The following is a 139,501-nucleotide window of genomic DNA, read 5'->3' as shown; positions in this document are numbered from 1 at the left end:
GGGGACCCCTCCCCGCCCGCCTGCCCCGGGGCTCCTCGCCCCAGCCACCCCCGCCGTCTGCCCCGGCGCGCCGGCTCGGCTGGGCTGTCGATGGAGCCGGCCGGGCGAGCTGAGCTGAGGAATGCGCTGGGAAGAAATCTGCTCCGACACGTTCCCCGGAGCTGCCGGGTCGAGAGTGAAGCAATCACAGGCGCCCGAGCGCCCGGCCGCCGGCTCGGGCTCGGGTCTAGGGCTCTCCTCCTCCTCCTCCCCATTCCCGCGCCAGCCTCACGCCGAGCTCCCGGCCCTTAAACTCCCTTCCGGCCAGGAAAGGGGGTGGGTGGACCTTCTTGAAATCTAGAGCAAAACCCACAACGCAGTGAATAATGGGGGAGGGGCTAAGAATTCTCACTTTGCCTGAAATTTCAGGATCATTTAAGCACTAGTGGTGCTTTAAATGGGGATCTAATTTGCCAGAGTATGTAGAACTGTAGATTCCCCCCCCCCGCAGTGTATTTTTTAAAATCAGCCACAAATGCTCAGATTGTTAAGAGAGCAGAAGAGCTAAAATCTTGGAGTAGAAAAAAGGGCTTGCATCCCTCTCCTAGGATGTAAAATTTTTCTCTACCTTTCTGGTATACTGAGTTCATATACAATGAATGTTTCCACTGCCATGTCCACCAAATGTGGTAAAAAAAAAAAAAAGATGTAGTTATGGGTGCCCTGGGAAGAGAAAGAGGGCCAGGGGTGAAGAATGAGGGAGGGAGACCTGGGAAAATCAAGAGTCCTGGCCGCTAGCTGGGAGCCTCAGGTCCTGTGTGGATGTGTAGGGCAGGGGAGAATTTACTGGGCTCCTGTTTCCTTTTCGACGGAGGCTATCTCTGAATAGGAGAGGCTCCTGCAACTCCCACCACTCCCCAGGGGAGGAATACCACTCCCTGGCTTCTCAAAACCACACCAGGAGCTTTGGACTCTGCTCTGCTTGAGAAATAAGGATTCTTTGAGGTCTAGAGAATCCAACATTTGAGTCTGCTCTTTTGTAAGTAGACCTCCGTGGAAGAAGGTCTTGTCTTCTGATGCCTACAGAGGTTCTGGGGGGCCCACAGCAGCCATAGATGTCTTCCTATACTGCCTAAAGGGACCCCCAGCTTACACATGCTGACGCCAGGGATGTGTTCCTTGGAACACACAGACCCAAAGACCTAACCATGGGCCTCAAATTCCTCTGCACCCGGGATTGGGAACAGAGATGAAGAATCTTTGAATGATATTACAGAATGTGGCAAATAATATTTTATAAATATTATGTGACTACTTACTATAACACAACTCATACCAAGGTGGGATTAACACAAGGCACCCCATTCCTGCCTGCCAGAATTGAGGATGCTATGATTTTAGTACATGATATCATGATATCACCTACTGTTCATTGGCTTTAGGGATTTTATGTGATTATTAACTACCTAATTTGAAATACAAAATAATGTATTTCTAGCAGCCCATGTGTAGGTAGATTACAATATCTTATAGAGAGGTTGCCTTTTAATTCTCTATCTCACTGAAACAGAAAGCTCTTTAGGAAATGAGGATTCTTGCAGGGATAGTGGAGCTGATGGACCTTGCCAAGGGGCCCATGGGCAGGGGAACAGGTGCCCACCAGGCCTGCTGTGGGTGAGAGCGATGGGCAGTGGGTTTAAAGTGAAGAGGTGAAAGAGAAAGAGCTGCTCTGATATGTCTGGGTATGCGTGTGGATAGTGGTAGGGGTAAATAATTGGAGAGGAGCTCAAAAATCATCATTAAGCAAAACAAACATCTCAAAGATTCTCAGGAAAAAAATCAGCACTTCTTGATCATAGTCTTCTAGAGAAAAATATATTTGAAATAAAAAACAGCCCAATTGAGACTTAATACACTTGCCAATTGCAGCATGGAAATGGATCTAAAACCCACTGTGCCTCAGCAGCTCTGTGCTCACGCACTCCCCGTGTAGAAATGAATCAGGTTGGTATATCTCAGTGCATGCAGAGGTCCAGGCAAGAAGCAGATGAAAAAGAAATTATCTTCAGACACCCTCCATCGTTCTACCCACACAGATCTTTTAGAAGAAGTGAGATCTCCAGATAACTCTGTCTATGCAATTGTGGTTTGTTCGGCAACATCTAGGCATAAACACCGCTGTCTCTCTTCAGCGCCTCTGGCTCTGGGAAACCTCATCTATGGCAGTCTGGGCTGGTGTAGGAGATGGAGGCAATTGTTCAGGAAGATCCAGATAATTAGAGAGATGTGTCATGGCTCCTTCCTTCTCCCAATTATAAAGACCCTTGCTTGGTCCTTAACAGTGAGTGTAAGACACTTTTTTTTTTTTTTTAAATTGAGAGAGGTGGAAATTCCAGGGGAGAATTACAGAGGTGGGGTTAAGGGAGAGAGAGCACGACTATACCAGAAGTTCCTCCTGACAAGCCTTTGCTTTTAAGTTAAGAAAAGCAGCTAGCTGGATTTCTGGCTCAATAAGATAGTCTTTAGAGCCCAAAGCCTGCCTTTGGCAGCTGGTAGTCAAGAGTGGATGGGCCTTGGGAATCGGTACACAGGAGACTCTGAGCCAAAAAAGAAAGCTAAACAGTGATCTGATTTTTATTCCCTCCTCAAAGGTGTTGACTAGGTTCCCAGGTGTGGTTGGTGTGTGCCTCTGCTCACTTTAGGTAGTATAGACACAGCTCAAGTACTAATCTACCAGGTGTTTCCACATCTGTAGACCCCACTTTCTTTCGAATAAGACAGCAGACAATGATAGGGGTCTTCATAGAGAAGGTAAGACTGGAGCTATTTTCTGGAGGTCAAAACAACCTGCAATTTGGTCTGATCTGTGAAATTTTTGACCAAACCATTTATTGATATTCTACGGCGAAAAGAACCAGTTGAGACTGATTATATCTTTTTAAACTGATTTTTTAGGTCTTTATTGACTAAACTTACTGGAAACTTAGAATTTAGAGAGTCAAAATGGGATAGGTAATTGTGAGAGTTTACAGAAAGGGGATAAAGAATCAAGGACAACTGGGCATGGTGGCACACGTCTGTGATCCGAGAACTTGGGAGGCTGAGACATGAGGATCTTAGACTCTAAGACAGCCTCATCAACTTAGTGGGGCTCTCAACAACTTAGAGACCCTGTTGCCAAATAAAAAATAAAACAGGGCTGAGGGTGTAGTTTGAAGGTAGATTTCCCTGGATTTAATCCACAACATCACACACACACACACACACACACACACACACACACACACACACAATCAGGGACAATTAATTCAGAAAGTAAAACTCACCTTTACCCCATTTTTCTTTCCAGAAAAAAAAAAGAGTTGTTGTTGTTGTGTGTGTGTGTGTGTGTGTGTGTGTGTGTTACTGGGTATGAAACCCAGGGTATTCTACCTCTGATCTACACACTCAGCCCTATTTTATTTTTATTTTGAAACAGGGTCTTGCTAGGTTGATCGGAATCTTGCTACTTCCTAAGGCTGTTCTTCAGCATCACAATCCTCTTTGCCTCAGCCTCCCAAGTACTAGGATTTTAGGCATGTGTGCTGCCTTGCCGGGTTTAAAAAAAAAAAAAAGTGTCTTAAAACTGGGTTATAGCTAGGCATGGTGGTGCATACTTGTAATCCCAGCATTTGGGAGGCCGAGACAGGAGGATTGTAGTTCGAAGACAGGCTCAGCTACTTAGTGAGGTCCTTTGCAACTCAGTAAAACCCTGTTTCAAAATAAAGAATAAAAAATAGGGCTGTGGATGTAGCTCGGAGGTAGAATGCCCCTGGGTTTCATCCCCAGTACCACACACTCACACAAAAAACACCCTGAGTTATACGAGGTGGCTTATTTCCATTTTAAAACATACTGTGTTGTTATGTTAAGAGTCAGAAGAGCCTGGATTTAAACTTTGGTTCTGACATTTATTTTCCCCATTCTGAGCTTGTGATTCCTTTTCTTGATAAATGGGTTTCATAAAATAAATTTAAAGAATTGCTCTGAGGATTTAAAAACAAAAGCAAAACAAAAACTCATAGAACCACTACTTACTTTGTTCTTTTTTGCTGTTTTTTTGTTTTTGTTTTTGTTTTTTACTTTTTCCTTGTCCCTGAATCATCAGTTTCCTGGATCATGGTTATATCTTAAGCCTAAAACAAATTTGAGAATTTGAGAGATTTAAAAATGTGTCCAAAAATCCTTTTAACTTAAAGGATCTTATCTCTTAAGTTTTGTTTTTCAGATTTTAAAAATATTGGCTTCCTTATACAGAAGCAGAGAAAAATGAACAAAATGAACAATTTTCCTGAGAAATTGTTACCACAAAGACAGGCTATCGGGACCCTCCCTTGTGTTCTGCCTAAGCACTTTATTTCCTGGTGCATTTGATTGTGACTCTCCTCATCACACGTAGATAAGGGTCCCTAGCAGAGAGCAGACCCAGTGACAATGGATGCAGGAAAGTGTTTTTGTAAAGGTGGGTGGGCAGAAGTATTTCAGAAGGAACTCTGTATCTTCTCTCTATATGGTAGATCTGTAGATCCAAAGGATACTGTGAATAAGGAGGAAACCTCAAATATTACCCCCCTTTCATTGGCTTCTGCCTGATAAAGTCTAATAATTACACAGAAAAAAAATTAAGAACTGAGTTATCCAGATAATCTTCCTCATTCTGTCCACACTTCTCAAAAGTGTTCTATGACTTCATTCCAGGGATCCGGGGTGGAAGACAGAGGTACAAGTCATATATATTGTTTTTAGTTCCTGTGAAATTCTCAGAGCCTGAAGAAACTGAACTGGTAATGGTTGCGATAAAAAGGTTAAGCTTTAGGGCCAGGGCTGGTGCAGGGGATGTTTACAAGTTTACTTTGGCCTTAAAGGAATGGAGCAGTGGAGATACTGGGACAGGATTTGCTGTAGGACCTAAGTATGGATCCCCTACTTTCAGAGACCAGATATCCTATGATTCACAGCACACCCTCCCTCTTTGGGTGGTGTTGGGTGGTTTTCAACATGGAACCCTAATTCCTAGAGTAATTGGTCACCAAGCAGGCAAACTTCACCTGGACACCTTTCTTCTTTATGATGGTGCCTCAGATCTCAAGGGCAAGAGGACCCACCTGGTGGTCTGTGCTCTTTGAAGCTGACCCCTGCCTGCTATACCCACCTCCAAACATACAACAGAACTCCTTTCTCTGAGGATGGAGCAGAATAGACACCAGATGAGCTAACTGTAGGGGGGGGGGCGTTGGAAAGTCCAGAATCCTGTAGGCAGAGCAGGTCAGAGGGGGATTTCGAGTGTCCCCTCTGGAAGTTCAAGGTTCCTAATAAGGAGTGCTTCCAGAGCCATATTAGAGCCTGTGGCAAAAGGGGAAATCACTAATACTCATCTTGTATTTTAAAAATAATCAATATTTTGTCATCATGGATTTTGGCATCCATTTTGGTTTTTTTTTTAAAAAAAACAAACATTGCATTAAGATAGTACCTCAATTACTGAGTTTTGAGTGCCTTTTCCCCCAAAATTTGTACTTGAGGCTAGTACCCCAGTGGCCTTACCCTATTCCTGGCCTTGCTAATAACAAGAGGTGCAGCGGATGAGGGGGCTTCATCAGACAGAATACTTTGCCAGCCCCCTTTGAGCCCGTGCACAAGCCCTGGCCTCCGCCAGCCCAGCCGCGCGGCCCCAGCCACCTCAGCCGCCTGCTCACTTCCTCCCGCCGCCTTCTCTCCCCCCAGACGTGGTCCCTCTACAGCCCGAGGTGAGCAGCTACCGGCGAGGGCGCAAGAAACGTGTGCCCTACACTAAGGTGCAGCTGAAGGAGCTGGAGAAGGAGTATGCGGCCAGCAAATTCATCACCAAAGAGAAGCGCCGGCGCATCTCCGCCACCACGAACCTCTCCGAGCGCCAGGTCACCATCTGGTTCCAGAATCGGCGGGTGAAAGAGAAGAAGGTGGTCAGCAAATCGAAAGCACCTCATCTCCACTCCACCTGACCGCCCACCCGGTCGCCCACCCCGTCTATTTATGTCGCCGCTTTGTACCATAACCAACTCACGAAGGACGCTGCGCCGGTGCAGAGTATTTAATGTTAACCGTTTCGAAAGGGGAACCGCACGCCGCCGGGGAGCAGATCTCCCAGGCCGCTTGGCCTTGCCCTGCTTACCCCATCACACCCCAACCCCCTCCCCACCCAGATGGCACCCACCGAGCTCCAGCAGCTTTAGAAGTGGGGGGAGGGTGAGAGGAAGGTTGTCTGGCCTCTACTCCTCTGCCTTGCTCCCCTGAGAGGCAGTGGAGACCCCAATCATTCCAACCAAAACAGGTTTGGGGATCCTGAATGGCCCGGTTTTCCCCTCATTCTTCATCCAGGATGGTGGGTGACCCTCCTTAGGGGTGTAGTTTGGGTGCAGGATCAGCCCATCCTCTCCTTCCAGTCCCTCCTTTTCCCTCCTTCCCACCACTCCTTAGGCAAGATTTCCCACTTATGATTTTCTGTGCATATTTTAAAACTCATGTTAATATCCATGATGATTATTAGGGACATGGCAGCGAGACTGGGTTACAGACCATGCTTGGAGCTCAAAGGTTTCTTTTCTTTCCTATTTGAACAAACCCAGGAGATGGTGCAGCAGCTCCCCAGACCCAGCCCAACCCCAGCACCAGTTTTCCTCCAGAGCTGCCTTTGCACCCATGGCCTCCCCTGCTCCGCTGTTCCAATCGTGTGGGACAAAAACCCCAACCACACTGCTAAGGGTGGCTTATCTCTCCTCCCTTTCTCACTCCTGATGAGATTGGGGTCTTAGGCCACAGACCCAGAAGCAGAGTTTTTTCCTAAGAATAAACTTCTCTTCCAAGGGGGTGGAGAGTGGGTGCCTCAGCAGAGTTCCTCTCCATCTAAACAATAGCTCAGGAGCAAGGCTTCACACTTTCACTTTGTCTGGTTTCCCTAAGAAAGCTGGAGGAGCTACTCCAGGAGGCTAAAATAACCAGCCCCCATTAGCCAGCTAAATGTAGATGCTGCCTGATATTTACCCTTCAAAGGCCAACATGGTGCTGTGGGGCACCTCGCCTCCTCCCTCCCCACTGGCGCATTACAAAACAGAAACAGTGTTCTTTTGAAATGTCCATCAGAAATAGGCTCTTTTTTTTTTTAAATGTTGTGTATCTGTATATAGTATTGTGATGTCTGGATGACAATGTACTGAATGCAAAATGAAAAATCCCACAACCCTGTTTTTAAAATAAAATATCTTTTTTTTTGTTTTGCCTTGATTTTATTGCTCAGATTTATTCTGAAGTCCCTTCTCTATGCTAGCTTTGCAGGAGAAACACCAATGTCCGGACTTGGCTAGAATAGTCTGGGAGAAAGAGTACAGGCATCTTCGCAGCTAGGTAGACACCCTTCTTCCTGCAGCTTATATTTTGAACCACTTAAGTCTCTGAGCTATTTGGGTTATTTATACTCTCTAGATAAAAGAAAACATCCCCTTCTGACTTTCAACTTAGATAAGCTGAGGGAAAGCTGTAACTGATGATTGAAAAAGCCTGAATGACTTTGAGTAAAAAATAAAAATTAAAAAATAAAAAAGCACATTGCTAGCTGCTTCCATTAATAGGCTCAAGGCTGGGGATATAGCTCAACGGTAACATGCTTAATATGTATGAAGGCCCTGGATTTTGATACCCATCAGAATTTTTTTTTTTAAATAGCTGGGCTCAGATCTGGTTCTGAATGCTGAGAAGGAGCATCTCAGCTGGGAGCTGGGTGGGGAGCGGTGGCGGTAATGGGCTGCTGCTGATCTTGGGTTCCTGGGTCTCTACTTCCATAAGAGGGTCCCAAGTCCCTCCAGCCTGCTCAGGGCTAGAGTTGTGGCTGGGATGGGGTCCCTCGGCCTGCCAGAGGCCTTTGATCTCGGCTTTCCCTGGCTACACTTGTTTCTTCCCCTATCAACCTACACAAGGAGGTCAGAACGTTAGGACCTCTAGGGTCCCCAATATGCCGAGCCAACCCCACTTTTCCTTTCTAGCATTCCTGGAACCCCAGTCTTCTAGGCAATCAGGAGCCCGCGTAGATGCTGCCACTAATTTGTTTTCCTTGTCGCATCTGTGCCTATCTTCCTATCTGGTGGAGTTAATGAGATCGTTAAGTTGTCAGGTTAAGAGACTTTTAAAAAGCAATATAGCCTAAAACAATGTTATCTCAGATTACATCTTTACTGCAGCAATTTTTATTTATATATGATATTTTTTCTCTCTTGAGACACAGAATAATTGGAGGCTTCAGGTTGGAAATCAGAGTTTTCTGTTTTTCTGATGGAGCCAGAGCTTTTAAATTTTCATTTAAATAAATGTTTCTGGGGGTGTAACACACACACACACACACACACACACACACACACACGCACGGTCTGAGAGACAAAGAGCCTGAAGAATTCACCTTCTGTAGAGACTCTATTGCTGATGTGGCTGCCAGAGCTGTTGCCCTCGGCTCAGGCTCAACTCTGGGTTTTCATCAGAGAACCACACACTGGGCAGTGGAGAGTTGAGAGGTAATAGGTGAATTACCAAGCCGGGCGTGGTGGCGCAGGCTTGTAATCCCAGTATTTGAGAGGCTAAGACACAAGGATTGAGGTTCGTGGACAGCCTTAGCTACTTAGTGTGGCCCTTTGCAACTCAGTGAGACCATGTTTTGAAATAAAAATAAAAAATAGGGCTGGGGTGTAGCTCAGAGGTAGAATGTCCCTGGGTTCCATCCCTAGCACCACACAAACACACAAAAGCGAATCTCCCAGGAATCAGATTCACTCTTAATTCCACTTTTCCTTTCTTTCTCCATGTACCACCTCTCCAAAAACCCTTGAACTTCCCTAAGATCGACAGACTAATTGTGTATGTTTGGGCAGAGAAAGGAGCGTAGTGGCTCTTTGATATGAGGGCTGAGAGCCCTCTGGAATGTTAGGGTCAGACCACGACAAACACGGGAAATTGGGGACTCGGTGGGTAGAAGTCTAGAGTTAGTTAGCTGGGTGTGGTGGCGCACATTTGTAATCCCAGCATTTGGGAATCATAGTTTGCAGACAGCCTCAGCTACTTAGTGAGGTCCTCCACAATTTAGTGAGACCCTATTTCAAAATAAAGAATAAAAAATAGGGCAGAGGGTGTAGCTTGGAGGTCGAATGCCTCTGGGTTCCATTCCCAGACCTGAAAAAAAAAAAAAAAAAGCCAGGCGTCGTGGCGCATGCTTGTGATCCCCATGCTTGGGAGGCAGAGACAGGAGGATCGCGCAGGTTCAAAGCCAGCCTTGCTGGCTTAAGAGACCCTGTTTCCAAATAAAATATAAAATAGATCTGGGACTATAACCCGGAGGTAGAAGGGTTCCATCCCCAGTACCACCAAAAAAGAAAAAGAAAAAAGAAAAGAAAAAGAAGTGTTGACTTCTCCAAGGAACTGATGGATCTCTCCATTTCTGCACACAAACCCACACTTAATCCAATGTCCAACTCTTAGCAGGCCACAGTGGCACATGCCTGTGGTCCCAGTTACACGACAGACTGAGGTAGGGAGCTTGTTTGAGCCCGGGAATTCTGGTCCAGCCTGGGAAACATAGAGATTCCTTCTTAAAAAAAAAAAAAAAAAAAAAAAGTCTTCCCATACTAAGTCTTACTTAGTTCATACTGTCTTTCCACCTGAAGCAAAGAAGGGGATAGAAAAAGCCAGGGGCAAAGGACCATGTGTGGCTTACTGAGGATGCACCAGCGCACTGGTAAGTCAAGCTAGGCTGTGCTACCGCTGAAAGCCTGTGAGCCCCTGGGTGCCAGCGTGATTAGGGGATAACTACTTGATTAAGTATACCCAGGCTGATTTTGGAGATGTCTCTTCCATATGAGTAAGCAAACACCGTGTGAGTATGCACTCTAGGAAGGCAAAGCTGGAAAATGTGTCATTCTTTCCCTGATTGTGTTGATCCGAGAACAACATATTCCTCCCCCACAAGCGTTAGTGTTATCCATTGGTGATCCTGAGGCATTCCTGTGATGATGTGGGGGTGTGTGCACAGCCTCTGAACAATGAGAATGTCCCGCTTGTGTGCATGTGAGGGTACAAAGGAGAATGTAGTCATCTGGGAAGGGACACTCACTTCAAGGTGTAGAATATGTCTTCTTGTTTATTTACACCCTATAAAAAGTCTTTCCCTCTTGCATGTAAAGGCAAATCTGAGGGTACAAGGATTAAGAGAGATCTTAAGGGCTGTAAACACAAAGGTCCCCCCCCAAAGTAAAAACCAGACGGGAGCCTGATGCTCCTGTTATCTTTTTTCTAACCTGCTGGCATCCCCCACTTTCCCTATGTCCCCGGGGCCAAGCCCGAGGTGCCTAGGTGGCCTGGGGCCTCACAGGACTCTCCCCAAGGGAGTCACTGTCCCTGGCTGCACAGAGGGCTCAGCGAGAGTTTGGTGGGGCAACTCTTTCCACCCACATTAGTTTCAGACCGGGGCCCAGAAGCATAGGGTTTTCAGCCAGAAGTCCCAGAGCCAGGAACCCACCTGAGGGAACAAGGCCAGCAGATCCCACCATGACTGTCTGCTCCTGAGACCATCTTCTGAGGTTGATCCACAGCCTGGCAGGTCAGCAGTGGGGGAGGAGAGGGGCGGCAGGCCAGTGTGAGTGCCAGGCATCATCTCTCTAAACGGCCCTCGGACTAGAGACTGGGTCCGGGCAGCAGCCCCTTCTGGCTCCATCCTGTTCCAAAGAGAACTCCCTGTCCAGGATCCACTTTGTGGGCCTTAGCTGGTGTGGAAGCCCACCCTGAAGAAAACTCCAAGTGCTGGTTCAGGCAGATGTGTATCTAGACCTGAGTTGGTGCAGGACTGAGGGGCCCTGAGGAGCGAGGGGCTTCTGGGAAGAGGAGGAGGTGGAGGAGAAGGGGGCCAGAGTCCTTCGGTAACCAACCAGGCGCTTCCTCTTTTAGCCTTGACCGTGACTAGGTCTTTCTGACCTTGACATCACAGCCAGCACCGGGAAGGGGTGGGGGAGGATGGAAAAGGCCTTGATCTTCCGGTGGCCAGAAAAGGGGAGGGCTGCTCGCCCCCTCGACGAGCAGTCCCCCTTCGCGCCTGAGCCCGCCGCTTCTGTTTACACACAGAGGAGGTGTCGTCTCCAGTCTAGACAGGGGCGCTAATAACGCCCATAAAAGGCGGCCTCTCCAGAGATGCTCTGGCAACTCGGCTCCCGCGCGCCTGCCGCTGGCTGCTCCCTCCGCCTCTCCTACCCCGCCCCTCGGATACCTCGGCTGGGCCTGCAGGCGGCCTTGGGGAGGGGGGATCCAGAAGGTCTCCATAGGCTGGGAACTCCTACCCCTCACCCTTCTAAGCCTCTCCGGTCACCAAAGGTAAGTGGACCCCAGCCCTCCCAGCCCAAGGTTGGCATCCATTGCCCCACCCCCACCAGCTTCCTGGGTCGGCGGCTTTAACCCCAATCCGCCCGCACCCCGTCCGGAACTGGGGCCCTGGATTTGGAAAGCAGCTGGGTAGCTGTGCCCAGCAGACCCCAAACAGATTTCAGGCCCTTCCCGGGGGCTGGGTCTGGCCAGCGGACACGTCGGAGCCAGCGGGGCCTGGCCGAGGGGCACTGGGGGACTCCTCGCCAGCCCTCCACGCAGCAGCGCAGCGTTGAGGTCGGTGAGTGAAAACTAGCCTTGGGGCTCTCTGCAGCATTACACACGGCTGTGGGTGTGGCATTTGATGAGCCTTTTTTTTTTTTTAACTCTGTCCCCACACCTTTTCTGACACTCAGTAATTCACTGATTCACTGGGCGGAGGAGATCCTCTGCTGGCAGAGGGGGAAAATGTCAGAGCCGCTGTTCTGTTTAACTGTTAGCGCGCCGCGGAAGCAGAGGATGTGGGGGAAGATGGCTCATTTAAGAATGCTCAGGTGTGTGTAGGAGGGTGGAGAGATGGTCTCCCAGATGTTCTGCCTGGGGTCTCTCGCCCCCTCCCCACTTTGAGTGGCAACTGGGCTGGGGTCTTGTGGTGAAAGGGGGCTCGGAGGAGCCCAGGATCGGAAGAGCTGGAGCTTGAAAGCCTGCCTGGGCACCTTCACCCAACCTTCCTCCAAGCCCTCTCCTCCAGCCTGTAGGTCCCTAGAAAGCAGCACCCGGAAACTGAGTTCCCAGGGTGATCCTGAGGTCCTGCGCACAGGCAGGGAGCGCTAGGAGGCAGGTGGGCCTCTGAGAAGCCCGCGACAATAGAGGAGACTGAACCCGAGCCGCAGCCCTGTCCGAACCCGACGGAGGACGACCCCAAGGCTGGGCTGTGCCAAAGGGACCAGATAGGTCCCCGAGTCGGGCGGGGCCCAAGCCAACCCCAGCCGCCGCTTGGCGCCCGCTCCTCTAGCCCGGCCGCTCGGCTCACACCCCCTCCGGGGCCCAGGCCCTGCCTCATTTGCATACGCGGCAGAACCGCTTTCTGCAAACTAGACAGTGACCTTGAACTGAGCGGTGCAGGCCTCTCGACCCACCAGGCTGAGGGCGGCGTGGCGCGGAATAACACGCTGGACCTCGGGTAGCTGGGAGCCGGAGCGCAGCGGCTCCGAGCCGCACAGACCACGAGCGTCTGCTGAGATCGTGTCATTAACCCGGTCTCGGGGCCGGGCCGCAGTAGAGGAGTGAGGATGCGGGAGGGATGCTGGCACAGAGAAGCTGTGGGCGAGCTGAGGGCCTCCAGCTAGTGGATGCGAGGAAGGACGAGGGCTGCTTTGGGTCTTCGAGAGCACTGGACTGTACCTTACGTTCAGCTTTAATTAGCCCCGAGTTAATGAGCGGGGCTTGGTTGAGCCTGGGCGGCTGCGACGGAACTCGGTAGCCTAGGGACCAGAAAGCAAACCATCCCTTCCAGCCGTGTGATTTGATGGATGTGCGGGAGAGTGTGGCCGCACCGATTGCTCCTTTGTTGACCTACAGTTTTGCGCGTGGGCAGCGGCGAGCAGGCGGGCTAACCCCCAACTAAACGCAGCTGCGTAGTGCGGTGGGCATGAGTCCCTCCTAATCTCTTCGCCCAGCGGCGGCCGCCCCCAGCAAGCAGCTCTTGCCGAGACTCGGTTTAGTTTTGAAGCCTCGTACCCTAGCCTCCCGCCGGCCCCGGGGATCCAGGTTGGGAGCGCTGTTTTTGTCTGACCCAGATTAAGGAAGGGGCGTCTGAGCTGCGGGCCTTGGTTACTTAGAGGCACACAGAGCCACCAAGGTGCACGGGGAGATTGGACCGGCGGATTCTACGAGGTCCTGAGAACCCCTAGGTTCACAGAGGGCCTTAGGGAGGAGGGCCCAGGGGATCTGAGTTTCTATGATGGTTCTGGGCTACCCTACCTGAGAGAAATGGGAATGGGCTCCTCGGAAGAAAGAGGTTTTGTGCAAGCATCAGTGCCCAGAGTCTGAAATCTAGAGAAAATGGTCTGTTTTGTTGGGGCCAAATGGAGTGGGAGAAATGCATGTCTGGAAGGAGAAAGCCCTCACCCATCCTCATTTCCCCGGCATTGCGCCTGCCGCCCTGTGGTCGCTGCTCCCAGCACTCGGCGGTCTGGCCCAGGAGGGCAGCGGGGTAGTGCTCCGCCGGAGATTTGCAGGCTGAGGAGAGAAAGAAAGAGGCTGAACCCTTCCTCCTGGGATCCCCTTTTCTAGGAGATCAGGGCCATCTGGGAAGGGGAAAGAGAATGGGGAGAAGCCTTCACCCCACAAAGGCTAGCGATTATTCAGCGGAGCCAATAATACAGCGTCCCTCACACCAACAATAGCGGCTGAGCTCCGAGGCGTGGGGAGCCTGGGCGGAGACGTCGCTGCCAGCGCAGTGTTCTGATTAAAATCAGCAAGATTAAAGTCACACCCTGTTTGTCCCTATGACCAACCTAAGCCCCAAATAAAAAAATTAAAGACCAGAATTTCAGTGGCGCTCAAGAATGCCTCTTGAAAGGGGGAAATAGGTAAGATGCTGGAGATACTGGGGTAAAGAATTTGCAGCGGAGGGACGCTCCTCTCGGCAGCCCTGCAGTCCTTTAATCAATTAAGCACAAAAAAAAAAAAAGGCCAATCCAGGCGGAGCCTCTGCCCATTCCTGGGCGCCCTGGCTCTCCCAGCCCCGACTGGAGCCCGACTGCGCAAGGCTGGCATCTCCCCGCCCGCTTCGCTTGGGCAAGTGGGCCAGGCCGAGGTTCGGCTCCTGGGGGCGGGGGCGGGGGCCGCGCCATCCGCCTGGCGGACCCGGCGGGGAAGCGGGGCCGGCGACGGGAGGGCGTGGAGCTGCGGCTGCGCTGGATAGGGCGGCGCCCGCGGGGCCACTTTTCTGTCGGAGTGAGCCGCTATAGTTTGGGATATGAAATCGTAGGGGGAGCGGTGGAATTCGAAGAATCTGCGTTTCTCTCTGCCGAGTCCTTTTGAGGAGAAAGGGAACGGAGGGAGAAAAAGAGAGCGATGACATTTTCTTTACTTTGGTCTACTTTTATAGTCTGGGCTAATTCTGAGATACATGATTCTCGCATGTATACATGTAATTCTCACCTACATGAATTTCTTCCTCTTGGATTCTCTGGGATTCTGTCTCTCTGATTTTCTGAAAATTCCCAGTGGTGCGCACATTTGTGCCCTCGCTGGACTATATCTAACCTGTGCTGTGCAAACCAGCTCCTTGGGTAGGAATTGGAAATAATCACACAGAAACCCGAATGTTCGCTCCCCTAGAGCTCAGATAAAATAATCGGACGGGAGGGGATATTTTGCTTTCCTTTAAATACGCTTGACTGTGTTCTATGCACCTCCTTGGGACCCAGTTGCGGTTTTGCAGATGTCGATTAGCTCGCCATTGGCCGGCTATCGGTTCTCAGCCTTCTCTGGAAGGACCTTCTGAGGTTTGCACCATAAATATAATTTTAAAGCCCCAACAGTGTAACCCTCCAGGGTTCTTTCCCTGACTCCAAGCCCACCTTAGGGGGCAGCAATGCCGGAGGCTACGCTGCTATCTGATGGCCCCAGCGCCAGCGGGCGGATTGTGGGGTGTCCTATCTCCCTCGCAGTGGGAACCAGGCATCTCTCTGGATGGCTGATCCTTGGTAGAGGCCCACAGCCTCCTGCCACAAAGCCTCCAGGAGACCCTCTGGAAGCTCCTCGGCAGCAGAAGAGTAGAGCCCCAAGGTTTTTCAAGAGCTGGAAGACAGGTCTGTGCCGAGTTGGACGCCTCTTCCTCTAACTGCGAGCTAGGCTCGAGGCTCCTGGGAAAGGGACCGTCCTTACCGATTCTCTCGGAGCCCTTGTTGGGTGAGAGAACCCCAAATAATTTTCCAGTATCCTGAGGAGGAGAGCCGAGGACCCTGAGCGCAGAGGCAGCAGGACTGGGCCCGCGAGAGAGCTGCAGGGAAACCTGTCCTTACCCCGCTTCGCCTCTACTGTAAATAAACCCCGAGCCAGAGGGCTCATCCGTCTCCTTAAACAGCCAGTAAACTTTATATGACACAATATCTAATAGTAATTTATTGGGGAGATATTGTAAATTCCAACGGTTTTAGTTAATAAAGGAGCTAATTAAAGAGGGGCGGGCTGTATTCGGCCAGCTGTTGGCGATAAGATAATATATCTGGGGGGGGGGTGCGGGGTGCAGGGGTGTGTAGGCGCCGGTATTTTTTGGTGTGGCTTTTTCTCCTTGCCCCGTGTTGGACGATCGCTTTGCTTTCTGTGCTAGATTTTATATGATTAAAAAAAATAGAATCCAGCGAATAAACCTGCCCCCACCCTTCGCCCCCCCACCCCCGCCTGGGCTTGGGGCGGGGGGGGGGGGAGTTGGAGCTGGGGGGGGGGCTCGGCTGTCCCACCCCTCCCCCCGGCGGCGGCGCTCACGTGAGCCGGGCGGCCAATGGGTGGCCGGTGCAGGTTTAACTATGTTTAATGTCAGATAGCAATAAAGTAGAAGCTGCCGGCCGGGCCCCGCGGAAATGGGCGAGCATAATCTCCTGAATCCCGGGTTTGTGGGGCCGCTGGTGAACATCCACACGGGGGACACCTTCTACTTCCCCAACTTCCGCGCGTCGGGGGCGCAGCTGCCCGGGCTGCCCTCGCTGTCCTACCCGCGCCGCGACAACGTGTGCTCGCTGCCCTGGCCGTCGGCGGAGCCGTGCAATGGCTACCCGCAGCCCTACCTCGGCAGCCCGGTGTCGCTCAACCCGCCCTTCGGCCGCACGTGCGAGCTGGCGCGCGTGGAGGACAGCAAGGGCTACTACCGCGAGCCGTGCGCCGAGGGCGGCGGGGGCCTGAAGCGCGAGGAGCGCGGCCGCGAGCCGGGGGCCGGGCCGGGGGCGGCGCTGCTGCCGCTCGAGCCGTCGGGGCCGCCCGCGCTCGGCTTCAAGTACGACTACGCGGCGGGCGGCGGGGGCGACGGCGGCGCGGGCCCCCCCCACGACCCGCCCTCCTGCCAGTCGCTGGAGTCCGACTCCAGCTCGTCCCTCCTCAACGAGGGCAACAAGGGCGCCGGCGACCCCGGCGGCCTGGTGTCTCCGCTGAACCCCGGAGGCGGGCTCCCCGCCAGCGGTAAGGACCCCCCCCCCCGCCCGCTCGCGTCCCCTGGCGGGCCGGAGCTGGGGCTGCCCGGGGACGGGACGCGCGCGGGGCAGGCTCCTTTTAAAAAGAAGTGTGGGCTGGGGGGGGGGGTCTATAAACATGTAAATATCCCCATAAAAGAACCGGTGAGCTCTCCTCTCTCGCCCGCGGCTGCGGAGGCGGGAGCTCGGGAGTAGCGAGGTCGTGGCTGGGGCTTCCCCAGGCCTGGGCTGCGGAGGTGGGGAAGGGAATCCTGGGCCCGTCCTCCCAGGCGCCTGTCCTTCTGCTTCCCGCGGCCCCTGTGCCTACGTGTTTTATTTTTGAGAACAGCAGTGAGCACAGCTTTCCTCTCCATACTTGCCCACTTCTGTTCTAATGGGGATCCGGTCATGGAGGATGTGGGAGGACTCGCCGGGATATAGGAAAGAAGAAAGCGGGAAAGAGGTTTGGGGAGCAGCGAGGGGTTGGGAGCCCAGGGTCGTGGGTATCCTGCAGGAGGTGGGCTTGATGGAGCAAGGGCCAGAAGTGGACAGGGAGAGTGATGAGCGGAGGGTCTGGGTAGAGCCGCTGCTGGGATACCTGGGGGAAGAAGGAAGGGTCTGGGGTCCCGTTTGGGGTCCAGGTAAAGGGTCTGGGGAGGGCCGAGAGCCCTGGGCTAGTCACCCCTTGATCCTCTGGCCAACCCTGCGGTTCGTCTTCACCCAGGCGCGCCCTGGTACCCGATCCACAGTCGCTCCCGGAAGAAGCGCAAGCCCTATTCGAAGTTGCAGCTGGCGGAGCTGGAGGGCGAGTTTCTGGTCAACGAGTTCATCACACGCCAGCGCCGGAGGGAACTCTCGGACCGCTTGAATCTTAGTGACCAGCAGGTCAAGATCTGGTTTCAAAACCGGAGAATGAAAAAGAAAAGACTTTTGTTGAGGGAGCAAGCTCTCTCCTTCTTTTAGGGGGCAGGACATGGGCGCCAGCCCCAGACTGAGCCTGTCCTGGCAGAGAGCAAGAAGGGGTACCCGCCCGGGACACAGTCCCGCTTACAACGCCAGTCGCCAGTCGTCTCTGGCAGGCCCTCCCAGAACCATCCTCTTGTCTGTTTTGTTTGTGGTTCCCTCCAACAATCCCTATCCTGCAGGCCCTGCCAGGTCCCAAAGAGCGGGGAAGAAATCCAGCTGGGGAAGGCAGAGGCCGAGAGCTGCCATCGGATGTCAGGAGCAGGAAGGCTGGGGCGCTGCAAAGGGGCTGATTTATTTGAGGCAGGAATGAGGCACTGCATCTCCACTAAGGATCTGGAGAAGCAGCCACCCGGCACCCCTTCTCTGCTCCCCTTCTGTGGTCTTAAGTCCCTCTACCTGGAGGGGCAGATGAGGGTGGGATGGAGGAATGAAGATCTCCCGACTCACAGTTGGGGTTAGACGAGGTTGGGAGGAGGCAGCCTGAGTGAACCATCAGCAGAGGGGACTTGGGGTGCTGCTGACCAGGCTGGAGGAAGGGGGTACCAAGGAGGAAGTGCTCTTTGGGAGAAGTGCATGATGAGCAACACGCAAAGTCCACTCAGCTCTGAGTCCTCCGGCCTGGACACCAAGTGAACTGAAGGACCCATGCTTGACAGACCGGGCTGCTGACAAGGTGACCATCGGCACTGGGTCCTCTCAAGGCCTAGTCTCCTGGTCCCCAGCCCTCTCTCAAGCCCCCTCCCTGCTCCCAGCGAGCACTGGCTCACAGGTGTGCTGCTGTGAATGCTTACTGCGACTGTACATGGCTACGGACTGCAAGCAGCAAGTGGGGAACTGAGAGCCAGCACACATGGCCACAGGTTCAGTAGCCACCTGGGGACCCCCGCCTGGCCCTTCTGTAAGCCCAGGAGGCTGTGGAATGGGCTGCGGAGTGTGGCAGGGAGAGCTTCTGGCATCCACCGCCGTGGCCCACAGATTCTCCCTTCCCGCTGGCGTTCATGGTCATGGCCGGAGGCTGGACCGGCATAATTTATGAGCCCGGAGGAGAATTTGCCCTTACAGGGACTACTGGCCGGCTGTGGAGGCCCCCTGCTCAGCCCCTGTTTCCCAGGATGGCGACAATGAAGGAGGGGGGCGCTGCAGTTCCCCACCCAACTCCTTTCTTGCTTTCCCCTACCGGCCCCCCCAACATTGCCCTTTGTCTTTGGACACTGCCTCCGCCTCCTGGCTAACAGTCTGCCCAGTACGAGGAGCACAGGGGAAGGGCACATCCTAGACCCTGTTGGAAGCCGGAGAGAGGCTTCTCCAAGCAGGAAGGCCTTTTTTCCATTGCTGTAGGTCCCAGCCCCATTCTGGTAGATCTGGGAAGAGGAACAATTGAGAGCCCACCAGCCCTCTTGCACTGGTTTTTAGTCCTCTCCCCAAAACTCCACAACCTCCTATCTGTGTCCTACTCCAATGGAAGCAAGAGAGATGAGAAGAGCAGGAGACTGGTTGGAGTTCACTGAAGCCGGAACAGTGTGAAGCCAGCCTACTGTGGAGTGTTTTCTGCCTGGGGAGAGTCTCCCTATCTTCCAAGGGCAATCCAGAGACCATCCAACCTTCCCAACAGCACACAGCTGTACAGGGTTGTGCACAGCAAATACTGCTCACACAGCCAAACCCAGCAAACCACGGGGGCCCACCCCACTCTTCCTACTGCATTTGCAAGTAGGCAGCCTCCTGGCCCTCATTCATCCCTAGAAAGAGGAGCTACAGTCGCAGGCTTCTGTCCCTACTGGCCACCTGCCACCTGCCACTTTCCCACCTGCACTTCACCCTGATTCCTAGAGAGTACCTCCATGCCGGCTACGCACATGTTCTCCTGTAAGCTGGCTCCAGGAATGAGGCGTAGCCTCCCCCAGCCTGCCAACGACAGCACCCCTCCATGCAGCCCTTCCTGTGACCTGTGGGCTCTAGGGTGCTGGATGCTAAGTCCCTCACCCTGGCCTGGCTCCCACAGCCCATCAAAGGAGAAAGTAGAGCCCTCAGAAGGAATGGGGGAGGGGCAAAGATATGCAATATTCTCTTTCCTTTGCTTCAAATTTGACTTCCGTGAGCTTCTCTGTCAATCTGTGTCCTGTTCTCTGTGTCTGTTGCTAGTACCTAGTATGGTCCTCGGGGGTAGCCACCCCTTCCCTCCCTTCCTTCCCAGCTCTCTGTAGTGTACCCTCCTATTCAAACATCTGTCTTCAGCACGTTTCCCCTTTATATAGTCTTTGTACAGAGTTGCTTCATCATATTAATATTAATGTTAATTAAAACATGGATGTATGGCAATGCGATTTTTGAGAATAATTTTTAAAACTGAGTCCCCACATATGGTCCCCTCTGTCCCCAAAGAATGAGAACCCCGGCCCCCTAGTTGTTCCCTGCTTTATTTTCTCCAGTTCAGGTGAACAATAAAAATCATAAATGCATAATAATAAAGGAAGAGCGGTTGCAGGAGCAACAAAAATATACGACCAAACAAGAGCAGTTGATGAGCTGCCCTGTCTAGTCCTAAGCAATTACTGGCAAAGAGAAAATGGGGGGGCGGGCGGTAGACTAGAGGGAGGAGTGGGAACTCTGAGAAGTCATAATGCTGTAAAAATAAGGTGAACAGCCCAGAAGAGGCAGAAACCAGCTTCAGAAAAAGGAGGTCCACACTGCAGGAACTCAGAATGGAAGCTGAGTTGGGGCGGGGGTGGTGGTGGTGTGTGATAGGACCCTGGGGGGTGTGAGGTGGGGGCTGGTGCGTCCTGAAGTTCAGCCCTGTAGTCCTAATCCTGCAGCTCCACTCTGAGACACAGTGTGTGCATTGCTAGATGTCTGGCCAGGGAACTAAAAGCCCATGGAGCTGGTGAAATAGGCTCTACTTCCTGGAGCAAGCAACTCCCTTCAGGCCTTGCAGAGAGAAACCGGGCCCAGGCTGGAGGCCTGGGTGGGAGGCAGTGTGCCCTCTGCACCTCTGCCACTCCTTCTCACCCCATGAGATGCCCTCCCTCTGCCCTGATCCTTGTGCTCCTTGTTCCCTCCAGTTACCCTTTCTAGCTGTCTGGCTCTCATCATGGGAGCCTCCTCCAGATTCCTCCTCCAGCCCCCCAGGCCTGTGCAGGAATCCCAGAGGCCCCCATAGAGCTGGCCTCAGAGCCCTACGTCCTGTCCTTAAATCTTACTGTCTCTCCCCCCCCCTTTCCTTATTTCTGCAATTAGACAAACTAGCAAATTTAGATCACATCCCATTCTCCCTTTATCCTTGTTTTCCAACTGCCTTGCAGAGCCCACTGAGTGCAGGCTGGAAGAAGACCCCAAGCCTTGGGGTGCTCATACAAAAGCCCCACAGAGCACAGGAGAGGCTGGGGGTGGACAGCTTCTGACAGCCATGAGCTGGGGGAGGGGCCACTGGCTCCCAGAATAAATCATAAAGAATTAAAAATGGGGCCGTCCGAATCCCAGTGAATCCAGGCTAAAGACTATCCACTTCCTAAGAAGTGTCTACACAGGAAAAGCCAACTGTAGAGGAATTTCTCTTTAAAAAAAAAAAAAAGGGGAGGGAGCCTTTGGGGGATCGTGAATAACTATCCCTTAATTTAGTCCCTTGATTTATTCCTGGATGCCTCCAATCTGAGAGAGAAGGCATCTTCTTGGGTGGCGGCTATGCAGGCTCCCAGATTAAATAACTGATAAAGTTGTCGGAGAATGAAAACATGAAGGCCTTCTTCTCTAGACTAAAAGCAATTTCTTGGGTCTCCGTGTAAGAGGAGATTATGGTTAGAACTATGACCCAAACAAAAGGGCTGAGCAACGTCTGGTGAGGACTGTGTTGAAAATACTTGTCTAGTTTACATACTCCCCCCAAACAAAAACTACAACATCTTCCACTGACTTTAAGACATTGCACCCTGTTTCTCTAACTTGGTCTTGGGGAGCACGAAAATGGGAGAAACAACTGAATAATGTAGGTAGAAAATGATTCTAAGTGTGTATTATCAGTTCTGTGTTTGGACCTGATTATCTGCGAGGTTGCTCCGCTTCCCTCTGCTCTGCCCGGCAAAGCTGGGTGTATTTAAGGCCACTACCGAGCAATCGGGCAGGAGATGGCCGGGCAGTCCGGGCTCTGTGGGCGCTAATGCAAGCGGAAGCCCAGCGCCATCAATGGCTCCGACCCAGAGCGGAGCGGGAACCGCTGGCCCAGATCCGCAAACAAAGCAAACCCTGGGGACGTCGGGTTCCGGCCAGCTTGGAGCCCTCCGCCCAGTCTCCCCTTTATGTCCTGGAAAGCCGGAACGATTTTTAGACTCCAGGCGGTAGGTAAATGCATCCCGAAGCCGCCAAGCCTCTCTGTGCGGTGTGCATTTGGAGGTGCGGAAGGTTCTGGTGTAATTCAGCCCGCAGTGAAAGGCCAGTCGGGATCGCGCCGTCGCTCACAGGCCCAGGCTTGGGTCTGTGTCTGCCTCCATGGAGACCGATTTTCCGCGGGGAGGCCGTTGCCCGCGCCACCGCCTAAGCTCCCCGACCTCTCCCGCTGCTCCCCGCGGCCCCCCGCGTCTGGCCGACAGTCGCTGCTCTAGGGGAGGCCCTGAACAAAGGCGGCCGGCTGCTCTGGGATGCCTCGGCCGCCCGGGCCCTCTCCAGCTCATGCCTGGAGCCCTCAATATCCGGCCCGGTGGAGAGGGCTTTGAGATCCGGATCCAGTTCTGAATTTGACCTGATACTCCGGTTCTCTTCGGGGTCCCGGGAAAGGGAAACCCAGCGGCCCAAAATCCGGGCTGATCCTAGTAGCTTAGCGCCCAACTACATCGCCTCCCGAGGGCTGCCAGGCCCCGCAAAGGACGGGATGACCCCTGCTGGCCAGGGCAGTGGAGACCGCATCTCCAGGACCCAGCCTAGCCCAGTCCCTGCCCCTGAGCACCCTAGGCCTGGGGGGCACCTCAAGAGTTTGTGGGGGTCCTCAAAGGACAGTCGGAGTCTCCACCAGGGCTGGAGGAGAGCCAGGCCTTTCTCCTAAAAGCCTTTCCCGGGCGGCACGCAGGGTCTCCGCGGCAGCGGCTCCAGCCGGGTTTCCTCCTGCTGGCCGCTCTGCCCTGGAGGCTCCTAAGGCCCGTGCTGCCTACCCGCCGAGCATGGCACAGGAGCCAAGAACTTGGGCCTCGATGAAACCAAACACAGACGGACCTAGCTGGTGGGAACCAGCTCCGTACAGGCTCAGGAGTTCTGGCCTTCAAGCCGAGGCTGTACTGGAGACCTGGAGGCAAGCCTTCACGTTGTCAGTTTCTGTGTCCCAGGGAAGAACTTCCTTCAAGGGCAGGATGGAGCTCCTCCACCCCCAGCAGCCGGTGCTTGGAAAGCTCTTTGCGAAAGACCATCATGTAGACACAGTAAAATGTACACCCTGCCGTCTTGAGGTCATAACCAATATATGGAAAGATAGACATTTAAAATACCCATATTTTACATGTACATTCTGGGCATGCAAAATATGCTTCTCTATAAAATATAAACGTAGAGGCACTTTTATCTACTGAATGGAAGAGTAGAATACAAGGAAAAGATCACACACATATATATTCACATATACAATTTATTTTCATATACAAACACTACACATGTGTATACTCTACATGGGAAATGTGTAGTCCCGGGTCTACTTATATATTCCACAGCACATATAGAATCAGTGCATGGAAAAGGCATCAAGATGTTAATACATCTACACAAAAACTGAACATACATACATCACACACATATAAAAATACATTCTGTAAGGTGGTGTGTGTACTAAAATCAACAATGCATTGTTTCAATTCATATTATATTTACAATATACATTTCTCAGGTGGCCGTAGGAATAAGAGCAGGAGGACACTCACCCCGGCATGGGTAATGGCAGTCTCTATCTGTTGAAATTTTTTTCTGTTCTGATTCTATTATTCCTGTCTTCTAAACCCCCTTCTATGTCTACAGCCATTATTTTAAATGTCTTTCATCTCTATTTCCTTGTATCTCTTGTGTGAAACGTGGGTCTATATTTCAAACGTGCTAAGTTGTTTTCAGCAGGGTCCAGTGCATAATCACAACTGTGTAGAATAAGCATCATATAATCAGGTTACCCGTGTGTCTCGGGATGGGGTCTTCTATGTCTAATGTAAGTCTATCATAGAGATATTCTGTTCCGCTAGGTAGGAGCGGGGCAGTCACAGTGGTGAAGTACATAACAGGCAGGTTGATGTCCTGTGTGCTCTGGGCACTCAAGATCTCCTGAAGGCTAAGATTAAGGTTTTCTTAGATTTGCTTAATTTTTAAATTTTATTTTAAAATCTTGTGTTTAGGGAGCAGCATGAAACAAAAGCTGGACCTGGACTGTGTGTGTGTGTGTGTGTGTGTGTGTGTGTGTGTGTGTGTGTGTGTGTCTGGGGATGGAACCTCTGAGACCTCTGAGCTACACCCCCTGGCCTATTTTTTATTCTTTATTTTGAAACAGGGTCTCACTAAGCTTTAGAGGGCTTCACTGAGTAGCTGAGGCTGTCGGTGAACCCCCATCCTCCGGTCTCAGCCTCCGGAATGCTGGGATTACAAGCCTGCACCACCACGCCCGGCTTTGAACCCGGACTTCTAAGTCAGTCTCACATCTGGAAGCAGCCCCACTCCCTGCACCCAGCCCCGTCCCAGCCCCTCAGCTCCATTTCCATCTTTACCAGGCAGTGGGGTGGGCCTACACAAGCAGCGGGGGGGAAAGGCTCTCCCCTAACCCAAGCTCCCCAACCCCAACAAAACCCACTCCCAGGGCTTTTGGAGAGGCATTCTGACATTGATCTGATGCTGTTTGGGCCTCCTAACAATTAGTCTCACTCTCAGCAAATCCAGGACTCTGACACATACCTATGGAAAAATCCTCTGAGAGACAGTGCACTCACAACCAGCAGAGGTACTGTTTATGAGTCCACGGGTTCCGTGTAGACGCGGCTATATTTTACAGTCCAGAGGAATCAATTAATTAGCGCCTCCCAGTCCCCCCGCCGGCCGCTGCTCGGCTGAGCGCTCGCGGTGGAGATAGATGTGCGTGGCCAGCTCGCTGGTCTTGTTAACAAGCCTCGTCATAAAGATGGAGATGATAAGGAGAGCAAAGAAACTCCAGCGGCCGCGAGGGGGGGCTCGGAGGGCCCGGCCCCGCAGCGAGTGGCCAGCGCCGCCCGGAGCGAGCGGCCGCCCGGCTCACCCAGCTCGCAGGCTGTCCTGCGTAGCAGCGCTCAGGCTGTGAGCTACGACTCCGACCATTCTTCCCTCTCCTTCCCTGAATATCCCTTTTCCTTCACCAAGCCCAAATCAGATTTTAAAAATAAAAACACATAAACCTCTGTCGGTGGCGGCGGTGAGCGCCGGTCTCGCCCTGGCCACCTTGGTGCAGTGCCCCCGCCTTGCTCCTCGCCCTTCTTTTCTCTGCGTGGTTCTCCGCCTGGTGCCCTCTTCCTTCTTCCAGATGGCTTATGCGATCTCTCTCTCTCTCTCTCTCTGGCTTCCTAGTTGCATTTTCTACCAGGTCGGTACTGGCTCAGGCTCCAACAAGCTTGTAAAAAAAAAAAAAATACAAATACCCCCTGGTTATCTTGCACCAGAGTGAACACCCCCAGATAAGCCAGATCCAATGGGGGTGAAAAACACCTTGGGTGTAATTGCTGGTTTGGGCTGTAGCACTTAATTCTGTTTATTCTTGCCAATGTGCATACTTAACAGAGAGATATTGATATTAAAGGGCAAGGGGGAATTAATTTTACTTTTATAGTCATCTATTAAGAGCAGAAGATGATCTGAGTCTCCTTTAAAGGGACCCAAAAAGGGGGGAGGGAGAGAGGAAGGGAGGGGGAAGGGAGAAAAATGACTGAAGGGGAACAAAGATCTTTGCCTGAAGAAACAATGTAACACTAGACAGAACTATAAAGTCTGGGAATGTAAGAGCGCAGGTCTCTCTCAGCTTCCCCCATTTGGAATCCTGTCCCCTGCACTTCCTGCTGAAACCCCGACCCTGACTACACAGCGGCATTCAAGAAGAATTCATGCAATTATCCGAATAATTGTAGGGGGAGAGAGAAAGCATTTCCCTTTTATTGTCTGACCCGATCTGGTGTCTGTGCCGAGGAGGAGGGCAGGAGTGTATGGGATATTGAAGAAAAGGAGGTGGTGGTAGGGTCTCTCAAAATCGTCCCAAATCCTACTAAATGACTACTCTTAAATCTAAGGAAGGCCTAGGCATAGATTTTGAAACATACTCAAGAAAGTAAGATCCAGTTCGAAGGCCTCTGAGCCAGTTTCATTTTCGATATTTGCTTGGCTTTACTTTGTCTGCGTAGACCCGACTCCTCTAGTTCTGTAATCGTCACAAGTGAGTGGATAATAGATAATTATAGGGGTGTTGTTAATATTATTTTATAGCCACACAAGATATGATTAGAGTTAATGTTGGAGGCTCAGTTGGAGCCTGGGAGGCATCAAGAGGCAGGGAGAAGCCTGGGAGTCTTTTCCTTTTCTATTTAAATGTATCTGTATCACCAAAAATCCCTAGTACTCTAAATTTCTCTCTCTCTCTCTCTCTCTCTCTCTCTCTCTCTCTCTCTCTCTCTGTGTGTGTGTGTGTGTGTGTGTGTGTCTGTGTCTGTGTCTGTGTGTGTGTGTGTTGCTGGGGATTGAATTCAAGGGCTTTCTACCTCTGAACTACATCCCCAGCCCTATTTTTATTCTTCATTTTAAAATAAGATCTCACTAAATTGTGAAAGGGCTCACAAACTAAACCTGTGATCCTCCTGTCTCAGCCTCCCAAGTACTGGAATTACAAGTGTGCACCCACCACGCCCGGCTCTCAATTTCTTATCCAATGCTTGAGGGAAGTCTCTGGGATTTTAGGGGCTATAAAGCCCAGAGAAGAGCAAACAGCAACTTGATCCTTGAACTCTGCCCCTCTAGTGTAGGAAACCGAGGGCCTGCTCTCCCTCTGCCCCACAGTCAGAGACTGAGCCCTCCGTTCAAGGCCAGTAGGATTCTGGAGGCTTGGCAGGTGGGGCCAGGGAGAGGAGACAGGGGCTTATCAAAATCAAGTTCACTGTCGACCCCAAGTGGGCTCTGGGCCCAGAGGAAAGCCTTTTTGATCCTGAATTGTCCTTTCTGGGAGCCTCCTCCCCAAGGATACAAGGGTGAGAGCAGCTGGGGCTGTGGAGGTTCAAGGTGGGGTGAAGGGAGGATTAAAATATTGGGGGGGGGGTCTGGGAAGGTGGCCTAGCGGTAGAGCACTTGCCCAGCATGCATGATGCCCATTATTACATAAACAAACCAGCAAGCAAAGTAAAGTGTTTCTTGTTCCTGGGAATTAGGAGATCAGAAGCTGCGGAAGAGAAGGGACGAGACTGTTACGGAGGCAGAGCCAGAGAAGGAGGCAGGAGAGGGGCGAGAGAAGCTATAAACAGACTAGTGCTAGGAGGGCGGCAGGAAGAGGCCGAGGAGAAAACAAAGAGGATGGAAATAAAAGGGACAGGTAGAAAAAAGGAAGACACAGAAATTGAAAGAGAAAGCAGAGGGAGGGAGGGAGGAAGGGAGGGAGGCCAGGCCGAGCGAGGGTCGGCGCTCTCCGGCCCAGCAGTCTGGGTGGGCGGGGGCACCGTGGCAAAGTGAAGGTCAAGTTAGCATCGTACCTTATAAGGAAGGCGTCGGTCCTCCATTTCAGCCTTTCTTTCTAGAAGGACGTGGCAGTGGCATTTCTGGTCTTGTAAACACTGGACCTTAAAAAAATAAAGACCCCCTCCTTCCTTTATTGGGGGTGAGTTCCAACGCAGACAGGGAAGTCAACTAATGAAGACTCCGGGAAACTTTTCTCTCTCAGACTCCGCTCCCCGCCAGCTGGGACTCCCCCCTACGCGGTCGGTCGGTTGGTCTCTCTCTCTCTCTCTCTCTCTCTCTCTCTCTCTCTCTCTCTCTCTCTCTCTCCCTCCCTCTCCCTCCCCTCCGGCATCTTTTGCCTCTGTCTGTATTTCTGGGCGCAATTTCTCCACTCCCCCATCCCCTCGTGCAGACTTCTATATCGGTAAGAATCGGAGAGAAAACTAAACATCATAAAGAAAAATTATTTACAGCTTAAATGTCTGAATATTACCGTTTCCTTCAGGAAACAAAGCTCTCTTAGGTAAGGAGGAGTGTGAGGTATCAGGGATGGGACGGCTGGTGCGGCAGGAGACCCGGACTGACTTGTTTCTCAGATCCAGAGGTGAAAAGAAGGGGAGAAAAGCAGGACCGTGGGCGAGAGGCGTTTTAACCCAGCAACTCGCGAAGGCGGCGGTGGCCGACTCGTCCGCGCAGAGACCGGGTGCTCCGGGGCGATCGCCGCGCGCCCGGCCGCTCGCTCGCTCCAGGCCTTGGGTGCAAGTATATTAGGTGTCTGTTGGTTTCAGGGAGCTGGGAGGCTGGAATGGAGGAAGGCTCCGAGTCGCTGAGAGCGAGCGAGCGAGGCGGAGCCACCGTCGGCAAGCTAGGCGGAAAGGGAGAGGAGCGCGGGCGGCCCGGCTCGGCGACTAGAGGAAGGAGACCACGGAATCCTCGAGCATTTCCCCTGAGCTTGCCTGAGACTGAGGGAGAGGGGGAGGAACACTGGTGTGCGGGGACTTGCGGAGGACTCACCTCCCTTTTCCTGGACTTCAAGCTTGCTGTCTCCTCTGCACTGGCGGAGCCATTTTAAGGCCTACCTAATCATTTCTTTTTAATTGGAATTCTAATGCCGAAGAAAGGGAAGGATGCTCAGAAAGCAATGACAATGACGGGGGATTCTGGTTAACTCTGATGCTCCCAAACCCTAATTGCCATCTCCATCCTGCTCAGCTGGAACACCGGCCTCTAGAATAGGCCTCCTCCTACTTTACCTATCTGACTGGGAGCACCTCAGCCATCTGAGAAGGGACTGAGGCCTGGGACCGGAGGCCGGGACCAGTGGATGTGGTGGCTGAGCTCCCAGGTCTCTCTCGGCCTGGTGCCCTCCTATCCTATGTTCTGACAGTGAAAAACAAAGAGACCTGATTTAATTATTTCTGGTGGTGTTAAAGGATCCTGGCCTTCAGTGCAGCCTCTGACCCTGGGCTCTAAGGTGATAAGTGCTTCACCCATAGACATCTCATCTGGGCAAAATGCCACTAACACCATAAAATGCCTGAGCTCAGGCGGCTAGAGGGTAGCCAAGGTGGGGACATTTGTTATCAGGCAGTCCCAGGGAGGAAATGGCAGGCCCTTTTTGGCAGGGCCCAGAGTTCTGGAGAGTATTTTAAATGGTAGAAATGGCCTGGGGAGGCCCTTTCTGATGTCTCCTTAGCTTGTGAAGGGGAATCCCAGGAAATGAGAGAATTTACCAGCTGGGATTCTTCTCCCTGGTGTGGGAAAGATACAGCTAGATCTCATCCTGCAAAAATGTGCTCCATGTCTGCAACCAAAAATTGGCAGGCACTTTGAGATTTGGGGACTTGCATAGAGTGAGGCAAGGTCGGACACCCTGGGGAAGGCAGAAGCTAAGGCAGGACCCAGAATCAGTAGGGGGAACTCGAAGGTATCCCCCCAAACCATTTCCTCAGAGAAGCCAAACAAACACAATGGGCTCCAATATTTTTTAAAAAACAAAACACCAGATGATCTACTTGGAAGGGACATAAACAAGCCAAGCGGATGCAGGTTAATAAAACCCGCAAAAGCCCAGACAGGAACACTTAAAATGCCCCCAGAACAAAGCACACCGTGACAAATCCTCACCCAACACACAAGTACACGCACCGCACCAGAATGTTCCCAGGCACAGAGAGAAACCTTCCCTACCTCAGGCCTCTGTTCCTGAATGCTCAGGTATGCCTGCCCAGCTCCAAAAACACACTTAATTTGTGCACCCTCCTAAACTGACCCAGAGAAGCCCCTGGGGGTCAGGGCAGGCACTGGCTGCACCGCACACCCCGTAGAGCCAGCCTGTCCCCTGAGCCTCACTAATGCGAGGTCCAGATCCATACCCGGAGATAAAAGTCTAGACAATAGACGGCTGTTTATGACAACGAGGCTCTCCAAGTTTGGAGCTCGGTGATAAATCTCTGGCGAATCTTCCTGTAACCCAACTTCTGGCTGTAGCAAAGAGAGATCCACGGAGACCACAGAGGAAAGCAGCAAAATGGGGTCGAATTTTAAATCGGAAGCAGAAGGCTCTTCCTTACTGGGGTGAGGAGGCTCAGGCAGGCGCCCTCTCCCCATGCAGAAGTCCACCTTGTGGAAGCTTTTGGATCAAGCTTCCTAGCACTGGCCAGTCAGGGCTTGGGGAGATCAGGCGAAAGGAGCAGGAAGACTGGCAGGGCCCGGAGCTTGGGAGAACCCACAGACCATTCTTGTCAGGGGCAAAGGGTCTTTTTTTGTTGGTGACTAAAATCATCTTGCTCGGTGTCACCTGATTTTATATTCTCTCTCTCTCTCTCTCTCTCTCTCTCTCTCTCTCTCTCTCTCCTCTCTCTCTCTCTCTCTCCTCTCTCTCTCTTTCCTTTTTGGATTGATGGGCTGTTCCCTTTTGCATTTTCGACCCAGGCGTCTGATTACAAGTAAAGAGCCACTGAAGTTGATCTCATAAAAATGCCGTGAGCTCACTTTGATCAGTGCAGACTGGGTCCAAGCCTAAGTAGGCGCTAACGCCGGGGAATGGCGGCTCTGGCCAACCCGGCCTCGGCTCCCAGTGTGAGGCGGGAGATCAGGGTGGCCCAAGAGGGCAATTCTGCCCAGAAAAGGTATTTTCTGTAGGGCTGCAACTAGCTTTGGAAACTAAGGCCCAATGGCAGCAGCTCCATTTCCAGACTGCTTTTAAGACATTTCCTTCATTTTAGAGCATTTGGTGAAGGGGCCAGTGAAACTGGCTCATAAAATGGGGCTTTTATGGAGAGAAATGGGGTCGAGTTGCTAGCCTCCGGGGGACAATCCCTCCGCAGAGAAAGCTGGGTGGGGCCTCTCAGGGCGGAGGAGCTGCCTTTCTCCCTCCCCTATCTCTTCCTTAGGCCCTGGGTGCACCGCTTAGGTGGTGTGTGCTGGCGCCTCTGGCCTGTGGTGCTGACCAGGGCTGACAAGAGGTAGAAGCCGCAAAGCAGCAGTCTGGGCAGTCGCACCCTAACACCGTGGCTGGGGGTGGAGTAGGGTATTGGTGTCCTGTGAGCAAGAGAAACCGATAGCCTGAAAATCCTGAAGCACTCCAAGGGGATTATCCGACGCAGCAACATTGCTCTAAGGGAGAGATAAATGTGCAAAAAAGGTGCAAGCTGATTTTTAATGCGGGCTCCTCAGCCGACAGCCTGGGAACTGAGGGTGCCCAAGCATGAGTCTCCCTCTGCTTATCTTTTTATTGACTTCACACAGAACTGGATTTACAAGGCAAGCCCACCACAGGAGATTTTGCCGACGACTCCCCCTTTTCCTCCCAGGGCTTTCTTCCTAGCTCGTCGTGATCTGTGGGGTAGGCCCCTTCCCCTACCAAGATCTGCTCTCTAGAACCTACAGCAGCAGCAGAAAGAGGCCCTCCCAGCGCTGTGTGCGGGAAGTTGCTCTGGGAGCCACCCCAGTGGGAATCTGCTAGATACTGCCACCTTCTGAAGCCACCCCTGGTGTCCCAGTGCCAGAGTGTAGGGTGTGGGAGTCTCCTTTGGCCCCAGCCAGACTATGGAGGCAGCCGCCCCAACAGCAGCCAGGCAGGCAGCGGGAATGAGGGCCACCGAGAGCCAGTAAGCAGAGCACAATGGCCCTGCCGCTGAGGATTTTAGGTGAAAGCGGGGACCCCAGGATGCAGGGGCCACCAGTGACCACCAGGTGAGGCAAAAAATAACTGCCCAAGTGAGGCCTGAGAGGGAAGGGACAGGAGCTACAGATGGGTCCCACATCAGAAACTAAGCAAGCTGCCTGCCCAGAAGCCACAAACTGAGAAGGTGCTGCCAGGGGCAAGTTCAGTCCATGCCTGCGGGTGGCCCCAACCCAAGACTAGGCAGGGAGCCCACTACCCCACACAGTGGGCATCTTTGCCAATCACCATCTAGCTGACCTCAGAGGCCACGGCCTTCTCTCCTTGACCTGAGCAGCAACTTTCAGCTGCTGGAATTTTTTTTTTTTTAAGTTGTTGAAACATTAGAAATCAGACAGACACTAGAAAAAAAATTTTTTTTTAACTTGGTGCTTTCCTTTTAGAGAAAAGAGCATTACTTCTCAGAAGTCTCTGGTGGGAGACCCCAGGGTTTCCCAAACATCAGCTCCTAGTTCTTTCTTGCCTTTCTTTTTTGTTTCAAGGAAATAAGGCCGCCAGCAGCTCCTTGCAGCCGCCTGGCTCACTTTTATGGTGGCCCGGGAATAAACTTTGGTGGTCAAATTCAAGTGCTCAGGCCCACAGCTGTCTCCGCACAGGAAGCAGCCCACCCCCCTTGTCCCTGGCTGTGCAGAAGGCGGCCTTGGAGGACATGGAGGATTGGGCCCCACGGACGGGGCAGGCTGGGGAAAGCAGAAGCTGAGCCTGCTCCCATTCACACCTCTGCAAGGGAGAGGGAGAGGGTACCTCTTGCCTCCCTCCGGCTGGTTACTGTCACTGTTTGGGGAGCATTTGCCTGTAGTAAACTCAAGTTTAATGAGGTCGGCACGAACCCCATAAAAGCCACAGTCCAATGTTCCCCACCATTATAATTAAAAATGCTGCACCAGCTCACCCTATAAAAAGAGCTAGAGGAAGAAGGAAAGGCAACATTTTTCCTTTTGTGGTCCCTTCCCTATAGAGATTCCACACTTAGCAAGGCCCCAGTCTAGTTCCTCTTTGCCCGAAGAGCTAAGATCTGGCCAGGACTAAAGGAGGGCCCAGGAAGCAGAGCCACACACTGAGGGACAAGAACGGACCCCTTGGGTAAAGCAGCTCCACCCAGGTGTTGCTCTAAGAAAGAAAACCCAGCAGGCAGGAGAGTTGAGAAGGAATGAGTTGGACGGGGTCCTAGTTGTAGACAAGTTACCGTTTTGTGTCTTCTCTATCTGTTGTGGGGGCCTCGGTACCCCATCATGCTACATAAGGAAATTTTTAAAAATATAAAGTGGAGACCAATCTTAACCAAGAGCTAGGTGTGCAAGGGAGGCTGGGGCCACTTCTGGCTTTCTCTGACAGTGTTTTAGCCCTTCCCCTCCTTCTCTGACAAACCATGCCCTAGTGCCTCCTCCTTGCAAGGAAGATTGCTTTCTGTTGATGCCAGTTGCTCTGGTCTCTTTCAACCAGTCCAGAACCTTTCAATAAAGTGGTTTCCAGCTGCCCAGATGTGTCCTGTTGTACCCAAAGGGATGAGAGGCAAGGGAGGGCGGAATCGCTGACTCTACTACCCCCTGTGTCAGAGCCACTCAGGAGGCTAAGGGACCCGCAGGAGGGCAGGCAGGGCTGAGAAACTAGAAGAAAGAAAGCAGTAAGGTCCGGCTGCAGCTCCGGGGTGAGGGGCTGGGGGCTTCCCTAGAGAGTGGCCCCTGGCTCTGCCCTATCTGCCTCAGGATCCACAGCTCCCTGCCACTGTCCTGCTGGTCTTTATATGAGAACCATACCTGGCCCCATCACCCACCCACCCCCAAGTCATTGAAACATAGGATCTCCAAACCCTGACTCCACACCACATTCTGTCTGGGCCCCCCAACACCACACTCCTTCTCAGCCTGGGAGCTGAGGCTGAGCCCCCATCCCCATGGGCCCCAAAAGAGAAGATGCATGGCTCTCATTCTTTTTCTTTGGGGTTTGGGATTTTAAAATCCACAGTGAATGTAGCTTTCTGCACATTGATTGACAATAAAGGCAGGCATGAAATATTCACCCAGGGCCACTCTCTCATACTAAATATTTAACACAACATTAGGGAAGGTTTTTCCCAGACTTCGCCAGGCACCGGCTGGGCGGCTGGCGCACTGCTCACCACTCGTTTATGACTAATCGGAGTCCCTAGCCGGCGGCAGCACAGCAAGCCAGACAAAGTTGGGACACGGGTGCAGCTGGGCCGCCTCACCTTAGGGAAACTTCAGATACTACTCTGGGGGGGCCTCTCCAAAGACCCAAGAGCCAGTCTTGACAGCCAGCTCAGGCCAGGAAAATAACAGAACGGACTTCTTCAAACTCTTGCAAACAGGCGCTGACTGCAGGTTGGAGGGGTAAGAGTCCCTGAGACTTGGGGGGAAAGATTCGCTGTTCTGGGAGGAATCTGCAGCGGGGAGAGGAGTCCTCTCTCTTCCCAGTCTCTGCTGATCACAGGCAGGAGGCAAGACCCCCGCACTCAGCGCTCTCCTCCTTCCCCCCAATCCTGGGGGGGGGGAAAGGAGCAGCAGCTAGGAAAAAAATATATATAATTGCCCCCTCCCAGCCGCCGCCCCCGCCCATCCCACCGCCCACCCCACCCCAGCCCTCTCTCTCTCTCCTGCTTCGCTCGCTCCGTGGAATGGAGAGGAGGGGAGTGACGAGGAAAAAACGAATACAAATCTGCAATTGATTTTCATAATGTTTCTGCGGTGTTTGCAAACCAATCGCCTGAACGTCCCCGATCTTACCTAAGAGAGAACCCCTCCTACGTCTGCGAAGTGCTCCGAACTGATATATGACAATATCTACTTTGGATCACGTGCTCGGGGAGAGAGACTAAGACGGATAACGCGTCATCTCGCCTTCCCAAATTTTCCCCCCTCGCTAGACCGGGTCCAAAACCTCCATCCGGAGCCGGCAGGAGAAGAGAACGATGTTTAACTCGGTCAACCTGGGCAACTTCTGCTCGCCGTCGCGCAAGGAGAGGGGCGCTGACTTCGGCGAGCGGGGCAGCTGCGCCTCCAACCTCTATCTGCCCAGTTGCACTTACTACGTGCCCGAGTTCTCCACGGTCTCCTCCTTCCTGCCCCAGGCCCCCTCTCGCCAGATCTCCTATCCCTACTCGGCCCAGGTGCCCCCGGTCCGGGAGGTCTCCTACGGCCTGGAGCCCTCCGGCAAGTGGCACCACCGCAACAGCTACTCGTCCTGCTATGCGGCGGCCGACGAGCTCATGCACCGCGAGTGCCTTCCTCCGTCCACGGTCACCGAGATCCTCATGAAAAACGAAGGCTCCTACGGCGGCCACCACCACCCCAGCGCCCCGCACGCCGCCCCCGCCGGCTTCTACTCCTCGGTCAACAAGAACAGCGTCCTGCCCCAAGCCTTCGACCGCTTCTTCGACAACGCCTACTGCGGCGGCGGCGACGCGCCCGCCGAGCCCCCCTGCCCCGGCAAGGCGGAGGCCAAGGGGGACCCCGACGCGCCCCCGGCCCCGGGGCTGCCGGCGCGGCCGGAGGCGGGGGCCGACGCGGAGGCCGAGGAGGACAGCACGAACCCCAGCTCGTCCGGCTCTGCGCACTCGGCGGCCAAGGAGCCGGCCAAGGGGGCCGCCCCCAGTAGGTAGCCGCGGCGGGCGCGGGCGGGCGGGCGGGCGGGCGCGGGGAGGGCGCGGGGACGCCTCGCGTTTGGGGTCGGTCCGATTTTATGTGGAGTTTTATAAGCGTTCAAAGGATTTTATTATAACCTACAAAGCCCTCTCTCCCGACGACTCGACTTTTTACGATGGAGAAGGGGTGGGGAGGGAGGGGAAAGGGCTCTTTGGAAAAGCCGGGTGAACCCCCTCCCCCGTTATCTTCCTCGGTCTGTGAAATTTTTTAAAAGTGCCACCATTGCGGGCGATATCAACTTTGATCGTGAACTTAGAGGAGCGTTTCAGGAAGGAAGGGGAGCCGGCGGCCGGGGGTGGGAGGAGGGGAGGGGAGGAAGGGGAGGGCGAGGGACAGGCCGGGCGAGGCCGGCGAGGGGGAGAGGGGGAGGAGAGAGCTGGGCGCGGGGCCGGGGCCGCGCCGCTTCTTTTTAAAATCTGTTTTTGAAAACGTGCACACCCGGCGTCCCCGGGCCTCTGAGCGGGAGCCCGGGGAGCCCGGGCCGGCGCCGGGGGCGGGCGCGGGGGCCGGCGGCGAGGCCGGGAGGCGCTGGGCGTCTGGGTGCCGCCCGGCTCTCGCTCGCTTCGGCTTCCCCGCCGTCCCGCCCGGCCGCGCCGCTGCGCCCCCCAGCCCTGGGGAGGGGGGGGGTCGGGGCTGGCGGACCCCCGGGGCAGCCCCCGGGCCAGGCTGCGCAGCAGGCTCCGCCAGGCCGGGCGCGGGGTCGAGGCTCGCCGCCGGCGGGAGGGCGGGGGCCGAGCTGGGGCCGGGGTCGCGGGGTCTCACGTGTCTCTCTCCCCTCTCCTCGCACTCGCCCCCTCCCTCCCCTCCCTCCCTCCAGACGCCCCCCGCACCCGCAAGAAGCGCTGCCCTTATTCGAAATTCCAGATCCGGGAACTGGAGCGGGAGTTTTTCTTCAACGTGTACATCAACAAAGAGAAGCGGCTGCAGCTGTCGCGGATGCTGAACCTGACGGACCGACAAGTGAAAATTTGGTTTCAGAACAGAAGGATGAAAGAAAAAAAACTAAGCAGAGACCGGCTGCAGTACTTTTCAGGAAACCCGCTGCTGTAACTGCAGACCGAGCCCTGGGTGGGGGGGCGGGAGGGAAAGGGGGAGATTATTTTATTTTATTTTTATTTTTTATTTCTATCTCGTCTTCTTTCCGCGGGTGGAAGAGCGGACTGTGGCGGGGGCCGGCCCCGCGGCGTGGGGCCCTTCCTCGCGGCGGGGATGGAGGCCCGGCCGGGGAGAGGGGCCCGGGAGCGCCTGACCCGCGGCGGGTGGACCCCGTGGGCGCCGAGGCCCAAGACTCTTTATTTAAAAGAAAACACACCTCGCGACGCCGTCTTGCTGCTCCGATTGGGTCGGGGGAGGGGCGAGCGTAATGGGCGCCTGAGCTGAACAATCCTTGAACTGTTTGCCTCCCCTTGCCCAAGTGGAAAGGTCCGCTGAGGCACCTGGCCCGCCGGGGGAGACCTCTCTCGGGCTCCCGCCCCTGCCCCACCCTGCCCCACTGAGATGGGGCAGGTAAATGTGATCCTGCCTTGCTGTGAAATTCCTGTACCTGGTGTTAGGTGTGCAAAGTCGTGTCCTACCTCCTCATGCGCCCCGGCCCCACCCGAGCCTAGGTGTTCTCCCCCTAAATGTGTAGAGCCCTCCTGTGAAATGACTGGTGCATTGAGGTGTCCTAACCTTTTTCCAAGCAGTGCCCCACTCCATGGATTTATAGCTAGTCTATGCAGTTTTTGCCTTTTTTTTTTTTTAAAGAAAAAAACAGAAAGATTGGATGGAGGAGGTATTAAGGAGATGGGGTCGGGAGCCTCCCCTTATTGGGGCCTGATTTTTTGTAAATAAATCGCACAAGCATTTCTTTCTACCCGAGAAGATGGGGAGGACTTGCGGAATGAAATTCAAATCACCCATCTCTCCGTGTGCGTGAGTGCGTGCGTGTGTACAGTGCAATCCCCACCCTGCTCCAGTCCCAGAGGGATTGCTGTGATTTTTTTTTTTTTGGTGGCAAATAAAGATATTTCATTCTGTTCAATATTATGATTTTATTTGATCTTTTTATTAACCCCTCTCCTCTTAAAACCCTCCATGGTCCCAAGGCAGTCAAAGAGGAAGAGGAGGAGGAGGAGGAGGAGGAGGAGGAGGAGGAGGAGGAGGAGGAGGAGGAGGCTGGAGATCCCAGGAGCAGCCTGTGGGGACAGGCTGCAGAGGTGAGGCAGGCCCGCGCTGTCGGGATTTGGGCTCCTCTCCCCTGGCAGGGAGGGCCAAGACTGGAGATGGCTTCCTCCCTTTCTCAAGCCCAGGACATTCCACAGCTACCCTTAAGCTCTCTTTTCTCGCTGCAGCTCAAGGGACGCTTTCTTTCCGCTTTCCGTTTAAGTACACGTTTGTTGTGGAGTTAATTGTAACCATCATCAAATTTAAATTTATAGGAATTTTCTTGGCTCCACCATCCTCCTGCCAGATGTCTCCGTCTGTCACAGTTAAATGTGTAGGGTTGAGGGTAGGGCTTTCATGGGCCTTTTTCTCCCCTCTATGAGAAGACTATTAGAATTTTTATATGTAATTTTGAAAAAAGGAGCAAAGAGGAGAAGAAACCGGCCCCTTCCTCATCTTCTCCACAGCTTCTGAGGGTGGGAAGGTGGCCCTGGCCCCTTCCTCTTTGGCACAAATGGCCAGGCTCCTCCAGACACAACTTGACGCCCAGGCTGGGGCCGCCCAGATGTTTCTACATTAGGTGTCCCAAAGTAGAAAGCTTCAGAGATGTGTTTTATAGGGGTTGATATGGGATGGGGTACTGGGGAAAGGAAATGACTTGTGGGGACAGTCACTACACCCATCTATATTTATATTTGCTATATATTCTCCTCCTTCTTCCTTTCTCTCTTTCTTTAAACATTTTTTAAAAATTTATTTTGATATTGGGCATACATACTCGGCAAGCTGTCTATCATTGAGCTATATTCCTTCACCCTTTTTATTATTTATTTTGAGCAGGGTCTTGCTAATTTGCAGAGGTTGACCTCGAACTTGCGATTCTCCCGCCTCAGCCTCCCAAGCCGATGGGATTATAGGCATGCACCACCATGTCTAGCATACATGTTTCTTCTGCATAAGGATAGCTGTAGTCTTTTCAACATTTTCAGTGAAGCCACTGGATCATCTGTTCTATACTTGTTATTTGGGGGCAGAGGTTCTGGACTGATTCGCTCATGTTTTCCCTCTCTTGCTATAATTGTGTAATTTAGAAATGTTTTTGTGGATAAGGTTGTGGTGGATGAAGGGAAGAAGCGCCATGACGATCAAATCTAGGTTCTGCTGCTGTTTGGGTGGCAGGCATCCCTGCAGTTTGGTATCTGAATCTCTAATTTGTAAATGAGGGTCTTTGAGACAAGATTTGCCGATTGTGGTACATATGTGGCCCCCAACTCCCTCATGTGCCCACACACAAGCATTTTATTTAAGTCAGTGCGAGTGTGCCTGAAGAGTATTATTATGATTATCTTTTATCTGTAGTAGAGTATAACCCATATTGCAACACACATCCAGTGTTTGTGTCCTCTGTAGTATATAATGACTGGCAGTGTTTAATGTGGGCAGAAATGCAACTGAGGTCGTGTGTGTGTGTGTGTGTGTGTGTGTGTGTGTGTGTGCCTCCTCTAGATATGATGTTGTACATTAGCCATGTCGGGGACTGTTAGCATGCTGGCCATGTTTCCTGTAAAATGAGATGGAGATAACACCCTAGAACGAGCTAGTTTATAAAGCAAACTATTAACCTTCAAAGGGCTCCTGGTTTGGGAGAAAAATATTTGAAACTGCAATGTGCAGCCTAGAAAAGATCTTCATCTTCAGAAGATATTTCTGAAGGATGAGCGGAGAGTCATCACGAAAGAAAAACAAAGGCTTCTGTGCCTCAGGCCCCAGAATTTGCCATTCCTTGGTGACCTTCTACAAAGAAAAAAGGGGTCTCTGGCCCCCAAACAAACCCACCTTCAGACTCCTGGCATGTCCAGCCCCTGGGCTCAACCTCTTGGGGTAATCCCCTCCAGTCGCAGTGCTGCCCGGGAACAAAAGATCTTCGTCTAGACGCTGCCATAAAGCGCCCCCCATCATGCCTCTAAACCCAGTTTCATTTCGCTCTTAACGACCCAGTCTGGCCTGTGTTAGAAAACGCTTCCGCCCTAAATAGTAAACAAACCCATGGCGGAAGGTCTTGGCTTTCTCAACACACCCCAGACCCCCACACCATCACCCCCTTGCCCCACATTTTCCCTCTTTTCCTCAGTCCTTTCTCGGCTCCCAGCTCCCCAACCCCCCACTCCAAGTAAATAAACCCGAGGCCGAGTTCAAAGTTTCCCGGAGCTAAGGAGGAATGTTGGTTGTAAAAATCCAAGTTTATAGTGCACGTGGGAGTTTACAAGGGTATTAAGTGGTGTGGGCTGAGAGAGCACTCTGGCCCCTCCCCCTCCCACCATGGGCTTTAGGGGTACAGGGAGCAGGGGCGCTTGAAATGATGAGTGGGTTTGGGGGTAGCCCTGGGTTGGGGGCATCTTTGTCACCCAGATCCCTAGGTTGCAGGGATCCCTTGGGAAAAGTCTCCCCATGCCCACTCTGCTCCTCTGAGAGAAAGCCTGTGGGTCCTAGGTGGGCTGGGGAGTGTCCTGTTTAGGTGGAAGCAGAAAAGGTGCAGACCAGAGTTTGAAAGGTGAACATAGTTGGGTTTACCTGCAGCCAGTTCTCAACCAGAGTGGGAGAAATTACTCTGGGCTGATTTCTCGAGTGGGCCGAGTGCAGCGAGGGCTTTTCTCACCAAAGCAAAGAACTTTGAACTTCAAGGGAGTCAAGGGCAACGCCCCTTCCCCCCACACCCCGCCCCTCTCTGGAATCTATAGGGTAATTCCTTTCTGGGCCAGCATCCCCTGAAGGAGGCAGCCCCTGGGGTTTCCTGGTACCCTAAGGCTGAATACTGCTGTTTGCTAAACACTCCCCTGCTCAGAGCCCACCAGATCACAGTGCACGCGACTACACTCTTTATTATTCATATAAACCTTTGCAAAAGGCACGCCCGGAAGTTTTTATAACTTTGTTTGGCATAAAAGTTTTACAAGATTTTCCCTCCTTTATAAAAAAAAAAAAAAAAAGACTTAAAGTATTGGTCTTGCCATAGGATGGAATCTCAGGTCTGTGAGAGGAGGGGAGAAGAGAATGGGGCTCCAGGCTCTTTTGTATGTCTGGGTGGAAGAGTTGTCTGGAGCCGCCATTCTATGCTGAAGGCGTAACAAGGCTTGAAGGTTGGTCGATCCTTCCTGAGGCCCACCTTGGACCTAACTTTGGGGGCAGCCAGCCAACAGAGGCTGCAGGCCTTCAGGAGAATCCTGTCCATTATGTGCTTGAGATATACCTTTGTAGACCCCCAAAGTTTAGACAATGCCAACAAAACAAGAGGCTCTCATTACACTCTCTAGTTTTCCTGCAGGCACTATTTCCTCTTTCTGCCCTACACATACAGACATACACAGCCCTGCAGGTGCCCCCCACAATTTACTGCACAAAGGGAGAAGACCCATAACCTTGATTCAGACCATGATTTGGGAGCGGCACATAGCCCTGGTGCCCTGCTGCTTGTGAAGTAAAAAAAAAAAAAAAAAATGGGTTTAAAGAAAGACAAAATCCAAACTACCAAGAAATTCCTGCCCAGAGGCTGCTGTTGTTGCTGGACCAAAGGAGACTGAAGTGCGGGGCTTCAGTCCAGAAGCTCGGAGGAGAACAAAGGTACCCATGTGCAGACCTGGTCTTCTGCCAAGACTATGATGACTCCTTGGATCTGCCCCCCACCTGTGACTAACAATCCCACTCCTCCATTACCCCTGGCTCCAGCAACTGGGCTCAACTTGGGCCATTTTAATGTTCTGCTTTGGAGGTCAGAACATAGTGGGACTTTTCCTAAAGCAGGCCTGGTGGACAAAGCTCTTTTGGGGTGATGTAAATGAAGATCTTACCCCTGGCACTTGGCACCCCAGGGAGCCGTCGTCGGCATTAGCAGGGACTTGCTCCAGAGCCTGCTTTTCCTTTCCTCTAATGGCGACTATAAGGCCTGGCGGGCAGCTGCTGGCCGCAGTTCCTACACTTCGCCTTGTGAGGAGCCGAGGGAGCCAGCCGCAGCAGCGGAGGCAGAAGGCGGGAGAAGGTCAACTCCAAGCCTGAGCAGCCGCACTGGGGAGGCCCGCACTGGGGAGGCTCGCCACGGAGCCTAGTGTTTCCCCCTCATCGAGAATTCACAACAGAGAAAAATAAGAAAGCCCAGGGAAGAAAGTCAAGGGGAAGAAAAGAAGTGAGAAAGAAAGAAAAGAGCAAAGAAAAAACTGTATAATAAACGAAGAAGAAAAAAGGAAATGGGGAAATAAGAAAGATAAACTGAAAAAAGGATCAGAAAAAGAAGAAACAAGAAAATGCAGAAAAAGAAGAAAAGGAAAAAGAAAAGGAAGCAAAGAGAAGAGGAAGGATAAAAAGAGAAAGGAAGGAAAGGAAAAAGAAAGAAAGAAAGAAAGAAAGAAAGAAAGAAAGAAAGAAAGAAAGAAAAAGGAAAAATGAAACACAAAGAAAAAGAAACCAAGATCTTCGAAAAGGAATTTAGCCCCGTCAGAGAAGGTCGGGTTTTTCTCTGGAGCAATGCAACCCAACCATAGCCCCTGCAACTGGCTAGAAACCTGACCTCCTGGGGTAACTTAAAACAGAACATTAAAGTGGGGATCAGGCCTTCCCCCCAAGACATCCTCCCATCTGGCTCCTCCTCCCAAGGCTTCTCTTGGAGGCATTTGTGGTCTGGTTTCGATTCAGGAGGCAAAGTTAAATAACTATTCGGCTTCAGCAGGGCCAGAAAGCTGTCGGGCTGGCGCGCCTTATCAGACTTCAGGATTCAAGGATCTCGGGGAGCACTTTGGGTAAAAGTGAATATTTGTGGCTGTGTAGATGCAATTAAGTGCAAGTTGGACATGTGTATAGATGCTAAACTCCACAGCATCTGGGTGCAAGTGTGTACAAGGTCCAGATGTGAGCGTGATTTTGCGGGCGGGGCTGCCAGGGTGGCTGTAAGATCGGATCCGAAGTAGAACAGAGGCCCCTTTAACGTCTTTGTCCTCCTACCTCTGTACCTGTTTGGAAACCTTTTTTTTTTTTTTTTCCTGGACCTCTGAGCATGCCACATTTTGCCTGGAATTTCCCTGCTCTCCATTCGACTGGGGCAGAGCCTGATGCAAGTGAAGAAAAGTCTTTCCTCCAAGATTTGGGAAAAGAATGATTTATCTCAGCCTTCAAAACAAGATGGAAAAAAAAAAAACAACAACAACCCTGCAATCACTTGCAGTGATTTTGCTTTCCATTTCGCTCAAAGAGATTTCAGTACACACACTTTATTTATATTCTACTTTATTATTTTGTCCCAAAGGGAGAGACGGTTTTCCTTTTTCGCTTCACCTTGGGAATTTCCCAAATGACTCCCTTAATCTTTTGGGGAAACTGGCAATTTTCATTGGAAAAATCAGAGTGTTTCTGGGGTGATTTGAGCCCGGGTCCCTTTCTGTCCATTGAGTACTGCGTTTTCTTTCTGCTTTTACACGGGGATCTCTGGTGACTCAGCTTTGGCCCGGCGGCCTGGTGGAACTGCTGGATCCTCCTGGAGCACACCAGAAGCTCGGGAACCCTCCGCAGCTCCCTGCTCACAGACCCACAGGCGGAAGGAGGCCCAGCGCCATCCTGGCTGCCCCTCAGAGGTCTGGGTACCGGGCAGGAAGAGCCAAAGGTGCCAGGGTTTGGTGGGGGGATTTGTGGCGATGTAGGCACCGACAGCACAGCCTCAAGGCCAATTATTGTCTTGCAGTCCCAGGATTTTCAGGTCCACAAGTTGAGGTAAGAAGGAAGAACCCCTGGAGTCAGGCTTAGGTGCAGGTCTCTCTGCCCTCACGGAGGTTGAGAATATACCTTAATAAGAATTGGCATGAAGGTGATTTTAGTAACACAGACTTCCCCTGAACCCCAATCCAATTACCAGGAGTGCAGGCTGAGGATTGGGCCCAGTGTGCAGGGCTGGTGGACTCCGGGCGCAGGCGGGGTGGCTGTGGTGGCCGGCGGCGTGCCTTTGAACGCCAGGCTCGGACAATAGGATGGAAACAGCCTTTGCTCGTGGCCTCGGGAAAGACCGAGCCCGAGGGGGCAGGGCCGGAACCCAGACCAGACTGGACTTCCCCAACCTGCACACACTCTCTCTTCACCCTTCACTGGGCCCTCGCCCTCACCCTTATTTCTGAGGCAGAATCCGAAAGCCTGCAGAAACCCAGCAAGTTATTCAAGTCTGCATCTGTCCGAGGGAGCCTGGGCTCCTGTTTAACGATGCTGGGTTTTCGTTTATCTTGAGTAATTAGAGGCAAACATTTGTCCCACCGGGGGTCCCACTTAGGCTGATAAATTTGATTTCTTTTTTCATTAATGGGCCGTGTTTATCATACTTCTAATTATTTCAACTTTAAACACTATTCGTTCTTGTGAGGAGGTGGGAGTTGAGGCTGGAGTCTTTCTCTGGGGGTATTATTTCCACTAATAATGACAAGGATTCTGAAGCAGCTCCATCCCCTCTCCTGGCCAAGGTGCGAGGTGGCCTGGAGCTGAGGGGGTGTCCAGCGGTAGCAAGAAATAGGCCCCAGGCCCAGTGACTGTTCCTTTTCGGCTGGCCCCCCAGCTTATGTCTGAGGACTTGTTTTTGAGGAATATTCTAGAATTTACCTAGACTCCAGTATTTTGAGGAGGATTCTAGAATTTACCTAGACTCCAGTAACACTGCCTTGGTCCCCAGTCACTAACACAGAACAGCCTGGAAAAGCGAAAGTGGCCTGGCGGCACCTGGACATGGGGGAAAGGGCCCACTGGACTCCAAAACTGGGGACAAGGCCAGGGGACTAGAACAACAAACTCCAGGGACAGGCATACCAGGCAGGAAAATAAAGGAGACTTGAAAGAGGGGGAGGGAACCCCCCAAAGCCATATAATTTTCAATTGCTTTGGTCTTTAATTTCATCGTCCCATAAATGAGGAAATATCAGTTCCCATACTAAATTTTTATCCCCGGCTGATAAATATGACGGGAAATTTTCGTTGGGTCCTCGTAAAAGGGAACAGTTTCGATCAAACTGGTGGGGAAAGACTTATGCAGATAATACAAACAGAGTGGCCATAAAGTCTCGGCTGTTTCCCGCGGGATGGGCGGTGGGACAAATGGCTCCTTGGATTGACTGCTGCCTGAGGCTGTCCCAAGTCTGATCTGTGGCCTAAACAGCCTAACCTTGCCCTGGACAACCCTCAAGCTGAGGCCACTGCGACCCCTGCAAATGAAAACACAAAACTATTTCAAATCTCCCCTGGCCGGTCCTAGCACCTCGCACCCTCCTCATTTCTTTCCAGTTTTCCGGGGGTCAAGAACCCCTGTGCATTCTCTCTTGTCCTGCCCCCCCCCTTGGATGAAGGAATTCGGTGGATTTCTTTTCCTTGGATGGGGAAATTGGGAGGACTTCTTTCTGCAGTCCTCTTGTGGCCCGCTGCTGCGGCCTCCCTAGGAGCAGCCCAGCCCCCTCACTCGCCCACACCAGGCTGTTCCACACTGGCTGGAGAGGTTTCCCTGCCAGGCTCCAGCACCTCAGAAAGTCAAAACCCCAGGCTCTGTCCAGGGAAAAATGCGGGGCCACCGGAAAGACAAGTTATTCTCCAGATTCCGTTTCCGAGGAAGGGGTGGGAAGTATAGTTCGCTTTGGGAGAAAGGCGATGGAGAAACGGAAAGAACTACTGAAAACATATATTCCCCCTTATTTCTTCCCTTTATTAAACAACAAGCACATGAACAAAAAATAGACTGGCCTCTCTTCTTTCAAAAAATGCTCCCAGCCCAATCACTCAGATTTGGTTGCTGTCTGTGTCCCGTCCTCTTTCCCATCTCGATTAGCGGCTTCCCCAGCCCGCCCCCTCAGGTTCCGTCTTTCTCGCCAGGTATATTCCTTGTTTTAGTGGGGGCAAGGTCAAGCGGAAAGCGATGGCCATCGGGGCCTGGCTCAGAGCGGCCGAACCGCTCCAAGGCCAAAGTCCTGGGCGGCGGGAGCGCCAGGCCCAGGCCGTCGCTGCAGGGCCGGGGAGTGAATGCCTCTGTCCCGGGCTTCCTCCTCCAGGGATGCCTACAGGCACTGGTAACATCGCTTCCCCAGCAGCCCCGAAGTGACAGTGACCCCCTCCCTGACCAGCCCGGGGCTGGAGAGTCCAGTCGGCTCCCAAAGGGAACTTGAAATTCAGCCAACCTCCAGGCAGGCAGTCCCGAACTCCTAGCCCCCAGGGCCGAGTCCCGGGAACCCGGACGCAGGACCACAGAAACTTTAGTCCTGTTTGAGAGTCTTTAACTTTCTCTCCCTTTCTCTGCCCACCCGAGCACCCTCCCCTCCAGTAAGTACCTCACCCCGTCCCCACCCCGAGAGAAAGAGCGGTGGGAGCTGAGAGAGGGAAAGGGGCGGTGGAAAGAGGGGGAGAAGTACCTGAAATCGTGTCTTGACCTTTTAATTTGAATTTGACTGTTTTGAGCCCCGGGTTGGCTCGCTGTCTCCCTCTTTCCCGCATGTACCCCCTGTCCGCCCTTCTCTCCCTAGGCGTTCCAGGCAGGTTCCCGGGTAAACAAACCCCACTCTCCCCAGAACGCCCCCATCTCCCCCCACCCCCCCCCACCTCCCTGCCGCCCGGGGGGCGCTTCCTTTGTTCGCGGGGAAGGGCTCCCGTGCCCCTACCCCAAGGCAGCTGCTAGGTGGCGCTGTTACTCCACGCTGCGCGCTCCGCCTGCCGACAACTTGACCCCGCTGACGTCACGGCTGTCTGAATCATCAAGGCCATTTTCAAATCCCATTGGTCTAGCCGTCACATGGTGAGGACCGAATGCGCGGATAATTATGGAGCTGATATTTCCCCCCCCCTTCTTTTTCCTCCCGCCTCTCCAACGGCCCCCCCCTTCCCGGATGGGGAAAAAAAAAGATGTCAGCTCCTCCGCTGTAGTATTGCTCCTTAAAAACCCCTCTCTCTGAAAATGACATGCCCTCGCAATGTAACTCCGAACTCGTACGCGGAGCCCTTGGCTGCGCCGGGCGGAGGAGAGCGCTATAGCCGGAGCGCAGGCATGTATATGCAATCTGGGAGTGACTTCAACTGCGGGGTGATGAGAGGCTGCGGGCTCGCGCCCTCGCTCTCCAAGAGGGACGAGGGCGGCAGCCCCAACCTCGCCCTCAACACCTACCCGTCCTACCTCTCGCAGCTGGACTCCTGGGGCGACCCCAAAGCCGCCTACCGCCTGGAGCAACCTGTTGGCAGGCCGCTGTCCTCCTGCTCCTACCCACCTAGTGTCAAGGAGGAGAATGTCTGCTGCATGTACAGCGCAGAGAAGCGGGCGAAAAGTGGCCCCGAGGCAGCCCTCTACTCCCACCCCCTGCCGGAGTCCTGCCTCGGGGAGCACGAGGTGCCCGTGCCCAGCTACTACCGCGCCAGCCCGAGCTACTCGGCGCTGGACAAGGCTCCCCACTGTGCTGGGGCCAACGACTTCGAAGCCCCCTTCGAGCAGCGGGCCAGCCTCAACCCGCGCGCCGAACATCTGGAGTCGCCTCAGCTCGGGGGCAAAGTGAGTTTCCCTGAGACCCCCAAGTCCGACAGCCAGACCCCCAGTCCCAATGAGATCAAGACGGAGCAGAGCTTGGCGGGCCCCAAAAGCAGCCCCTCGGAGAGCGAGAAGGAGCGGGCCAAGACCGCGGACTCCAGCCCAGACACCTCGGATAACGAAGCGAAAGGTAGGCGGCCTGGGCCGTGAGCCCGGCTGGGACGCTTGGGCTTCGTGGCCCAGACGGGGCCGGGGGCCGGGGGAGGGTTGGCCGAGGCCTCTGCAGCGCAGAGTCCCGGGAATGAGACCCCGGCTGGCTTGGGCTCCTGTCTGCCGAGCGCCAGGCTGGTGGCGCGTCATTAGCTGGGGAAGGTAAGCGGCGACGTGGAGGTGCTGGGCCAGCCTGGGCCGCGGGTGCTAAGCAGGGGCTGTGCGCACCTCAGGCAGCCTGCAGGCGCCCTGCACTGCCCGCTGCCCGGGACTGCTGACCACTCCTGGGCGCCTGCTGGCTCTGCTTAGCTTTCCTCAACGCTGGTGTCCTGGGGATGGGGGACTGTTGCCCCCCACTTAGGTCAAAGGCTCTCAAAAAGCTTAAAATGGCGATCTTAGGCCAGGGACTAGGGAAGGCTTGGGTGGTGCGGAATTTCTTTTTACTGCGTTTTCCAGTTGCAGATTGTTTTTTGTAAAACGCGATTTGTTGTTTGTGGGTCTGGTTTGTACGTGCGGTTTGGGCTTCTCGGTTTTTGGCTCGGCTGGGGGCTTTGGGCAGCAGGGCTGAGGCCGGAAGAGGTGGAGGTGAAGGGCTGCCCGCACCTCCTCCCTCCCCTCTAGATGCCTGGCTAGGGGATGGCGTTGGAACAGGGCATTTGGAATATTTTAAGTTTTTTGTCTCTTCTTTAAAATTTTTTTTCTTTTTTCTAGTTAAATTACATTTTCCCCCATTGGTTTCCAAAAGCAGCTTACAAGCGAGTGGTTGGGAAATTTCTGTGTGCGTGGCAAGCGGTTTTCTCCTGAAAGGGAGTGTGGCTTTGGTTGGATTTCATTGTGATTTTGGTTGGAGAGAGAAAACCTAGGCAGAATTCAAGCTTCAAGCTTGAGGTTCGAGATTCATTTCTGCTGTAGGAACTGGGGGCCTTCTAGACCTTTCTTGACACCTGGGGAAAGATTGTATAGGAAACACAGGAGCAGGGGAGGGAGGCTGTGGAGAAGGAGTTTCCTTGAAAAGTTGGAGCAAAAAGCATCGGAAAAGGCCCAACGGGGAGGAAGAAACCTGCTCCCCAGGACACTAGCCGCTGGCAACAGTATGTAAGAGGGGCTCATTGGGTGCAGAAGTCATGAAATATTGGGAGTACAGCAGGCTGGGCGGCCTGGATCTTGTGGTGCTTTGTATATGGATGCAACGCACACGCATGCCTGACGGAGACCTGTATCACTCACACCCTCCTCGCGTGTTCCGCGCACACTCACGCATGCCCCCCCACGCACACACACGCTTTGGGCTTTTGGCGGGCAAGGGCAGAACCTCACCTTGTTGGGTCTGCTCTCCAAGGGTGGCCTTGGCAAGTCAGGCCACAGAGACCCTGGTCAGAAGACGGCCACCTGGGAGTGTTCCTGAGGATGGGAGGAGGAATGAGACCGTGGAGTGCATGCCGCCTTCTTGTGCACTTGTTCAGGGTGAAGGTTTAATTTTACGTACTTTTCACAGATGCTGGGTTTGGTTGGGGTGCAAATTTAGGGTAGAAAAAGCTGTGTCCTAGCCCCACCAAAAGCAAAGTCAAGGTTAACAAGTCCATCTTCTAACTTGAATTGCACCCATTCCTATAGCCTCCTCTCTCTTGCTGGCCACACCACAGCCTAAAACCCTCCACCCCAAGTAATCCCTCAACTTGCACTTTGCCTAGGCTCTTCTCTCCCTCTCCCATTTGTGGTATCTCCACAAACCAGAGGCAAGAAAGCTTTTGGCTAAACTTCCCCACTTATAATTTCTCTTCCCTTTCTCCCCCCCAAAATGATAAACAGGATGCAGAGCATATAAACAATTTGGCAGGAAGCTGCAGGTGCAGAAGCAATAGAATAATCAGACACTGAGATTTTTATTCTGCAGCTTCAAGTTGGCATTTTCTAGTGTTTCCTGGTTCCCCTAGGACCCCTTTCCCACCCCCAATCAAGATAAAAACCTAGAACCTGGCAGCTTCCTTTGGCACAGGCAGGAGAGAGAGCATGAAGCTATCTGCAGAGTTACTTGCTAGGTGCCCCCTCTTGGGTCTTTGGATTAGAGTGTTTTCCTTAAAAAAGATGGCTAAGTTCCATTCTGCTGCTGGAAGAGAAAGGCTGCCCATTTCAGCAAGAATGTGTGCCAGGAAAAGAAGTTGCCAATAAGATAATGGAAAACACACACTACACTATAGTATCTCCTCATATAAGTGGACACACGTGTCCCTTTCCATGCATAGGGGTGTGTATCTCTGCAGGTATACATGCATATCTTCAGGCATACACATCTATCTACACACAGATGGGGCTGCAAAACCTCAGGTTACTCTCTCCCTTGATCTTAGGTCCTCTGGCTAGGGAAGTTAAGGATCTCTCAGCCTGCCCCAGAGCGCTTGCCCCTGACATCTGCTGCTGCAGAGCTCCCCTGCTTCAGCCATGCACACCTGAGGGAAATGGCTAGGAGAGGAAGAGATGGCGAGGACGGGGAGACCTACTGGGGCAGAGTCACTCTATGGCAACCCAGGTGGGAGGAAGAGCTAGAGGCCCGGCGCAGATGGCCTCTGGCTTCAGATTGGGACAGAGTCCCTCCACTGAGTTGAAAAGAACCAAAGCTCTCTGGAAATTGGCTCTGAGCTATGGGGTGGACTCTGCACTCGGGTCTGGGGCCTGGAAAATGCTTTTCTGTCTGGTTGGATTTTTCCAGAGCTGGAGCAGGACAGAGCGGGAGGGGAGGGGTCTGAAGAGGGTGAGGGCACCCACCAGGGTCAGCCAGTGGAGGAAAATCAAGGATACTCAGGATCTGCCAGGTTAAGGTGGGCTTGGGTAGTTTAAATTTAATTAACGCTTTGAAGGCAAGAACTCCTCCCTTTCTCCCCTGTAAGACTAGACCCAAAGAAAATTTAAGAGCCCTGAGCCCAAGAGGACCCCATGGGCTGGGCCTGTGGGGCTAGAGCTCCCCTGTGCTCCCTCAGCCGCCCCACAGCAGGCTGGCCAGGCTGCAGCGCCCGCCCGCCCGCCGCCAGGGTTTGCATCTTCGAGGGATACTTATGTAAATAATGTTATTTTTAACAGAGGAGATAAAGGCAGAAAACACCACAGGAAATTGGCTGACAGCAAAGAGCGGAAGGAAGAAGAGGTGCCCCTATACTAAACATCAGACGCTGGAATTGGAGAAAGAATTTCTGTTCAATATGTATTTGACGCGAGAGCGCCGCCTGGAGATTAGCAAGACCATTAACCTTACAGACAGACAAGTCAAAATCTGGTTTCAAAATCGCAGAATGAAACTCAAGAAAATGAACCGAGAGAATCGGATCCGGGAACTGACCTCCAATTTTAATTTCACCTGAGCGCGCGGCCTCCCCTCCCCCTCCCCCTTCTTCCTTTCCCCGCCCCTCCTCCCTTTGTGCCTGGTGATATTTTTTTTCCTCCCTGAGTATAAATGCAACGCGCCTGCAAAAAAAAGGCAAAGACCTCAGACTCTCCTTTCAAGGGACCTATGGTTCGTGCTCCGAGGATGCTTCCACCCAAAGCATGAGAAATGGGGTGCCGGGTGTGGGGTGAGGTGTGTGCCCTCAGAGATGGGGGTGGGAGTGTGGCTGGTGTGTGTGTCAAGCCCTCACTCACCCACGCACTCACACACAGCATTCTGTTCTCCATGCAAAGTTAAGATCGAATCCACCCGATTGTAGGGGGAAAAAAGAAAGAAAAATAGCCAGGGAGGGTCTGTAATCTCGCAGAGCACAGTCAGAATCGTTCCTTCCTTGCTGCATTTCTTCCTCAGAATAATAGACGTTTTGGAAAGTTCGGCTAGTGTTTGTGTGTTTGTTGTAGCACCCAGTGTCTCCACCAACCCCTCTCTGTGTCTGTACCTCCCTGTCGCTCTGAGAATCTGCTTGAAGTCTTGTATTTGTCCTGCTTTCTGCTTTTCTCCTACCCTTCCCAGCAACCCCATATCTTCCCATCTACTAACACCTCAGAAATTCCATCCAGAGGAACAAAAAAATTAAAAATAGAACATAGGAAAGCAAAGACAGAATGACCCCCCCCCCCGCTAAATTACCCTGCCCCTGTCTGGGAGTTGTGTTATTTAAAGATATTCTGTATGTTGTATCTTTTGCATGTAGCTTCCTTAATGAAGAAAAAAAATCCTAATAAATTTCCGGAATCGTAATCCTCAAATGGGTGGTTTTTTTGTTTTTAGTATTTTTTAGCAACACCCCCTCCCTCAAAGAAGCTGAGTGTGTGGATTGTGTGTGTTTTGTGTTTGACTCATCTCCTAGAGCTTTTCTAGAACGTCTCTTGGCAGGTTTAATGTAAGTGAGAGACCATAACGTTGATTTAAATATTATCCAGGTGACCACAATAAGTCAAGGTCATAAAACAGTAATGTCAGGACGGTCTTGGTGCGCGCGAGAGGTGGATTTTATGATCTGCAAATATAATGTGGTGCTGCAGTAAAAGATGCATTTAAAGGTGACTGGAGGAGGGAGAGAGCCAGAGCGCAAACTGCAATCTTGAGGAACAGACGGATCTGACTGCCTGGGGTGCTGGGCTGGGCGCACCCCTCCACTGCTGGGGGGCACCCCGAGAGCCCCCTACCCATCCAAAGAGAGGAATAAACTTAAGCACCGGAGGGGCACGAGGAGCTCAGCCCCCACACGCGTCGACAGCAGCCAACAGAAGCTCCGGCAGCAGCAGCAGGAGGCAGCGGCGGCAAGGTAAGAGAAGCGGTTTCTTGTTCTTATCTCTGTGGCGGCGCGGAGCGAGAACGAGCGGCGTCCCCAGGTGCTCGGTTGCTGTGGGCAGAGCCGGGAAGAAGGTGTTTCAGTCATCCGCTCTTGCAGAGAGCCCAGGCTTGCCTTGTGGCCGCTGGCAGTGGAGGGCAGGGGCCGTGAGCGCTCTCTCCTCCCCTCCCCGGCCCATTGCCGTGGGGTTCGGTGGTTATAGGGGTAAATGGATGGTTTTGGCTTCTTTATGTTTGTGGGCACTTAGGATCGTGTCTCAAGGTCCATACACCGGTGGGTCTAGGTGTCTTTTGGTCTGGTTGTCTGTTGGGGGGAGGAGGGGGCTGGAGAGAGAACTGGAGCTGGAAGCATAGGTTTTCCTGCTTTTTTTTTTTTGCTGCTGTGGGTGTGAGCCTTGTCCAGACTCCTGGTCCTCCTGTTCCCTGGCTGTGGGGCTTTTCCATCAAGTGGCCTGATTGGAAGTGGCTCCAGGGCACAGGCTCTGTGGTTTGGCCACCCAGGTTCACCAGGAAGCCTACACCAAGCTGAGAGAGTGCAGGAGAGCCAGATGGACGAGACAGGGGACCCAGCTCCAGAGTGGAAGGACAATCCAGCTTCCCCCAGGGCCAGGGCCAGATGCAAGGAAATAGCTCGACTGCGGTGCTGGGGGTGGGGCAGGGATTTGGCGGCTAGCGGTCCCATTTCACCAGATTTTCCCTGATGGATTTGCTTAGACCAGAAACTGAGGAAGGTAGTTTCTCCCTACCCACCCAGGCACTCAAACTCTACTCTCTCTAGTCTTTAGGGAGGTTGTGGGGGCGGAAAGGGGGACGGGGCTGAATTTCTTCCTTCCCCAACCCCCTTCCCTTCTCCTCTGGATAGATGCAAAGCCGAATCTCCCGCCCTGCTTGCTCAGCTGATCTGTGGCTTAGGTAGTTTCATGTTGTTGGGATTGAGTTTTGAACTCGGCAACAAGAAACTGCCTGAGTTACATCAGTCGGTTTTCGTCGAGGGCCCCGACCCACCTCTCCTGCTCCTTTTTTCCCTCCCCAGTGGGACTGCCCCACGGCCCCCTCCCAGATAAGGCAGAGCAAAGCGGGTGCAGACTGAGGAGGGCAAGCTGCCAGAGTGGGGCGAAGGATGAGTCTGGAGAACCCTCCTTTATAGCGTCCCCTCCTCAGCCTGCCCCAATCCCTGTGACTGAAGGAGCGGAGTTTTTCCTGCTGCTATTGTCTCCTGGGCCCAGCTGATGGAGACAGACAAAGAAGGTCCAGCCAATTCCAAGGAAATTTAGGAGTTTGAGTTTGGCCTGGTGGGCCAGCTCAGTTGGACAGCAGGGTGGGGCAGAATCACTAAAAGACAGAGTCGCACAGAAAGAGGAGGAAGTCTCCACAATGGTTAACTTCTCTCACCTGCCTCCTCCAAGGAAAGCATACGCCTCCAGTTGGCTGGGGCTGGAGCTTCTCCTTAGAAAAGTGGGGTGCCTGGGGCTCCAAGAGTTGGGGAACTCTGAGTGACAGCCCAGCCTCTTCCTCTCCTCCTTCTCTAACTCCATCGTCAGGGAAGGACATATTTGGGGTGTTAATAGGTTAGAGGAAAGCTATCAAGTCCAAGTAGAAACACCCTCACACACACACCCTACTGGGAAACATCCGGGCGAAAACCTGGCTGTGGTCTGTCTGGCTGTCTGTTGCCCGTAGGCCTTGGTCCCTGTGTCTGCAGGTCTGTGGCTGTGAGGCGGTTGCCTGTCTTTGCGTTCTGTGGAGATGTCTGGGTGAACAGAGGCTGCCAGCTCCCCACCATTACCATATTGTTGGGAAGGTTATAGGCTGATGCCAGGGGGAGGAGGGAGGAGAATGGGGTAGGGGGATCTGAGCGATCCGAAACTTTGCCAAGCTTCCTCCACTGCTTCCTTCCTCTGGTTTCTTAATTCTGGCCCTGGTTGCTAGGAAGAAGGTTCTCTACACACGTTTCTTTGCCTTCAGAGAAAAATGGGGGAGGAGTCAGGCGTAGCGGGGAGATACACCCCTATTCTCAGAGATCCCGGGGAAAAGAAGCCGAAAAAGAGGCGGTCAGGTTCTTGGCTCTTACTTTGGAATAATTATGGTTATTAAACATAAACTTTCAAACAGGGAATAAAATCATGTCCCTGTAACAAAATATATAAAATGAGTTCTATATTGTTGCAGTTATTTGCTTGGGGGGAATATATGTGACCTTTCATTAGTGTAGCTCTCTGTTTCTCTCTCTCTCTCTCTCTAACTCTTCTAGATTCTCTCAGATCCCCTGTATATATTTAGACACATACTTATTTTTCTCTCTCTCATAAAAAGAGATTTATTTTGATTCCCAAGATAGCTTGGAAGAAAAAATGGGAATAGAGCCTTTAGTCTCCCCAGCTGAATTGTCAGTCTGTCTCCCATCCCTTTGTGAGAGAGAAAAAAAAATTCTTCCCTTACAGGGAAGTTCTCAAATCTCTATGGCTCCCAGGGAAGTGGGGAGATTTCCAGAGAGTCAGACCAGCTGGTGGTAGGCATGCAAGGGGCTCCCCTGGTTTGGAAGCCCCTAGCAGCCCCTGAGTCTTTAGGCTACCCCAAGCACCCAGCCAGTTAAGGTTCAAGGAGTCTCAGGCAGGAGCAGGGTCCTCTGGAGCACATGGTTTGGAGATAGCCTCCCCCGATGGGCCGAAATTCACCAATGGAGGACTTCTGTGATGTGGGTCCCTTTGCCCCCACTTCTGTTGCAAAGCTAGTAGACTTATAGGGGGTGGCCACAGAGCCAGGGGTGGGGGTGTCCTTCTCCCTGGATCTGGAGAAACGGAGCAAGGTCTCAGAGGGCCAAGGTGAGGGCCAGTCTGGTGGTCAGAGTCCACCCCAGGGCCCTGGGGCCGTGGATCATGGCTAAGGCGATGATAATTATTTATTCGCTTCGCTGGAAGGGAGTCTTCAGAAGGAACAGCGTGAAGAGGAGGGAAAAATTATCTCTCTCGTCTGCGGATATTAAGATGGATTTTTATTTCTTAAAGGACCCTCCCCGCCGAGAGCGCATAAGCGTAAACTTAATATATGCTCCTCAGCCCAACTCTAGAAATCGCAATAAAAGTTAAAACCTCCCCTACTGGTTTTTTTTAATTATGATATGAGAAAGAGGAACAGGATTTATAGAGCTGAACTCTCGGCGTGTGAGTGTTTGAGACTTGTGGGAGAAGGCGGAAAAGGCACGAGCTAGCCGAGAAGAGCTCGGTTCCCGAGATGTCTCGCCGGCTGCGGGGGCTCCTCGGGCTCAGCCGGGCCGCGGCGACCGCCTCCCCGAGACCTCGCCCCCACCGGCCTCGCCGGGCTGGCCGGCCTGCGGACGCGGCCCTTCCCGGGAACAGGTGAAGGGGGCGGCGGCTCCCCGGGGCTGGGGGCTGCTCCGGGTGGGCCCCCCGGCGCCGCGCTTTGTGTGGGTCCCCCGCGGAGGACGAGGCCGGCGCTCCCGGCGGGGCGGAGGCCCCAGTGCGGCGGGCGAGCGGCGGGGCTGGAAGGCGCGGAGCCCCAGGAGGTGGACGTGTGTGGACTGTGGCCGCGGGCGGAGCGGAGCGGCTGCAGGGCTGCGGTCCGCGGCGAGGCGGGCGACCGGATGTGGGGTCTGCAGGCGGACCTCGAGGTCTGGGCGGGTTTGCGCGGCGGCGGCGGCGGCGGCGGCGGGGCGAGCGGCGGGCGGTGCGGGGCGCGGCGGCGGGGGCGGCCCGCGTGTGCAGCGCGCCGCACGGAGGCCACCGCCGGCCCGGGCACACAAAACAAACGCAGTCAAGGGTCTTTTGCTTTTTGTCTTTTCCATAGAAGAGGTCCTTCCTTTGCTCTTTCGGAGATACCTGGACTGGGTCCAGAGCAGGTTGCCCGCGGGAGGGCCCCGCGAGCGGCGGCGCGAGGGAGGGCGAGAGGGAGGGAGGGCGAGAAGGAGGGAGGGAGGAAGGAGGGCGGGCGGCGGCGGCGGCGGCGGCCGGGCTTCCCTCCCCCGGCGGGAGGCGGCGGCCGGGCAGGAGCCGAGGAGCAGGTAACGCAGGCGCTTCCCGAGGCGGGACTGGACCGCACCCGAGGGACCGAGTCTTCGGGGTCCCTGCCCGAGGCCCTGGCGGGAGAGAAGGTAGGGAGATCGGCGCCCGCCGGGCCTGGCAGAGCGGCCTCGGGATGTTGAACCTGTGTGTGACTTCGGGCTCACACTCACGTTGTGAGTCTGTCCGCCTCGGGAGGTGCGGTTTGTCTGCCTGCCTGCCTGGTCTGTCTGTCTGCCTGTCTGAGACGTCCCGAACCCCGGGCTCTCCTTCCTGGGCCCGGGGAAATCGTCGTCGGGATGTGCACTTTCATTCATTGGGTTCTCTGCAACTCAGCGGGGCGGGTGCGGCGCCCCCAACTTGGAAGGGAGCTTCCCTCTGGTTTTCTGGATGCGGAGTGCCCTGGCTCCCTCCGCCTGGCCTGAGTTTCCGGCTCCAGGTTTGTGAGTCGCCCTGAGGTTTGAGGCCAGACAGCTTCCAGTCGGGCAGGGAGGGCGGGGGAGAGGCGCGCGGCTCGGGCCCCTTAATTGTACTTCGGGCCGTATTGTCTCTCCCCTCGCCACCTCCGCTTCCTCAGTCTGGGCTCCAAAGTCACTGCAAATTTCCTTGCGACACATACATCACACAAAAGATCAGGTAACACCCGCTCTGGACCCTGGGCTCTGGGCAGAGAGCCGCCCTAGCCCTGGGGCGGCTCCCCTTCCAGCCACTCCCCAGGCTGGAAAGCCGCGGCGTGTTGGGGGAGCCGGAAATAGCCCCGTTTGCAGCGAGCGGCGGGGCGGGGGCGCGGGCAGGAAGGCAGGCCCGGCAGGCCGTGGCGTTGAGAGGGCCACGTTCACAGGCCCTGGGGGCTCCACTCCCGCTGGGCTGGGGGGCCTAATTCCTGGCGTGCAGGGACCCGGGATACCCACCTGGGGTGGGGGCAGGACGCGGGTCTCCTCGCGGCAGTCCAGGAGGACTCAGTTTCTGCCTCCAGTGCAGGCCTTAGCTAGGAGGAGTTGTGTGTGGGTGTGTTTTCCCAACAAAGAGGGATCGGGAGAGAAGGGGGGAAAGTGGAAGGGAACCGGGGAGGGGGCGGGGAGGGGGAGAGGGCAGCAAAGAGGTGAAATGAGCCCATTTCAGGGGAAGAAGGAAAATGAAAGCAAATGGAGCTCGGCCTCCGTCTGGGGTGTGTGTGCAGGAGCTGAGAACCGGCTCCTGCCCTGGGAACTGGTGGCCCATTGGAGGCACAGGGAAAAGCCCGATTTAAATTTAATACGAACTTGACGGTGTGGATTGAACCGGAGGGAATTTAAACCACTTAACGGGAGACACCGGCAGGGGGAGGAGATGACTCTAACCTGTCTGTCTTTCTGTCCTTCCCACGGTGCTATCCTGAAGGCTTCTCAGCTGCCCAGGTTTGAGGTGATGGAGTAGGGGCGCCCCTCCCCCTTAGGGGCTCTCCGGTGCTCAGCAAATCCTTTGGGGGTGGGAGGGGAAGCCAAGACTAGAGTAAGTACAGAGCTGCCAGCTAAAGCTGGGGTTCCCCCTCCCAACAGGAATCCCAGGCTCCTCCGGGTCCCTCTGGTTGCCCCAGGAGTGTTGAGGGAAGTTGGAGGGAGTGGTGTGGGTGAGAGGAAGTCATGGAATATGGTGGAAGGTTCAACAGGAGGGACTGAACCCCCAGGAAGATGAGACTCCCCCCCTTCTTGGCGCCCCCATGTCCTTGTGGCCCCCACACCTATGTGCCTGGATTTAGGGGAAGCCTAAAAGCCCAGTTCAGAGCCCTGACCTGCCATTCTGTCTCCCACTGTGGAGAACAGGGGCTAAAGCCACAATGCAGTGTGGGACCTGCACGACCCAGGCCTAGTGGGCTCAAGACTCCCAGCCTCTCCAAGGCCCCCTCCTCAAGGCTCCTCTCTTCACAAGGCACAGGGAAAATGGGGCATTGGCCAGGAGGGGGCCATGGGCGAGGCCTGCTTCCTGATCCACAGCTGTGCCAGTGACTTAGTGGGCTGGGTCCTGGAGTTCCTGCTTCCAAAAGGAAGAGAAGGCAATAATGTCCCTTGGTTTCTGGGGGATTTGACAGCAGCAGCAGAGATCCCTGGACGGTGATCCTGATGCCTGGCTGCCTCTGCCTCTGCTGGGTAGGCAGGAAGAGTGAGCAGGCAGCTCCAGAGCTGAAAAGAAGGCGGCGTTCAAAGGGGGTAGCAGAGAAGGGGGAGGCTCTTTGCAGCTACAATGTCTATTTGAGGGGCTCTCCCAAAGAGCAGAGATCCATGGACCAGACCCTTAAGGGCTCTTTTCCCTAGGAAAGCTGAGGTTTGGAAGACAGGCCCTGTCGCCTGCCTGGAAGACTCAAAGGAGGAGCAGGCGTGAAATCTCCTTCCCCTTCTGTTTCTTTGCTCCTTGACTAGAGCCTGGCTCAGCCCCTTGCCATCCGGGACGGCTGCCTGGGCAAGCACAGGGTTCTCTATCCAAGAGGCCTTAGTGTACCCACCGGAGCTGGTGCCCCAGGAGGGGCAGGAGAGGAGGCCTCTTCCTCCTTTGTGTCCGGACAGAAGTGGCCGCTGCGCCGGAGCCCGTCCCGCTGCACAATGCCACGGCTGCTCCGCCAGCTCTCGCACTGCCCCGGGCTGCTGTGTTGTCTCGTACCGTACCGCTGTCCTTCCTCTGGCTCGGCTCCTGCAAGCCCTTCTCTCTCTCTCTCTCTCTCTCTCTCTCTCTCTCTCTCTCTCTCTCTCTCTCTCTTGCCTTGTCTTCCTTCTTTTCTTTAATTCTCCCCTGTCTTCTTTTTACCCTAATCCTCTGTTTCCTTCACTCCTTCCTTGGGCCTGGCGCCGGGTTTCTTTCAGTTGGTCTGTCTTAGGCTGTCTGGGGCTTAGTCTCCCTCAGGCTCTGTCCCCTGATGTCCTCTTGGTCGTAGTCTGGCCCCGGGCCCGCTGAAGGCTAAATGTCTCTGCTCGACACTGCCAGCAGCCGCCCAAGAGCCAGGCCGGGTCCCCAGCCACCCAGGGCTGGGGGAGGTGCTGAGTGTGCTGGGGATTTGGAGAAAGCCTCGCAGGAGGGCTGGAACCTCCCTTCTTTTCCTTGAACTAGTGAGGGAGATATTTTGATTGACAGCTAACTCTACTCCATCAAGGCCAAAGAGATTCTGTTTCTTGTTGTAATTTGGATTTCCCAGTCAGGCCAGCTAGAGGGGGAGACAGTAGGAGCTGAGCGAGACCAAGCTAAGCCCCCCAGGGTTGTCTCATCCCCAGCCAGGATTTTCCCTCATCCCCCCCAGTGTGTGGAAATACCAGCCCCGATGGACCGAAAAGGAACAAACCGGGGAGGAGGAGGAGCAGGGTTGGGGAGGGGGCCTACCGAGCTAGAGTCCTTTCATCCAGCTCTAGCTGTACTCTCCCTCCCAACTTATCTCCCCCACCAAACACATACTGCACTCTCTCCAGCCCCTTTCTACCCCCAAAGAGAGAGATGGGCAGAGATGCCAAAGAAAACTGACCTCCACCCCTGGGCTTTGGTCCCCTTCTGGGGACAGGAGAGGAGAAGGGCAGGCAAGGCTGGGTCTGAGAAGGCTCCTTCTCTTCTGCCTTCAGAGCCAGCATCTCAGCCTCAGCTTCTGCCTACTTCCCAGCGCAGACTGGGGCTCTTCCCTCTGACCCTGAAATTGCCCCCTCCTTCAGACTCACTCTGCCCTGCCTAGGTGCACTACTCTCTGGGGACCTCACCTGTCCCTCTTCTCTCCCAGTTGACCTCTCTGCCCCCCTCTCCTGCACCCACACTGAGGATTTGCCACTTGCCTAAGCACCCCCTTTACCAACCCACCATGGGACAGTCTGCTGGAAAGCCTAGGGCTGTGCAAAGGAACCCCAAATTTGAGGAGGGTAGCAGCCAACTTATGGGGGGAGGAATCCAAGTTGTCTGATATCCCCCTACAATCACACGGCCCCCTCCAGAATTCCTGCATCCGACCCCAAAGAAATTGCTTTCTCACATCCCTCCGTTGCTTTTTCCCGTTCCAAAAACAGCCTACAATTTTATTTAATGAAAGACACATTTATGAACAATCAAATGATCCTCATAAAAATTTTATTGAAGGACGTAAAAACAAGCTACTTGCCCACGACCGAGGTCGCTCTTTCGCCTTGCCTGCTCTCACCCTGGCTCTCTGAAGACAGAACCGGGGAGTGACTCCTTTTGGGGGGTAGGGTGTCGCAGAGATGGAATTGGAGGCAAAGAAGGGCGAACAGGCAGACGGGATGGGGACGCCCCACTTGAGTTGTGTAGATCTCTCCTCCACTTCTTCAAGCTGGCAAAGAAACATAAATAGATACAGACAATAAATTTAAAATCAAAGCACTTGTATATCTGTGCCGAAGCGAAGACTTCTGAGACTGATGATAAAGGTGTCTGAGGTCCCGAAGTTCTACCCCGCCCACCCCAGCTTCCCCTAGCCCAGGTTTGGGGGGCTGCGTTGGCCAGTGGCAGAAGGATGCTCCCCTTCCCCTCCTTCATTCCCTCCACCCCAGCGTCTCCAGTCTCCACCCTCCCTCCCTCCCTCGCTGCTGCTGCTGCTGCTCCTGAAGGAAATACATACATACACACTATTTAAAAACGCATTTTTAAAAGCCACGTTCCGAACTGACAATCGCTGATCTCCGCTCGCTCTGAGACTGCGGGAGCTACGGGGCCGACAGAGACGGATTACGTCAAGAAATAGTTCCTCCACCTACCTCGGCCGGGCCTCCCCGCCCCTGCGGGGCTCCCGCGCCCAGCTCAGCCCCGGGGGTCCGGGACCCTGGCTCCAGGGACTGGCATTTCACCCCATTAAGAGATCCTCATGGTAGGAGGGAGCCATCTGCTTATGGGTGGATATGGGCAAGGGGGGTTCCCTGGTGCGATAGGAGCCGTCCTGAGGGGGTGGTCGGCGCCTTGGGTCCAGAGCCGCGGACCCCCAGGAAAATACAGGTCGCGGGGATCAGCAAAGAGAAGGGGGTGGAAGAGGGGGTAAAAAAAAAAAAAAAAAAGCAAGGAAAAAAGCCCCTGCGCATTGATCCGCGCCGTATTTTTGGGTAAATACGATCACGTGGGGGCTGGGGAGCCAATGAGCTTCCGGGGAAAGGCTGGAAAAATAATTACCTGCCTTGATTGTTCTGTGAGCAGATAAAAAGTACATATACAGTTCATACAATAATCTTATGTATGTAAAACCCCGTTACGATGTCGGCGACGGGGCCCATCAGTAACTATTACGTGGACTCGCTCATCTCCCACGACAATGAAGACCTCCTAGCGTCCAGGTTTCCGGCCACCGGGGCTCACCCCGCGGCCGCCAGACCCAGCGGGCTGGTGCCGGACTGTAGCGATTTTCCGTCCTGTAGCTTCGCGCCCAAGCCGGCCGTGTTCAGCACGTCGTGGGCGCCCGTGCCCTCGCAGTCGTCCGTGGTGTACCACCCGTACGGCCCCCAGCCCCACCTCGGCGCCGACACGCGCTACATGCGGACTTGGCTCGAGCCGCTGTCCGGCGCCGTCTCCTTCCCCAGCTTCCCGGCCGGGGGCCGTCACTACGCCCTCAAGCCGGACGCCTACCCCGGCCGCCGCGCCGACTGCGGCCCGGGCGACGGCCGCAGCTACCCGGACTACATGTACGGCTCGCCCGGGGAGCTGCGCGACCGCGCCCCGCAGACCCTGCCCTCGCCCGAGGCGGACGCGCTCGCCGGCAGCAAGCACAAAGAGGAGAAGGCCGACCTGGACCCCAGTAAGTTGGGAGCAATTTTCCTTTACAACCAGCGCGGGAGGGGGGAGCCGGATTACAACCCCTCGGAGCGGCGCGGGGAGCGCGGGAGAGGGGCGAGGGCGAGGGGGCGAGGACTCAATAAAAGCGAATTACCTTGGGGAGCTTTCAGGGCAGGAAGGTCTGCGAAGGGGGCCCAGGGAGCCAGGTTGGAAGCGGGCCGAAGGGGGCTCCTCGCTCAGGGACTGACTTTGATGAGAGACCCTTGGCCCCCTCCTCGCTCTGGCTTTTTGGCTCAACACCACTTTCGAAGAAACGCAGACAGGGCCAGGGGCTGGGGCTGGGGCTGGGGCTGGGGCTGGGGCAGGGACGAGGTTCATTTTATGGTTTGTGATGGGACAGGGGAGAGATGAGGAGGACACTGCGAGCAGAGAGGAAATATCCCCGAGGAGAAAACCACCTTTGCCTCCCAGTCAGCATGGGGGTCCTCACAGCAGTGTGGGTTCATAAAGCACAAGCTCCATTGACCTCCTCCCCCATGGAGCACTGTGTGAGGAGTCTGGGGGAATTTCACAGCCTGGGAACTTGGAGAGATCAGGACTTCCAGAAAGAAGTGGAGAGAGGAGTGGGATCCGGTCTCCTTAAACTTGAGAGCCCTCTTTTGAGGGTCCACAGGAGAAAGGATTGAGGATGGGGGTCAGGGTTGTAGAGTGGGGAAACATCTCCCCAGATTAGGGAATTCTACACACACACACACACACACACACACACACCTCTGGGAGACAGGAGCCTCCTTCTGAGTACTGCAAAGGGGGTCTGGCTGGGTAGGTGGGGGGCAGGTGGGACTGTAGAACCAGAGACTGGAGAAAGAAGGAGAGAGCAGGGGACTAGATGCAGCCCCCTGGGTGTGAGGAAGTGTCTGGGGGAGACCCAGGAGGGGGGGCTGCAGGAAATCTTTTCCTCCAGCCCCATAAGGGGCTAGGGCCTAATTACACCCCTCTGAAGGCTTCCTTCTCTGCTCTCAGCTACTCCCATAAACCTGAAATTGGAGGGTTGGCTCCTGCAGAGCCTGTCCTGGGCTGGCAGGAGAAGGGCACTGGAGGCCAACAGGGAAGCTAAGGTATAGGAAGCCCGTCCCCAAGGCCAGCAGCTCTCTGAAGAGCCGAGAGACACTTCCCCCTATCTCAGCATCACCCTGAGAATTCGCCTCAGCAGGGTTGAGCTCTGAGCGAGCCAGGCACTGGGGAGTGGTGGGGAGTTTAGGACTCTCAGGGTCAGGAAGCAGAACTGCTGAAATTTCAGGACTTGGTCGTGGGCTGGGAGGATGGGAGGGGGCAGAGGAGGAGGGAGGTGGGGAGGAGAGAGACCTTGCTATAAAAATAAAAAACAAGAGAGAGAAGCGTTTATGGGCCTATGAAACGGTTGGGAATTTGGACTTTTTATGAGGATATTCTCGAATTACTACTCTTGAAGCTGAGGACCAGACTGTAGAGGCTTTGATAGCCTCAGATTTCCTACAGTTTTAGGTGCTGGAAATTGAAGAGGGAGGGGAGACAGGAGGGGGCAGAATGCAAAAGCAGAAAAGAGGAAAATTCCTAAAGCAAAACGTGTCCAAATTCAGGTTCAATTATTGGGGTTGGGGAGCCTGGCTGAGCCTGGGGGTGGGGTGGCTGAGGTCCTGGGCTGGAATGGGGCTCCACTGACCCCTGCCTGTGTTTGGCCCTCCAGGCAACCCCGTGGCCAACTGGATCCACGCCCGCTCCACGAGGAAGAAGCGCTGCCCCTACACCAAGTACCAGACGCTGGAACTGGAGAAGGAGTTTCTCTTCAATATGTATTTAACCAGGGACCGTCGGTATGAGGTGGCCCGGGTTCTCAATCTCACCGAGCGGCAGGTCAAAATCTGGTTTCAGAACCGGAGGATGAAGATGAAAAAGATGAATAAAGAGAAAACCGACAAGGAGCAATCCTAAAGCCTGCCAGCCTGCTGCCTCGGCACAGTCACGGGAGAAACAAAACCCCACAAAAATACCCCAACCCAGGCGGGAAGAAGCACGGAAAAGAAGGAACAAGATAGAGAAAAGCCAGTCCGCTTAAAAAGAAAAGAAAAAAAAAAAGAAGGGGAAAAGGAAAACTCTTGCGATTTGGGAGGGTTAAGTGTTGAGAAATTGGTGTTTTAGAGTTAGTTCTACCCAGCGAGGAGGAGGCAGGAGAGAAACCGAATTCTCTTCCCCCAGCGCAACCGAAATAAATGACACACACACAAATGTGATTTTTTTTCTCCTTTCTTCAGAGAAGCCAGTACTTGAATCGCTATATTTCTAAATTTTTTTTCTTGTATTGTATCTGTCCGGGCTATCCCTTCCCGGGCCTCAGGCGCTCTGCGTGCAGATTTTGTACACACACACACACACACACACACACACACACACACGCACGCACACGAGTCTCACAGGAGCTGAGGGGCGAGGGCCAGGACCGAGCCACAGGCTGGGTCGGCAGCACAGGCCAGCGCCTCAGGCGTGTACATAGCAAAGCAGTGTCCCTCTCACTCCCAGCGTCCGTCCCCAGCGTCTGTCCTGTAATGTGCTTCTGTTTGTTATGGTAGAACAGCTCTGTGTTAATATATCGAAGTCGCTTAAAAAACCAGAAACCCAACTGCATCCAGTTCTCGTTATTCCTCCTCCCTGTGGCTTCCAAACTGCAGTCCTGGGGGAGGCAAGTGCTCAGATCCTCCAGGGGAGGCTGGAGCCAGAGAAGGGGCTCCCTCTGCCTAGCAGGGCAGAGGCCTGCCACTTGGCTCCAGGCAGGGCAGGGTGGGGGTGGGGGCTCCAGGGAGGGGTGGAGGCTGTTGACTGAGGCCTAGTTTGTGCCTGCCGGCTGGCTGCCTACAAGTTTCCTGGTGGTTAGATGGAGTGTGTGGGGGCAGCATGAATGGCTTTCCTTGGCTGTAATTAATTGTAAGAATTTATGAGTACATGAGATCGGAGAAAAGAGATAGGTGAAGATGAAAGTTGGGTGCTGGGTGAGGGCCCGGGCTGGATTCTTGCCCAGCTGCACTGGTGCTTTGGTTTGTTCAGGGATGGCTGGGAAAGAAGGCTGGCTGGCCGAGATGTTGGGCTAGAGGAAGACCAGGCAGGCCCTTCGGGAGCAGGACAGGCACTGGGGACTCTGTTGAGAAAGAAAGAAGAAAAACAGAGGGAGGGAGGGAGAGAGGAGAGAGAGAGAGAGAGAGAGAGAGAGAGAGAGAGAGAGAGAGAGAGAGAGGGAGGAGAGGAGAAGGAGGACAAGGAAGGAGGGCTAGAAGGAGAAATGAAAGATAGGAAGAAAATAAGGAAGAGAGGGAGGAAGATGGTAAAACCAACACAATCCGAATTCATTTTAATTTCTGTTTTTCAACTGTATTCTCAGCTCCTTTCCTCCTAGTTTTCTTTTCTTCTCAACCTCTCTCTGGTATTTGGTTTGCATGTGGGTCTGGGAGCCACCAGGACCATGCTAAGCAGCTGCAGCACTTAGCACTTAGAGGATGGCAGGGCCCAAGGAAGGTGGTTAGGAATTAGCAAGGAGTGGGGTGCTCTCAGGCAGCTGTGGGACCCCAGGCACAAAGGTGAGGGGTAGTGTGTGTGTGTGTGTGTGACAGCCTGGTGAGGTTGGTTGGTTGTGCTGCACCCCATTGTGCCTTCCCTAGAGCCAGCAGTTTCCATCTGCTAATCAGAAGCAGACACAAGCTGCTGGGTATGCCTCTGCCCGGCGCCCCCTTTCTCGGAAATCCCCCAATCTGGAAACTATTAAAATCAGACTGCTTGAAATATAGACCTTTAATATCTCAGGTTGCCCATTCTGCTGAGGGTGCAAAGTGTCATTCTGAATACTTAGAAGATACCACCATAAAAGAAAATAATTGGGGGTCCTCAATCCATATGCTGTTCCCCCTAAAGCATCACCTCACAGGATTGTTGAGATACTTGTAGGAACCAGTCTCTTTGCCATTACTTGAATCGTCTGTTCTTTCTTTCCATTAAAAGTCCCAATTTGGGGGTCTGGAAAGGTGGGGTGGGGAGTGGTGACATTTTTGTTTAGGCGATACTTTGGGGGACAATCAAGGTGTCATAACCGACTTATCCCTTGCTGAAGCAATCATGCCTTTCTCCCCCTCCTTTCCGGTTGCTTATGGAGACCTTCTCCCAGATTCCAGAAAGATTGTTTTCTTGGTCCTTTGGAAAGGTGCCTTGCCTAGAATTTCTTTTCTCACTTCCTCGCGCCTCCCTTTGGCCCTGATGCTGTTCTGGAGCCCTAACCCCAGTTCTGCACTTGATGGAAGCCAAGACACCCGTCTCTCCCTGGGTCTGGAGCACCAGGACGCGGGTTTCTCTCCCAGCCTGGCTCCCGGCTCACTCAGGCCTTCCGCCCCGCCCCTGCTCCAAAGCCTTGTCGCCTCCCCTCAGCGTCCTTCAGCGCGGCCTGCCTCCAGCAGCCTGCCTGGTAGGCCCGCCAACCTCTCTGCGGGCTGGACAGAGGGCTGCAGGGCCTAGAGGACCCCGAAGGAAGAGAGCGTGCGATTCAGGGCAGGCCCACCCGCCTGGTCCACTGTTCAGTCCCAGCCCAGCCTCCAGCCTGCAGGTCAGGATTGGACTGGATTTTTATTCATTATCATTTATGAATTAAAACAACAGGACACACATCTGGGGGAAGAAATAAAAGCTGCTGGGAGAGGGGCTAGCAAACGCCGCCCTCCTCCCCTAGCCTCCCCTCCCCAACTCTCCTCTGCTCCTTTGTCAGAATCACAAAACCCTAAAGGTTGTTCCACTTGGGAAGGCAGCGGATAGGTACATTTCCGCAGCCCTGAAATGCCACTTTTATGGCACTGTTTGTCTCCCTGCTCTGGGTTCTGAATGGGGCCGAACAAAACAGCAGCGCGGAGCTGGCTAGACGTCTGGGCTTAATTGTTTTATGGTTTAAATAAGGTGGACACTCTTTCCTTTGAAATCGGATTATAGGAATGTTTTGTCTATGGCCCACGGAGAACAGGACCTCACTGGCAGGGAGGGAGAGGTGGAGAGAGAGCGCGTGAGGGCCGGGCTACAGACCAGGGGGCGAGCAGCCTGAAGTCAGAGCCCACCCTAAAGCCCTGCAGGCGGCGGCGGCGTAGACCGTGAGGGCCCAGCAGCAGGGTAAGAGGAACGAGGGGTTTAAGGCGCGCGCCGCGGTCAGGCGGTCGTGGGAGCTTCGGGATGTGCGGCCGTGCGCGCGGAGGTGTCGGAGGCCAGAAACGCGCCCGAATAGGGGGAGATGGCGGCCGGTTTTGGCACAATGTCTCTTAATGCAAGAAGGGAGGGTCGCAAAAAAGAGCAGTGTGGAACCTTTCACGAGGTTTATTTCAAGAATGTAGATAACAAAAGAACAGCAGTCCCAGGGCAACTCCCTTCCGGGAAATCCTCTTTGGCACTCAATTGGAACCTCCTTCCTCTCTCTTCCCACCTTTAGGCTAAACCTGGGAGGACTCTGTCGGCTTTTCCCCGGCTGGGCTGCATTGGGGCAAGTGGACGCGAGGTGGCGCTGTTGCTCAATGTTAGAGGCGGCGGTGCCCCCGGCCTGGCCGCACCTGACATTTGAGGCCCCGGCGAGAAGGCCCCCGGGCCTCTGACCGGCCTGGCCTCACTGGCTCTGAGCAAATCAATCCTCCTCACCTGCGAGGTGTAAATAATTCGCGAGTGGCAGTGGGAGATGGGCCCTCGCTTTGGCGGTGGGCTTGGGAAGTGCAGCAGGGTAGGCATCAAAAATAATCGCTTTGCGGAGAAGATAAGTGCGAAGCAGGCAGCGCGTAATTAACACAAAAAGGCAGAATGACCCGGACAAACGAACATAAATCCGTGGTACCTAAGAGGGCGGTGCAGGCCTCGGGGAGAGGGACAGAGATGACCCGGCGAGGATGGTTGCATGCGGTTCCTTTATTTCCAGGTGCAGGCAGCAAAATAACCAGATATGTGCAAAAGCAAAACATAAAATAAAATAAAAGTCAATTAATCAGTCAAATGAAAGAAAGACGAGTGATCCCCTCAAGAGGGGAAACCAAGTCCTGCCAGGGTTAGCTGGACTGGTGGGTTCTCCGGACAGGCAGTGGTGGCGGCACACTCGGGACAGTCGCATTCCAAGACACAAAGGCCCAGAAGAATAGCTCTGTGGCAGGGTTTTTCGCCGGACCATAAAATGTCGAAATGTCCCCCCCACTCCCTAAAAGATAAGGCGCAGGCCCCAGAGCGGATCCGGCCCTCCGGGCCTCTTCTTTCCAGGCAGAGAAGACAAAGTATTTATGACAGTAACCCAGATGCTGGGAACCCACAGTCCACCCTGTTCAGCTCTGCACCAGAGGAGCAGGCTTGAAAAAGGCAAGACTGGGACCAAGGACGCAGGCTGTGTCCTCCCCCACACCACTGCTCTGGACCCCAGGGAGGTCTGCAGGCCTGCAATAGCTTTCCCCGGACCCTGCCCTCCCGCTGCTCAAGGGCCAGAGTCCTGGGTGTCTAAGAGTTGGGGTAGTCTCTAATTCAGATAGGGGTAGGTCCCCCAAATATAAGGGACCCTGAAGGATCTCTTGCTGGGACACTAGTGACTCTCCCATGGGAATTTGGCTGAGTGACCATTCCCCCAGCAATTATTTAAATAATAGAAGACACGGGGAGGGGCGGGGGGGGGGAATTGGCTTGGTCTCTCTAAACCATCCTGCCTTGCACTGTTATTTCTTCCTCTGTCCCCAGAGCTGGGCTCCAGATAGATATGGGGAAGGAAATTATCTGGTTTTCTAACCACCTCCTTCCTTATTCAACTCTGAAGCCTCAGGATATGAAAGGAAAACAGGTGGCATCTTCTTTTCATGATGCAGAGACCTAAAGATGCATTTGTGTTTGGCAGGCATTGCGTGCCCGTGGGCCTGGTGTGTATGTGTGTACAGGATCGGAGCGATGACAGGGATGCTTCCAGGAATGCGTTTGCTAGTTTGCAGGGAGCGTGCGCTTGTGTCTGGGTGAGGAGGCAGTCATACAGTCCTGTGGGCGTGTGTTTGTACCCTGAGTGTGACCCAGGGTTGCCCTATATGCAACAACCTCACACACCGTGGAGGGAGAGTACCGAAAAATCATTCTCGTTCTTCGTTCATATGCACACAGCACACATACACACGGGTCTCACTTTCTCCCTTTTTCTCTCTGTGTGAAGCCCACATAACTACATACTTATGGCCAGGAACGGTGCTGAGGGACTAAGGTTCTTTTATCCATTAGCATTAACTTGAATTTGTCCAGTCTTGGGGACAGGGGACCCCCCCCCAGAGAAAGTGTGGGTAAATATTTAAAGAGTGTCTGTTGACAGTTCCCATCCACATCCTGGCCTGGCCAGCCTACCTGGGGAAGGGAAGCCAGGGCCCCGCCAGGACAAACTGGCATTTCCTAAGAGGTGGGGGTATGTGGGGGACAAGAGGCCTGCTGCAGTCCCCTCCAACCCGGGTACAAAAAGTCTCCTAAGAAGAAACATCCTGGGTCAGCCCAGCCAGAAGCCAGGAACACACAGGCTGTTCCTCCTTCTCAGTTCTCAAAAACAGCTTTGCTCTCAGACCTCCAGCCAACCTGGTGGCTACTGCCTGTTTCCAGCTCCAGGTATCAGGCTGGCATCTGAAAGGACACTGTGGCCCTGGAGAAGTATATGGCATGCTCTTGCCCCTCTGGTCCTCTTCTCTACCTATAGCAACCAAGCAAGAGAGTCCTAAGGGTCCTTGAAGACTGGGGAGCTTCAGGCCCTGGGGAGGGGAGAGGCTGTCCGCAGGCTGGTGCCTGGAGTATCAGGGGGCAATGGCCAGCTTGTTTCTCCCCCAGGGTCCCCAGACTTAAAGACCCCTGAGGGGGCCTCTGTTTCGGGTTAGGGGCTCTATTCTGGCTTGCTGACATTCAGTCCCATGGGGGTCTTATACCTGTTGAGGTAACCTGAGTTGACCTGCTGGCTCAGGTATCTCTCAGAGAGGAAGGAAAGAGAAGTAGGGGGAGAGGCACCTTCCAGTCTGAATGTGTACCTTGGAAAAGCTGGCCCCAGCCATTAGCTGGGGCTGGCTGCCACCCCCTGCACACACCACACCCCCATCCCTCCCCCTTCCCTCCCTCCCTCCCTTCCTTCAGGTCCCCCCAGCCCTGAACCCCTCAACCCCCGCCATCTCTCTCTCCTCTTCTGTCTCTCCTCCCTCTCTCTCTCTCTCTCTCTCTCTCTCTCTCTCTCTCTCTCTCTCTCTCTCTCGCCTGTCTTCATGTCGTGGATTGATGAACGCGAATCGCGTGTAAGCGCCGCCACCGCCGGGAGTCTGAGGAATTCGCCTGGGCTGTTAAAGGGGAGCTAAGTGAGGGAGGCGAGCTCTACCTACCGACAGTGAGCAGCGCCGCCGCCGCCGCGCCGCGCCCGACCGGAGCTCCGCGCCGCGCCCCCACCTGCCCAGCCCCCAGCCCGGCCCGGCCGGCGCCCAGCGGCCTGGGGTTCGGCCCCGGGGGGAGGGAGTTTCGGGGGTACCGGGCGGGGGAGCCGTGAGCCAGAGGGGAGGGGGCCGCGGGTTTCATGTACCCAGCATGAGCTCCTACTTCGTCAACCCCCTGTTCTCCAAATACAAAGGCGGCGAGTCCCTGGAACCGGCCTATTACGACTGCCGGTTCCCTCAGAGCGTGGGCCGGAGCCATGCGCTGGTGTACGGGCCCGGCGGCTCGGCGCCCGGCTTCCAGCACGCCTCGCACCACGTCCAAGACTTCTTCCACCACGGCACCTCCGGCATCTCCAACTCGGGCTACCAGCAGAACCCGTGCTCGCTTAGCTGCCACGGAGACGCCTCCAAATTCTATGGCTACGAGGCGCTCCCCAGACAGTCCCTTTATGGGGCTCAGCAAGAGGCGAGCGTGGTGCAATATCCCGACTGTAAATCCTCCGCCAACACTAACAGTAGCGAAGGACAAGGCCACTTAAATCAAAACTCGTCTCCCAGCCTCATGTTTCCATGGATGAGACCCCACGGTGAGAAGCCTTTTCTCTTTCCCCCTCGGTCTCCCGCGCTCCGGGGTCTTTCCCCTCCCTCGCTTCCTTTTTGTCTGCCCTCGCCTTCCCTCCTGGCTTTGGGGTCTCTCCCACCCCACCCCCTGCCTGAGTGGGTTGCTGGAGGTTGGGAAAGCTCATCTGGGGGTGGGGTAAAGGGCGCCTGGGACGTTTGGGAGATTGGGGTGAAGGTGGGGGAGAGGTGGTGGGGAGGTGCAAAGGGTTAAAAATCTCCCCTCTATTTCTGTCTGTCTCTGTCTGTGTCTCTCCTTCGACCCATCCCTAAAGTCAAAGTTGGGGAGGTGGCTAGGAGAGGTACCCTGAAAAGCCTGAGGTTATCAGTCGCTGGAGCTGATAACCAGTTTCTTCAAAGGCAGAGAGCCCCACAGTCCAGGACAGTGGCCAGGCTGTCTTGACTACAAGGGAGACCTCTGCTACTCTTCCCTAGCCAGAGAGAGTCTGGAGACCCCAAGACAGGCACTCTGGCTCCCTAGGGTCCCCACCGCCTCCTCTCAGATAACTAACCTGAGGGCTGCTACCTCCAACTTTGCTGTACTTTTCCCCAGTTGGAGAGATAGAGAGCCCGAGAAAAGGGGGAAAGCAAAAGGGGGGAAGGAGCTCTCAAAAAGAGACGGCAATATAGCTTAGGGGTGTCTGAGGTCCAGAGGCCCCTAGCCAGGTTCCCCTCTAATCAAGAGTTTATGGGGTCTCCCTGAGACCAGCAGAGAGGCTCAGGTCAGGAGCCCCTCCAAGGGGGGCCCTCACGGCCCAATTTCGAAGTACAGGGGGAAGCGATAAAGCGACAAGTTCCGGCAGGGATCGCCCATGATTTATTTGCTGGTCTCCAGTTAGCAATCAGGAAGAGCAGTGATACATTCCAGGAGATCAATTATTTTCCTTATTGGAAAAGCATTAGGCAGAGAGAGGCAAGGAAGGGGCGGTGGCAAAGCCCCTCTCCTTTACCCCAGCCCTTTCTCTTTCTTTTAGAAACAGATTCTGTCCCCAGCCCAGCCACTGTAAGCCACTCTGCACTTGTAAACAAAGCTGCAGGGGCCAGTTTCCTGGGATTGCAAGCCTGGGAGACTGCAGAGTTTGCCAGGTCCCTCCAAGCCCCCAGTTCCCAGACAGCCCTGGTCCCAGCCCCCACCCTCACCCACCTCCCAAGGTGAAGCCAAACCAAAACAACCCTGCACTTTCCTGCCCAGGGCTGCCTTCTGCCCTTGCCTCTGCCTCTTCCGCAGGTGGGGGGAGAACTGGGGAGAGACCACGGGGGCTTTAGGGGAGGCAGAGTAGCAGGGGAAAACTGAGCCCCTACCCGGACATAACCAGACTGGGGTTCTGTTCTGTCCAGCTCCGGGGCGGCGCAGCGGACGGCAAACTTACAGCCGGTATCAGACCTTGGAACTAGAAAAGGAGTTTCTCTTTAATCCTTATTTGACACGAAAGCGCCGGATTGAAGTCTCGCACGCCCTGGGACTGACTGAGAGACAAGTGAAGATCTGGTTCCAGAATCGAAGGATGAAGTGGAAAAAGGAGAACAACAAGGATAAACTGCCTGGGGCCCGAGACGAGGAGAAGGTGGAGGAAGAAGGAAACGAGGAAGAGGAGAAAGAAGAGGAGGAAAAGGAAGAAAACAAGGACTAAGCAAAGAAGAGAAAATGTCCCCCCTTTTAGCAACTCCCTTGAAGTTTCGTTTTATGGTAGCAGATAAATTGAGAAGTTTACGACTGTCATTTGCTTTTATAGAGAATAGAATGACACTCACAACTCTAACTACCTGTCAGATACTTGCAGCTCTGCTTTTATTACCTTTGGACTCCCCCGCTCTTTATTTGTTTGGGGGCTGGAGCGGGGAGACCCAGACACGACGGCAAAGTTCAGACTCTGTCCCACTCCTTGCCCCAGCACACACCCTTGTCCCCACTCCCAGCTTCTGAGCCCTTCCTGGATCTGAAGGTCTGAGACCCGGCCTCCCTCCTTACCCCTCACCCACACTCCTGCTTCCCTGCTTCTTTGGTATTTATTTTAGAGGGGAGCCCCCTCAAAATAGGGAAGAAGATTCCTGGCTTTGTTTTCATGCTAGGATTAGTGTACTAGATTTACTTTCTTAAAAGGAAAGAGAAATAAAGAAAAGAAAGGGGAAATTTTTCAAATAAAGAAAGGATAGTAAGGAACATCCCCTCCCCCCTTGGGGCTCCCTGCTTAGAAAACCCCCTTGACTTTCTCTAGGAACTTGATGGAAAACCTAAGGAGATGTGGGCCTTCCCCTCCCCCCTTTCTAAGGGGTTAGTAGGGTCCTGCAGTCACCTCTAAAAACCTACCTAGCCATCCCATGTTCAGTCGGGCCCATGCCTTCGTTTGGGCCCGGCTTCCTCTGAGCTGCATTAGTGTTAGTGCTCAGAAATCACCATAATCATGAAAATAATGATAATGATAATAATAATAGTAATAATACTGATATAAGTCTTTAACATACTACCTAAAGGGAACCTGCAATAACCTTGAAAAAGAGAAAATAAAAAAAAATCCTACTAAGGAGAAAAAAAAGAGAAAAATTAAAAATTAAAAAAAGAAATAAAGAAACCTCCAACGTATTTTATCACTACCTATAGAAAGAAATCCTGCTTTGAGAGTATTCGTAATGCAGTTTTATTGTCGTTTGTTGCTGCTTATTTCACTAAGAAGAACCCAACAACTGAGACTGCCTAGCCCGCCGGTCCTGTGCGCTTTTATTGTGCTTCTAACCCCAGTAGAGTAGAACTAAATTGCACTGAATGTATAGTTAACTCTGTCTTGAATTCTCTGTTTATGCAACGTGCTCGAAAGAAAAAAACGTTAAAATATATCTATAATAATAATTTTTGGTCATTTGTCTTTATGTCCAGCTATGAATGTAGATTTTGTGTCCCCACAGCCCTGTTCCTGGTCCAAGTACTTTGTATTGTATACGTGAGTCATAATAAAAAAGGAGAAAAATATTTGAAGCTGGAATGACTTGCTTTTTTTTCATAGCTCTCAGCCCAGGTTCTACCCCCCACCCCCTCCTTATCCCTTTTTCCAACACTCAAAAGGTCTCCAGTGCTCTGGCCTGAGGGGGCTATTGTGGGGAGCCACCTGGGAGTGGAGAGGGCAGGTGACTGTGGGTGTATGTGGGGGGAACAGGAGGAGGAAGGGAGCAGTGCCTCAGTGAGAAGAAAAAGGAGGGGACCAATGTGTTCTGGGGAAATCTTGGCTCAAAACAAAGTGGGTTTTTAGATGCTAGGGACCCCAGTGGGGAGAAAGATCTCCTAATTCATCTACCCTCCTCCTGAGCTCGGGGCTGGGCCCAGACAAAGAATTTATCCCTTGCCCCTCCTGCAGCTCTGCCTTTTTCTTGGGGGAGGAGGGCTGGAGCTGAGGTTGGGGCAGTGGGGTTCTGTCTGGTCTTCCCTGGTGGCCAGGTCCTGGCCCCCAGCACCCAGCACTGGGGTGATGAGCAGGAGGTGAAGTGTGAGGCTCAAGGCAGCCAACCTGTCAGGAGGGTTCCCCTGCAAGATGAGGTACTTGAAGAGAGGAGAGGAGGTGCTATGTGCTGTGGGGAGGGAGCTTCAACCTGGGGGAGAGGGGAGAAAAGGGGAAGTGAGGGAGTAGGGGATCAGCCAGCCTGGGCCCACATTGGATTCAAATTCAGCAGCACAGAGCCATCGTCCTCACTCGGCCCGCTGGTGTCCACTCCAGCCTCTGTTTTTGGCTGCTTCGAGCCCTTTCCAGGCTTCACCTTGGCAATTGGGCTGCTTGCCTGGGCCCGAGAGTGTGGGGGATGGGCCTGCTGAGTAGACAGTCCTCCAATCTGCCACTGCAGGGTAAGGAGAGTCTCCATTAGAGTCTTCATTCCCTAAAATAAAGAGTAGAAGGCTCAGGGACCAGGGGCAAGGAAGTCTCTCTCTTCTCTCTGGAGGCTCCTAGACAGAAATCTGTTTATGCCAATAAGATCTGGTCAAATAATCCCAAATTCCAGAGATACAAAACTTCTGACTCATCCAGGAGAGGGGGAAAGAGGAGGGGAAGAGATCTTCTGGTCTTCAGAACCAGACCCCCAAAGACTAAAATATTCTAGAAGCCAGATATATTCATTCTCATTTTCTCTCTCTCTCTCTCTCTCTCTCTCTCTCTCTCTCTCTCTCTCTCTCTCTCTCTCTCTCTCTCTCTCTCTGATTTTCCCAGATCTAGGCCAGGACCAAATCTCTTTTTTGGTGTATTTCCCCAACGTCCCAGTCCCTGGCTCCCAGGAAAAGTGGTCCTGAGTACTGGACAGGATCAGGCTATGTTCATAGGGAACTCTTGCAGCTGGAGAAAAGCTGCGGATTGGAAACACAGGCTGCAGGCAGCTGGTGACAGCTTTGAGCAGGAGCTCAGGGGAAATCTGTCCAAACCTGGGGTCCCTGATGTGAGTTGCAGCACCAACCAGGTAACTCCCATTTGCTGCAGCAGACACCAGCTATCAGCCAGAGGGGCCCCCCAAAAAGAGCATTTCACACTGTCCTCGGGTTTCCCGACAGCCATCCTCTCCATAACTCCAGGGGATGGCCGAGGGCTGTTTCATTTTCAAACGTGGAATTATGATTACTATTAATAAAAATATCTGGCCCAGTAGCCAAGCGGGATGAGCCCTGCCTTGAATGGCTCAGAAGGGCCTCCTTGCTTTTACCCCAACACCAAAAGCCCCATTCATCCCTGGCCCTGCTCAGCAATGTCCGTGGCCCCCAGCCTGGCGCGCCTGAGGGCGGGGTACGTCTGGCGCCCGGCTTTGCTGGAACTGTCGGGCAAGTATCGGGTCAGACCGAGGGAGCCCCAGCCGTCCCTTCTTGCCGCACTCGCTCCCTGCTCCTCCTGCCCACCGCCTCTGTTTTCTCGTTTGGAAAGAAAAGGAGGTAAAAAACCTGTTTTATGGGGGAACATAATTGCGAACGGGATGAGCTCTCTTTAGAAACGCGTCCTCGCCAATGCTCGCGCCATCCCATTACCCATTACCGGAATGGGGACCATTCGGCTGCTGCAGAGAGGACTTTCTTTCCATTCTTTACTTTTTTATTAGCCAATCAAAGTGGCTTCCGAAAGCTATTTGTGATTTGTGAAAAATAGTATCTTTCAAAATGCTGAGTTGAAGCACCTCGCTCATTTCACTTTGAATTTATTATTCTATTCTCAACGGCAGAGACAGGATAATGTAGCTATTAAGTTTGGGGGCAAAATCGTTTCTCTGAATTTCTTTTTTAAATTCTCCGCATTTGCTTTTCCTCCCCACTCCCGCACAGCAGAGGCCCAGGGAGGGGAGGGCCTTGGAAAAATCTGGGGGTCTTCAGGGATGTAGTGCGCCCTGAAGGGCTCTTTGGGGGACCATTGGACGGGAGGGTGGGTTGGCCTCCTCAGTCTCATCTGCCGCAAATGAGATGCCCTGGTGTCTGCCTGGCGCCTGGGAAAGTTACCCCATCCCCAATTAGAGAGAACTCAGGACAGGTTATACCTCAGACTAGAAGTAAAATTTCCGGTGAGCTGCCCGCAGCGCTGTCCCATTCTCCAGGCTGCCCATTGTGAAAAGCTGGGCCAGCGCTTCCTCGTCGTAATTTTTAACTACCTGTTATAAAATTTATGGGTGGGTTTGTAAAAGAAACGAGGTCTCTATATCCGGCTGAGAGAACTGCTTTGCTTAGTGTGGAAGAAGTTTGGGGAGGGGCAAAGGGTGTTGGTTGGGGCGGGGGGCACCCGGCCATTGAGATTCTTGTGCCAGCTCAATCCCGGACCAAGGGGAGAGCTGCCGGCCCTCAAATCTCCAGCCAGTGGGGAGAAGTAGCCGGACTGCAAGGTACCAGCAAATAGTCCTTAGGGGGAGGGGATTTATTCTGGACTCCCTACACTAGTCTCAACATCAAAATTAGAGGACCTTAGAAACGAGGACGCTCAGAATTTTAGTATGGAAGGTAGAATTCAGGGCAGTAAAAGATTTTTTTTTTCAGGGCCTCAGAAGCAGGTCCCAGCTTGCCCACACACGGAAGCAGGATTTTTTTTTTTCCCTGAAAAAAGACAGGTGGGTGTGGGCAACCTGACAAAATCTAAAAAGCTTCAAACTGCCTCGCACCTCAAAGAAAAAGGAAGCAGGGACCACGATCGGCCATGGGCTCTAATTTAGTTTTAAATCTAAAAAGTTTGTGAGCAAGCCGCCATCAGAACCCAGGAATCAAGGAGAGCTGCCGCTAGGGATGGTCTTTGAGTAAGATGTTATTCTGACTCGGAAAGCCACCTGGGGATGGCGTTGCTTTGAGGGTCCTGAAGGCTGCTCCAAGTTCTCGCCCCTCCCGCCGCCACCACAGGACTGCCCAGGGCTGCTCTAGCCCTCTCGGCTTGGTAGATCTGTCCAGGGAAGGCTTGGTGGGAGGTTGTCGGAGGCCTGGGACTCCTGTTCATGTTTGGGGTGAAGTGGGAGTTTGTGGGGGGCATCCTTGTAGGGAGGATACTGTTCTCCTAGGGAAAAAGGCAGAGGTAGAGATTATATCCCTGCAGCGTCCCTTCACCTCTCCAATCCTCACTGCTTGGAGCCTGCAAATCTTTGATTTTCCCCACATCAACATTATTACCCCCATTTATTAAGGGAAACATTTAAAATGCAGCCCATGGAGAGGCAGCAGCTGCCCCCCAGCGCCGGACCCTTCCTTCTTTCCTTTCATCCCCTTCTGGCTCTCTCTGGGCTCACGGGGAGCAGCCAGCCTGTGGGGAGAGGGCGGTGGGTGGGGGTGGGATGGGGGTCGGGGATGATCCCTTTCTGAGAGAATTGGGTAAACATGGCGACCGCGGCGCCCATTTGCACACGCTACACAAATGCATCGCATTCCCGGTTGTTTGCAGAAAATTTACAGCTGAGTAATAAAAGTTTACGATCGACTCACAAGTTGGATTGGCCACAAGAAGTCATGTGGATTCCATCCATGAACGTGAACTTTTTATTGTGGTTTGTCCGTTCGGAGCGCTCCGCAGAACAGTCCTCCCTGTAAGAGCCTAACCATTGCCAGGGAAACCTGCACTGGGCGCTCCCTTCATTATCAGTTTTTTTAAATTATTATTATTAATCTGATTAAGAATTATTTTCCCCCCACTTAATTTTTTTTCCTCCCAGGTGGAGTTGCCGGAAGCTGGGGCAGCTGGGGAGGGTGGGGATGGGAGGGGAGAGGCAGGAGTTGAGGGCATCTCTCTCTCTCCACCCGGCCCTCTGGCCCCCAAGGGGCAGGAGGATGGGGAGCAGGAGTTGAGATGGGGTGCTATAGATGCCTCCACCCTCCCCTCTCCCAGGATCTCTTTCCTGCCCCCTTCCTGCAACTCTCTTTAATTTTATTTGGCTTTTTGGGGAGCAGGACTATTCTTTTTTTATTTTTAAATTTATATAAAGTATACATGTGTATGTGGAGCTGAACAGGCTCGGCAGCGGCACAGAATGAGGCAAGACGAGAAAGACAGAGAGTGGGAGAGAGGCAGAGAGAGAGGGAGAGAGGGAGAGTGACAGCAGCGCCCGGTAAGTGTTTCCTTATTGGTTCAAATATGTAACTAATGGTCCGTAGCTGGGTGGCGGTTTCAAGATCTGGACGGCAGCGGCTGGTCTCGGTTAGAGAGGCGAGGGGGCTGGCAAGAGGGTGGGCGCGTGGGTAACTGTGGGGAGAGAAAAGGGAGAAGATGGGGTTAACTGGAATACCGGTGGCTGGGAGGGGGCAGATGCGTCGTCCCGATGTCGCCGTGCGCCGAGCTGGGCGGCTGGGCCGGAGGCCCGAGGGCTTCGCCGAGGGGCGCCAGCCGGGTGCAGGGCGCAGGCCTCTGCCCGACGCCCGCCACGCCTGTACCTGTGCATCAGAGACGCCCACCGTGGCCATGGGGCTGGGGCTGAGGGTCTGGAAGCTCAGACTCCAGAGCTGGAGGGAGAACCTGTAGGCTGTGCCCATTGCCCCCCGAGCAACGTCAGTCCCCCAACCCGCAAACAAACTTTCCGCGCCCCCTCCCCGTCCGGCGGCCCCCGCCCTCCCGGGGCGAGCGGCCCCGAGCTCACACATGCGCAGTGCGGGCCGGGGCGCCGGGAGCAGGAAGCCGGGCGGCGCGGCGGGCGGCGGGGCTGTTAATTGGCAATTAGGGGGGAGGCTGGTGGCTGGTGCGCGTCAGCGGAGGGGAGAGCGTCTGCCCACCCCCTGCGCCCGCCTCCGCCCGGGCGGTGGAGGGGTGGGAGGCGCCCTGCACTGCGGCGGAGGGTGGGGGTGGGGGACGCAATACTCAAAAGCCATCTTGTGCTCGGAGGAAGGAGGCCTGTCGCTTTCCCTTCCCCCGGCCGGCGCCCTCCACCCCCAGCCGCGGCCCTTGCACCGGGGTGCCCCCCGGGCCGCCTCGCTCGGGGCGGGCGGGCGGCTGGCGCGCGGAGGCCCGAGCCCGGCCGGGGCGGGGCGGCCGGGGGAGGCCCGTGCGCTCGGGACCTCCTAATAACGCGTGCTCATGGCGTGTGGTGTGGACTTAACCTGACACATATGGTTTCATAACACAGTGGCTTAATTTCTTCCAAATGTGCGTGGCCCCGAATGCGCCGCGGCTTGATGAACGACCGCGCCCCGCTCGGCCGGAGTTGGGGTTCTCGGGGAGCCGCGCACCGAGCAGACGCGGGGGCCGGCGGCGCGGGGAGGGCGCGGGGCCTCCTGCCCGGGCCGGGGGGAGAGAACACGTTTCTATCAAATTGTTAAAAATACAGACCGACTGCGCTCACATCAAATCCCCGGGGCCGGGCCGACGCGAATCCCCTCCCCTCCCCCACAGCCCCTTCCCTGCCTCTCTGGCCCCCCCAAAATTCCCCTTTCGCAGTCGACATAAAGGCCTCTGAGGTATTCTCCCGAGGGAAGAAATGGCATTTTCTCTCCCCCTTCCCAGTCCCCCCCACCCAGGACTGGTGTGTTCGCAGAGGCGTCTGCCGAGGGGCTAATTTCGCGTTCCTTGTTTACGATCGAGAAAAACGCTCGACTCTCCCCAAATGGGCCGAGCCGCCGCCCGCTCCGGCTGCCGCGGCTCCCGGCTCGGCTCGGGCGGCCGCCGCCCGGCTGCGGGACCTGGAAGGGCACGGGGAGGCCGGTGGGACGGTGGAGGGGCCCTGGGGGCCCGAAAACCCGAGCCTTTCTCTTGGAGTATTGTGGGAACCGCCGACCGGTGAGGCCTCTATTTCTCTTTCGTCTGTATTTTGCCCTTCCCCGTCCTGCGGATGGCCGCACTGACGTGGGGGTGGGGGGCATAAGACTCCTTTGTTCGTCCCCAAAAGAAGCCGGGTATCCGGAGAAGGCCCTTCAGGCCAGTGGAGATTCACCTGGGGTAATAGAGGGCCCCCTCCCATCGGAGGGGCGGGCCTGGGCGAGGCAGGGGTATTTCTCCAGGCCTATCTAGCTGAACCTACTAACAGATATCAGGGTGCTAGGGTGCAAGGTAGACGGGCTAAGAGCACCATCCAGAGGTGTCTTTATATATCTTTATTGATTTTCTGTCCCTTCCTAGGTAGGGTCCTGCAGGCCCCCACCTTACCCCCTGCCCTTCACCCTAGAGCCCTCCTTCTGAGACCTTGGTGTGCAGTGTGCAGCAGCCAGTGGCCCTGGTTTTCCTGTCTGGCCAGCGGATACACCAGATCCCAACACTAGCCCTCAGCTTCCGTTACTTTCACTTTTCTTCCTGATCTTTCTCTGGAGCTCAGATGGAAGCACAGGAGGGGCGGCTGGTGGCAACCCTTAGGATCCTTGCAGGCCAGATTCTCTGTGGATAAGGTCCTCACTGCAAGAGAGCTCTCCTGTGATTATCTAATAATAGCCAGGGGTGGCTGAGAATAGAATCTGGCTCAAGGACTCTGCACACCAAGGAGCTGGGGCTGGGCAGAGAGACTGATCTGTAGATCAGGGCCTGGTAACTTTCCTCAGAGCCCAGGAGGCCCGTTTCCCACTCTGAGCCCACTCTTTGGGCACCCTCAGGCCTGCCCCTTCTGAGGCTTTGTCAGCGCTGCCACCCGCAGTATTTCACACACTGGTTTCCAGCTAAGGAGAAATGGGCAGAGCTAGCCCTTTCTCTCCTTGGTCTGTCTGTGGTGAGCCCCACGAAGAATGCGACCTTGTTTGGCGAGGGCGACCTTGTTGGCTTGGCTGTTGTGTTTTGAAACCAAGCATGGTAGTTTTATACAGTTTTATATAGAGGCTTAAATGTACATGCTCAGACATATGCACGAATATATACAGATTCATGTTTCCTCGGTGGTTAATTGAATATTATCATGCCTATATTCACTCAAACTCTGTTTTATGTGCGTGCAAAATTTTGTTGGCTCTCACTCGATGAGAGTGGGCTTATGGAAGCACCTGGTGCCCCAAAGAGGCTGTATGCGCTGCTCGGCTGGAAATGTGTGCGCGGTGGAATCGGAGTATGCGGGTTCCCATAACCAACGGATGCCACGAGAGAGATTTCTCAGATCTTACTGCTTTTGCTGCCCAGGCAGCTGGGCCGGGGAAATACTAAATGCCTCCTGCTTTCCCTCCTCTCACCTCCCTACAGCCCTCCCTCACTTACTGACCATCTTACAAGGGGAGCCCTATGGTCTTGAAAGCCATGCCTGCCGGCTCTTCTACGGTATCTCTCAGCCTGTGCACACTTCTGAGCAGGCAGGGCTGGCTCTGGTGCTGGAAGCACCACTGAGAGGCAAAGGGATTGGAGTGGTTAATAAGGTAGCCTGGGGCAGCAGTGTGGGGTTGCTGCTTGCCAGGGTGCTTGGAGAGGGTGGTGGAGAAGGCAAGCCAAGGGGTTCGGGGGCTGTGAACATCTCTCCCGCCCTCTGCTTGTCTTGGCTGCTCGCCCCCCCACCCCAGATTTGCCTGTATCTGTAGGAGCCTCCTAAGGCCCCCCAAACATCCAGATCTTGTTACTGATGAATCTTCATTTTAATCCTGTCTGCTCTCTGAACCAGGGCAAAGCAAGGACAGGGGAGAAGGCTGAAAGAGGGAGGCCTTTCAGGAGCCAGAGCTGGACCCTGCTGCTTGTGGGCCTGGAGCATTCAGTGTGGGCAGCTACTAAGAATGAACTGGGCCTCCTTTTCCAGTCTTTCACGATTCCAGGGCCAGGGAAAGACAAGAACAGAAGGGAGATATAAATGTCAGTGGAAACCCCTATGAAAGAAAGCAAGGACAGAAGCAGGGCCGGAGGGGGTTTCAGCCTCTGCCAGGGCTTTAGGTTCCTCCCAGGAGTCTCATGTCCAGGCAGGCTGCGCCTGGAGGTCCCGCAGCTTTGGTCTACCTTCTTTCCACTCTCAGCTGCAGGCTTTGGGGCCTCCGGCCACCTGGAGTGCTGGGGTGACACACCCCAGGAAGTGCCCCTCGCCCAGCCCACGGCCTCTGCCACGGCGCTGCAGTCGCCCCTGTTTATTGTGTCTGTGAGTTGTTTACTTGTTTTGTCTGCTGCCACCCTGCGTCAGAAACCCGCCAAGCCAGCGAATTCGCCCTGGAGAACAAAGTACAGCGCTATCCCCAACTCCCTCCCCTTTCCAGCACCCCACCCCAACGCCCCTCATTCTCCCTTTCAGAGGGAGGAAGCAGAAACAGTCCTAAAACTGGGCAGCTGTTTATAGGGTCAGGGATTACTGGGACACCATAAACCTCTGGGTGTCCTGGTGGGCCGACTCAGCGCAGCTCTTTTGCCTCTGGCGTTTCTTCCTCCCCCCAGCCACTTGGGTAAGGGGGCCACAGTCAGTCAAGCCCCACCCCACCCCACTCCTCCATTCCTTTCTGCAGGAGTTTCCCTGAGATACAGGTTGTTGATTTTAAATCAGAGTGATGTTGGCAGATTCATAAAGCTAAATAAAGCATATCGCTCTTCCCCTCCTTTGCTCTCATCAGCCCCCCAAAATAGCAGTGAATTTAAGCAAATCCTACAAAATTAAATTGCCCCTTCACTAAAGATCCCATAAATCTCCAATCCCGCCAGGTGTAGAGTCAGAGAGGCTGCTGTTGCCTTTAATTTTGCTCCTGGCTATCAAATCTAAAAGAGTATCATCGAAGTAAGTAATATTCTTGTTTCTGAAATTAACTCCCCCCTCCCTCTCTCTCTCCCTCTCCTCACCGGCACAGATTAAATGGTTTTTTCAGATCTGCAAACAATAAAGGATAAAATTATTTATAGGGAAATGAGGACTATGTTTCATTGTTGGCTTAGTGTTCCAGAACATAATAACATTTTATTTTCAAACAGGAGAAGTTAGACCAGGGGAAGAAGAGGAGGAGAGGGGAAAAAAGTGAGGGGAAAAAAGCGGGGGAGCCGGGTACACATGCACAAAATTCCTGCTGTACATAATTTTTATGACATTTACGATTTCCGTATGACAACTCACTGTGACGTCATAAATGCCAGGTTCTTGAATTTTACAATTCTCATAAACCGCCAAAACAGATCGGAGCAAAGCTGGATGTTGCGGCATAAGAGAAGCCAGGAGATTGGGATCCTTTGGCCTAATACACAGCAGCACGCCCCTGCTGCCCCTCCTTCCTGCCTGACACCCTCTCGAGGCCCTAAGATATCCTGAATATTCAGGATTTTACTTTTTCTTCTTGGGTCAGGCAGGGCCACTTGCTTTGCTCTCCTGAAATGTCCCTGGGCATCTGTGCTCGCACCCCATTCCAGTGGGGCTGAGTCTCCCAGCCTCATAAGCCCCCTCTCAGCTGTTCAGTTCGGGATAAGGGTGGGAGGCCTCAGGGCCAGGCCCCCAAAAGCCAGAAATGATTTTTTCCAGATGGAGCCGGAAGGGGGCTCAGGACTGAGTGTGATGGGACCTGTTTTACTTTCTAAACTTCAGCCGGAGGAGTGAGTTGAGAAGCCAGACAAATGCCACTGCCAGGGTTTGTATCTGCTGATGGCAGCAGCGGTCAGCAAGTGGGGTGCCAATAAAGAAAGGTGGAAAGGAGTCCAGAAAACAAGACAGGGAGGGAGGAAACGCGGCAGGAGTGAGTGGGGCCCCTCCACTGAATCCCAGTGCAGCGAAAGCAGCTCAGGCAGTTCCAACCTTTCTTAGCACAAAAGAGGAGCCACCAGCACAGGCCTCGAGGTGTTTGGGCAGTTCACAGCAGCTTGACTCGCCCCACCTGGCCCCTTCCCCTCTCCCCGCTGGCCCGAGCTCCCTTAGCTGACTAGCCCGGGCTCTGTCCCCAGAATATCAGCACCCACAAATGGGACCTATTTCCAGGTTGGGTGTGTCAAATTTCACTTTTCTCCAAGTGTGTTCAAGCCTGAACTTTGAAAGGAGAAGCATTCCTTTTCAGAATGCAGTGTGCACATGGTGGGGGTAGGAGCCCAGAAAACTCTCCCTACCATCTCTGTGAGAAGACAGGAGCCCCTTGGGTGAGTCACGCTTTGGTGTCCCCTTGCAGACCAGTCCCCGTTCAGGTTCTCTGGCAGACTTCTGAAGCTCACTTTGCAGTCCTTTTATTCCGGGTTCCACGGAGATCAAAGGAGCTTGTACATAAAACACCAGGCATTTGGAGTAGGATTTATTTTTTAATTTTAAAATAAAAGTCTAATCATATGCCAGTGGGGCCAGCTGAACAGTCACTCAGAACTGCAAAGCCTTAACCAAATAGTTCAACTGTGAGGTGAGCTGAGCAATCATTGAAACGGCTTTCTCTGTAAGAGGGATTTCAGCCCTCACCCAGTGGCACAAAAGGGGCTGGCGGGGGCCACCGGCAGCCGTCTTCAGGTCGCTGGAAAGTGAGGATTAGGAGTGGTGGAGGGGTAGGGTCCCAGAGCCGCAGTGCATCCAGGCAGCCCAGCGCCCAGGCCAAGGCAGTGCAGAGTCCCGCGGCTGCAGGGCTGGGGTCCCCAGGCACCAAGCTGGAGTTGGTAGCGCAGGCAGCCAGGAATGGCGTGCGTGAATGAGTCCCAAACGTTCTTGGAGATTTGGGGGATCTAGGGAAAAAGGAAACCTGAAGAACACAAACTAAGGAGGATCTTTGGAAAAGATTGCCCCCTATAAAAATCCCACATCTCATTCTGTGTTCATTTCAGATGTCCCTCTCTAAGAATGAATATGTCTCCCGGAGCAGAGCGGGAAGCAGAGGCCTGTGAACCTCTGAGGGTGGGGGTCCAGCCCCACCCACCCGCCCCTTCCCTCAGTTCAGGACCACTGGGGCCCCAACCTCTCCCTGGCCTAGAGCGGGCAGGGCTGGAGCAGGAACACTTAACACGCATACCCTGCGAAGCCCCTAGTGCCCAGCACCCTTAGCCGTGGGTCCTTCAGGCCAGTGGCTGCACCCCACTCTGGCCCAAGGCGCCAGCAGTAAATTCCACTCCTATAATTAGTGCTCATGGAAAGCATGTGTTTGGAATTGGAGGGGAAAGACCAGAGCATCAAGTGGCATCTTTCCCCCTTTATTCCTCTTCTGTGTTTTTAAATTCTGTTTTTGAACGCACTAATTACAAGCCCAAAAGTGAAAATCTGCTCTTGACACCAAACCCCCTCTGAATGGCTGATTTGGAAGGCAGGCCGAGGGGCCAGAGCAGAGCGAGACCTGCCGGCCTGCTGAGGGGAGCTTTCTGGTTGCTCCAGGCTTGTTTTATAGAAACAAAGAATGAATTCGCTCCCTCCTTCCCAAGACTTGTGCATATTTACAGAGCTCAACTGCAGTTTTAATAAAACATCTGTTCTTGCTTCTGCTGATGAGTTTCCATAATTGTTTTCAGACAAATTTAACAGGAAAATATAAATATATTTAGAAAAATTCTATCCCCAGCTCTCCCCCATAGACAGCCATTCTTTTGCCAAAATAATAAAATTTACATGAAATGGGAAAAGGAAAATATAATCAATCCAAGGGAGGAAAGATCGGGCTAATCTGACCTGCTCTCCCCCCGTGGAGCGAATCCTTCCAGCAAATTTCAGTTGCATAATTAAAGATCTGACTGAAAGAAGGGGGCTTCTTTCCTCAGGAATGGAAGGTGATGGAGGAGACTATATTGGAAATTAATTTTGCATAGTCTTTAAAGCAGTGGGGGAATTTATTTGTATCTGTGCCTCCCCTTCTCTTCCCCCTTCTGGCATTTCTGCCTTTTCCCCCCAGCAGCTGGTTTCTGTTCATTATAAATCGGCGAGACCTTTCAGTCTCTGCCCTCTGTTTAGGGACGTAATAAAACACTTAACTTTCAGGGCCTGAGACTTACTTTCTGTTCCTCAGGTCACCCACCCCCAAGCCTACCACTTTTAGGCCCCAAAAGAGAAGCACCCTAACTTTGGGGTCTCTTTTCACTCCAGATATGGTTGAGAAGGGAACTCAGGCAACCTTTCTGGGGGGCTGCAGCACGTTTCCCTAGAAGCCCCTTCTTTCTTTCAAGGCCCCTCCCTCCTCCCCACCCACCCATAAAAGAGATTTTTAAATACATAGAAAATCAACACTCATTGAAAGCAAAACCTCATTAAGACATCCTATCTTCCATCATTCAATTTGTTGTACATTGCAACAATTTAATATCTTGAAGGAAATATCACTGACATGATTTATCTCTCCAGTAATCTCCCTCTGAAGTTGGGGGGGGTTCCCTCTTTCTTCAGGCCTCTTCTGCTTGTTACATCGCTACCCAGAGGGCAGAGAGGAGGCTGGGAACTCCGAGAAAGGCTACTGTGTCCAGGGGTGCGCTGACTCCACTCTAGCCCAGCCCCAGGGTACTCCCCCTGCCCTGTCCTCTCTCCCCCTACCTCTGGCCCTCCAGGGAAACTGGAGCCCCAGCCAGCTGTTGGGAACCTCTGCCCAGGCATGCCACAAATTCAAGAACAGCTGGATTCCAAAGCAAAAAGTAACTCGCATTTGTGTCCATGTGTACCTGCCCTGTCACCCCAAAATGAAATAACTTCTCTTAAAATTTCTTTCTTAATATAAGCACCCTTCTCTACCTTTTCACGTACGTTTATCTCCTAGGAAAGAAGGAAGTGTAGTCCAAAGGAGGAATCTTTCTAATTACAGGATCTTCTCCCCTACCATTCTAAATGCCAGTTTCCCTCCTTACTGAAGAATGGGGGTTGGATTTTTTTTTTAAGCCAACACAAATTGTCTGGCAGGAAGCCTCTTCAACCCCCTAACGAGGTTCATGTATTAACTAACATGTTGTCTGCACCAGCTCCTACACGCTGTCTGCTTTTGGGTTCGAAACTTTATTTTTCCCCCCTAGCGACACTCCAGGGAAACCTTAACGTTACAGAAGATGAATAAACGAGTTTTTTTTCCCAGCGTCGTCCCGTTTATGGCTTTATTGCTACCCATTGATTACTCCGCTTTGTTACACAGAAGGAAAAGATCATAAAATCCGGAGACATCCGGGTTCTTGTTATAGTCAGTCCCCCCCAAAAGTGAGGGGAAAAGATAAGCTTTCACTGCTCCCTGCACACACTCCAGCACCCCCTCTTCGTCAGCTCAAAGCATTTCCAGCCTGTGTCTCGATATCAAATTAAGTTTGGATTAATCAGGGGGAAACCCCCATCAGCACACCTTCCGCTGTTTCAGTTCGCTGCTGCAGCTCCCTCTGAAATCTCAGACCCAGCTGCCTTTCTCTGACCATCTCTTCCCTTTTCTTAGCTCCAAGATGGGAAAAAATGGGGAGAGAGCCTGTTGAGAGCCCAGGGGTGTCTGGCACTTGGGCAAGAGGTCCCGGGAAACCTTTGCTAGTATCTTCAAGCCTCAGAACCTAGGTCTGGGGGGCGGCTCCCCTGGCAAGCGGTGCATCCGGAGGGGGCAGGGGCTTCTGATCTGTGGAGGGGCTTGAGCCTCAGGAAACTAACTGTTCATCAGAGCCCCACCAACCTTCTCTTTCTGGTTGGATCTTATGTGAATTACCCCACCATCCCTGGCTGGCTCCAAATCGTAAATTCTCACCAACATAAACAGGAGTTGATGTCTCTAGAAAGACTGTCTCGGAGTTTTCTTCCTCCCTCCCTCTCTCTCTCTCTCTCTTTTTTACTTCTTTTTCTCCTTTTCCCATTGTATCTTTATACATTCTTTCAGGCAAAAAATGCAGCAAGAGTTTCCCCCAAAAGGGGGTCCTGAGGAGGAGGCAGAAGGGGGCTAGCAGGCAGAGGGGAGCAGATGCCTCTTCCCTTCGCCCATATCAGCTCAGCCACTGTGCCCTGCGGTCTCACCCCACCCCGTAAGCTCCCCACGTCCCCTCTACACCCGACCCTCAGCCACACTCTCCTCCCTGTGGGACTCATGGTTTATAGAATTTCTCTCTCCTTTTGATTTTTTAAATAATTGGGGAAAATATATCGATTTAGTGATGGGCACTCACTCCATGAAGTGTCAAGCAGGATTTCTTGTAGGATTTCTGAGAATCCCCCTGGAGCTGGGAAGGAGCTCCTCCCATGAAGAATCAGGATGTAATTTTAGAAGGGGGTAGATATAAAAGATGAAATCAGATTGAAAATACAGGACTCCACCGGCCCAGGCTCTGGCCACAGCAGAGCAAAGTTAGCTGGAGCCGAGAGATTTCCTGGGAGTAGTCTCCTTCCTTGGGCCCCAGGCCCGGCTCGTGGATGTGCACCCCCTCCTGTACCCCAAAAAAGTTCTCTTACATAAATATTTTCAAAAAAGAAATCCAAGTCTTACTTTCAAATCACACACTTAGTCTCAACTAGGGAATCAACAGAAGCAGAAGCGATTTTTTTCCCCCTTCTTGACATCTGGCTTGCGATTGGCTGGAAGGGGGTCAGCTGACTTTGTCATTTTGTCTGTCCTGGATTGGAGCCGTCCCTATAACCATCTAGTTCCGAGTACAAACTGGAGACAGAAATAAATATTAAAGAAATCATAGCCCGACCAGGTAAAGGCAAAGGGATGAATTCCTACTTCACTAACCCTTCCTTATCTTGCCACCTCGCCGGGGGCCAGGACGTCCTCCCCAACGTCGCCCTCAATTCCACCGCCTATGATCCAGTGAGGCATTTCTCGACCTATGGAGCAGCCGTTGCCCAGAACCGGATCTACTCGACTCCCTTTTATTCGCCACAGGAGAATGTCGTGTTCAGTTCCAGCCGGGGGCCGTATGACTATGGATCTAATTCCTTTTACCAGGAGAAAGACATGCTCTCAAACTGCAGACAAAACACCTTAGGACATAACACACAGACCTCAATCGCTCAGGATTTTAGTTCTGAGCAGGGCAGGACTGCGCCCCAGGACCAGAAAGCCAGTATCCAGATTTACCCCTGGATGCAGCGAATGAATTCGCACAGTGGTGAGTTTTACAGCTCCGAGATATAAATTAAATAAACTGAACTGGCTTTATGACCGGCTTCCCTAGAAGAACGGGCGGAGAGAGTTTTTTATGGCCCCATAAAAACAATCACGCTCGTCTCCTCGCCGACGCCGAGACAGGGCCCCCTCTTCTGCCCCCTCTGCCTGCCTCCCGCGCTGGCTCGCAGGGGCCAGGCCCCCTCGGCCCCTGAACGGATTGGAGGGCTCCCGGGCGAGCTGAGGGGGCAGGAACAGGGCAGGGGATGAGGGGAGGGGGCAGAGGGTGGGGGAGCCCCCCAAAGTCGAGTTAGACTGAGGAGAAGGGGGGAGGAGAAGACAGAGAAGTGGGGGAGAAGTTTCCAAGGAGCCAGGGTGCTTGGGGGATGGGGGAGCCCAGTCCTTGAGAAATGGGACCCATACCCCTAGCACTGAAGATTTTTCAAAAATCAGCTTTAGGCTGGTAGCCTCTGCCTTGTTTTTGCCCCGCCCCCCCCCACCTTTCTTTGGGACACACGTCTCCCACCCTGTGGGAGGACTGGATGAAGTTGGGGGCCCTAGGCTGTACCCCAGTGGGGGTGGGGCAGGGCAAAAAGCAGAAGGCTGGAGCCTCGCGGGGGCCCCGAGAGCTGCGGGCCAAGTTGGGAGGGTCTAGGCTTTGCTGGGGAAGCGGTCTGCGGGGGACGCCTTGCTGATTGTTTTTAGTGTGTTTTGTGCCCGGATCTCTAGGGGTCGGCTACGGAGCGGACCGGAGGCGCGGCCGCCAGATCTACTCGCGGTACCAGACCCTGGAACTGGAGAAGGAATTTCACTTCAACCGCTACCTAACGCGGCGCCGGCGCATCGAGATCGCCAACGCGCTCTGCCTGACTGAGCGGCAGATCAAGATCTGGTTCCAGAACCGCCGGATGAAGTGGAAAAAAGAGTCTAACCTCACGTCCACGCTCTCCGGGGGCGGCGGAGGGGCCGCCGCCGACAGCCTGGGCGGAAAAGAGGAGAAGCGAGAAGAGACAGAGGAGGAGAAGCAGAAAGAGTGACCAGGACTCTCCTGGCCTCTCCTCTCCCCCCTCCCTTCTCCCTCGCTCACCCCAACTCGCCCCTAATCACACACTCTGTATTTATCACTGGCACAATTGATGTGTTTGGACTCCCTAGACAAAATTAGGGACTCAAACCTGGACCTGAAAGTCAGCTGGACCCCCCTCCCTCACCGCACAACTCTCGCCCGCGCCGCCTCCGCCCTGCTCCCTCGCTAGCTCCCTCTCGGCTCGTGTGCAGGCCCCTTCCCCCGCCCAGGCCTGGGGCGAGTCCCCGAACCTGCTTCACCTCGCAGATTTGCTTCCCAGTGAGGACCTGGCCGCCCCCCACTCCCTTGACGCCCCCGCCCCCGCCGCCCGAGCCGGCTCACGGGCCTGGGGCCTCCGCCCCGGGCCTCAGGGCCCGGCCTGGCAGCTTGGGAGAGCGGGAGGCCGGGGGAGGGCGAGCCTCGGCCCCACAGCCACCCCCAGGGCCTCCCCGCAGCCCCTGCCCGGCCCCCCTGCCCCGGCAAATGCCCAGCCCAGGCGAAGTGTATTCAAAGATTCCTGGGGGTCATTATGGCATATTACAAACTGTGACCGTTTCTGTGTGAATATTTTTAGCTGTATTTGTGATCTCTGTATTTATATTTATGTTTAGCACCCTCAGTGTTCCAATCTCATTTTAAAAAAAGGGGAAAAAAGAGGGAAAATCACAAAAAGAGAGAAAAAAGTGAATGACGTTTGTTTAGCCAGTAGGAGAAAATAAATAAATCCCCTCGTGTTACCCTCCTGTATAAATCCGATATCTGGATCCGTTCTCGAATATTTAATAAAACTGATATTATTTTTAAAAGTTTATATCCGCATTTTTTTTCCTTCGCTCGCCCGCCGGCTTGGAGCAGTCTCCAAGCGCTCCCGCGCCTGCCCGCCGCCTGCGAGCCCCCAGCCCTCCGCACTCGCCTTCCCCAGGAGCCGGGCGCCGAGCCCCGGCCTCCGGGTTCTCCTGGCGACCGTGCTGGGGGCTGGGAGGTCTCTCTGGGCTCCCTATGCCGAGCAACACACACCCCGCAAAAAAAAAAAAAAAAAAAAAAAAAAAGGAAAAGGAAAAGGAAAAAAAAGCCGCTAAGGATTTCGTTGGGGGCGGGGGAAACGCGGGTGATTTGGGTTGAGCTCCAAGCTCTACACAGGCCTTTCTTCCTGCCTGTGATAGCCTGGGGTCCTCGGCATCTGAACCCCAAGCTGCAAACACCGGAAAAGAAGCACCATCCGCGCACCAGGCCTGCCCCCCCTCCCGGGAGCGCGGGGAGGGGACGCGGCGCTAGCAAGCCCCCCGGCCCGGGCCAGGCCGGCTGTTGCGAAACGAAACGTGGCGGAGGCGGAGAGCAGAGAGGAACCAGAAGACCGCCGGATTGGAGTCCTCCGGCAGGGACTGAACGATTCAAGGACATCTCAAAAAAGAAACCGTGGAAACTGAGCTTTTGCCTGCGCTGGGACTCCTGACGTGGCCGGGATAAAATTCCTGCTTCCTTACAGCCCCAGCTTGTCCGGTTTCTTCCTTGTTCTCCAGCCTGGTGAGGGGCGCGGGAGAACCCTAATCGTTTCCCAGCCTCCTCTTTTCCAGCCTTCTCACCCCAAGCCCAGCCAGAGAAGCCTGGGCCTAGGAAAGAGAGGGTGACAGGATGTGTAGGGGGTCTCCCAGAGGGGAAAAAATCCGCCAGAGTTTTCCACACTCTCCTGATCCCTCCAGCGCCCCCTCTAGCACCTCCATCGGTGGGGAGGGGGCTTCTTTTGGCAGAGCCAGAGATTTCTTGGGGAGAAGCAAGCGGGAAAGTGAGATTTGGGGCCAGGAAAGGAAGGGGAAGAGTTGAAGGGCTGCAGAGACCCTAGCCCAGGCGCCCTCCTGCCCACCCCCAGCCATGTTCCCCATGCCTCCAGAGAGCTCAGAAGTTGCTCTCCTGTGAGTCTTCTGCATCCAGGTTCCTGGAGAGTCTCTTCCAGGGGCCTTTTTCCCACAAAGGACACAACAGGCTTTCCCTTTGCTTTGCTCATGTAACATTTGTGTAGGCTTGAATCTTGCCTCTCCATGCCCTCAAGCAGCATCTCTTTGCTATCTAAAATCTCTGACACTGGTACCACATGAGGATCACACACAGGAATGCAGAGGAGTCCTCCAGACCATTGTGTCTGGTTGCACACACACACACACACACACACACACACACACAGAGGAAAATTACACACATACACACATGAAAATTGCCTTACTGTCACTCTGGGGTTCCTGGCATCTTAGCTCCTCACCTCCAGGCCCATCCCAGAGAGTCCCCACTCTTTCAGCCTCATGACCTCTCGGCCTACTTTTGCCCACCCAGGTCTGTCTCCTCTGGGGAATCTTGTCTACCTCTGCAGAGGTGGAGGCCATTTTCCCTTGCTGACAGGCACCTCTGCAGTACTGGGGCCTTGAGGCCTCCAAGATAAGGGACTTCCACCTTTATTTTAGGGAACGGGAGAGAAGCCCCCTTGGTCCTCCAGCCAGGGCAGGGTCTAGAATTCCCTTTCCTTGGCTCTTTTTGAAGTTTGGAAGGCCCTGGCGGTGGGGTAAAAGTGGATACCCATTGAAAAAAGCACTCTGTGCACCTTAAATGGGATCTCATCTTTCCCCAAATTGAAACAGAACTTAGAAGACCAGCTTAGAGGTTTGTTGCAGCAACAATCAGCTTCTCCAAAGGGTAGAAAATCCAGCCACCAGAAGGCAAGCCGGCGCGTTAGGATGCAATTCCCGCAAGTCGGCACCAGGTGTCGCTGTGGGCTCGTTGTCCCGGCTACCCCCCAATTCCAAGAACCTTTTTTTTTTTCTCCCCCTTCCCTCTCTAATCCTTCTCACTCCCTCTCCCCCTTGGTTGGGCTTTGCCAACATATCAAGATGCGTTTCGCCGGCTTCCATCACTAACCTCCCGGAGGTCATCAAGCCAAATTTATGAGTGGCCGTTCGAGTCACGTGACTCTATTTAAGGCTCCCTTATTTGGGAAGAGCGCATAGGATAAAGAAAGAGATATCTCCACCTATAAATTGTGCACTTTGGAGAACAAAAAACCCCTCAACTTCAAAGAGTCACAAATCACCCTTAATCAAAAAGGGTGCAGAAAATTTTTTTTGGGCCCTCCCCGCCATGAGCTCCTACGTAGCCAATTCATTCTATAAGCAGAGCCCCAATATCCCTGCCTATAACATGCAAACTTGTGGGAACTATGGATCGGCCTCAGAGGTGCAGGCATCCAGGTACTGCTACGGCGGATTGGACTTAAGCATCACTTTCCCACCGCCTGCGCCTTCCAACTCTCTCCACGGGGTAGACATGGCTGCCAACCCCCGGGCTCACCCCGACCGCCCCGCCTGCAGCGCCGCGGCCGCTCCGGGACACGCTCTGGGCAGAGACGAAGCGGCTCCTCTGAACCCCGGGATGTACAGTCAGAAGGCGGCTCGCCCGGCGCTGGAGGAGCGAGCTAAGAGCAGTGGGGAGATCAAAGAGGAGCAGGCGCAGACAGGGCAGCCCGCCGGACGCAGCCAGCCACCGGCCCCGCCACAGATTTACCCGTGGATGACCAAACTGCACATGAGCCACGGTAAACTTTAGGACTTCATTTTGCGCGCTCGGGTCCGCCTGGGTTTTATAGGCCATGCGGGGCAAATAAAGAAAAAAAACCTGCGGCCATAAATTTTACGATCCAGGCATCAATGGCTCGTAAAACTGTCCACTAAAAGGCTTAGAGGCTGTGTGCGCCCAAATTTACGACGACATAATTGGATCATAGGAACAAAACGTGTATAAAAGGCAATATTCAATTTTTGGGGGAGAGGGAGGGAGTTAAAAAAATAGAGGGATCTGAAGGGCGAGGCGCGCGGGGCTCGGAGCGGGGTCCCCCCGCGGCTCCGCCCGCCCTCCCCGCCGAGCCCGCTCGGCCGGCGCCCGCGGCTCCGGAGGATCCAGCGACTCGGGAGGGGCGGGAGGGGGGTCCCCGGTGCTCGGATCTCGAGGGTGCTTATTGTTCGGTCCGAGCCTGGGTCTCCCTCTTCCCCCCACCCCCCTCTCAGCCCCTCCGGCTGCGGAGTGAAGGCCACGGTGGAAAGTTTGGTGCCTGGGCGGGCGGAGGCGCCTCTCGGGGCCGGGTGCTCGCCCCTCGCCCTCGGCCGCGCGGGGGCCTGGGGCTGGGGCGGGACGCTGGGGCGCGCACGCTGTTCACCCCTTCCTGGCTTGGGGGATTTATGTTCCAGAGACGGACGGCAAGCGGTCCCGAACCAGTTACACGCGCTACCAGACTCTGGAACTCGAGAAAGAATTCCACTTTAACCGCTACCTCACTCGCCGCAGGCGCATAGAGATCGCCAACAACTTGTGTCTCAACGAGAGACAGATCAAGATCTGGTTCCAGAACCGCAGGATGAAGTGGAAGAAAGATTCCAAAATGAAAAGCAAAGAGGCTCTTTAGAGGCGGCGGGAAGGCCCGCAGAGAGCGCCCCAGCCGGCTTAGGTCCCCCGCGCTTTCCTTTCCGGTTTTCCTCTCTGTATTTCGGGGCGGGGTGGGGGCTGGAGCACTGGCTCCCGGGCCTCACAGACAAAAGCGCTTTTCCTTGGCATCTTGCATCCCCACCAAACCAGGGTCCCCACCGGGCGACCCGCACTTCCCATCTCCCCTCAGCTCAGCTCAGCTCTGCTCAGCTCAGCTGGGCACCCAGGGCCGGCCCGGGGCAAGCTCCGCAGGGCCTCCCCACAGGGCTGTGGCACACCGCAGGCTGGCGCTGCGCAGACCCAGCCTGGGCAGCTGCCCGCTCCAGCTGAGGTGTGCCCGACCTTCATCGCGGCCCCTTGCCAGACCTCCGGCCTCCACTGGTCTTTGTTAGGAGCTAGGCGGGCTAAGAGGCCGAGGCTGGCAAGAGTGAGCGCTTGTGCCTGGCAGAGTCTGTCTCCAGGTTGGGGGGAGCTTCCCGACAGCATCTTCACTTATTAATGATTTGCATATGAAAGGGGGAGATGGCTAAACCTCGGCCTAGGGCCCTGGGGTTTGCTCAGTCCTCCAGCCCGATCCTGCTGCATGCCCTCTCAGGCCCGCAGCCCCAGCTCGCTAGCTAGCTCAACTGTCTGCGCTTCCTGCCACTGGCCCCCCAGCAAGAGGTCCTAGAGGCTCCTTGCTGTCCCATAGTCCCTGTGACTCTTTTGCCCTCTTGCCCCACCGCTGTTGCCCAACTATTTATTGACTCCGGGTTCTTCCTGAAACTATATTTTGTCATATCAAATAAAGACCAAGAGAGAACAGGACTGAAGATGGAGTGGTTCCTGTCTACTTAAGGCGTGTAATGGGGGAAAGTGTCTAAATGTGCTGTGAGGTGGGGGGCATAGCTTTTAAGCTTCTTAAAAAACAGTTTTAGGTCCTTCTAGGGGCAGCAAGAAAGAGGAGGTGGAATTGAGTTTCTGTCTTGATTCTGAGCCCCAAGAAGGTCTTTAGGGAAAGAGGAGGTACCTAGGGCCTCCTATACCGGCTTTTCCCACGCCTGGCTGTCCAAGGCCTTCAGGCCTCTGCAGTGCATTCCTGCCTTGTCCCGGTGTCTCTGAAGCTTCTGGATTTCGGTAGCACCTACTCTATACCAGAGCTGGTGCATAGGGATCAGTGGCTCCGCTGTGCTCAGATTCTGGCCCTTCTTGGCCTCTGAGGAACTTTCCTGGGGTTAGGTGGTCATGAAAGGTCTTAACTAGACATAAGAAGGCCGAGCCCTCGGCCTAGGGGCCCATTTGGCTCCCAAATGGTCTCCCAGAGAGTTGGCACTGTTTGGTAAAGAGGTTTGCCTAAGATGGGGCAAGAAGGGAGCAGGAGAGAAATCTGGTGTATTCCTGCCTGGCAGGAAATGCTCAGACTATGCCCTTTTCTAGTGTTTAGGGCTATGCAGAACAATTAACTGGGCTAAGAGCTGCATAGACCAGTGACAGAGTCACTTCTGTTTACCATCATTTATCTCAGTGTTGGAGATTTCATGTGGAGGGGAGGTGGCCCTTGGGAAGGGGGAAAAGCAGCTAATTCAGGTGGTGCCTTAGGCTGGCTCCTGGGATGGGCTGGGGGAGGAAGCACTTTACTAGAGAAACAAATGTGGGAAAGGTCCATAAAACTTTACTGCATTTCCTCTCCTTCCTCCCACAATGGGGTGATTTCCTGGAGCCAAGCCTAGGCCCCCCACATTGGCAGGGTGGGGGTCTGGAGCTGAGCTTAGGGACTGCTCCAGCAGCCAAGGGGGGGAAGGGAGCAGAGAGGTCTGGGGAGGAGCAGGGGGAATATTTATGATTATCAATGATGATGCTCCTTGGATTTATCATAAGGACTGACTTCACGGGATCTCAGTGCTTAGGCTACCTGTCCATCATTTTTTAGAAGCCTCAAGAGCATTTCCTTGCCCCATGCTTAGCATGTAGGAGGTCTCAGCAAATGTTTATTGAGCTGCACCCGCTACTACCCACACCCTTCCCCTTCACTCTGCGCCCAGGCCAGGTTTGTCACCTATAATGGGTAATGTCTCTACAACTTGCATACAGCCCAGCCCAGCACCAACTCCTTCATTTCTTTCTCTCCCTCTCTTTCTCTCTCTCCCCCTCTCCCTTTCTGAAATAAAATGTGTAATTTTCTTTAGAGAGTTATTTTAATTTTTTCTCCATGCTGAGTAAAACTATTGGGCAGGCAGTGAAGCGTGAAGAGGCACTGGAGTCTCCGGTGGGTAACAGTTAACTAAGAAAGAGGCTGTGTCGCCCGCACTCACCCGCACCAGCCTCCCGGGTCACCCAGGGCCCCGGGGTGGGGGCAGTGTTGGTCAGACCTGCCAGGTAAGATGCACCCGCCCCACAGTGCACCCACTGCTTCCTCCCAGCAGGGTCTGGGCCTCTCCTTCCCTGACAGAACTGAAGGCCTGACTCAGCTGGCCGGGCTTGGGGAGACGCAACGGTGCCTGAAGCCCTCCTGTCACGTCTGCAGGCCCGCGCCCAGGCCAGGCCTCAGCTTCAGCGTGGCTCCAGCTGGCTGACCCAGAGGCCTCCGATCTGCTCCCCTGCTCTAGGGGTGGGGGAGGGAGGCCCAGACCCTTGCCTTCTCCCTGGGCAGAAACTTCTGCTTAGGGTAGCTGACCCACCAGCCAACCTCCTGGAACAATCTCCAACTACCAGGGCTGGCCTTGGCTCTGGGGGAGGAAGTGAAGGGGCCTCTGGGTCCCAAAAGGAGACCTTGGAGCCTGCCTCTCCACTTTGCCCTGGAACCCACCCACTCTTGGCTGCAAGAAAGAAGGGAAGAGGCTTGACTTACCTTCCGGGGGAGTGGGAAGAGGGGACACGGCCCACTCTGAGCCATTAGAGGAGAGAGGAGGAAAAAAATAGGAAGAAAAAATATCAACACGACCTCGGAGGCGACAGGTCCTTATGGAAATAAGTAAGTAAATAAATAAGGATCCACCCTCTCCCCCCTCCCCACCCGGGGAGGGGGTGGGGGTGGGGCAAAGGAGCAGCTCCAAGGCTTTTTAGTGTAACTGAGCGTTAGAGAAATAGGCACAGCTTCTATGTGAATTTAGGAGTTTGAAACTTTTGGAGGTTATTTATGTGAATGGCCCAAAGGCAAGCCCGTGAGTGGCTCTTGGGGGACCACGTGATGTCATTAAACCAAGTTTTATGGTGTAGGGAGAGCTGACAAACCCACAATATATTTACATCATATATAATCTTAACTGTCCAGCCACGCAGCTGCTGGTGAGGTTTAATGCTAGGACAGAGGGCCTGGCAGTTAGAGGGGATTACGGCGCTGGGGATGATGGCAGAGAGGTTACATCTTCGCAAATGAATCCCAGGCGAAAGCTGTAAGTTAAATCTCCCCCACCCCTTCTCCCATTTACCTAAGTCCTTTCCCCCTACTCAAAAGAAGGCAGTTCCCACTCATTAAGGGAGGGAGAAAGGCCTTCCCAGACCTCTCCAGGCTCTGAAGGGAAAAGAGAGGGAGCCGCTGGGAAGTAGGGAGTCTGGGGGGAACTTGTCTCCCCATATCAGGCCTCTCCTCCTTACCCCTCCTCCCCTCTGGCTGTGAACTCACTGGGGTAGGAAGAGGCCTTGGTTCTTTAGAGTTCTGCAAGGTCTTCCTGATCCCCTTTCAGGTGGGAAAAAAGCCAGCGGCAGAGACGTGGCTGTTTGGTGTTTGTAGGAGTGTTCAAACTGCAGGCACACGTGTAAAGTGCCTCTGGGGTCCCCTGATCCAGGCAGGGGCCAGTTCAGTTCTTGGCCAGTGGCCCAGAATCCAGGGAGGGTGGGAAGCTGGGGGAAAGGCCAGCCAGGAAGGAGGGCTTTGTGGCTTTGGACCCACAGGCTGCTGCCTGGACTGGTCCCAGAGCATCCCCTTGCCAGCTACCAGACCTGGGTGGGGTAGCTGTCCCAGTCTCCAAAATCTGGAGCCTTTGTCTGGGGCCAGTGCAGTTTAGCCTCTGGCCGTTGGGTTCTCCCTGGCTTCTGTAGCTCTTGCTTCGGGTAAAACTAGGCCCCTGGAGGCCTAGAGGTTTCCACTGGCTGCAAGTGTGGTGTAAAGGTGTTAGATGGGGGTGGGGTAGAGACAACCGCTGGGAAAAACTCCCGCAGCCCAGAGAAGGGAGTGGTCCCTGGAGGATGAAGCTGACTGGGCCCAGTCTGGGCATTGTACCCTGGTCCTTCCAGGTTTCTAGGGACGAGCAGCAGAGAAGCAAGTGCTCTCCACACCTGGGAGTGCATACCCCACCCCGGGGTGCCAGTCTCCTCCAACCCCCTCCCCCCTGAACAGGGAGAGGTTCCAAAGCAGGGCTGGAGGCCAGGGGGTGCTGGAAAAAGGGGAAGAGCAGAAGAGACAACCTTCAGAAGGGGAGCTGTGCTGGGTGGGGAGGGGTCTGGGCACTCTGTGCAGAGGTGATGTTGAGGGGTGGGAGGGAACACTGTTAGCACTGCCAAGCTGCCTGAGCCCAAGGGACTAAGGGAGGAGTCCAAGCTGAACCCCACTGTGAGGGATGCGGGTGCCGGTGCAGGGGATCCCCTGAGGCCTTCTTTCAGGGCCTCATCTCTCCCCCAACCCCCGCAAGACTTGGCTACCTCCTTTCCCTCTCTCACACCTTCCCTGGGAAGCAGCAGGATCCTAGAGGATTCTCCCTAGTAAAAGTTAACTCTCCTCCCCCTTGACCCGACCTCCTCAACTCTCTCCTTCCCAGCAGTCTGTGATTTTGAGGGTTTCTGGAAACTTTCCCATCCGAGCTTCGGGGAGATGGAGTTTTCTTGGTCTGTTACTTGACTCTCCTCTCCCTTGAGCTTCCCCTAGGACCCTGGTGGAGAGTCTTTAACCAAGAATTTAACCAGAGCCAAAGTCCCACAATGCGGGAGAGACTCTACCCCCTCCCTGATCCTTGGCCAAAGCTCAGTCCCGTCAGCTTTCTCTGTGCAGAGGGCTGGTGTGTTTCAGTCTTTCAGATTTACACAGCGTCTCTCCAGGCATTGGATGACTTCCTCCTTCCCTTTCTCTGTTCCTTATGCTCTAAAGTTCCATTTAAACACCATCTCTTCTTCTTGTAAAGATAAATCCTCCTTCCCTTCAAACCTATTTTTTTTTCCCCTGTTTTGTTCGTTTCACCTGAAAACAAGACAAACACAAAAGGAGTCCGGCTTCTTGATTACCCTCATCTGGCACCCAAATCTGAGCTCTCCCCAAGGGGGGATGGGCAAGAATTCAGGTGCCACAGTGCCCCAGCCAACCCATAAAGCTTTTAATTTTGTTCCTAGTTCTTTAACCCTAGCCTAGGTCAAGCAACCAACCAGGAATGTGCTGAGCAGGGTCACATGGCCCCCACCAGCCAATCATCACAAAAGTGCTGCGTCTCTGTCTGACTCTTCCCCTTCATTCCTCTTTTTCCCTCCTCCCTTCTCAACACCCCCAGGCTCCCGAGAGTCTTCTCAGTCTCAGAGGAAGAGTGATTCTGGGAATATTACAGTTCTCATATTCTGTCCCTAAGCCAGCTTTGAGAGGTGTCTCTGGCTGGTGTCCTCAGTGTCTAAGGAAGTCGTGTGGTGAGAACAGCTTACATTGTACTACATTGAGCTGCAGGTGTGTGGGCACCCCAGAAGTCAGTATTTGCCAGTGTGTTCTGATGTTCTGGGCTTTATAGTGTTGAACTCTAAATTAGGCAAACGTAGATGTGAGTGCCAACCCTGGGCTAAAATTTTGACCAATATTATTTCCGATACACTTACCTTTTAGAAGTTTTTATTCTCTTCTCATCCCCATGAGGTGGATGGGGTGCCTAGGGAATGTGCTCTAGGAGCCATTGGCTTTATCAAATTGCCTCAAGCTTGGTTAGGGAAGGGAGCAAAAGTGGAGATTGCTTTTGAAAGTTTTTGTTACCTCTAGTTTATCAGAAAACTTTGAGTCAGTTAAGAGGATTCTAGAAAAGAGTGGACACAGAGAATCAGAACCCCCTTATCCTCCATATTAATGAGCTGATAGGTTTTTTTAACCCCTTTTCCCTTAGTTTCCTCTAACAAAGAGTCATGGGGTTGGAGGTTAGAGCATACACGAGGAGGCCCTGGATTCAATCCCCAGCACCGAATATATAGATATATGTCTAGATATATGTCTCTCTATATATTATATATGTCTATATAAAATTTACAAATACACATTTATATATTTCATAGGTATAAAAACAATGATAGATCAGGTAATGATCCTGTGTCCTGACCAATCAAAAGACACAGCCACAAAGGTGTGGGTTTTGGTGGTGTATTTATTTGGGTCAGATCAGAAGAAGCAACAGATGAAACTTTTTTCTGCTGAGAGCATCTGGTAGCACAGAGTGTGTCGGGATGACAGAAGTAAGTGCTTGGGCTGGGCCCAGCCAGTCACCTGAGGTCTGAGCCCTCTCTCAGCCACCTCCATGACCAGGGCTTTGTTCCAGGGTTAGTTTTCTGGCAGAGAGTTCCCTTCCCTCTCCCTCTCTTCCTGACCTCCTGCACTCCTTGAGGGCTGTGCCACCCGAACCTCCCTCCTTGGGGACTTACTTTAGCATAGGATGCAGGAGTGGGAGGGGTAGCCAGGTCTGAGCTGGGCTTTGTCAACACTCCCCTGCTTGTTTTCTGGGTAGGGCTGGTTTGGGGACAGTGCTGCTGGCCCGGTAAGAAGGATTAGGAATAGACACCAGAAAGAGGGCAGTTCTACTCAGAAATCACTGAGCCCCCACTTCTTAAGTCACCTTTACCCACACTGCCCCATTTGTCTTTTGTGAGTTAGAATTGAAGCACATACTAATTTTTGCTTAGTGGAGGGTGTGGTAGCCTGGTCTGAGACCAACTCTCTTACCTTGTGTCTACCTGTATGGACTCTCACACTGAGCTTACCAGAACCCCTGTTGAGGGAGGAGAGATGGGCTCTGTCCATACAGTGCACTGGGAAGAGATTCAAAAGTGCCCCCAGCTCCTCAAGTCCACGTAAACTGTCTGTTTCTTTAACTGTCTATAACTGCTTTGAAGCTGTGCGTGAGTGTGAGTGTGTGTGTGTGTGTGTGTGTGTGTGTGTGTGTGTGCGCGTGTTGCTGCGGATGGAACCCAGAGGCTTTCTACCTCCGGGCTATACTCCCAGACCTATTTTGTATTTTATTTGGAAACAGGGTCTCACTAAGTTGCTGAGAGCCTCACTAAGTAGCTGAGGCTGGCTTCGAACCTGTCTCAGCCTCCCAAGCGCGGAGATAAAAGTGTGGGCCACCACACCCAGCTTGGGCTGTTTTTTAAAAAGGAAATGCCCAAACTCCATTGTTCTATTCCTCTGATCCCCCCTCCAGAACAAAAAAATTGCCTCTCAGAGCCTCCTCTGCAGTGGCGGGAGAACTAGAGCCCTGAAGCTCTTATAAGTAAAGAAAGAAAAATCTGGAATCAGGATGCCAAGCCAGGCCTTTGGGGTTAAGAAGTCAATAATTCTAACTTGCCTGTTAGAAGGACAAAGAAAGTCACATCCTTTCCACTCCTCCCCCCTTTTATTGGGTCCTTGTAACCCCTAGTGGTGTGTCTGTTCTGATAAAATCTCCCTGGCTGCTTTGATGGGGCCCCAGGAGCCCAAGGAGTCGCCAGACAGGGTCAGGGCCTAAGAACTGTGGAGATAGCGATCTCTTTGTCCTTGAGCCCTACCGAACCCTGGGATTCATCTCCCTCTCCCATTCCTAAGGCTCAGTGGGGGGCAAAAGGGGGAAAGTGTGTTGTTTGGGCTTGTGTGTGTACAGGTGGGGCCTGAAACAGTTGGAGAGGTTATCCCAGACCTTGTTGGGCCTCAGCTGACCACCCCTTGGATAGGTGAGCACATAGAAGGCCCTGGGCTCGCCGGGGAGCTGTGCGGGCAGAAGGCTTCTTCTCTAGTTCTATCTTGATGTAGCCCTGACTCTGATCAGGAGAACGTGGGCTGTTTCCTAGGGTCCGTTCTTATTGTACCCTAGGTCTCAGAGACACAGAGTAGGCTGGTTCTACCCTCCAGACATCCTAAGTTCTCCCATCCCTTGTCTCTGAACACCAGAAGACCTGAGCATGCAGAGGTCTATGTGTGTACTCAAGTGTGGTTTGAGAGAGGCTAGAAGCCTGGGCTGGACACAACTAACTTGTCAATCCTTCCCTCACACTTCATTCTTCCCACCAGCCCAGGCTGGAAGCATTTGTCTTCTCTCCCCACCCCCACCCCATCCCTGGGCAACTGTTGAGGGTCCTTCCTTCTGTCCCCTCTGAAAAACCCGAACCCTGGAGCAGCCCCAATGGATGGTAGCAGCCAGGATCTAGAGGACCATCTAGACGGCCTGTTGGCCCGGGTTGAATTGTGTCAGGTTGGAGGGCTGTAAGGGAACTAGGAAAGCCAGACTTTTATGGGATTGAATGTCCCCTTTCTGCTGTTCCGGGTTCAAATTCCTCAGAGCTGATTGATTCTTTGCTCAGACATTGTAGAAAAATCTTTTCTAGAAAATACTTTTTTTTTTTAAGCCAGACAAGTTGGTGCACATATGTAATCCTAGTAGATGGGAAGCTGAGACAGGAGGATCATAGGTTTGAGGCCAGCCTCAACAATTCAGCAAGATGCTCAGAAACTCAGTGAGACTTTGTTTCAAAATAAAAATATAATAGAGCTGAGAGTGTAGCTCAGAAGTAGAATGCCCCTAGGTTCAATCCTCAGTATCACAAAAATAAAATAAACGAAGAAATAAATAAATATAAGAAGAGCTTAGGATGTAATTGGAGGTAGAATGCCCCTGGGTTCAACCTTCACTACCAAAAATTAATTAATTAATTAATTAATTAATTAATGTGCTTGGGGTGTAACTCAAAGGTAGAATGCCCATGGGTTCAATCAATCCCCAGTACAGGAAAAAAAAAACTGTTTAAAATATTCAGCTTTCCAAAAATAAAATAAAAACAAAAAGAGTAACAACAAAAACAACAGTCAACTTTCTGGCTGGAAACCCCAGTGTGTGTGTGTTTAGATGTGGGGAGTAAGGTCCCCATTTCAGATTGTGTCCCCCCCCTTGGCTGGAGGCTGGGGGTGGGGGCCAAGGCTTTATTGAGGGTGATTTTCCTGGTGGGAGTAGAGATGGGTCGTAAATGCCGGGAGGAGGCTGTTTTGATCTGGTGACTTCTCAGGAAGTAGCCTGTTTTGCTTTGTAAATCACTCTCCCCACCAAGCCGGCGGGCTACATTGGATTGTACTTCCTCAAGCCCACCTGAGGCCCCTCCTTGTCCCCCTTCCGCAGTAAACCAAAGGAGGAAAATAAAAGGACTTTCAGAGCCCCCTAAAAGCTCTGCTTCCAATAAGAAAAGGGCCAACTGTTGATACCCCCCTAAAGTTTCAGATGTAAAAGTCCTGCAGCCTCGCATCTCAGCTTTCCCAGGCAGACCCTGATCCTCTAACCCCCCAGTCACAAAGACACTAACTTCAAAGGCAAACAGCTTCAGAGCCCGCTGTAGAGCCCCCGAACCCTATGGGCTCTCCTCTCCCCTGGGACTGCCTCCTCCTCCTGACCCCCTTCCCAAGCCCCTTCTTCATAAGTAGGGACTTAAGCACGTAAGAGAGAGCGAGCTCATGGGAACCACAAAAGAGAGGAGATAGTGAGGCATCTAGAGACCTCATCTGTAGAAAGTCTGGAGTCTGAGACTAGGTTTCAGGTAATCAGGGAGAGTGTGTGGGTGGGTGGGGAGCTTACTGCCTTCTCCCATCTCCCTTAACCAAGCTGTCTCCAAATCAAATATATTTTACCCATTTTTATATTTTATTTTATATTTTATTGAGGCTTCATTTTATAATTATAATAAGCCTTCTCCACCCAGAGATGCTCCAACCCCCACCGGTCCTTGCCCCTAATCCCTTCAGCTAGGCAGCAGAAGGAACGAGAAGAGCCCTCTATTTCCCTGAGGTTGGGCTGCCTCGGATCAGGACACTGGGGCCCAGCATTAGGGATCGGATCTGTGGCCAGTGAAATTCCTCTATGTGCAGTAAATGAGGCCATAGATCATATGAGTTCCTGGGGCCCTTTAGTGCTCAGAAGGCTCTAGTGTCCCCTCACACATTTTGGAGAGAAGTCTGCGCTGAGACAGGCCAAACCCACAAGCACCAGAGTATCACCCTGGCTCTTAGGGCACCGTTTAAATACAAGTGTCCCTAAGAGAGCTGAACACTCCTATAGCTGTATATGGATTGCGCTGTGTCTGTATGTGTATATGGATGTGTTTATGGATTGTGCTATGTCTGTATCAATATGTATGTCTAACACTTCTTTCTGCTCCACATTTAAGTGCAGACTTACAGATCTCTAGATATATAGATCCTGAACGTAGTAGTCCTCCGTCGGATTTCTGTGTGCACATTGCCAGTCTTTCTATGTTTGGATTATGTGCTGAGATATACTGGTATAGCTCTTTGTAACCATCTAAATGAATATTTGGGTTTTTTTTTCCTCAGTTGGAAAGAGCTATACATGTTTTGCTCCATCTCTATTTTGAAATTTTTATCTGGATTTATTCAAGGGTCCTAATCTGTAAAATAGCTATATATTGAAGCGTGGATTCGAGAACTGTATAGTCACTGTAGTTTTTCTGCAAATTTAAAATATTTGAAATATGTTTAGAGATAGTTCCATAATGTATATATATATATATATATATATATATATATATGGGCATAAGAGCATAGATATTCCTTTAGAAGGACCTAAACTTACCACATCTTTCTGTCTCCCTCCCTGCCTCTGCCCCTCTGATCTGTAAGGATACCAGGTGAGGTAAATGGGGTGTGGATGAAGACCTTTAGGATGTTTTGCTTACTAAAGCAAGGGATCTTGTCGCTACTGCCAACTGTAACACAACCAAGACCCCAGAAACCCCACGCAGGGTCATGGCCTCCTTTCAGGCAGTCTCCATGACATGAGGTCCCAGTCTACTGTTCCCCAACTTGCAGTACCTCCCAAGACAGCCACGGAAGAGAAGGGCAGAAGAAAGAGGAGAGACCTCCAGGGCAGCTCTTTACGGCTTCCAGGGTTCAAGGCAGGAGAGAGACACACAGTTCTCCTTCCTCCACCCTCTTTCTCCAACCGAGTTTGTGAAATTTGGAGAAAAGGGTGTTAAGTCCCAACTATTTTTGTAGGGTGCCCAAATGATGGCAGGGTCACTGCACAACCCATGGGTGCCCCCTCTCCAGTTGTTCTCGGTGCCCAGAGCCCAATTAAGTGGGCCGCCTTGCTCCCGGCTGCCCGGCTCTTATCAGGGGATTGATGCCTTCGCGGCTCCTGTATATCATTTCCAAGATTTTTTCTGTCCAACTCCTCGGCTCCTTTGGCTTCCGCGGCTTTGACTAATGATTGCTACAGATGCCAACGTCTCCAGAATCCTAATAGCCAAGCAGGCGGACTCTTATTTACCCAGCAACATTGTAGTGGGGGAAGGAACTGGGGGGGGCAGGAATTGGGGTGTGGGAGATCAGGGGGTACAGGAGAAGGTTGTGACCAACTCAAGATTCAATGAACTTCTTCAGTGAGAAAGACAGCCCACCCCCTCCCTCCCCAGAGGGAAAAACATAATCATAAAATACTGCTGCTAGTAACTCATTGCTAGAAAGGATCAAAGAATGAACAGGACGTGGGAGAATAAGCAGAGATGTGTTTATTAGTTGTAAATAAATGAACGATTAAGTGGAATGCCAGCAGTTTGTGGAGGGAGTTTCTCCTCCTGTAACAGAGAAAGGAAAGAGGTCAGCAACCGGGAGAGGACTATCTTCCCCTTCCTCTCCCCATCCTAAATCTACTCCTCGCATAAATTGAAACCCCTTTCCCCCTCTGCCTCACCTTCAGTTCCTGCGGAAGAGGGGGCTCTGGACCCCCCTGGGGCTGCCAGCGTGCGGGCCCTCTGCCTGGGGACTGGAGATCGGGTCCAACGCCTCCTGCGGGCTAGGGGCCTGGGCCAGGATCGCCACCCCTGCGGTCCTGCGGGCGGGCGCTTAGTAGCACAAAGTTTTGGTCGAATTTGTTTCTCCTGGCGCTACTCCCCCGCCAGAGCGGAGCCCAGGTGTTCTGGGGGAGACTCGAGTTCCCCGAGAGCCTGCAGCCGAGCTTCCTCGGATCTTGATGCGCACAACTTTCTAAGACACACTTTATTCGGGTGGAGACCAAAACACACAAACGCTGAGAGCGCAGCACTGAGGCCAGCCGAGAAGCGATGACCCAAACCGGGAGCATTTTTTTTTTCCCTTAGCAGAGAATAATGGAGCACAAAATAATTCAGAAAGGCGAATGGGCAGGAGTACAGCTGCAGAGCCACGGGGCGGTTGCAGACCTGGCCGCGCCTGGCACCTTGGCCAGGCCATTTCGTTGGAGTGTAGGGCGAGGGGCCGCGGACCGGCCCGGCCCGCGCGGTGCGCCGCAGCACCGGCCCGGAGGGCGGGCAGCCTCAGAATTACAGCCCGCAGGAGGACGCGGAAATACAAAAAGGGAGCCCAAAGATTAAAACAGTCGGAGGCAGAGGCGAACTGAAGCGGCCCAAGCGAAAATCAATCACGTAATTAAAACAGGGAGGGGGGATCCGGGCTGGGACCGGGCGGCCCAGGTTCGGGCGCGGTGGGCGAGCGGCTGGGGAGGTGCTCGCCCGCCCGGCTGGAGCGCGGCCGCTGCGGGGAAGTTTCCAACAGATCGCTATTGATTCCTGCTGGACTCCGGAGAGCAGGCTCTGGGCCCTCTCCCAGGCCGGATCCCAAAGCCGCCTCTTCTCCGGGTTCCCCATTTTTATGCGGTTGGGACCCACAGTTGTGGTTGAACGCTGCTCCCCAGATCCTAGGGATGCCACGGATTGGCCTGGCCAAGGCAAGTTTAAGAACCCAGATGGCACCAAGATGCTGCCTCTGAGTTTGCGGGACGGGAGGGAGGGAGGTGGCACCCCAGTTTTCAGGGACTTAACTGTATCTCCTTTGGCTTTGATTCCTCCCAAGCCAGTATTCAAGGCAGGCGTGACTTTGCAATGACTCGGCTCTGTGGGCTAGGCTTGGAGGGAGGTGTGAGGATGGTAAGTCTTTGGGCAGGGAAGGAGAAGGAACAGATCCTTCAAGAGAAAATAAGGCACACGGGAAGCTCTGTTTTATGACTGAAGATATTGTTATTAGTGAGGTTAATAATAATAATAATGTGGTATGTCTGGGGCCGGAGGAGCCTGTGCTCTCCACAGTCCTCTCCCCCAGAGGCTTCTCTGTAGGAACCAGGGGGATTGCCAGCTTGGCTGTGTTTTGAGGGAAATAAAAAATAAAGACCTTTTCTCTCTTCCTCTGTCCTTTCCTCTTCTACTCCTTAAGAACTCCAAAAAAAAAAAAAAAAAAAAGGAACCTTATAAAAATCTCCATCACTTCCCCCACCCCATCTCATCCTTTCTCTCTGTTCTCTCCAGTTCACTAAAATGCACTGTCTTTGGTCTTTGAGCTTTCCGGAGTCACCCTTCTTGTGCAGGAGCAGAGTTCCGGCAGGCCCTTACCCCACCAAGTCCCCAGGAGGAGACCCAGGATCCCCTTGCCTGCTTCACTGAATTTTTCCTCTTTCCTCAAGCTTTTGAGCCTCAGCTTTCTTGCCCTGGGTGCCTGATTTCACAGATTAGGGCATCTTGAGATGCCCTTGCCGCACCCCAAGGGGTTCCTAGGTGCCTTTCATCTCGATTCTGGGATCAGCAGGCCAGGGGGTCCTCTATAAACCACACTGTAAGTAAAGCAGCTTAATTTCTAGATCTTTTCAAGCCACATTTAGGCTTCTTTATAGAAGTAAAAGACCTCCTCCTAACAAGGAAGTTCAGGTTTCAAACCTCTGAGCAAGCTTTCGGCATCCACTTGTCAGGATTTTAACAGCAAACGCATATTTATAAGAAGTAAAGCTTTCGTTAAAAAGAGAAAGGGACCCCAACCCAAGTTTTAAAGGGGATATGATCCAGCAGCCCCTGATGAGAGTGGGGGGTCAGTGAGGCTGGGATGAGCAGAGGGGGGTGGGGAACCCAACCTCTAACTAACAATTTCTCCAGCATAAAAATGAAACATCAAATTCGTTAGCCCAGGGCCTTCATTTTTCCCCTTCCACATTATAACTAGTTATTGAACTCGCTGGAAGATCTAAAGGCCATTTGCGAAGAGACAAATTTGAATGGAGTTTCCCCATCAATAACCCCATGGCAGTGACCTATTGGAACAAGTCAAACACCCGAGGTGAAATGCAGGTCACTCTGTCTAACCAATATTAAAATGCGGCCACTTTTTAAAAAGCCACTTTAAACGAGATTTGAGGAAAATTGAATTCCAAGGAAGGCAGGGCGGGGAGATCCAGAGAGGACCTGGCCTATGGGCTCAGAACAAACAAGAGAAATTCATCTTTAATATTTTAAAGGAGGGGAAATTAACATTCCATGATTGCCTTTCTTTTTTTGAGACTATATAAGCGATTCCAGGAGAAAAAAAAAAAAGGTTGAGTATTTTCTGGTGACACGTCCGGGTTATTAAAATCATTTTAGACCAATTCATTACTTTTACTGACAAGAGATTTAAGAAAAAATCAATTAAGCATTTGCATATTCTTTTGCATACATTAGCCCTGCCTGCTGGCATTAGAAAGGGACAAAACATAGATACATCCAGTATGCGCGCGCGCGGGCACACACACATACACAAAAGGAAAAAATGGTATAAGAATCTTGTTTCAGTTTGGGGTTTTCAAGTTGCCCCAGGGAGAAAAAAATCAAAATGAAATGAATTGCCTTATTGCATACCATCTAAAAGTCAATTTATTTGAGGAAAAGGAAAAAGACATGTTGCAATTTTTAATCCCTAAAACAACAGCAATAACAACAAAACACAAAACACATACATAAACAAACATCAACAACCCTGCACTTTGGAGAGTGAAGAAGGGAATGCCCCTCATTTTCTTTCTCTTTGCTCTCCAATCCTGATTTGGTTCTCTCATTTATTTTTCTCCCTTGGAAAATCCAGGGAGTGTGAGAGGTGAGATTTTAATGCAGCACAGAATCTGAGGAGCCGCCGAGGTCTCTCAGCCGGCAGCTTGTTACTGGGGAGGGGAGGAATATGGGTTATCCAACGGTCAGTATGGTAATCCAGGCACAATAAGACCTCGCACACAATGGACACATATTTTTCTTCAGTGGTGTCAGAAGGGAAGCGCTTTGTACTGAAACATGTTTCCGAAAGAGAAACCAGATCGAGATTTAGAAAGGAGATGGGGTGTGGGGCAGCGTGCAGGGAGCATTTGGATGCTGGCAAAGCTGATTAGAAAAAAATAAAAAATAAAATTGGGGCAGAGCGAGGTGGAGATGGAGGTTCTGGGGCTGGAGGGGAGGAGGTGGGGGGAGCACAAAAGAAGGCAGGACCAGAGAGAAGGGTTCCCCGCGGGCAGCGCCGCTTTAGGGCCCTCCCCATCCAAACTAAGCCCGGGCTAAACCAGGAGCCTTTTGCAAGGATTTTATTTCTGTGCTTGTTCTAACATCCAGGTAAAAATGTTTATAGGTGATATAGGTAGAGAGAGGTATTTTACCCATGAGTTAGGTAACTTCCCTGCTATTAAGATGTAGCACTTTTGTTTTTGTTGTTGTTGTGTGTGTGTTAAGTGATGTAGGTAAATGTGGGCACATTTGGGAGAATCTCCTATATTTCACTTTCTGGATAGTCATATTGAAGAGGCTGAGCAAGCCTGGAATGAGAATTCCACATATTCATGGCTACATAAGGGGCATTTTGTATTTTAATAAACAGGACTTGTACATATGATACATATTTGCTAACCCTAATAACCAAAGCCAGACTTGACATTTAATGAGAGGCATCTGAACCTGTGTGTTTGCTCATTCATAGTGTCCTAAGGAGGGTCTCCTCAATCCACCTGCAGCAGCCCAGAAACCTGGGAGGACAGGGTTGTGGTGCGAGCGGGGGATGGCACCGTGGCTGTGTCTGTAGTAAGTCCAGGAGAGTGAGGATTACAGGAAAGAAGGTTGAGGTGTGGAGGGGGAGGGGGGGCTGGTAGAAGGTGCAGATCAGGGCTGAAGGGTGAGAGCCAGGCAGACAGGTCACCTCTCCAGGTGGAGAGAAGGATCTTCCCAGCAGGGGTAGGATGGGGCAGTGGTGACCAGGTACAGGCCTAGAAGGTAGATTGGGGGTTTCTCCCCCTGCAACAACTTTCCTCCCACCCTGCTAGAGCTCCCTGGAGCTTTGGACCTCCCCATGGGGTAGTCTGGGGCTCATTTGTATAGTTCAGGATTTAGTGCCGGCTTCCCTTTGCCCTCTTCTAGCAACTTGTAATTAACCATGCCCCCCAAATATAAGAAAACTCTGGAACAATCTTCAACCACCAGCAGCTAAGCAGCTGCTTCCCCCTCACTCAGCCTCTAGATCCTCTTCCAACCAAATGCTCGTCCTCACTTCACAGGGTCCCCGACCAGGCAGGCAACGTTTCCCACCCACTCTGGGAGTTTTTAGAATCTCCAGTGAGACTGGACCTTCAGAGGACTCGCATTTCCCCAGCCACCTGGTGACAGTAGGCCCCATCCTCTTGGGAGAGAGTATCAGGGACCCCCAAGCACTAGCTCCTTGGGGTCCAAACGGTGGTCCCAGGGAACCTGGGTTGGGGTTGGGGGCCTGAGCATTGGAGCGGGAAGACGTCAGGGATCCAGGATCCAGGCTGAACCGCCCCCTCCGGACATCACCTGTGGGTTAGCCTCCCTCTCATCCCAGCCCTGGGGTAAGCCCTAATTTGGAACCCTCTCCTTCATCCCAAAGATGGCGGGGAGGGAAGGTTGGGCATCTCCTGCCTTCAGTCTCCCACTCACTGGGGCTTCATTTTTTTCCCTTTCCCCTCCTCATTCCCTTAATTGCAGATGTTCTAATTAAACCCTCAAATAGTTGTTATGCCGTTTTAAAAAGGTACTTATTCAAGTGTCAACCAGGCTGGGCTGGGAGGAGGCAGCGTAGGGCAGCGAATTAAAGGTAGATTGACTAATCACGGCGGCGATCATAATAATAAAATCAGAGGGAAAAAAATCACATTACGACTTTTCGTGGAAAGGAGGGAGCAGGCAGCCAGCGGCCGCCAGCCCTGCGCCGCCGCCGACACAAAGAGTGCGGCGATTCCGCGAGACTGATTTATGACGTTTTACAGCCCTATAAAAGCTGTAGCGACGAGGCAAGCGCTCCTACCACCGCTGGCAGATTTAGTCTAATAAATAAAACATAAACAGTTAACTTTATGTGTCACTTTTATTGTTATCAAGTAAAATATAGCTGAGCCCCGGCAAGCTATGATTTTAAACTATAATTGTTATCAAGTACAACAAGGGGACCCAGCTCCCTCCCTGGGCTTTCCCTTCTGCTACACCCCCAACTTTGAGTTATGGGCGATCAGTTAATTGGAATTGGTGGCATGACGTGGCCACCCCTAGCTGAGGGAGGGGGGCTGGGGAAGCAGCTCTTCCTGGCCCCTCCCTCCTCTCTGGTCCTGCCCCCCCATCGGGGTACTCCTGTGTGTGTGGGTGTGGGTGGGTGGCCGAGGAGGGGAGGGAATGAGCTGGAAACCCCAAGGCCTGCCCTGCCTTCCCAGCTTGATGACCTCGCCCCTCCTTTTTGGAAGGCAGCCTGAAGCTGGACCCCCCGGGAATGTGTGTTTACATGTAAACACACGTGTTACATGGATACAGTCCCTGGCCGGAAGCAAGCAGGCTCCATCCACACAGGCCTTCTTAGCCAGGTCTGTTCCAGGGTTGGGGAAGGAAGAATTCCCAGGGCCTTGGCTGGGCACCATCACAGGGCACCGACTTCTGGCAGATAGCTCCCCTCTTTGCCAGAGCTCCTTAGGAACCAGTGCAGGAGGCAGTTGTCAGAAAACAGCAAGCCGGCACGGTGGCAGTGGAAAGGGAGGCAGAGGATGGATCCCCAGTTCTGGGGCCTGGGCAGGGAGGGTCAATGGTTAACAGGGGCGGGCAAGGCTTCTGAACTCTGCTTTTGCCAACCACTTCCTGTCTCTCTTCAGCGGGGGCTCAACCCCCAGACCTCCAGAAATGACGTCAGACTCATTTGCATCCCGCCGGCCTCTACCTGCCCGGTCCAGCTGGGACCCTGCCTCGCCCCTTGGCCTGAGGGTTGGGTGAGTGTGTAGGGGGGAGGGGGCTGGACTTTGGGATCCTTGGATGAGGGGGTACCCCAGGCCCTCCGGCCTCCTTGGCTCAGCCTGGGCCCCTCCCCATCCAACCTCCACTCCAGTCCCCATTCAACTTCCTCTTCCTGCGAAAGAGGGGCGCTGCCTGGTGACCTACGCAGACTCAAACACAATCGCTGTGAATGGAGACCACTGGAAAATCACTGGAGCAGAGGCCCAGGACCGGTGGAGGCCGGAGAGGAGACCCTGGGCGGGGGCTGAATCTCAGCCTTCCGGCAGCCCTTCAATGCCCACGCTTTGGAGAGGAGCTGGGGGCTTCCCATCCCCTTTTGCAGGGGAGGGTTGTCAGTCTGGCAGGGCGTGGACTGGGGGGCACCCCCAGCCCCTGCCAGTTATCACCCCATCACCCCCCCCCAGCACCTCCACCACCACACACACAAAAAATTGGATACATTTTGAATAAAGCGATTCGGTTCCTTATCCGGGGACTGGGTTGCTCCGTGTGATTGGCCGGCGGAGTCACATGGTGAAAGTAACTTTACAGGGTCGCTAGCTAGTAGGAGGGCTTTATGGAGCAGAAAAACGACAAAGCGAGAAAAATTATTTTCCACTCCAGAAATTAATGATCATGAGCTCGTATTTGATGGACTCTAACTACATCGATCCGAAATTTCCTCCATGCGAAGAATATTCGCAAAATAGCTACATCCCTGAACACAGTCCGGAATATTACGGCCGGACCAGGGAATCGGGATTCCAGCATCACCACCAGGAGCTGTACCCACCACCGCCTCCGCGCCCTAGCTACCCTGAGCGTCAGTATAGCTGCACCAGTCTCCAGGGGCCGGGCAATTCGCGAGGCCACGGGCCGGCCCAGGCGGGCCACCACCACCCCGAGAAATCGCAGCCGCTCTGCGAGCCGGCGCCTCTCTCGGGCGCCTCTGCCTCCCCGTCCCCAGCCCCGCCAGCCTGCAGCCAGCCAGCCCCCGACCATCCCTCCAGCGCCGCCAGCAAGCAACCCATAGTCTACCCATGGATGAAAAAAATTCACGTTAGCACGGGTAGGCAACTTTGCTTTTTGCTCCCCCCTCCCTCCCCTCTTCCCCGGCGCTCTCCACCCTCCCCGGCCCCCTCCGGCCCCCGTCCTCCTTTCTCTCCTTCCCCCTCTCTCTCCAGGAGCGACTCTGGGTTAGCACAATTGAACTGGATTTACGAGCGAGAATGGGTAATTACATCCCCCATAAATTTTATGGCTTAGCTACTCTGGGCAGTCCGAGCCATGTGCTACGATCTGTTATGTATGTGTGAAAACTATGCTCGCTTTCTAAGGGCGCATAAATAATTCAGTGTCGTTACAATGAGGATTCCCCTCTTATTACACTACAAAGTCTCCAGCTTCCTTCAACTTCTTTATAACCCATTTACCTTGATGACTTTATTTCCACCACTCCCTCCTCCTGTTCCTCAAAGCTGAGGATGGGGTGAGGGTGGGGGTGGGGAGCCTACTGCCTCTGAACCCCACTCTCTGCTTTTCCCCTCCCCTCCCCCCAGTGAACCCCAATTATAACGGAGGGGAGCCCAAGCGCTCGAGGACAGCCTACACCCGGCAGCAAGTCCTGGAATTAGAGAAAGAGTTTCATTACAACCGCTACCTGACCCGAAGGAGAAGGATCGAGATCGCCCACTCGCTGTGCCTCTCTGAGAGGCAGATCAAAATCTGGTTCCAAAACCGTCGCATGAAATGGAAGAAGGACCACCGACTCCCCAACACCAAAGTCAGGTCAGCGCCCCCGGCCGGCGCTGCGCCCAGCACCCTCTCGGCAGCCACCCCGGGCACCTCTGAAGACCACTCCCAGAGCACCACGCCGGAGCAGCAACGGGCAGAGGACATTACCAGGTTATAAAACATAACTCACACCCCTGCCCCCACCCGTGCCCCAGCCTCCCCACACACAAATTGACTCTTATTTATAGAATTTAATATATATATATTTTTGGTTCTTTTCTCTCTTCCTCCCGCCTCTTCCCTTGTGAATTCCAAACAGACAAAACAGATAAACAAGCCCCCTGCCCTTCACTCCCTTCCACTGTTTAGGACCCTTTTAAGCATGTGATGTTGTCTTAGCATGGTACCTGCTGGGTTTTTTTTTTTTTTTTAGAGACCATTTGGGGGGGTTATTTATTTTTTAAGAAAAAAGCTGCAAAAATTATATATTGCAAGGTGCGATGGTCTGGTTTGGGTGAATTTCAGGGGAAATGAGGAAAAGAAAAAAGGAAAGGGAGATTTTTAAGCCAATTCTCATCCTTCTTCTCCTCCTCCTTCCCCCCTCTTTCCTTAGGCCTTTTGCATTGAAAATGCACCCGGGGAGGTTAGTGAGGGGGAAGTCATTTTAAGGAGAACAAAGCTATGAAGTTCTTTTGTATTATTGTGGGGGGGTGGGAGGAGGGGGGAGGACAGCAAACAAAGCTAAATGCATCTGGAGAGCCTCTCAGAGCTGTGCAGTTTGAGGAGCCAAAAGAAAACCAAAATGAACTTTTAGTTCAGAGAGGCAGTCTATAGGTAGAATCTCCCCTACCCCATCGTGGTTATTGTGTTTTTTGGACTGAATTTACTTGATTATTGTAAAACTTGCAATAAAGAATTTTAGTGTTGATGTGAAATGCCCCGTGATCAATAATAAACCAGTGGATGTGAATTAGTTTTACGTCAGTGTCTGATGGTTTCTTTTTCTCCCCCTCCTCCTGGCCTGGTACCATCTCACCTCCTCTATAGTTGCCTAAGTTTACTCCAAGCAAACACACCGACCTTAACTCTCAACCCACCCGTTTTCCAGTGCCCTTAGATGACCCAGCAAGAGGCTTGGGGTAAGGGATATGGAAGATTGTCCTCCTGCTCGCTTCTTGTTGAGTCTGCAGAGGGGCCAGACCCGGGGGTGCTGCAGTGGAGCGAGGGGGTCCACTTTCCTATAGTTAGCCACAATCCCTTCTTTTTATTTGTTCTTCTCTCCCTCCTTCTCCAGAACTTCTCTATCAAGTAGGCCTGCCTAATCTGCAGACTAGGAGGCAAGTTTAGGGAGTGGGAAAGAGAAAAGTTTGCATCCCTTAGGGCTCCTTTAGGATGAAAGACTGAGGAAGATGCCCCTTCAACATCTGTACTCTCCTCAAAAGAGAAAGGGGTTGAGCGGGTGGTCCTGAAGCAGCAGGGCACCATGTCATGACGGTTTCTCTGTTTGTTTAGACTTGGGAAAAAGGGCAAAGTGGAGGCCAGAGTTCTGGGACGCCCCCTTGCACGGGGAGACCCCAAAGACTGATGTCTAGAGATAATGAAGACCTTTTCAGGTTTCCCCTAACTTTTATCATGAACCTGCCAGGTGTACAGAGACTCACAGAGAGGCAAGGGCCATCCCTTCCTCCTGTGGCCTCCCAGGTCCTGGTTGGGCTGAACAAGTTCTTCTGGCTGTAAAACAAATGAAATAAAATACAATGAGTTCTTTGGGACTAAGGACTAAGGAAAACAAACTTACTCAGATTACCTGCAGAACCAATTCAAGACAAAGGCTCTCAGATAATTTTGGTCCCTGGGAGTCCAGGCCCCAAAATAGGCCTGCTGGATTTTTTTGCTTGTTTGCTGGGAGGAAGGCAGTTGGTGAGCTTCTGAGGCCATTTATCCAGATTTCAGGGTGCAGGGCAATAAGGTGTAGAAGAGAGGAAGAAATGATCCAGGTCGTATAGGGAGATCCCTCTCCTCTAACCCAAATTCTGGAGTGAAAGGCAATAGTGGGACCAAGTTGGGAAAACCTATGAGATGTGTTTTGAATTTATTACCTCTAGAACCACTTGCTGGCTGGTACTTGGAATAGACTGTGTGTGTGTGTGTGTGTGTGTGTGTGTGAGCGCATCCATGTGTTGGGAGGAATCGCTTAGTCCTTTAGGTCTACTTTCTCCTCCCTCAATGGTACCCGGGAGACAGCAAAACATGCTGCCTACAGTGTGAGGAAGCGGGACCAACAATTATCTGGAGTTATTTTATGTAATCAAGTGAATTAGGGACCTGATCTGACTGTAGCCCTTATCATCTTGAGGTAATTGCCTTTGGGAAGGAAAAGGGGCGTCTCCCTTGGCCTGGGAAAAGAGAAAGAGGGTCTGAGGGCTGGGGCAGGGTGTCTTTTTTTTAATCCCGTAAAGGAGCCCAGATGGGAAGGAGGTAGGGAGTGGTAATTCAGGTCCACAGTCCTTTCCTAAATCCATCATTTAAAGAGATAAGAATGAAGAGGGGGGAAATCACTGCTTTGTATTTCAGAAGTTTCTCCCAGAACTTACTAGAGGAACACTCTTTAACTCAGGAAAAGCAGCTAAAAAAGATTGAGACATTTATTTTGTTTCCCCTTCTTTCTGAGCTCATTTTCTTTGCTCTCTTCACCCGCATGTAGTCACTCTCTGTGTGTTTCTTTCTGTCCTCCTTGGTCTGCAAAGGGGAAACATCAGAAATCCATAATTCTTGACAAAAATGAAACAACCCTGAAATCTTTTACACTTGAAAATTTGAAGATTTTGGCCTCTGGCCTTCCCTTCAGCAGGCTCTATTTTCTTCGCTTTTCCTAAAGCTCTCCTGTGCCTTGGACCTGACCACCCAGAATGGCATCAGGCTGCCCAGGCAGGAGTAGGGTGTGGGGGGCTGACCTGGGCGGGAGCCCCAAGCTCCAGTAGTCTTGGTGCCCAAGCTCCACCCGGTGCCTTGCCGCTCTAGCCGACTGGGAAGCCGAAAGCTTTTATTGAAGTTGAGTGGAGCTGTGGGGACAGGCTGGGGGGAGGACCGCAGCCCAGGTTCACGGGGAGGACACAGCATTTTCTTTCCCATTGCCTTTATATTCGGCAGCGCCTCTGACCTCTCCCCCACCCCCATCTCCGACCCTCCCAAGCCAGCCCTTGCTCGGCCCCTGGTCTCCAGATAGGATGCCACTGCTTTTGTAAGCCTGGGGATCTCTTGCCCAGAGTCCTGGGAGAGGCAAGGCGCAGCGTGAATGCCTGCTAGCGTAGCCTTCTATCTCTCTCTTCAATGGCCAAGCAAAAAGAAGACGGGGGCGAATGGACGGAAGCCAACAGTCTTCCCAGGTCCTTCTCTCCAAGCGCCCGGGAGATCCCCACAGGCCCCTGTCTCCGTGGCATGTAAGTAGTTAGCACTCCATCCGCTCTCGGGTGAGAAGCTCTAAAGTTCAAACTGGACCCCGGCTACCCCATTTTTGTCTCAACTCCCTGAGATTGGGAGGGAAGGCGGGAAATCCAACAGTGGACAGAAAGGATCTGCTGGGAGGAAATGGAGTTTCTGTGCTGAGTTCCCATACCTGGGGAGTGAAGAAATTGAGCTCAAAAAGGAGCAAGACAGAGCAGGGAGAAAGTGAGCCAGGGAGAGAGGACTGGGACACTTTGTGTGTCTGAGGGCCTCTTGCTGCTGTTTTTATGAAGTTTCCTACAAAGTTTTCTCTGCAGTCTCTGCATCAGTTTGCTTTCTGCGGGGTAGACTGAAATCCAGAAATGTTTTCCTACTGTTACAGGGTGTGTATGAGCGAGTGAGTGGTATTTGGGGGAGTGATATTTGCTGGAGCTTGGGATGGGGTGCTCTCTGCTAGACAAGGTTTCTTGGCTTTCTTAGGATTGGGGAGATTGACTCCGGAAAGGGTTCCAGAGGTTGAGAGTACCATGACAAGGAAGACCAGTGTACTGGGGCGGTTCCATCTTTTTCACTGCTTTTCTCTGGATCTGGGGAGCATGGTGCTGCACTCACAAAGCCTGTGTTCCACAGCCTCTTTCTATCTAGCACCCCATCTTTGGAGAGCTAACTCTAATTGAAACTCTCCCCTTCCAAGAGACCCTCCTAGACTTGGAAAAAGAGATGAAGAATCCCACCTCCAGTGGCCACCAGAGCAGAGAGAATATTTATTACCTCTCTGGATGTCATTACCTAAGAATACAATTTTATGAACTTCCTAATCTGTTAGCTTGATTTATCTAGATGGGCAGAAGCCCAAAGTAAACATTTGGGGAATTTGGTGCAGAAAAAATGTCTGCCTCTGACCAGTCCTTGTGATTGGACTGACCACCCCTCTCAGCTTGCTTTTTCTGCACCCTGCACCATTAGCCCCTTTTAAATTTTTCTCCTGTAGCATGTGATGGCTTGCTCTGGGAACCAGAGTTTTAGCTGCCTCTTGAGAATTGAAAGTGGTTGGGGTGCGGTGTTTGAACCAGAGACCTGTGTCAGATACCTTAAAACCTGCAGCTCAGGGAGCTCTATTCCCTTTTGGATTTGGGGAGCAGAGAAGAAACTGAAGCTAGTCAGGAGGTTTGCTCATCTGGCCTCTGAGGCCAGGAGCCCCTTCCCAGACCTGACCTTCTCTCCACATTTTAGAGGTTCTCTCTGTAGCTTCTTTGGGCACAGGTGGACCCATCAGAGCCCAGTCCCTGTGAGCGAGGATAAAGGGTCTCTGCAGCTGTCTTCTTGCTCCCCCTTCTCGCTAGGCCCAAGAATGAATCTGGAGGAAGGGAAGAAGGGCTGCGGAGAGAAGGTCTCAGAGTGTGTTTGAGGGTGGATAGAGTTTTAGAGTCTAATAAAGGGGCAGGGATGATTTTAAAGGTCCAGCCCCCATCTACTGCCAGGCTCTTTAGCATGTAGAATCCTCTGGGACCTGCTGTGCCTGCCCTGAGGGGTCTGGGTCAAGCCAAATAAGTGTCATCTCAACTTATTTCTTATTTCTGACACCCTCTTCCCAGCATCGGAGGTTGGGAGAGAAAAATAATTTGGATTTCAGGGGCAGAACCCCGGAAGTGGAGCATGCAGGAGCACTGCCGAGCAGCGCCTGGGCTCCCATTCCTGCCCCTGTCTTTCTGGGAAGCCAGGTGCTAAAGAATGGGGCAAAAATAAACTGTTTTCTTTCTTTCTTTTTCTTCTTTTTTCTTTTTCTTTTTCTTTCTTTTTTTGGGGGGGGGCGGGAGAGGTTTGCTTCCGCTCCTTTTCTCAAAGCGGCGACGGGATGATCCAGGGTATATAGGATCACGAAATTGGGCCAGTCCCGGCAAAGTCGAGGTTCCAGAGGCGGCCGCCCGGCTTCTCCTCTGGGTTCTCAGCCGCGACTCTGCCCAGGGCCCGGTGCCGCTTCCGCTGGGTCACGACCCGGGCTCTGACAGCGGACAATGGGGCGCGGGGCGGGGGCGGGGGCTGAGGGGGCTGAGCGGGTTCACTGCACGGTGAACTCAGCTGGGTCGGGGGTCTCACCCTTTAGGTCTCACATCCTCTTTCTTTTCCCATAATCCACCTTTCATTTTTTCGTGGAAAATTGAGCAGACTCCCAATTAGTCCTCTACCAATACCCTACCGCTCTCACCACCAAATAAGGAGATTGCATTTTCTTTAGAAATGAAAAGATAATTTTCTCCAAGGGCAGGAAGTGGGGCCTCAAGATCTTTGTGGGGATGGAGAGGGAAGATCTAGCTATCCGAGTGAAGCGTAGGTCAAGCTGCCCTGAAGGATCCCAGCCCAGAAAACCCGGAATCTCATCCATGGGAGAAGTGGGCCAAGAATGCCCACGTCCTGCCCAACCTTAGGAGCGAATTGCCTTCTGTCTCCTGGCCATTGTCCCTGATGCCAGGCAAGGGTTAGGGCTTTTGGGGGGGGGGGGAAGGGCCCTACGTTCTTAAATCTGATGGGCAGGGAGGACAGGGTGTGTTTGAGCCACTGGTTGGGAGAACTCCAGGCCAGTTCCTTCTCCCACCACAGTGGTAGCCTGCCTCTTACTCCTGACTCTGCTCCCGTGGGCAGCACTGTCTGTAACTTTGTACACGTGGAGTCTTTCTATTCAGCCGAACAGATTTGGGGAAATAAGGTTACAGAACGGGGCTTGAGTTCTCACTGGAGGAACAGAAAGGACGACAGTTTGGGGAGAGGAGAAAATGGGGGGTCTGGAGCACCCCCAATGTAGCCTTGCTTTGCCTCGGACTGAAATCCCTGACCTCCCACCACAGTCACGGTCGTAGGTCAGTTGTTGGCCGTTCAGGTTCCATCCGACCTGGCTCAGGTGTGATGGGGATGTGGTCCTCCCAGCTGGAAACCTCAGGGAATTGTTCTCTCCTAGGATTTCAGACCATTTTGAAATGTCTCCTTCTCTGTCGGCCCTGTCCTGGCCATCTCTGCCTCGCACTTCTGCTGCTGTTTCTGTGCTCCATATTTCCCCATATCTTTGCTCCTCTCCCTCTTTTATCTTGCAATAAACCTCTGGGACGACCCCCGACCCCTTCCTAGGATGTCCCTCCCATTGCAAATGCCCAGGAAGAAGAGCCAAAAGGCGGGGGTGGCCATCTTGAGGGACAGCTGAGGTTCAAAGGTTCCTGGCTGGGCCTCCAGGCCTGGCCACCTCCAGGCTGAGCTGACTCCAGAGTGGCCCCTAAGCAAGCAGCAAAGATTTGGAGGTTTTATAGCAGGAGCAGATGTTGGCTCGGCCATCTCCCCTTCATCTCTTCTCCTCTGCAGAGGCTCCAATCTCGGCCTTACCTTTGTTCTCTTTCCTTTCCCCTCCCCCTCCTGGTGCTCCGTTTGATCCTGCACCCCCCTCCCACCCAAATTGTTTCTTTAGATCTGGAAGCATCTGTTCCTGTCTGCCCCTCCCCCACACCCTTCTCTCCTCTATTTTCTTCTTCTCTCCACCTTAAGCAGCCCCAAAGCCCCCAAATTAAAAGCTTCTGGCCTCTGACCTATTATGATACACCACGGTCCAGATACCTTTGGGGCCAAACCTTGAGACCCTCCGTAACTCCCGGTCACTTTGATTTCATTCTTCCCGCTGGAGAAGGTCCTGGAATTACACAATTTGAATCTTGGTCCCCGGGGCCCAATCTCTTCTCTCACTAGGACAATTATCCATTAAATTCCAGTAAAAAGCACAAAATCAAGGTTGAAGGGTTCTGTGCTGAATTACTAAACTTCCCTCATTCTGGGTCTTGAGGGGGCTCTCGATTTGGCACATACCTTCACATTCTGACCCTAGAGAGGAGATGGCCTCTCTTTTATCTGGCCATGTCTTTTATCACCCCCTCCTGTTCCTTTCCTTGGTTGTCAGGTCATTTTCTGAGTATTTAAAATATCCCCAGTCCAGGTGTGGTGGTGCACACTTGTAATCTCAGTACTTGGGACACTGAGACAGGAAGGTCACAGGTTCTCCACTGGCCTCAACTACTTAATGAGGCCCTCCACTGTTTAGTGAGATCCTGTTTCAAATATAAAAAAATAAAATATAGGTCTGGTGGTATAGTTCAGAAGTAGAATGCTACCAGGCATGATTGTACATGCTTATAATCCCAGCATTTGGGAGGCGGAGACTGGAGGTTTGTGGACAGTTACTTAGGGAGGCCCTTCATGATTCAATGAGATCCTGTTCAAAAATAAAAGACTAAAATATAGGGCTGAGGGTGTAGCTTGGAGGTAGAATGCCCCTGGGTTCCATCCCCAGTATCACAAATAAATAAATAAATAAATCCCCAGGCCAGGCACATCCCTAGGGGCACCAGACAGGAATCATCCCAAGGCCCTTATATTAGTGCCACACTGGTGGGAAAGAGCAGGCCTTCCTCACTCTCCTCCTTTCGGCTTAACCCTGAGATCAGCCTCTGCCTGGGATCCTATCTCCTCTATCAGAGCACTTGGCCAAAAGCCCCAGATCCATGCTCCTAGTGGCTTTGCTGCTCAGTTTCCATGGTGATGAAAGGCAACTGACTACCTTCCACCCCTAACACACACACACACACACACACACACACACACACACACACACACACACACTGACTGAGCAGACATGGACCCCCCCGCATGTTCTCTGAGGGAACCATACTCAAGAAAGATACAGGAAGTGGAAGCCTGTGTTTCGTGGTTATCTCTGTTAATTAGGAGAAAGGAAGGCAGCAGAGAGAGTCCTTCCTCTCCTGTCAGTAATTTTACACAGTTCTTTCTCCTTGAACACATGTTTACCTAGAGGGATACCCTCATCCATGACATGTAGACGTAAGGATCTAAACATACTCGTGTCTTGTTTGTCTGTGCATGGGTAAGTGGATTTGCTAAAGGAGATGTCTATCTATGTGTGGAGAGGCCATGAGGGACGGAGAAACACATCCCAACCAGGCACCTAGGAAATGGCTTCTCTGATGCATCACTGATGTCACTGGTGACAGAGGCTTTTGCTGCCCCCTTCGCCACAAACTGCCCCTTTGCTGGGGAGCATGTGGCATAAGGCTTCACCTGATTTGGCTCCGTAGGCTTGGGGTGGCTAAAGAGAAAGGGGGCAGGGGGCCAAAGGACTTTCTAGAAGATCAGAGTCCTTATACTCTCACTTCTAACTCAAAGTTAAATCAAAACCATGAATGTTAATCATGGTGATGGCACATGCCTATAACAGGGTTTTGCTAAGTTGCCCAGGCTGGCCTTGAATCTGCAAACCTTCTACTTCAGCCTGGACAACTTAGTGAAACCTGTTTCTAAATTTTAAAAAAAATTTTAAAAGGGCTGGAGGGTGTAGCTCAGAGGTAGAATGCTCCCGAGTTCAATCCCTAGTATCAAAAAACCCAACAACAACAACAAAGCATGAGTTCTTATTTAACCCTCCAATCTACAGCATTCTACCATGGGTAAGACCTAGGAACAAGCACTCCCACAACAATAGCAGCACCAACAGCCAGATCACTGTCTCCTCAACTATCTCCTAGGATTGCGTAGGACTGTCAAGTGCCGTGCAGCGGTACTGGAGGGTTCAGTGGACTCATGCATGACAAGCACTTAGATTAATGCTTGGCAGCAAGTACGCTCTCCGCGAGTGCCATCTATTACCATCATTAGCAGTAACAGGCATTTACTTAAGCACTTGCTGTGTACCAGACACTGGACCAGATTCATTATCTCATTGGAGCCTTACAATAATGCTGTAAGAAAGTTATTATATTCCCATTTGCCACGAGGGGAAGCTTTGTGAGACTCAGGAGGCCAAGGATGCACCCCACTGGCAGAGCCGGACTCCAGTCAGATTTTCCTGGCCCCAGGGTGGTGTTCTGAGCACGCCAACTCTTTGCCCCTGGTGGGCATGCTGGCCCTTAGGATTGGACAGTTTGGCAGGGAGCACTAGGGGGAGTATGAGGGAGCACCAGCCTGAGGCAAGAGCAACCTGGAGAGTAGCTCAGATCTTAATACCTTGGCAGGTTCTTATTCTTATCAACACCTAGCTGTAACCCAGTGGTTCTCAAAATTTTGGTCACAGGATCCCTTTATATGCTTTTTTTTTAAAAAAAAAATACTGGGATTGAACTCTAGGGCAGTCTACCTCTCAGCTACACTCCCACCCCTATTTTTTATTCTTTATTTTGAAACAGGGTTTTACCAAGTTGCAGAGAGCCTCACTAAGCAGCTGAGGCAGGCCACGAACCGCAATCCTCCTGTCTCAGTCTCCCAAATGCTGGGATTACAAGCGTGTGCCACCACGCCTGGCTAAGTTACTTTCTATTGCATACATAGATTGATAGATACATATGCTGTTTGTGTGATAGGTGCATTGTTCATTATTTTTAGTATAATTATGTAGAGTAAAATATAAATTAATGCATAAAATTGCTTTCACATGTTTGACATGGTTTGAGGTAGGCCACTCAACTACTGATACCAATCTTGAGGACTTGCTGAAGAGGATGTGGTCAGCAGGGTGGACAGTGGATTGGAACTCCCATCCTCTGACCCTAGCTCACTGTCTCACCCACTGTCTCCATAGAGACCTGGCTGTGTAAGATGCATAAAGAAGGTCACATGTACCGCGCATGAACCACCTAACGGTAGCGGTCTGATCCCCTTCTTTTCCCTGTGTATCTCGTCTAACTTGACTCTCCAAGATAAGTGGTCTACAAGTGAACGGCCCAGGAAAGCATGGCTGTGTGGATAGGGCGTGTGTGTCTCTGCAGATGCAAGTGCAGAGCCCTCAGGTGTCCTAGGTAAATTTGCCCCAGGCAAATGTATGAGCAACTGGAGTCTCAGTTCTCTCATTAATCTCGTAGGTATCTATTCACAAATTCTATATTTTATGGCTATATGAGGCTCATGTTTATGCAGAAGCCAATGAGAAGAACCCTCAGTGGGAAATCAGTCTGCCTGAATTCTAGCCAAGCTTCCTGCTCCCAGTTGCCTTGAGCAAATCGCTTACCCAGTGAGAGCCTCCATTTCCTCATCCACATAATGGGGGGAAATAATGATCGTCTCAGCTATATCTCAGGATGGGGAGTTTGGGAGGGGTAATGGTAGGAAATTCCTGAGCGAACATGATTTTTTTTCTTTTATGGAAAAGACTGAAACAAAATAGCAGATAGAATAATAGATCATCAAAACGACCAACTCACAGACAATTTAGTTTCATTTACTAGATTTTTGAGCAAAATTTTTACTTTTTCAAGAATAAAAAGAGTCTGCCGGACAAGTAATCATGCAAGTACACATGCAAGCAGTCCCAGTACTTGGGAGGCTGAGACAGAAGCATCACAGTCACAGGCCAGCCTCGCAATTTAGTGGGACGCTGTTTCAAAATTAAAAAATAAGCCAGGCGTGGTGGAGCACGCTTGTAATCCCCACGCTTGGGAGGCAAAGACAGGAGGATCTTGCTGGTTCGAAGCCAGCCTTGCTGGCTTAAGAGACCCTGTTTCCAAAATAATATATATATATATATATATATATATATATATATATATATATATATATATATTAGGTCTGGGAGAGTACCCCAGAGGTAGAAGGGTTTCTAGGAACCCCAGTACCACCAAAAATAAATAAATAAATAAATAAATAAATAAATAAATACCAAGTGTGGTGGCACATGCTTGTAATTCCAGCATTTGGGAGGATGAGACAGGAGGATCACGGTTCACAGACTACCTCTGCTACTTAATGAGGCCCTTTGCAACTCAGTGAAACCCTGTTTCAAAATAAAGAATACAAAATAGGGCTGGGGGTGTCACTCAGAGGTAGAATGCCCCTGGGTTTCATCCCTAGGACCACAAAAAAAAAAAAAAAGAAAGAAAGGAAAAGAAAGAAAAAAATTGGGCTTTGGGTAGCTTGGAGGTAGAATACCTCTGGGTTCAACTCCCAGGACCACAAAGAGAGAGAGAGAGAGAGAGAGAGAGAGAGAGAGAGAGAGAGAGAGGGAGAGAGAGAGAACTTACTTGGAAGCTGAGACAGGATTGAAATTTGAGGTCAGCCTCAGCAATTTATGGAGACCCTCAACAACTTAGCAAGATCCTGTTTCAAAATATAAATAAATAAATAAATAAATAAATAAATAAGTAAATAAAGGGCTGGGGATCTCTCTCTAAGGTAGAATGCCCCTGGGTTCAATCCCCAGGACCAAAAAAAAAAAAAAAAAAAAAAAAAAAAGGGCTGAAGCCAGGTGTGGTCGCTCACACCTGTAATCTCAGTATTCCAGAGGCTGAGACAGGAGGATCACAGGTTCTAGGACAGTCTCAGCAACTTAGCAATCTTGCAAGACCCTATTTCTAAAACAAAAAATAAACAGGACTGGAGGTGTAGCTCGGAGGTAGAAAACCTCTGCATTCAATCCCCAGTACTACAAAAAAGGCGGCTGAGAAGTGACCCTGGAAGTCTCCACGTGGTGAGAGATGCAGCCAGAGGGGGCCCTTGGAAGATACTGCAAACCTCATACTGGAAGAAAACAGGACTTGGGCCAAAGGGAATCTGAGCCAAGGGCCTGCCTCACCATTTCATTCTCCAGCATCAGATTTCCTCCTTGGTTTGCCAAGCATTTGGGAGATTGAGTCATTTGGAATTCCTGATCTCCAAAGATGTGCAGATATATGTAAGAGCAGCCTCAGACATACAGAAATTCAAAAGGAGACTGCACAGCGACGCAGGTAAACCTACCTGCTCAGACATGGGCCACGCACAAACACATGCAAACGTTTAGAGACAGATGCAAATGGACAAGTACCTATCAGCAAACTCAGGTGTGTGGGAAAACACAGAAATACAAACACAATCACCCAGATATGTGAATTGCAGGGATACAAACATGCAAGTCCTGAAGCCAAATCCAAAAGCCCAGAGACATGAAAATAACCCAGGGCCATTTTTTAATCATGTCCAATTAACATGGCCAAGCTCATAGTCTGGCTTGCTTCTATGCTCTTATACTATCTAATGGATAATTATTGACCAAAGCTACAATCTGAGTCACATTCAGGAAAATATACACCTCAGATAAATCATGCCAAGGCCTTTCTGCTGCCGTTGATAGCGCGATGACTCTACCCCTCGTCTTTTCTCTCCCCAAAAGACAGGAATAGAAGTGGTGTGAAAGGCCTGTGTGCAAGTTTATATGAATGTCTGTTTCTTCACCGTGATGCATCAACAGGGAGAAGGGCACTCATCAGGTAAAGACTTCAAGTCACCACCGGCCAAAAGAAATCACTGCCTTGCCTTCACTGTGCTACAGCTGTGGGCTGGTCTGATTTTTCATTGACTTGGTTGCCCCAAGTGGGTGTTTTGGCATCTTATAGACATGACCTGAGGGTGCTTTCTCTGGGCCTTGAGTGAGGTTGTGTCAATTGTCTGGGGTGGATTCTTCTGAGTGAACTTAACCAATCAATTAAAAGAATGAAGGTGAGCTGGCTGGATCCAACAGTTGACTAGGCCTCGCCTGGCCATGGAATGATTCTGAGTCAAAAAGGACAGACAGAAGCTGACAGTTTAAATACAAGATCCAGCTGGGCGTGGTGGCGCACACTTGTAATCCCAGCATTTGGAAGGCTGAGACAGGAGGATCGCGGTTCGTGGACAGCCTTAGCTACTACTTAGTGAGGACCTTTGCAACTCATTGAGACCCTGTTTCAAAATAAAGAAAAAAATAGGGCTGGGGGTGTCACTCGGAGGTAGAATGTCCCTGGGTTCCATCCCCAGTACCGGGGGGGGGGGGGCGCCCATCAGTTAACTAGTGATAAAGCAGTGGGGCGCCTTGGCACTGTGTTCAGCAAAAAAAAAAAAAAAAGTCAATTAACTGAAATGTTCTCATTTCAACCAATCTGAGAGACTGGAGAACTCAAATGTGTTTGCACTGAACCCTGGATCTCCAGGGTATCTAATCTAGGGTAAGGGAAGGGGCATGTAAGCGGCCATGCATCTGGAAGGCCACCAGTGACCCGGCTGTGTATGTGACGGCATGAACACCTCCCTGGGCAACTTAGCACATCATTTCAAGGAAGGAAATTAGTGGAGTGTAAGTGAGGCTTCCCCTTCATATGGAATCACACACATTGCTAGGTGTTGGAGGGACCTTGGCGCACATGTGGAAACTGAAGCTGACAGGAGTTTTAAATGACTAGTCCAAGGTTTTGCAGGAAATAAAAGGCTGAGACACATCTAGACACTCTTAGTTTGTGGGACTGCCATAGTGAGCACCACAGACTCAGTGACCTAAACAGCAGAACTTTATTTTCTCACAGCTTTAGAGGCTTGAAGTCTAAGATCAGGGCATCAGCATGGGCAGTGTCCCGTCTTCCCGAGGCCCCTCTCCTTGGCTTGCAGGGCTGCCACCGCCCTCTGCCTTCATGTGTCCTCCCAGTGCAGATCTGTGAACTGATATGTTCTCATAAGGACACGGGCACACTGGATTAGGCTCCACGCCCACCTGCATGATACTGTCTTAAGTTCATTACCTCTTTAAAGGTTTTATCTCCAAAGACAGTTGCCTCCCAAAGTACTGGGGCTTGGACCTCGACATCTTAATCTTGGTGGAAACAATTTGGCCCATGACACACATCATGGCTCTGGACCCAGATGGAATGATCAAATGGGTTCTCTTCTTGAAGCAGTTCAACTTTCTTATGTTTCTTAGGGATGGGGACGTTGGTGTTTAGAGCCAACAGGAGGTTGGAAAGTGTTTCCTGGAGCTGAGGCCCAGTGGAAACTGAGCGAGCACTGGCCGAGGACCTTGGGATTCGACAAACCACCAGCCACCGGGAAAAGGAAGTTTCTACCTGGACTCTTTGGGATGAAGGGAACACAGTGAAGTCAGCTCAATCTTGGGGGAATGAGAACTGACCTGGTAGACTCAAGAGAACACAGGTGTCTGACAGCTGTCCATGCCGGCGAGTTCTTTCTTCAGTATCAGCAGCACTCCTCACGTTAAGTTCTCCCAGGCCTTGTCTCCAATCCTCAGGGGTGTACAGGAGGATGAGCCCCATCCAGTAAGAGCTTTTCCCCCTTAAAGCTTGAAGAAAATTTGACAACATTTTTTTTTTTTTTTTTGCAGTATTTGGGGATGGAACCCAGGGGCATTCTACCTCCAAGCTATACCCCCAGCCAGATTTTTAATTCTTTATTTTGAAACAGGGTCTCACTGAGTTGCAAAGGGCCTCACTAAGTAGCTGAGGCTGTCCGTGAACCACGATCCTCCTGTCTCAGCCTCCCAAATGTTGAGGTTACAAGCGCGGCGCCACCACGCCCGGCGTTCTTGACATTTTAAGGAAAACTTTTTATTCAACATAGTCTCTTTCTCTCCTCATCTTAAGCTGGGAATGGGAACATTAGAGTCCAAAGAACCACTCTCACCTCTGTGTCCTCTGCTCTGGGACCTTCAGCCCCCTCTCCAGGCCCTACGGTGGTTCTAGGAAAAAAGATTAAAATCGATGAGTTGATTGTAATATGGTGCAGAAAAAAAGGGGGGGGGGAGGGAGAGGTCCTCTAATGTCAGAGAAACCACATGTTGTGTGACAAGGCATCTGCCAGAAAGTGGCCACAATCAGAAAGGGGGGCCCGTGATATGACAGTTGGTGCCTGTGTTCTTTGCCATGGAAATCCAGTTTGCATGCTGGGATTTGAAAGAAGTGATCCCCCAGATGTCCAGCTGGAACACAGACGGAGTCAAATTTGATTCAGCGGTGGGGAGAGGACCAACGAGAAATCAGAACACCTGGATTCCGGTCTCTGTCTGAGCCTCAGTTTGCCTTTCTTCACAATGAGATGGTTTGGTTAGGTTATAGATAAGATCCTTCCAGCTCTGAGACTCGAGGCAGAAGCTGGAGGATGCTGGGGGCAGGGAGAAGGAATACTCTTTGTAGCAAATCAGATGATGAACTATGTGTCTCGGTGAACCAAACCAGGCACAGAAAACTCTCCATCTTCATTCCGGAGTTGGTGGGGGGTGGGGGAGTGGGAGTGTTTGCCGTGGTGTCTCCCCATTTGACAACTCAACCTTTTCCATAGGGCCCTGCAGACACACCATGGGGAGATGCTTCCCTTAAGGATCCTGCCCCTGAGGGGAGAGAGGGAGAGAGGGAGAGAGAGGGAGAGAGAGAGAGAGAGAGAGAGAGAGAGAGAGAGAGAGAGAACAAAATGGGACCGGAAGATGGGGAGAGTGTCTGCATGATGCCAGCAGCCAGGTGAAAACAGAGAAATCAGCCCACTATCTGCTTAGTCTCAAATACCAGAATAAAGGGATCCAATTTTGTAGCTTTCGTCTGAAGTTAATGGATAATGAGATGCAGGATCGGCCTTCTGCTGTGATGCAATTTAAAGCCCTTGGGAGGCTCTGTTTCCCCCTCCCCAATTATCCTGCCACTGAGATGCCTTAAGTTCTACCATTAGACCACATGATGTTAAGTACAGCCCTCTACAGATCACATCCTTTAAAATACAAAGCACCACTGGGATACTTTATCAAACAAGATAGAGTCAGAAAAGTAGTGCTTGCGGGGATGCGCAGGGAGAGGAACGGCTCTGAAGATCGGCGTCTAGGCACCTCTCAGTTCCACAAGCCCACCCTGTGTGGAAGCCAGACTTTGCCTGAGGAAGTTGGAACTCGGGGACTCCCTAAAAACCAGAGGCGGGTATAGTCCTCCTCTTGGGAAAAGGGGTGGACTTCAGGTGGCAAGGGTAGTGATCATGCTGAGAAATCACAGGGGCTGCCTGCAAAATAGAAATCAGGGAGATAGAAATTCCTGTAGTATCCACCTGGGTCAGCCGTTGTCAAAGCCAGCATGGAAGTGTCTCCCGGAGCCTCCTCTGTATGCCTAGAGGATATAAAAGAAAAAACCACAAAAAACAAAAAAACAAAACAAAAAAAACCCCTCTCATTCCATGATTCTTTGAGGCTTACATAACCCACAAAGCCTGATTTGGAAGTGTTAAAACCTAGCAGATAGGGAAACACACAGGCGGGGTTCAAACCCAGTCATGTGACCTTGGGCAGGTGACTTAACCTTTTGGAGATTCCTTATCAAATTCAGTATAAAGCATCTAGCATATAGTAATCTTCTGTAAATGGGGACTGTTATAGGTATAAGTGTTGAAAGAACTGCAGGACAGACCTATACATTGGAACTAAGTTATGGAATAAATGGCTAAGATGGTCAGAAGAAATCAGAAGAGCAGACCCTTGTCAATTCGTGCACAGCCTCCTTCTTACTGGGATGAATCTAGTCTTTTTTTTTTTTTTTCACTTATTTTTGCCTTTCAAAATCCGGCAATTAAAGAAGGAGAAAGAGCAGGGTGTGGTGGTACACACCCATAACCCCAATGCTTAGGAGGCTGAGATAGAAGGATTGCGGGTTTGAGGACAGCCTCAGCAAATAGTAAGACCCTGAAACGTAGTGAGAACTTGCTTCAAAACAAAAAATATAAAAAGGACTTGGTATGTAGCTCAGAGGTAGATTGGCCCTGGGTTCAATTCCCAGTAAAATATACATATACACACGCATTAAAAAAAAAAAAGGACAAAGAGTTCTATATCCCTCTAAGCAGCTAGAAAACCTTAGGTTTGGAACAACATTGATCTTACCCACAGATAAGATGAGTGGCTGCAATCATTTGTTTGTTTGTTTGTTGAGGGTTTGGGGATGAAACGCAGAGGCATTTGACCTCCGAGCTACTCCCCCTGCCCAATTTTTTATTCTTTATTTTGAAATAGGGTCTCATTGAGTTGCAGAGGGCCTCACTAAGTAGCTGAGGCTGTCCGAGAACCGCGATCCTCCAGGTCTCAGCCTCCCAAATGCTGGGATTACAAGTGTGAGCCACTACGCCCGGCTCCATTGTTTGTTTGTTTGTTTGTTTGTTTGCGGGTCCAGGGATGGAACTCAGGGGTATTCACCTCCGTACTATATCCCCTGCCTATTTTTAATTCTTTATTTTGAAACAGAGTCTCACTAAGTTGAGGAGGGCCTCACTAAATAGCTGAGGCTGTCTGCGACCTGTGATCCTCCTGTCTCAGCCCAAATTCTGGGATTACAAGCGTGCGCCACCATGCTCGGCTTGCAATCTTTGATTTAAGGAAAATCATAAACCACTTTCACACAGTTTTTTAACATGCCATCTGCCAATATGGGTCCAAAATTCCATCAGGTTAGAGCTTTACCTCCTTCTGGGTAATGACTTTTGAAGACTACCAAAAAACACCCAGTTGCCTGGAGGAATGTGTGTCAACATTGGTGAAAGTTTTCTAATCTGACCATCTGGCCACTGCTACCCGGTAGAACAGAATGAATTGGGACCCGGGACAAGTAGGTTTCTATAGGCCTTGGCTTATTAAAGGGCCAAAGCACAGGTCTCTTCCATCCAGAAGGCACACAAAGGAAAGAGTGGGCAGCAGAAAAACATGAGGACTATAGGAAGAGGAAAAGACACCAAATGCAATGGGACCCACCAAGAATGTCAGCAAGGTTATATATTATTTAGGGAGCTAAGACATGGATTCAACTCTAAGTTGATACAGACTCTACCTGGCTCTGTACCTTCCATCCTGGACTTGCCAGCTTCCAGGAGCAACTGTGCACTTGGGCAGAGAGGTGAGGAGCTAATCCTAGTGTCAGGGTGGTCTGAGCAGTAACACTCAGGCTTCAATGGCTGAGGCTAGGTAGCTTTGTCCCTGAACAAGTCTTGACATCATGACAGCAGCTACTGGCCTGCTGGGCTGGCATCAAGGAAGTGAGTAACAGTGTGCTGTGCAAGTCACTGGGACACTGAGGGCTTTTTGGGGGGAAGGGGGAGTTCTGGGGATTGGACCCAGGGGCAGTCTACCTCTAAGCTACACTCCCAGCCCTTTTTTAAATTTTTTATTTTAAAAAAGTCTCACTAAGTTGCAGAGGCTGGCCTCAAACCTGCGATCCTCCTGTCTTAGTCTGCCAAGTACCGGGATTACAGGTGTGTGCTACCACATCTGGCCTGGCTTGTATTTTTATTGTAATAAAAATAATCTGAAAATAGATGAATTTATATTTAGAAATGCAAAGAAATTAATATTTCACAAAGTATAACCATTATCATAGTTATTTACTCAGGAAAAATGTGTGGGCATGAATGTATGTGTGAACATACATATGCACATACTCTTTTCCCCCTCCCTCCCTCCCTCCCTCCCTTCCTTCCTTCCTGCCTGCCTGCCTGCCTGCCTCCCTTCCTTCCCATTGCCTAAAGAGGCCAATGAGATTTGTGGGACCCAGCAGTTGTAAAGTCTGCCCAGAACAGTCTGAAAGCCACTGTAGTAGATGCCACCTTTGCAGGACTGGCCACACTACTACATTTGACTCAGACTGTGGGCATCCTGGCAGCACAAGTATTCTCTTTAAGAAATGCAGGCCAGGTGTGATGGTGCATGCCTGTAATCCCAGCGCTTGGGAGGCTGAGAAAGGAGTATCATAGGTTTGAGGACAGCCTCAGCAACTTACGGAGAATCTCAGAACCTAGTGAGACCTTGTTTCAAAAAGGGGGGGCTGGCGGGCATGATGACACATGCTTGTAATCCCAGCATTTGGGAGGCTGAGACAGGAGGTTTGGAGCCAGCCTCAGCTACTTAGTGAGGCTCTTTGCAACTCGGTGAGACCTTGTTTCAAAATAAAGAAAAAAAAAATCAGGCTGGGGGTGTAGCTTGGAGGTAGAATGTCCCTGGGTTCCATCCTCAGTACTAAAAAAAAAAAAAAAAAGCAGTCAGAGAAATGAGGTATTGGTTCCTCCGACATTATTCTAAATATTGTGGTACCAGGGAAACAATAGCGACCCTACAGCAATCACAACACAGTGGCTCTCTCAGGGCCTGGACGATTCCTCTCCCTGATCTTTCCTCCTCTGAATTATAGGGGAAATTTCTTAACAGGGATCGAAAGGTTGGGAATAGGAGGGGGAGGCTGGGGGTGGGTAGGATGGGTGAGGTAGGTGTAAAGCACTGGAGGGCTTCTGTAAACGCTCCTCCTCCTGCCAGAGGGAGATAGTGGGTGGGAGGAGGAGGAGCCAAAGGGTAGTAATTAGCATTTATTGTTTCCCCTGGGTGTTGTGAGAATTCCTTAGGAGACACTTGTAAAAAAGCAGAGGCAAGACAGTAAATACACATCTAATGATATGCTAAATAAATTATTATTGTTATTATTATGACTATTATTATAGCAATTGCAACTTGCTCCCGGGCATCCAAGTTTCCAGTGGAGATGGGAATTGGTCCCCCTACGGCCAGGCCTCCGCGGCTGCCAAAATCCCCCCCCCCCCCGCACCCCCCCCCTCAGGAATCCCTTGAGTAATTGAGCAGCCTAAGCCTCTTAACAACCTCTTTCCCGGGTTCTGCAGAAGGGGAGCCCATCCGGAGCCCCATCCAGGTGTCTGTTCTAGCAAGGAGAAAAAAGGGCTTTGCCAATCATAGACTAAGTATTTTCCAATACTTAGAAAAGAACTCCCTCACCCCTACCTCCCCAGCAAGGAGACGCAGGGAGGGCATGTGGGGAGAGGAGTGAACACAAAAAGAAAGGGGAGCTATACAAATCAGGGGTAGTGCTCAGGTACAATCCCAGCAACTCTCAAGGACGCGGGGTATAGGTGCTTTTTGCTGACAAGAGAATTGATTTTGTGAGTGGGGGGTGGTACTGGGGATTGAATCCAGGGGTATTTTACGTCCAAGCTACAACCTCCAGCCATTTAATTTAATTTAATTAATTTATTATTATTTTTGTGTGGGGGGGTCTGGGGATGGAACCCAGGGGCATTCACCCTCCCGAGCTACACCCCCTGCCCTATTTTTTATTCTTTATTTTGAAACCGGGTCTCACCGAGTTGCAGAGGACTTCACTAAGTAGCTGAGGCTGTCCATGAACCACGATCCTCAGGTCTCAGCCTTATTTTATCTTATTTTATTTTATTGATTGATACTAGAGACTGAACCCAATGGCATTCTATCTCTGAGCTATATCCCTAGCCTTTTTCTTTAATTTTATTTATTTATTTATTTATTTACTTATTTATTTTGTGGGTCTGGGGATGGAACCCAGCGGCATTTGACCTCCGAGCTATACCCCCTGCCCTATATTTTATTCCTTATTTTGAAACAGGGTCTCAGTTGCGGAGGGCCTCACTAAGTAGCTGAGGAGATTACAAGCTTCTGTCACCACGCCCAGCTTAATTTTTTATTTTGAAACAGAGTCTTGCTAAATTGCTGAGGCTGACTTGAAACCTACAATCCTCCTGTTTCAGCCTCCCAAGTACTGGGATTACAGGTGCGGGTCACTGCACCCAACTGAGCCAGTTGTTTCTGTCAGCTTTTCAAAGGGGTCTGGGACCCAGAAACAGCAAAGAGTCACACCAGCCCAGGTGAAGGGACTCCGGAGCCTCTAGATTTAACAACACTGGCTGGTGTTTTTTTGCTGAAAGCCATGGCCATCTGAACCCCAAGGTTCTGGTGTTTACAATGCTCTGTCCTCACCCCATCCTGGCTAGAGCCCAGGAAAGCACAGCCATCCCTGAGGGGTCGGGGTGGGGGCTGGGTGTCTGTGAAGGCCTGCGAAGTGGGGTTCCAGGTTTGATTTAGCTCCTCTCTGACCTCAGTCCTCACCTAGATACATGATAGGTGCCTCTAAGGAGCCTTAGGAAGAAAGGAGACAAATCCAGAGGGTGGTCCCCACTTTAACCCTTGATAGGAGAGGGAAAGACTGACCCTTCCCCACAGATGGGCACCCTCACTAGAGGGTGATCCCAAACCTACCCGTCTCATCCCATTCATTGACAGTGAATGGTTAAGCTCTGGGCAGGAACTATTTTACAGGGACCAAAGAGAGAAAAACGTAAAAAAGTAAATATATCACACAACCTGATTAGGGGCCGGATTGGAAAATGTGAAGAAAATTTCTTCTTCTTTTTCTTTTTTTGAAAAAAATCAAATTTTTTTTTTGTGGTTCCCTTCCTTCCTTCCTTCCTTCCTTCCTTCCTGGTGATCCAGCCTAGGGCCTTATGCATGCTAGGCAAGCACTCTCTCCTCTGAGCCACACCCCCAGGACATTGTAAGCTTCTTAAAGTTAATTATTTTTTATCTTTTAATTATTAAATGAAACATTTTAAATATTAAGCCTGACCTGCCCGTTATCTCTGGGGCAGGGCTGAGGCATAAGGAGGCCTTTCCTTTTGCCAGACTGTCTGGTCTCCAGCTGATTTATTTTTGTTTTATTTGTGCATTTCTTGAAGGAAGGAGATGGTGGTTCCTCTTTGGGCCCCTGAAGGTGAACAGGCAGTTCCTTCCCAGGCCAGGTCTCACTCAGGCTTAGTTCTCGTACACTTGAGAGCCCAGGGAACCAGGAGACTGGGATTGGGCGGGGTGGGGGGGGAGCACTGGGGGACCTGCCTTGTCCCCCCAATTTCTGGTTCCAGGTGCCTCACTGTGGCCAGCTGTGCATGTGTGTGTACAGTGTGCGTGCATGTGTGTGTGTGCGTGCGCATATGCACGTTACTGGGGATTGAATCTGGGACATTCTACCTCCAAGCTACACCCCTAGCTCTATTTTTTAATTTTAATTTTGAAATAGGGTATCTGTAAGTTGCTGAGGACCTCTCTAAGATGCTGAGGCTATCCTCAAACCTGTGCTCCTCCTGTCTCAGCCTCCCAGGCACTGGGATTACAGGCCTGTGTCACCACTCTTGGCTTCTCCTTTCTCCATCCTATACTTTGCTAATCTCCCAACCCGCTAATCACAGGCCCTGTTCCGCTCCTAGCCGCCATGTCACCCCCAGCCTGGCTAGGCTGCCTCAGGCCCAGGTATCCTGGGACCTGCCAGCCAGCAAATGCACGCCATGGTGTGCTCAGTGCCTAGTGCTGTGGACAGGAGTGGGTGCAGGATGGCGCGTGGCATTTTAACCCCAGCGCTGGAGTCTCCACTCCATTCCCAGCATCCTAAGGGTCTTGGGAGACAGGGCCAGCCGCCCGGACTTAGTTCAGGGAAAACTCCTTTGCAGAAACCATTCTGCAAAGATATCTGTGATTCACTGGTTTAAAAAAAAATGACCCGAGGGATGTATGTGTTTTCCCCTGGGATGGTTGGCGGCAGGGGAAGAATTGCGGAGCCCTGGTCCAGTGGCGCCTGGGAGGGGGCTGGAGGGAGAGCGTTGTGGGTGTGAGTGGGGAAGCCAGCGAGTGAGGCCTGGGGGCTTAGATCCATGTTCCCTGTTCCTTAAAGTCTAACTGTCCCCACAGAAGGCCCAGAGCAGGACTGTGGGGAGCTGTAAGGGCCCTCTGTACCCAGCGGAGTGGGAACCCCAACTTGGGAGACAATGAAGCAGGAGCAGGACAGTGGAGAGGGATTAGGAGAGGCATTAAGAGGCCCAGGCCTCTAAAGGGAGGCGCTGAATGGCCTCCCCTATCCCGCTCAGAACAGGCCCTACACCCTCACACACTTACCCCTTAATCCTCAGGGCTCCCTCTCTCAACCTCGGTCCTCTGGGGCAGAAGAGGCCCAGGGAGAGAGAGCTTTATTTGACCGCTCGGGCTCACTCTCCTACCTCATCCCCAGAAAGCAGCAGCAGCGGTGATGGCTCCCTCCTGGTCGGGCCCCATACCTCCTCACCTCTGAAGCCCACTCTCTGAGACCCCAAAACTAAGGTTCAAGAGGAACACGCTAGGAATGCTGGCAAGACGTAACAGTTGTTCATCTTTAGTGCACTAAAGGCGAGGGCAGGGCCCCCTCAGCGCAGGTGCCTGGGGATGGGGCGGCGGGGTGCTCACAGCCTCCCCTTCTGTAAGCCCCTGGTCCACACCTGTCTGTGTCAAACTCTCACAAACCCTGCTCCCTGGATGTTTCCTACGCTCTGTTTGCCCTTTTGTGACTTCATCCCTCCCTGAGTGGAGAACTCTGCCAGCTAGTTTCCTAGATGGCCAGAGACGGCTTTTCAGTCAGCCCTCTGCAGCTATCCCTGTGAACAAGTCTCTCCCAGCTCCTCCACATAAACATGTCTGATCCGAGATAGACTGGCCTGAGTCTCAATACACACCCATCATGAGATAATTACACCTTATATACATACGGATATCTCTATAGAGTTATATTCTAAAGTGTCTATAACTCTAGAGAGACATAGCAGCATGTACATATAGGACTATAATTACTTATGTACATTTTTATAACTATGTGGTTATAAATAGATATGCCTATAGGGCGCTCATAATATAGAAATATCTCCATAGCCATATATGGCTCTAAGTGAATGCTCTAACTACTCTATATCACAATCAATAAGTATATATCTCCTGATACATAATTCTAACGATATACATTTATCTATATAGCTGCTCAGAGATATAAATCTGTCGGGATATCAAATGTCCATAAAGCTGGATGGCTATAAAAGAGTCATATATTTTCCTGTATATAAATCTGCTCCTATAACTATTGTATATGCACAAATACAATAGAAATAATTATATTTTCCTGAAGCATAAATCTGTAAATACAACCACAGCACATTTAGGTATGGTTAGAGATAGAGCAATATTTTGTAGACATCAGTCTGTCAATAGAGCCACCGGTACCTCTGAACAGAGAGAGTTATAGAGGGAGTTATAAATAAACGCCCCAGATGTGAATGGATCAGTAGAACTAGATGTAAACACGACTCCAAGCTGTTCTTTCTTCCTCTTTGTAAAATATTTCTGAAGGAGCCAGATCATGTAGGACAGGGGGCTAAGGTGCCTGGGTGCTGCCATCCCCCCCTTACCCCCTCCAGGGAGGGCTGAAGGTCCCTGGACTTTGGGAAGCCAAGCAGGAGTGGGTAGGGGACAGTGACAGCTCAGTTTCCTGGTGGCTGAGCTGGGTAAGTGGAGAGGCCTAAGGAAGAAAAATGAAAAAGCAGAAGCTGGATTGAATCCCTTTGCCCCCTTTTGGGGTCCCAAACCCTCTGGCCAGGTATGGCTCAACCCCCTCTTCTGGGAAGAAAGGCTGAGGAGGACAGAGACTGGGCGACAGGGGCACAGGGGGCTGGGCTAGGGGCTGAGGAGGCCCAGGCTGCCTGGGGTCTCAGGCTAGCACCAGGCCGGCCTGTGCCCCAACATCCTGGGCAGCTGCCCCCGCTGGCAACCGCCTGGAACTTAAGACCCGGGCCCTCTCCCTGAACCCTGCGCTCAGAGTTTTGACTTATCTTTATTTTATTTTTTTATTACTATTTTGTTTAAGGGGTTATGGCAGTGTCCTCCACCCGGGATAGTTCTCAAATTCGAGGGCACCCAGGGCTGTCTGAAATCTTTGTGTGTTGGTTTTAAAGCGGTGACTCAGTTGATGGTGAATCTCTCCGTCTCTTTTCAGACCAAATGGGTCAAGAATCCAAACCTCCGAAAAGGTTTGTGATTTAAATCTTTTATAAGTTCGCAAGCTCATTTGTGGTGGTCATTTTCTTTCCCTTTTTTTACTCTTTAAAAAAGTTGGCTAAAGTGTGTTCTGATCTTTTTCTGATTTTTTTTTTTTTTGGTACAATTGTTTTGAAAGGAGAGATTTCGTTAGACCCGATATTGTAGTGCGCCCCCTCTCCCACGAATATTGTAATCCTACACCTCTGATTCCCACTTCCCCCAAATAAATTAATTAATAAAATTATCAGAAAACTGTACCTGGAGAGAATGAGATGGACATTGCAGGGCCCCGGACCACGGTCTTTCCTTCCTTTGCGGAAATCCGCTCGCTCCGAGCTTGCGAAGGAAAATTCAAGGCGCTTCGCTCCCTCCCTTCCTCTTCTTTTTTAAAAAGACTCTAGGAAGGG

At 52.4% G+C, this 139,501-nt stretch overlaps 9 protein-coding genes across 9 annotated transcripts in view; all 9 read left to right on the top strand.

Moving 5' to 3' along the window:
* HOXC13 (homeobox C13) overlaps positions 1-5,999 on the top strand; it is a gene marked incomplete at both ends in the record, with an annotated part of 6,772 nt that extends 773 nt beyond the window's left edge. The window contains one exon of the mRNA XM_080705809.1: positions 5,743-5,999. Coding sequence (XP_080561935.1) covers positions 5,743-5,999 — 257 coding nt within the window. The remainder of the gene's footprint in view (positions 1-5,742) is intronic.
* Positions 6,000-15,974: 9,975 nt separating this feature from the next.
* Positions 15,975-17,519, top strand: HOXC12 (homeobox C12; the record flags this gene model as incomplete). Its single annotated transcript, XM_080705811.1, has 2 exons — positions 15,975-16,566; positions 17,281-17,519. 2 exons carry the CDS (start codon positions 15,975-15,977, stop codon positions 17,517-17,519), a joined length of 831 nt encoding a protein of 276 aa, XP_080561937.1.
* A 16,781-nt stretch (positions 17,520-34,300) lies between these two features.
* On the top strand, positions 34,301-36,083 carry HOXC11 (homeobox C11; the record flags this gene model as incomplete). Its single annotated transcript, XM_080705810.1, has 2 exons — positions 34,301-34,982; positions 35,851-36,083. The coding sequence occupies 2 exons, from the start codon at positions 34,301-34,303 to the stop codon at positions 36,081-36,083; spliced, it is 915 nt and encodes a 304-aa protein (XP_080561936.1).
* A 10,042-nt stretch (positions 36,084-46,125) lies between these two features.
* HOXC10 (homeobox C10) lies at positions 46,126-50,249 on the top strand (the record flags this gene model as incomplete). Its single annotated transcript, XM_080705806.1, has 2 exons — positions 46,126-46,876; positions 49,972-50,249. 2 exons carry the CDS (start codon positions 46,126-46,128, stop codon positions 50,247-50,249), a joined length of 1,029 nt encoding a protein of 342 aa, XP_080561932.1.
* A 10,615-nt stretch (positions 50,250-60,864) lies between these two features.
* HOXC9 (homeobox C9) lies at positions 60,865-63,351 on the top strand (the record flags this gene model as incomplete). The annotated part of the gene is made up of 2 exons (XM_080705812.1): positions 60,865-61,402; positions 63,107-63,351. 2 exons carry the CDS (start codon positions 60,865-60,867, stop codon positions 63,349-63,351), a joined length of 783 nt encoding a protein of 260 aa, XP_080561938.1.
* A 6,627-nt stretch (positions 63,352-69,978) lies between these two features.
* On the top strand, positions 69,979-72,076 carry HOXC8 (homeobox C8; the record flags this gene model as incomplete). The annotated part of the gene is made up of 2 exons (XM_080705815.1): positions 69,979-70,414; positions 71,784-72,076. 2 exons carry the CDS (start codon positions 69,979-69,981, stop codon positions 72,074-72,076), a joined length of 729 nt encoding a protein of 242 aa, XP_080561941.1.
* A 16,235-nt stretch (positions 72,077-88,311) lies between these two features.
* On the top strand, positions 88,312-89,744 carry HOXC6 (homeobox C6; the record flags this gene model as incomplete). The annotated part of the gene is made up of 2 exons (XM_080705816.1): positions 88,312-88,711; positions 89,437-89,744. 2 exons carry the CDS (start codon positions 88,312-88,314, stop codon positions 89,742-89,744), a joined length of 708 nt encoding a protein of 235 aa, XP_080561942.1.
* A 3,152-nt stretch (positions 89,745-92,896) lies between these two features.
* Positions 92,897-94,214, top strand: HOXC5 (homeobox C5; the record flags this gene model as incomplete). The annotated part of the gene is made up of 2 exons (XM_080705817.1): positions 92,897-93,350; positions 94,000-94,214. 2 exons carry the CDS (start codon positions 92,897-92,899, stop codon positions 94,212-94,214), a joined length of 669 nt encoding a protein of 222 aa, XP_080561943.1.
* An 18,109-nt stretch (positions 94,215-112,323) lies between these two features.
* Positions 112,324-114,344, top strand: HOXC4 (homeobox C4; the record flags this gene model as incomplete). The annotated part of the gene is made up of 3 exons (XM_080705819.1): positions 112,324-112,428; positions 113,057-113,501; positions 113,992-114,344. Exons 2-3 carry the CDS (start codon positions 113,063-113,065, stop codon positions 114,342-114,344), a joined length of 792 nt encoding a protein of 263 aa, XP_080561945.1. The 5' UTR covers positions 112,324-112,428; positions 113,057-113,062.
* Between the last annotated feature and the right edge of the window lie 25,157 nt (positions 114,345-139,501).

Source organism: Muscardinus avellanarius (genome assembly GCF_963383645.1).
Source record: "Muscardinus avellanarius genome assembly, chromosome: 11".
Classification (NCBI taxonomy): Eukaryota; Metazoa; Chordata; class Mammalia; order Rodentia; family Gliridae; genus Muscardinus; species Muscardinus avellanarius.
The sequence above is the reverse complement of the archived record's forward strand: the minus strand, read 5'-3'. Positions and strand labels throughout refer to the sequence as shown.